Source organism: Poecile atricapillus, chromosome 9 (assembly GCF_030490865.1).
Source record: "Poecile atricapillus isolate bPoeAtr1 chromosome 9, bPoeAtr1.hap1, whole genome shotgun sequence".
Lineage (NCBI taxonomy): Eukaryota > Metazoa > Chordata > Aves > Passeriformes > Paridae > Poecile > Poecile atricapillus.
The window spans coordinates 1,072,857-1,217,035 of record NC_081257.1 but is presented as its reverse complement, the minus strand read 5'-3'; the positions used below and the strand labels follow the sequence as shown (position 1 = coordinate 1,217,035).

The 144,179-nt window shown below is 45.5% G+C and overlaps 2 protein-coding genes across 6 annotated transcripts; one reads left to right on the top strand and one right to left on the bottom strand.

Moving 5' to 3' along the window:
* Positions 1–9,912: 9,912 nt before the first annotated feature.
* LOC131582214 (histone H1-like) lies at positions 9,913–10,596 on the top strand. Its single transcript, XM_058845166.1, is given in 4 exon segments — positions 9,913–10,015; positions 10,018–10,139; positions 10,142–10,346; positions 10,349–10,596. Coding segments are annotated over 4 exon segments (678 nt in total).
* Positions 10,597–26,510: 15,914 nt separating this feature from the next.
* FBLN2 (fibulin 2) lies at positions 26,511–133,857 on the bottom strand. 5 transcript variants are annotated; one of them, XM_058845273.1, is made up of 19 exons: positions 133,722–133,857; positions 133,025–133,107; positions 90,030–91,472; positions 56,260–56,371; positions 54,642–54,771; positions 50,268–50,454; positions 49,254–49,460; positions 47,157–47,273; positions 46,624–46,725; positions 45,124–45,264; positions 38,988–39,122; positions 37,737–37,874; positions 37,300–37,443; positions 33,602–33,730; positions 32,993–33,118; positions 32,265–32,381; positions 31,181–31,309; positions 28,883–29,006; positions 26,511–27,438 (listed from the first exon to the last, which is right to left on the bottom strand). In XM_058845273.1, exons 3-19 carry the CDS (start codon positions 91,351–91,353, stop codon positions 27,081–27,083), a joined length of 3,720 nt encoding a protein of 1,239 aa, XP_058701256.1. In that variant the 5' UTR covers positions 91,354–91,472; positions 133,025–133,107; positions 133,722–133,857; the 3' UTR covers positions 26,511–27,080. The 5 variants fall into 5 exon arrangements, with proteins under 5 accessions (XP_058701256.1, XP_058701255.1, XP_058701253.1 ...); XM_058845272.1 differs by lacking the exons at positions 133,025–133,107; positions 133,722–133,857 and adding an exon at positions 116,800–116,900; XM_058845270.1 differs by lacking the exons at positions 133,025–133,107; positions 133,722–133,857 and adding an exon at positions 115,918–116,071.
* Between the last annotated feature and the right edge of the window lie 10,322 nt (positions 133,858–144,179).

Below are 144,179 nucleotides of genomic sequence, written 5' to 3'. Positions count from 1 at the left end.
GTGACACTGGCTGACACTGATTGATTAAGAGGTTGAAACTCTGACTGTGGCACTTGGCTGTTAAGAATAAAATGAACTTTCACTTCTCACTCGCACACATCCATCATGAGCAGACAGGCGTTAGCTTCTCCTGTAATGACTGCAGCTCCTTTTGTGAGAGGGAGGCACGAGATGGAAATTCAGTTCCTTCTGTGATCTGAAAAGCATTTTAATTCATCAACTTTTCTGAAAGGATCTTCAAAGAAGAAATAACACTCTTTGGTAACACAGCTGGGTTTCAGCATGTTCAGCATCTCAGCTATCAAAGACTCTTCCTTGTTTGGCTGAGAACCTGGCTGGGGATTTTGAAGAGAATGGCTGGGTGTTGTTCCCATGAAGATGCAGCAGTACCCAGGGCAGGGCAGCCACCAGCACAAAATGCAGCATCTGGAACATGTCTGCCAAGTTAGGAATATTCCAAAGCCCTGTCTTGGACAGAGAACCTGTATGGATGCTATGAAGGGCATCTCTATGGGATCAGCTTCTCTAGGGTGTCCTCATGCTTCTGTACTGTCCTGAGTGTACAGCTCCAAGTATTTTGGTTTCAGGATTTACCCTGAAGGTAGCTGTGTGATCCAGAGCCTGGCTAATGCAAGTGAGAAAGGCCTGTGATCACAGAATCCCAGGCTGGTTTGGGCTGGGAGGGTCTTTAAAGCTCATCCTGTTCCACCCCTGCAATGGGCAAGGACACCTTCTGTTAGCCCAGGTGGCTCCAAGCCCCATCCAACCTGGCCCTGAACACTTCCAGGGATGTGGCATCTTAAAAAAATACATGTGGGCTCCCCCTGTTTTTGCCTTCTGCCTTTAGCCTTAGGATACCCTCATGCCAGCAGCTCCTCCTGGGACACTCCTGTGGCTGTGGGCTGTTGGGGGAAGATGCCTGAAAACTTCATCAAGATATCAAGTCATAACACTGAGTCAATAGGAACTGGCCCATCCAAGCTGCTAGAAAATAAGGATTATCTTTAGGAATAATGACAAGACCACAAATCTCTGAAGAGGTAATTGTCCTTAGGAAGACAGTATTACAAAGTCATTTCAAACTGCAGTTTGAAAGTGTCACTAAATAGAGACAGCAAGTATGAAAGCACAAAGATCAACTCAACTCCACATTCAAAGCAGCAAATTATCAGATGAACAATTTACTGCCTGGACTGTCTCATATGCAAGTGATTTGCTGAACCATTTTTCTTGGTGCTCTTGGCTTTGCCATGTAGGAACCGTGTTACAGTTTCCAGCACTGATCTTTCTTGTTCAGATCATAAAGCGATTTGGGGTTTTGTAAATTAGTTTCACGTTTCTCTCAGCCACATTTGGCTCCAGTTTACTTTGATCTCTCTTGCTCAATCCCAAATTTGGCCTACCTTCAAATAATTTACATTATGGTCAAATTCAAGTTAAGGCTTATTCAAACTTTTGCCATTTGGAGAAGCTTATTTGCCTTTCCAGAAACAGCAAAATCTTCAAAACAAATTTCAGGAGGATCTCATCCGTCCTGGATACTTCCAAACTCCACCAGTCTCCTCAGAATGCTGCCACAGCATCCCGTTAAGATGATGGCTATAGGAAAAAAAAGCTAGTTAAGACTACAATCACCTTCAACGTCGCTTGCTTGGTTCCCCACATCATTCTCCTCAGCTCTGCTTTCACTCTGCCCCCTCCACTTCCTGTCCCCTCTCCTAAGGTGTGCTTCAGCTCTGTCCCTAGTGTTCAGCCTGTGTCACATCACTGCACATCAACCCCTGCGCACGGTGCTCTAAAATGCCATGACTGCACCAGAGAGCACAGGATCTTCTCTGCAAGGGGAAATGGAAGCTCCCCAAAGTCAACCATTGCTTCATTCAGACCTTTGTTAGCCTCAGATCAAATACTGTACAAATGTACAAAACACTGACTAGCAGTATTTGAACAATTAATTTATTTGCCAGGTTTTTTTGTACTTATGACCCATGCAGACAGGTGCCAGCAGCCTTGATTATTCGCTAGACACACACGTGGCTCTAGTTTTCAAAGATAAACATAACTTTTTTATGTTCTTGATCAAAACAGACTACAAAAGCAAAATTTAAAACCACCATTTGCTGTGTCCACACTTCCAAGTTAAAATGAGCTTGCAGAGAGTGCAGTAAACCTGCAATGCCTGTCTGTTCACACAGGAGGGAAACACAAAGGGGTGTGACCCTAACCACAGCTAATCCATTCAGAAAGTTGCACAGCTCTCTGCAGAAAGCTTTTCTGGAGTAGTCAATCAGCGCAGGCAGCTCTGACGCTTTCCTCTTCAAAGCACGCCAGCCTTTCATGTAGGCTGCCTTTGTGCACAAGGAAAATATTTTTAGCCACGAACTGAATGGTTTGACATTGAGAGAACTGAGGGACATCGTCCTGCTGCAAAAACTTGGACTGGTAATTCTTGTGCTGAGGACTTTCTGGGCCCAGAGAACAGCCTGGAAACATTCACAAACGCTATAATTATTCCATTTCTACACCATGCATTTAAAAAAATTCCTGTACTCTCATATTGTTGTCCAGTCTTCCCAGCAGCTGCTAAAATATTCCTGTGTGGACATCCCTCCTCCTGTTTCAGACTCAGGATTTAAGTAGATACAAGGTCAGGGATTTGGAAGGGATGTTAAGGAGTCTTCCCTGAGACTGGTACTTTGGTAGATACAAAATACAAATAGAAGCAAATTTATTTACAAATATAACCTAGTTTCCCAGGGAATACAGAGCCAGGACAGCAGCTGCATCCTTCTGGCACTTACAGCCCCAGGAATGTAAGATTTCATGATTAAAGGGGTTTGCATAGAAAATCTCTTCCTTTGGTGCCATAACTTCCAACTTTATTTAATTTGGGCAAGAAACTGCCTGAGATGTGAAACACAGGAAGGTGTGGGTGGATGGTGTCACCATCCCTGCTGAGCACAACTTCTGTGTGCCACGGGCCCTTCAGCAGTGAAAAGGACCACGCAGGTACCCCAGGATAAAGCTGCAAACTGGTGTTACTCCAGACTAGGAAGGAGAGACCAGGTAGATATAAATACCTACAACCATAAAACTGTATTTTCACATGCACTACAAAAGTTTTTAGTCGTTACGTTGACATTCTGCCTTTGCAAGTGCTGAATTCTGTGCTTAGTTAATTAGGTGACAAGAATTATCTGTATCCTATAAAACAGATCTGTACCATTGCTTGCTATTACATGATGAAAATCTGCAGTCCTTAAACTGCACAACAGCTTAAAAAGCACAACATTCTTTATGTCTAACAGTAAAGTAAGATAATTAGTCAATATGCACAGCCTTTCATCAACCAGAAGTCTTAAATTATGACTGGTATTAATTGTATATAATTGAAATGATAAATTCCCCAAGATAAATCATATCTCTCTTGTAAATCCTACAAATATTTTTCCCAACAATTATAAATAAATTCTCATTCATAAGCATTTACAGATTAATGCAGAGCTATGGATGTAATTTCTTTGCAAATGAAGTTATGTCAATGTCACTGCTATTAATAAATCTCTAGGCTCCATATTTTTTTAATGAAGTCTAACAGGTTATGAATCAAGGCTAATTTTTATTGTTTGGTGTATAAGCCTTAAGAATCAGAAACAGGTTTTATAATCTAATTTCCCCAGAGATTATGTAACAAAAGTGATAAACTTACAGTTAGTACAGCATTAGTTTTGACAGCTATGATTTTTTTCCCCAGAAGATAGTAATTTGAATTTATATTAAGACACATCACTGTATCTTTCCTTATAAACTGTTGGATTAAGTTTCCCAATCGCTCTGTGTGCACATTTGACTGAGTGAACCAAAATGTGGAAATGAAAAATGAAGGGAGAAAGCAGCTTCTGCATTCCATTGACCTTTATATTAGTTAAGCATTTGAATTTTAATATATGTATGATACATACTTTAATTAAAGTGTAAATCAGAACTCTGACTTCCTCAGATTTATGAGCTGTGTATCACCAAAGCTCCATTCAACCTTTCCACCAGCAGGTCCTTCATGGCAGCAGCACTGCTGCTGTATGACACACCAGAGCTGATAGCAAAAGCATCTATAGGCCAAAGGTGAGAACTTCTGGCCAGTTATCTTTGGCTTTAATTTAAATTTGAATATGAAAGCAATCAGAGGAAAATATTAGAGAGAGAAAAGAATTCAAACTGGCTGTGTAAATTAATAGAGACAGAGGAGTAAAAGTCTCTTTCTACTTGTACCTAATAATTTTATAGGACAGCCTGTCTGTATTATCTTCCAGCCAAACACAGAATCACAGAATTGTCATGGTCAGAAAGGACTTTTAGGACCATTAAATCCAACCATCAGCCCAGCACCACTACCCTGCTCACCACTGAACCATGTCCCCATGTGTCACATCCACACATCCACAGGTTTTGGGGCATTTCCAGGGGTGGGGACTCCCCCACTGCCCTGGCAGCCTGTTCCCATGCTTGGCCATGTTCCCCATGAAGAAATTCTGAGAAGCACATCCATGTAAAGAGTTTACACAACTCTTAGTGCTCTGAGTAAGTGTATTGGGATGATAGGGGGTCTGCTGGCTTCTCTGCTGCTGTGGAAGGGAAAGGGTGTACTCCTGCATTCAATTCCATTTTTTTTAATTGAAGAAAATTCCATTTCTATTTCCCTATTCAGAAAAAATGAATAAAATCCCCAAATATAACTCACACCCTATTTCTCCCTTCCCAAACCAAAAAACACCCCCTCAGCACAAACTCCTGTGAGGGACGTGGTGCTCAGAAACCTGCCTACATACATTTTTTATGGAAGTGGAACACAACAACCACATCTTTCACAAATAACCACTCTGGAGGATGTTAAAAAAATAATAATTCCTCAGATTGGTTGTTTATTCCTTTTACAGTAAGTTGTATATTTATAGAAGCTGAAATACGTTCATCACAATTGCCATTACTCAGTCCAGCATGTTCCCCTTCTCTCCTACCTCTTGTCGTACTGCACAGTTCTCATAGACGCCAAAAAATCCCCTCTGGTGGAAGAAATCTTATTCTGAATTTCGTTTGACTGCCATTAGATGACTCACACAAATAAATGAGCTTTAGAACACCTGTTTGGATGGAAGACTTCCAGCAAGTTGGTTTTTTGTTTGGATCACACTTCTCTAGGGGACACGAGTCTTACACAGGAGAGACCACCCTGTAACCCTGCTGCTCCCAAAGGGGTGCATGGCTCAGCCCCAGTCTGACAGCCCCAGGAGCAGCTGTGTTGTGTCTGGAAAGCAAGATCACAACAGACATGAATCCCTGGCTGGAAAATTGCTTAGCTCCAAAAGAAACCCTGAAGCTGTGAGGTCTGATGCTGGCTGAACTTCTTTTCCTGTGTGAGATGGTGGTACCCAGCATCGTTGTGACTCTTTGTGCTGATGAATGCAGTGTAGTGCTGTGAATTTTATCTGGGTTTAGATCAGCTGATGCTCCTCTTTAAAAGAATCCTTTATCTTCTGAAGCTGAGAAACACTTCTTTCAAGGATTCATCATGAATATGCTAAAGGCTTTAAGGATGCTGTTGCCATTCTGGCCTATCTATAACCCTTAGATGTTGTTTCCCCTCAGAACAGTGTTATCTGAGAAGAGCAGGATGGTTTGGCTGCAGGCTGAGCCTCACAGCCCCTCTGCTCCCTGCTTGCTCCTACCTCTTAGCTGTGGCATGGGCACAGGGAAGGGACAAAAATCCAGAGGGCAGAACTGTAGGAATGAAGAGAACATACGGAAATGAGAGGCTACCAGTAATTAAAAGTTAAATAAATCACAGAATCCTGGAATTGTCTACTTGGAAGTACCTTACAGCCCATCCAGTCTCATCCCCATGGGCAAGGACATCTTTCACTGTCCCAAGCCCCAGATGTCCAGCCTGGCCTTGGACACTTCCAAGGAATCCAGGGGCAGCCACAGCTTCTCTGGGCACCCTGTGCCAGAGCCTCCCCACCCTCAGGGAGGTTCTTCCCACAGGGAAAAGTTTCTTCCTAAAACCTAGTCTAAATCTACTCTCCTTCAGCCATAGGCCATTCCACCTTGCCCTGTCCCTCCTTCCCTTGTCCCCAGTCCCTCTCCAGCTCTCCTGGAGCCCCTTTAGGCCCAGGAAGTGGCTCTGAGCATTCCCTGAAGCCTTTTCTTCCCCAGGCAGAACACCCCCAGCTCTCCCAGCCTGGGTTCAGAGCAGAGGGGCTCAACCTGGTGGCTCAAAGGAAAACTGGTGACCTGCACTGCCCAGTGTGTTTGAAAGGTGTTTGATCCCCCTTGTGCATCCTGCAATTTTTGTCTGCTTGTTTCACAAAACAGCACAGGCTCAGCACACCCCTTGCAGCACGGTGCTCACCTCAGCAGTCCTCACACCTTCTTTTGCAGCCAGGCTGTATCAGTTACATTAATTCATACCTGAAGGCAGTGGCCATCAGCCTCTCTTCTATTTTGGTTTGTAAAACTCAAAATGCTTGCACAGCCAGAGGGAACAGTAGAACCAAGCAGGGAATGGGTGCTGTCATGTCCTTCTTGCGCCACTGCACAGCACATGAGCACCCTGTAAGCACCCCCAGCTGCCCACTGCAAACCCAGCCTGTCCCCAGGGCCAGAGCAGCCCAGCAGCTTTGCAGAGGCTGACTGAGCACCAGGTTCTGCAGTGAGATCATTCAGCAAGGTCATTGTGGGGATAACTCTGCAAAGACAGATCACAGCAGGCAGGACTTGGGCTCAGGGCAAGTGGTGCTGGCACCCTCCAAGCCTGGCTGAGAAACTGGCTGGGGCTGCAGGCTGAAAAGGTGAAGGGGTGCAGGTGTGGGATGCAGTTCCTGTGAAAGTGCTGTGGTAAGAGAACTGCTAATTAATTCAGTACCAAAATACTTGCTTAGGTAGAAGGCTGCTTCTGAAACTCATGCAGATTGAAACAGCAAAACTGCAGCTTCAACACCGCTCTGAGGTTTGCAGTCGCCTCCTGAGAGACTCCTAAGATGTGAATCTTAGCAAGGGAGTGAGAGAACTGCAAACCAGCTCCCTCCCAGCCATATGTGGTGGGACCCCCATTCAGCCCATGCAGCAGAACTCCCACCCCTGTCCTTACAGCAAACTTATCTCTAAAACTGTCCTGAGATCCATTCCCCTCCTCTGCCTCGGTCAGGGCCCTCCAGATTCCCACTGCAGGGTGCAGAAATTCACTTCCCTTCACACATCTGAGGGGTAGAGAGCACACGTATCACTGCCCCTGGGAAATGAAAATAAATTGAGGAGCACCGGCATGCTCAAAGCCTTAGAACAGCTGCATCGGTTTTATATAACAGGTTGTGGTTGTCTGACAGCTTGACCTTGGCTATCACGGCAAAGTCATCTTTTCCCTTGTGGCTCCTTCCCATGGGCAAGTTGGTCCCTTCCCTGCTCCTTCCTTCCCAGTCCTCCTGCCCTGTCTCCCTCCCAGCCATGGCTGCTGTTTGTTTCTTCCCAGTTATGAAATCCAGTTTTGCCCTGGAAAAGAATGGGAACACACTGCTGCACCATCACCCCTCCAAGTGCTCACACAAAGCAAAAAAAGTGGTTGCTCCCAAGTTGGCTCCTCTTTCCCTGTGCTGCTGCAGAAGTACAGGCAATGTTTTAATGGGTTGTTTTTCCTCCCATTTCAAACAGGGAGGGAGGAAACTCTGGAGCAGTGATGGTGCCCTGGGGTTCTGGTGATGCAGGGAAGCTCATCTGAGCTGCACAGCACAATGGGCTGGGCCCAGAGGTGCTGCAGCATCAACTCAAAGTGCTGAAACCCAGGAAAGACAGAAGGCTTTTGCCAGTTTTCCACTTTACTCCCTGTTAATGCTTTACCCAAAGATGAACCCTCAGAAATTAATAAAAAACAACCAGCCAGCACTAAATTCTTCCTGCCAGCTTTGGTGAAGAAAATCCCTAAGGTTGTAATTTCAAGCAATATGCTTGGATGTACATCTTTATTCCTTATTACTATTACTTCTGCTTATATAGAAGACAAATAATGTAAGATTCAACTCCCTGAGACTCAAGTTTTGTACAAACTTACTTAGTATCATCCCAATGTACAGCTTATGTTAAGTTAGGGCTTGAATATTTCTCGATACTTCTGCAAATAAATAATTAGATTTGTACCCATCATTTACCAGCCCATCTCTGCCTGTCCTAATGAGCAGCACATTGTATTTATCACCCCCTCTGTCATCATTTATCATGGTGTAGTCCATTAAAATCCTTGAGCAAACCTGTCCCCTGCACTGAGGAGCTGCAGGATTTGACCCACTTAAATTTAATAAGAGACAGATTCTTTCTTCCTTTCTGAAGTCTCTGATGTTAGTAATTCACATGGGTTTCTTTTTTTAGATTAGGCATTATTGCCTGGCATTTAAGGCTTGAATAATTTAAGTAGATTTATATTTATATTGTCTTATTATTTACTCATGTCTGTTACTTAAAGCCTAATAACAAACAATGACATTATTACTCAAATACTTAGGCTATCCATAATTGAAATTAGGATCCAGTGCAAATGACTGCTTATTCTGACTTGATGGATAAATAAACATTCATCAGTAAAAGTAATGAGGACAGCAAATAAAAAATAAACTCTTGCTCTCTTTATCCTGTGTCACATGGCCAGGACATGCAGCATTGCCTTAAAGGTGGGAAGATGCACATATCAATATCAAGGATGGGAAAGCAAGTTGGGAAGTGAAATCTGGTATAAGTTTGGACATGATGGTCTTGGGATACCAGCAAGACAAGGTTTGAGGGAGGAGATAAAATCTTTATTGCACATCGGGATAGAATGATAAAAAGAAATAAGCATTTAGGCTCAAAATGCTTTTTCAGCTTGCATGCTGTAAAGCTTGTCTGCTCTTCCAAGTATATCATTATGTCTCAGGAATGATATTATCTCTCCCTGCAGACTTGATAGTGCTTAAAATGTCAGCTCCTCTTGAAGATGTCTGCTTTGCAACTTCCATCTGTTCCCAGGGACAAAGTTGCTGTCCATCTCTGCTTCCCACCCCTCCCACAGCAATGTGGGAAAAGGCAGAGAAGGGTTTCCAAATAAAATATGTCTGTTAGATGGATATTAACCTCATTTCCATACCTAAAACTGTTGGCAGAGACCACAGAGCATGGGTATTACATGTCTGCCATGTGAAATACTATTTATAAGAGCCAGCACTCTCAGTAGGCACAAGAAAAAGTTACCAGTTGTTTCAGTGCAATATGTGTACAGTAAAATTAGTGTATAATCTTTAAGAATTTTTTTTTACTTAGAAGAGTTAAGAAAAAAAGAGTTTGGTGGGTGTAGCAAAATTAGTTTGAGTTCTTTCTAAAAAGAAATAAGAAAAAACTAAAGCAAACAGGAAATACCCTAAAGTCATATTGTAGATGCTTAGATAGCATTTATTTTTATTAGAACTGTACAAAAAAAAAAATCAGGCTTTTGTCTTCGTGCAGTGTGGATAAGGGGTGGCATATTCCTTATTTTTGAGAGGAAAGAAAGGTAGAGTTTAGCTAATTTCCCAGTCATACCACATCCCTAGAGAACATGGAATTTGTGAAAAGAACCTTGCTCCTTTCCCAAGGAGGTGCCCATCCCACTGCCTTTGGACAGAGCAGCCCCAGGGAGGACCAAAGCCAAAACAGCACTCCCAGGGGAAGTCCCACCATGATTTTGCTGTGGGCAGGAGGGACGACTTGGGAGGCCTTTTGGCCAGCTACGACAGCATAGAGCTGGCCTGTATGTGACATTAAAGGAGGAGGGGTTTGGCTATAGAGAGCCAGTCCCTGAGGAGAACACACGCAGGCAGCTACAGCAGTTTCCCTGGTTCATGGATGAGGACCGGCACAATGTCGCAGACTGGGCCTGTTGCTGCTCCCGCTATCCCTGCTCCCAGCGCCGAGGCCGCTGCCAAGAAGCCAAAGAAGGCGAAGAAGGCAGCAAATGGCTCCAAACCCGCAAGCCCCTGGGGCCCAGCGTCACCAAGCTGACCACCAAGGCCGCGTCTGCCTCCAAGGAGTGCAAGGGGCTCTCCCTTGGCACGATCAAGAGGGCTGCTGGCAGCTATGATGTGAAGAAGATGTGAAGAAGAACAACAGCCACATCAAGCTGGGGCTCAAGAGGCTCGTCAGCAGTGGCACCCTGGTGCAGACCAAGGGCACCGGTGCCTCTGACTCTTTCAAGCTGAACAAGAAGCCAGGTAAGACAAAAGAAAAGGCAGCAAAGAAAAAGCTGGCTGCCAAGCCCAGGAAGCTGGTGGCCAAGAAACCCGTCAGTGCTGCCAAGAGCCAAAGAAAAAGGTGGTGTTGAAGAAGAGCCCCAAGAAGGTGAAGAAGCTGGTGGTCCCAGCAGACAAGAAAGTGGCCAAGAGTCCCAAGAAAGCCGCAAAGGCAGGCCACCCCAAGAAGGCAGGGACGAGCATGGCCAAGGTGAAAACGGTGAAGCCCAAAGTAGCCAAGCCTAAGGCAGCCAAACCCAAAGCAGCCAATGCAAAGAAGGCAGTGCCAAAAAAGAAGATGACTGAGAGAAACTGAGAGTCTACTCTGTGGGAAACAGCATATATTAGTTTAGAAAGCAACTCGAACAACTTCGGGTTTGAGACCTCCTTCAGAGCAGCATGTTCTGCTCTGGCAACTACTCCTGCAACGTAAGCCGAATCAGTGACCAAATTGAAAGGTTCAGAAAATCTCTCAAAGGCCCTGACGACTGCATCCAGCTCAGCAACCTGTGGAGATCCCTCCACATATTCAATGTCTGCTTCCCACTGCTGAGTTTCGGGATCTCGCCAAGTCACTACAGACTTGTGAGATGCCCCGGATGCGTCTGTGAACACAGTCAGTGCTTTGAGGGGCTTTCTGCTCCGCATTTCTTTTGGAATTGGTTCAAATTTGGAATTGAAGAATTTGTGGGCAGGGGCATGGACAGCTGATCAAACATTTCTTTTGTCAGCTTATCTGGAGACGCTTTGTCCAGAGACAAGCTGACTGGTACTCGAACGCATGCAAAGTCACACCCAGACATCTCCCGAAGCCGGGCTCGGGCTCTCCCAATGAGCTGAGCCATCAGCTCCTGTGGCCTGGTGATACTTTTGGACCTTTGATGGCTCAAGAAAACCCACTCTATAATCAAGAGGGGATCCTTGGAGCCCTGGTCCCACTGAAAAATCAGCCCACTGAGGTGTGGCATTCTCCCGAGTATGATGAATTCAGAAGGCAGGCTAGGTTCATACCGATGCGCCTGTCTTTCGACAAGCGCATCCTCCACTTTCTCTAGGGCTTTCCTCGCCTCTGGAGTCAGGGTCCTGGGAGAACTTAGCTCCTTCTCCCCCTTCAAAAGTGTGAAGAGGGGGGCTAGGTCTTCAGTAGAGAGGCCCAGCCAAGGCCTGACCCAGTTTAAGGTCCCACACAGCGAGTGAAGGTCTGCCAAGGTTTTCGGATTGCTGTTTATTGCCAATTTTTGAGGCACAACAGTCCTCTCAGCAATCCGTAGACCCAGATACTTCCAGGGTGGCATCCGTTGAACTTTGTCCTCCTGAAGTTGAAAGCCTGCAGCTGTTAAAACTTTAACCACTCGGTCAAGTGATCGGGTGAGTAGATCGTCATGGGGGGCGCACACTAGGACATCATCCATATAATGATGGATGATGACCTCCCCCATCTCTTTACGCACGGGAGACAGCAATGAGGAAACATACCACTGGCAGATGGTGGGTGAATTCTTCATGCCTTGTGGCAACACCCGCCAGTGGAATCTCCTCATTGGGGCTTCTCGGTTGAGGGTAGGCACCGAGAAAGCAAACCGTGGGGCATCATCAGGATGTAGGGGAATTTGGAAGAAACAATCCTTGATGTCAACTATGGCCAGATTCCAATTTCGGGGGAGCATAGTTGGGGTAGGCATCCCTGGTTGAAGGGGCCCCATGTCCACAATGATTTTGTTGATGGCACGAAGGTCGTGGAGGAGTCGCCACTTGTCCTTCCCCGGCTTTCGGATAACAAACACCGGGGAATTCCAAGGGCTGGTAGTCTCTACTATGTTACCTTTTAACAACTGCTCCTCCACGAGCTCGTTGAGCGCCCTTAATTTGTCTTTTCGAAGCGGCCACTGATCAATCCAGATTGCTTCATCAGTGGTCCAATCGAGCTTCTGGAAGGGGCGCTCCACAGTGGCCGCCATTAAAAATCCCGAGGGGTTTTCGGGATCTCGATCTTTACCCCCCATTGTGACATAAGGTCCCTCCCCCACAAGGGGACCTGAAAATCCGCAACAAATGGGCGTAAGTTCGCCAATTGCCCATCTGGCCCCGTAATTTGCACTACGTCCTTTGATACCTGTGCCAATTGTGTGCCCCCTATACCCTGAACTTTCCCCGCCACAGGTTGCAGCTCCCAATGCGACGGCCATCTCCTTTGGGGGATGATCGTCACATCTGCCCCCGTATCAAGCAGACCCCTCAAGTGAACAGAATCGGCACCCTGCTTGATGCTGCAGTCGATGATGGGTTTGTCTTCACCCACCACTTCTGCCCAGTAGACGCCTGGTGCGTGGTCGTCCACCGGGACCCCCTCCGGGACAGGAATGTATTGGGCTATGATTTGCCCCTTCGGGAGAAAATATGGTGGGTGAATGCAGCGCGCTAAGAGGATGAGGTCTTCCGGACCACCCGGGAAGGTGATCGGGGAGATCTCAATCTCTGGGGGTGTGTGTTTGGTGTCCCCGATGGCGATGTACTTACAGTCACGTCCAGTGTTTGTCCTCTCCCCCTCCAGTGGATCCACAGCAACCACTGTCCAGTGCTGGGTCCGAAAGAGGATGTCCTTAGTATTTGTTAAACGTCGCGTCCGGTTTATTGGCCAAGTCTGTTTTATGCTCCCCCCCCCCCCGCGATACCAGCCCCATTTGTTGCTTCGCGCGGGGCAGGTTCGCGCCGCGCTCTTAGTTTTTTTTATTTAAAACTCCCTCTCCCCCTTTTCCCCCCATGTTGCCCCTCGCAGGTGCAGGATGTGCAGCGGGACAATCTCGGGCCATATGCCCTAGCCGCCCGCAATGGAAGCACTGCAGAAGCCTTCTAGCTGGCGGTGGTAGCTGGCCTGGTGGGTGCTGGGTCACTGCAGCCATGGGTGATCTCTTGGCAGCCTGTGGTGGTGGTACCCTGGACGCCCCCATTAATGGGACCTTCTTTTCACAGGCGTCAATAAGGTCGTCCAAGGTTGGCGCCGGATATAAAGGCAGACTGAAAATGACCTGCTTACAAACATCATTGCAATTAGCTTTAGCCATTTCTAAAATGAGCTGCTCCTGCAGCTCTGGCCTGTCCACCTGCCTCTCTATTTGCTCCTGCAGTCGGTTGACAAAGATGGTAAAGGGTTCATTGGGGGACTGTTTGATGTTCGAAAAGTTTGTGAGGGGTTCACCCCCCGGCAGGATGTTGAAAGCTTTCTCAGCGGCCTCCGTTATTTTGATTAAGACAGACCGGGATAAGACCCTAGCCTGCTCTTCTGGCTTTCCCCATTTCCCTTCACCGCACAGGTGATCTATTGTGAGGGGGATTTCATCCGCGTCAACCGCGGAATCCTCGCTGCGCAGCAGCTCAGGAAGGATGGTCTCCAACGACTTCTTCCACCTCTGTTTCCACAGCCTATAGTCAGCTGGGGAAAGGAGGCAGGCAAACAACTCTTTCAAATCGTGGGGGACCATCTCGTTCGCGGAGAAAGTGGCTTTTAATAAGCCCTTAAAATATTCACTTCTCCTGCCGAACTCCTTCTGAGCCTTGCACAGCTCCCTCTTTGTCTGGAAAGAGAAGGGTTCCCATTCTCGGAACCTTCCCCCCTTTCCTCTAAAACTGACCGGTGCGGCAAAGGGAATTACGATCTGTTCCGGGTTCTGGCCCTCAGGCTTGTTACTTCCGGTTTCCGAAGTGTGGGAATTGGATGGAAAGGCGTGGGAACTGGGAGGAGGGGCGTGGGAACCGGAAGGAGGGGCGTGGGAACTGGGAGGAGGGGCTTGGGAACCGGAAGGGGAGGCGTGGGAACCAGAAGCCGGAAGAGGCGGGGCTGGAGGACCGACTGAGAGGGAGGGTTGGAGGGAGGAACAGCGGCCGGAAGGGGTGGGGTTTTGGGGTGCAACACTTTGGGGACACACCCCCGAGGAGGAGGAATCACCTGAGGGAAAATGGGAGGAGTCAGGGCAGGAAGGGAAGGAGGGGCTAGGGAGAAAGGGGTTGGACTTTGAAGGTAGGAAGGGATTGTGGGAAGAAGGAGCACAAGGGAGGGGTCCGACCATGCGGTCCCCGCCATTTTGTGTCCCTCGGGGGCCATTTTGGGATTCAGGCGAGGCAAGGAGAGATTTAGGTGAAGATTTAGGGGAACACCGGTAATCAGGGGACATAGGGGAACCAGGGTTCTGGGAGAGAAACTGGGGGTTAACAGCTTTATCAAACTGGGGATTTGGAACTTGGAAAGGGGAAAACTGGGAGTTATTAACTGGGGAAGTAGGGGAATGGGTAAGGGCTCCGGCAGCTTGGCCAGGGCTACCGGGGCAAGGGTTCTGAGGGAGGCTTGGGGAGCCAGGGAGACTGCTGCCGACTTCGGAGCCCTGCGTTTTACGGGTTGCTCCGCAGACCTTCCCCAACTTAGGGACAAGGGACGAGGAGCAGGGGTTTGGAGAAACTGGGGAAACTGGAGAAACTGGGGAAGGCTGCGTCGGCTGTTTCTGCATTTCCCCTTTTTGAACTAGGGCTGTCCGAATTAGAACAAAAAGCGGGATTAATTTTGCGGCTGTTTTGTCCCCCTGAACCACTAAAGCCGTTAATTTAGACCCGACAGAGTTCCAAAATGACAGTGAAATAACATTTTCGGAGGACACATGGGGAAAATGCAGGAACAGCCAACGTACCAGCCTCTTAACCAACCCACGTGAATATCTATGCTTCCCACCCTCAAGGATACCCGCAACTTGGAGATAAATCCCCCTCTGCGGAGCCGACAAACGTGCGCCCATCTTCTATCCCCCGGCTCCGCAGTTCCACCGCCTCCCAACAGCAAAGGTGAACTCAACAAACAAAAGAATAAGGGTCAAGACCCAGTGCACACCACACTCACAGCACAGGGGCCACACACACACACACCCCCCCCTTTTTTTCCCCCACTGGGGAATACTCACCGGGTCCTGACTCGGGCTGTAGGAGACGTCCGAACACCCCAGAAGCGGTCCCCTGCGCACGAGGAGATTATCGCTTCTTCCCCTGGGAGCACTGCCGGACAGAAACCGGCCTGCTGCAACCAGGGTAGTCGCCGCCCAAAGAGTCTTTATAAATCCACACGAACTCCTCCGGGGGTCTCCACGGACTGTAGAGGCCCCACGTTGGGCGCCAAACTGACACTGCCCCTGCCGCGGCTCTCCTGGCCCTGGCTAGCTCTTGCTCCCTAGCCGCTGGCAGCGTCGGGAGTGGGGAACGGTCTGGGAGCTATTTGTCCCAGACCGAACCTTCAGAGCCTGCAAGCCACCAAGCTCTGCGGTCTCAGGTGCGTCGTGGGTGTCCGATAAAGGCAAGGAGGAGGCTCAGAGTCCCAGGTTCTCTCCAGAAACCAGGTTTTATTCCAGGAACGGGAACAGTGGATGGGGAAAGGACTGGAAAGGTCGAGGGTAGAGCACACTGAGCGAGGAGCACCTCTGTGCGCCCCAATTTAAAGTGGGGAGGGTACAAACACAGGAACCAATCAGGACATCTCAGGGGAGGAGTTGGGGGGAGGGTTCACAATGCTGAGGACCAATGGGAATAACACGTGGGAGGGGCGGCAGCCGCAACACCAATGGGGCTTCGAATGAGGGATGAGTGACAGGGAACATACTGGAACAAAAGGTTGGGTTTACATTGATTGATAGGATTCAGGGGCAGGAACAGGGTGATGGACAAGGAAGGTTCAGGAAAAAGGGGAGGGGTTTACAATGATAGGCACTTAGGGACAAACCATGTTGGGATAACGGGGGAGTAACCGGGGTAAACCAACTTTAGACCTCATGAAAGTGAACAGACTTAAATGAAAGTAAACAAACAGGCGGCAACATACTCAATGAAATAAACCCTGTCATCTTAAATAATTTTTTGTCATTACAGTCCTCTAGTGCCTTCCAGTTACCTTAACCTGAGGTATTGGTATGGGACCTGGTCCCCTGGGGGTGCAGGTATGTGTATTTCCACAGACACCGTATTCGATGGGTAACAACCCTCTGCACCTCTGGATGGAAATCTCAGACCTTTGGAATTGTCACACTTGCCTGTGACTTCACCTGTACCTCAAGAGTTGGACACTTAGAACATTAGGAGTAAAAGGAATTGCTCCCTCTGACAGTTTTAAATGTTACCTCTGATCAGTTTTAAGCTGGTTTGTTTGCAATGTTGTAATTAATTAGCCTGGCATGCCACCCAGCAATATTGTACCTTTGATAGCTCCTGGACATGATAGTAAAAAATTGATGGGACACACCAATAGCTAGAAAGATTATGTTTGTCAGTATAGTGAAGAATTTCATTCTCCTTGTACCTTGTTTGTTGTCCTTCCTGCAAAGGGGCCCCGCAGGGAGATGATAAACATGGCTTTTATATTTTAAAACAGAAAAGGGGGAGCTATGAAGGCATACAGCTGGACTGTAAGCGACATAAAAGGAGGAGGGGCTTGGCTACAGAGAGCCAATCCCTGAGGAGAACGCAAGCATGCAGCGATTGGTCAGTGAGCCGGACGGTAACCACTCACAGCCAATCAGCTCTGAGCATGGAGTCTGGATCGGGTATATAAGAGCTGTGCACGCCATTAAACGTTCTCTGCTGCATGAGTGTTGTGCCATGTCTCCATCTCCCCACCCTGCGGCAGCCAACAATGCACCTTTTATACCCAAACCATTTTGCAGCTTTCTGCCAGGGCAAGGTGGCCTTAGAGTGAGCACGGTACAATTTGCATCCCCAGAAATTAATTTATGCACTGCTCAGGTGTCTGGAGGCCTCAGCGTCCATGGAAAGGAGGAACAGGTTCCAGTTCTAGGCTGGCCAGCGTGGCCACCATCCAAACACAGGAGACAGGTCCCAGACAAAAACAGGACATGTGCACTCCCAGAAGAGACGCTGAGCCTCCTGCCAGGCACAAATGGGAAGGAGCTGCTGCCCGGGGCAGCCCAGCCTTTGTCCCCTTGTCTGTGTGCGCTCACGGCCATGTGCCAGCCACGCTCGCGCACGCAGGCCCAGCAGGATCCACCCACTCTGCTGGCTCCTTCCTTCAGCATTATGTCAGTCTGTTCTACACCACCGGAGCCAGTCTGCTCCCACATCAGAGCCCTGCACTCAGAAACTCAAAAATATCCTCCCTTCTGTTCCTGCCAGCCTCCAGCCAGGGGACCTCTGCTCGGCTCTGTTTCTAAGCCGTTCTCATGCCACACTGCCATGACTTCATGTGAGTTCCATGGACCTGTCTCACCAAGAGCCCAGACCTGAGTTGCATCCCCTGGTGCACAGCTCATGGATAGTGGAATGGATAGCTCTCCTGGCAGAGAGCTCCTAAAATGGCCCTTTTCAACCCTTCCCGGGAGACCTCCCCTCTGCCAGTGTCCCGTGTTGGGCTCTGTGTGCTCAGGGGAAGGCTCACCCCTGCTGCGGGATGTGCATTGCTCCTCACTGTGCCTGGAAAACCTGGGCATGGCAGGAGTGGAAATGCCTGGAGGTGTGCTGCTTCCCTGATGGGTACTAATTAAAAGTATGTTATGAACAGTTCCATTTATTGGTGTAGAGTCCTTAAAATGTTGCACTGTTTAAGGCTGGTTTTAAATGTTTATTATGTCTGCCAGCATTAGCTGACAGCGGGGCTGGGATCACTGCAGCTCACTCAGTTGTTGCTTTTACCAACTGCATTTAAAAGAAAGTCTTAATTTTTCCATCTGAGACCCTCCCCTCCATTTTCCCCTTCCCCCCACTTTGTTCCCCTTTTTATTTGGTTCCTACATTTATGGTGGTCCTCTCTGGCAAACTAATAATGATCATGTGAACAATCCCAGGGAGCAATTTTTCTTCCCCTGCCATCCTTCCACACACCAAGGAAAGCCAGGATGATCTAACCTATTCCCAGGTGTTTCTGCTTTTCCCCTTTCTTAAGTAGAAATACTGCATTGCTTTCATCCCTGTTATGAGTTTGCTGATGTCAGAAGTAACATCAGATGTGATTTTGCTCTGTGCTTTCCCAGGATATCCATAGGGAATATTGTTCATACATGCAAAAGCCGGTCACAGACATACTAAACCCAACTGAAATTGATTAAGGTCTTCAAAACAAATCTCCTCCCTACTCAGAGTAAAACACTGAGTTATCTTGAATCAGTAAGACTATTTAATGCCACCGTCTCTTCCAATAAATGCATACGAACAATTTCAGACACTTTTCCTCTTTTCTTCCAAGTCAAGGAGTTGTTTGTTGTTTCCAAGTTCATCCCTCAGTACAGGAATGCAGGACAGTAGTAATTCCCTCTGGGAGCTCATAAAAATTCTTATTCAGTATATTCCAGAAAATTATTCAGAGAAATAAAAAGCAAATAAGACCACCCACCTCCCATATTTCTCAGAGTATTGACATGTATTATGGATCTTGAGATGACTAAATGCCACTGAATAAGCAAGGAGACTTTCACAGAGAAAAACCCCAAGCTCTGTTTAAAATAATAAGTTATCTTTGACCTCAGCATCCAGTTAAAGGCGAGGATTAGCAAAGACACCAGTGCTTCTGTGAAGATGGTGTTCATGAGATGACACACAGCCTATCCAACACCTTCTCTCCTGTGGCACTGATCATGCCAACCCCATTTTTCCCTGGGAATTCCAGCCCTCCGAGCGACTGCGGTGAACTCCTGGCCCTTTGCCATTCAGCCCAGGATATTCTTGGCAACAGTGATAAGGACACTTGTTCCAAATAAGGAGAAATCTAGAATCTGGCACTCTCAGAGCCAAGCAAATCTGCCAAAGCTCTCGGGGCTGGACACAGGCGGGGGAAAAAACCCACAAAAAACCCAAATGAAGCAAAAGTGAACTTCTGACTGTCTGTCTTGCCAGCACCAGCCAAATCTCATTAAAGAGTCACGACGATGAAACACATTGACAGTAAGTGCAACAGACTTGATGAAAGACCTTAAAATGTTTATGCTAATCCAGAGTTTCAGTTTCTCGTTCCATACAAGCTTTCCAAACAAAAACACTGCCAGAAAGCATAGAAAAAATTAACTTTCATCTTTCTAAAAAAAAATTCAAACAAAATACCAAGCAAAAAACCCAAGCACCAAACCCCCAAGTTTCCAATTTTTTTTCTCACCACCTGCATGTTTTGCTGGACAGGTAAAAAAAACCAAAAACTTTCCTCAGTTTGTTTGTGAAACAAACCTGTTGAAGCTATGAGCTCCTTCAGAGTCTGGAGGAACAATATGGAGCAGCTGGTGCCTGATTTATACCATGGAGGAGCCACCCCAGTAACTTCACAGTTACTCCACACCTACCAGGGAGGCACCCCTCTGCAGACTGAATAACTCAGCACTTTGAAAACAAAAGAAAAACCCCAAGAAAGCTCCAGTCTCACTTCAACTCCAGACCTATTATTGAGTCTGACTGCCCCCACTCTATTTCCTCTGCTTTGATCAACTAATAACCAAGAAAAGCAATTACCAACATAAGGAAAATATATTCTTGGTATCTTTGAACTGCTGTGGCAAGTGTAAATGCATTCCTTTGGTGAGAACAGAGGAAATATTTCTTCAGTGGCTAAGATGAGAAATGAGGGGGAAACAAGTAGGAGGAGGTAGGGGAGAGACCACTATTTTATTAACTAATTAGATCAGCGTTGAAAGAAAATGAGCTTGCAAATCTCCACATTATTGATTGTGAAGAAATGGCTGCAGAGTACAACAGAAACTATGAAAGACTGGGATGTGCATTTGGAAATGGTTTGTCTTGCCTGGATAGGGGAGTAGAACAACCTACAAAAGAACTGAGTTATTGTCATGGGAGGGCGGATAAATTCATCACTGACAGGTTTGGGAAAATGGTGTGTGCAGGTAACAACTGGTCTTGTACTCAGTTCTTCTAAGTCTTCCAGTGCAAGCACATGAGAGAGAAAAAGAAATTCCTCTGTCATTTCTCTGTTTTTTGTGTATTTCCGTGAACATCTCCACTGCCCCTGGTCCAGTCAGCCATAGCACCACCAAACATGCCAGAAAAAACCCAAGCAGCTCTGCAATAACAATGGGCCCAAAACTGACTGAACCACTTCAGCACCAGCTGTGGGTTGGGCCAGACACCACCAGAGCAGTGGCCCCATCCTGCCCCACACTGTTCCCTGGGGTGGAGATGATGCTGAAGGACATAAACTGAAACTCCCAATACCCTCTCAAAAACAAACACATGGGAGCAAATATTTAACATGAAACTCTACATCTCTACAAAAACATTCCAAGAAAGAACAAAATATGATGCATTAAAAAAAATAAAAACAAAGAGTGGAATTTGGGGAAGTATAAATCATCCTTCATTAGTGATTTCCCAGGGCACTCATTCAACAGCACACTCTGAAGTCCCAAAGGTACAGAGCAGCTGCCTTCCAAACCTGCAATGCTGCAGTTTAAAGCCATGGTGCAGTTTAGAATAATATTATTGCTCAGGATCTGGCCTGGCAGCTCACAGGCTCAACAGGGCAGTGAGTTCCTCACACTGGTGCAGGCTCTCAGGCATCAAGGAAAAAGGGTGGATGTTTCTCTTTCTGACCTGTGCCCTTTTAAAAGGGAGAGAAATGATAAAACAAAGATCTCCTGGCAGTGGGGTAAAAGCAGCAGAAGCCACAGGAGGCAGCTGCAGAAAGGACAGGCTGCAAGTAGAATTCCTGAGAGAAAGAGATAGAGATTGTTGGGGGGGTTAAAGGTACCCAAGTTACCAAGTAACTGTGTGTGAACTCCTGGATTTCCAAGGATGGGAAGGCTGGTAAGTGAGGCTGGTGAGAGCTTTCAGAGTCCTGAGAAGGTCACACTTCATGTGAAAAACCAGCTCTGCACCACCTGCCAAGGGACTTGAACTACCCAGGTGAGGTGCAGATTATCTGCTCAACACACCCATGGCAGAGCTGTGAACACCCACTGCCTCCCTCTTGGCACATTCACAACTCCAAACCAGTAAAAACACAAGGAAAACCTCCTGAAGTCCAGCCATCAACACCCAAACTGCTGCTACACCCCCTCCACGCAGGATGCAAGGCTGACTGAAGGCTGGGGAGCCTCCCATTGCATTCTGGCAGCTCTGCCTGTTGGCTTTGGTGTCCTCCCAGACTGGAGGCCTGGCCTTCACCCTCCTCTGAGCACCACATTTACTACTGCAAACATATGTTCTTGAAAGAAAATACAGGTACTTACATGGAGTAATCTCATTTTTAAATGGCCTTCATCATTATTTATGTCAGCATCTTTCAGATGTGATTCAGGCAACGATAGCAGCACATGTCATTTGTGTCTCTGTTCCTCTCCCCAGGGGAAAATTAAGTTATGATTAAAGCCTTACCTTCACCCAGCCCATCTACTTCAATGGAGCTCTGCATCAACAGCTGTTGGGAACCTGTGGAAAACTCTTTCTCAAGAATATTAAGTCTTTTCCTCAGCAAGCATTATTTTCAAAGTCATTGAAGCTGAGTTTTTTGTTGTTTTTAGAGCTTCCTCAGTTAGCAGGAGGTGCTGGTGGCACCCAGCACAGCCCAGCACAGCTGCAGGTTTGTGGCACCTGAGAACAAACTCAAGCTCAGCCCTCAGCCACCAGCACCATCTCTGGTGTCTGCTGTGGGAAATCCTTGGGAGAAGGGAACCAATACCAGTTGGATTTATTCAGCCTCCACATTCCATGGTTTACTCAGACCCCAGGAATGGCAGTGCTCCACCTCAGATGTCCTTCAGCAAAGATTATCAGTTTTTTTCCCATACTAAAAGTATTCCACACACATTTTCTTCCTGGCTATCAGTGCTGGGGAGGATCTATCCCCTTCTATGGTGCATCTGGCTGCAAGCAGTAACTCTGCAATCAGTGAGACAAAATCCCTCCCTGGAGTGGAGCTTAGTGGAATCTGTGCTGCCATCAGGAGCCCTCACTGACAGAGAGAAAGGAATCTCCTCCCTCCCATTTCCTCAAGGCATTCATGTCTCCTTTTTGGATGCGTTTTCCTTACATTGGATCAACTGGTGTTGCTAATAGGTTTCACAACTCCTTTCTAGTAATGGTGGCACAGAGGAGAGTTTAGTGCTCTGCACACTGGACTATTATTCCTGAATAAAATTAGATTTTACATCTTCCCTCTCCACCCTTCCCCAGAAAGGACAGCATTCCACACTTGTTCTATTGGGAAAAGCTCCGACTCCTTCAGCTGGCTCTTTCGATAATCAGCGTTTCCCTTCAGAAACTCAGTATTTCCTAGGAAGATTGACTACAGAGTATTAGCAATGAACCAAATCTCATGAACCCTGCACAGAACTGATTTCATTTCCCTTCTCACATGTTCTGGGCTCACTAACCTGGCCCAGGGTCATCTGTAAGCACAAGGCATCTCACCTGAGACCAATTCTTCACCCAGAGTGAGCCCAGGGTTTATGTCCCATGGGGCTGGCCCTAGTCTGTGAGATCAGAGACCCTTCTGCTGCAGCCCAGCCCCAGCACCACCAGTTCAGCCCCTGCATCCCATCATCATCATCGTGCCATCCCACGTTCCAAGCAGCTCAAACATCCTGCTGTGCATTTATGCACTGAACACAATTCTTGGCTGCCACACAGGAACTCACTGATGTACAAAGGCTCTTGTCCCACCCCTCCCATCACAGCGTGTAGGGCAGGCACCACAATGACATCCTTTTCCTCTCCAACCCCAGCTAAAAAGGGAAAATTCACTGCAGATGTTGTCATTTTTAACCCCAAACTAAACCTCAGCTTATGGGAAGAAAACATACATGAGAAAGAACTGTGCTTTAGAAGACAAAAGGCTCAAGTTTGTGACTTCAGCTTCACATCATCAAAACCAGATATAATTAAATCCTGCTTTCCAGTAGCCACTTCAAAATGAACGTCTCTGTGATGCAGAGAGCACTGGAAGTGTGAAGACACTTTTTATTTGACCTCAAAATCTATTTTTACCCCACTATCCTAATTCTCCACAGCTGGAACTTTCTCTTCCCCCTGGCATGAGTGGGAGCAATGGAAAGACAAAGACAAAAAAAGGCAAATGAATGGGAAAAACATCTCCCTAGGTGTGAGGCAGGTCTGCAGAAGTACACAGAGGGACACAGAAGGACAATGTGTGTGTGCTCCCCATGGCCAGGGTCTGCCAAAGGTGTCTATGTGCCAGGAGCTGCTCAAGGGAACATGGGTGGAGGGGGCTCAGCCCTTCCCTGCCTCTCCAAGGTGCCCTCAGCTGACAGAGGCACTGGGACCTTTGCCTCTCATGCAAAGCTCTCATGCTCTGAAGAGATATTGCAGAATGGCCCTTATTACAGCTTTTTACCATAAAATCTGCTTGAAATTTACTTCTGCCCTGAATCTGATATAATTGATAAAACTGACTGAATAACTGGCACAGAGAAGTAACAGAGAATGAAAGTCTGGGGTATCTTGGAAGAAATGTAAACATTTGGGCCCATTAACAGCTCCCTCCCCTGCTCTGGTTCCCCAGTGTGAGGGAAGGAGAGAGGCCCAGGCTGAGCCTTTCCCTACACCAGGCTCACACAGGAATGCTGGCACAGACTGGCCAAAACCTGCAGTAACCCACAGACATGTATTTACACATAAAGAGATTTTAAACCACTTCCTTCCTGCTCCAGAAAGGGAACAATTTAAAATACGAGGTAAAAACATCCCTCTCACCCGTGTCCTGCTATTTCAACTCTGTTATGTACATTCCAGTCCAAATAAAAACTGAAGCTTCATTCTGGAATAGATCCACTCAAATTTCCAGCAAACACACAGAGGAACATTTCTTCTTCTTCTTTCCAACAGCTCATTTGATCTTGCTCAGTCTCTGGGATCACTGGATCTCCCAAGGAATGCAACAGCAGAGGGGAGAGAGGTCAGATTTTATCGAGGCAGGAGCAAGTAAAGCTGAGCAGAGCAGGCCTTGCTCAGGCAGGTCACAGCAAGGCCATTTCCATACTGGGGAACACACAGATAATTTGAGTTTTTACATATATAGAAGAGATGCCCCAAGTCAGCTATAATTCTTTATGAGGTTTGCAGCTGTTGTGCTCCTCGTGAGTTTATCAGCTTGCACAGCTCTTGTGTAGCTGTTCCTAATTCACCTCAACCAGGCAAGGGGTGGGGTGACCACAAAGGAGCAAAGGGAATAAATGAAACCTACTCAAACAAAAAGAAATACAGCCCAGGCCTGAGCTCTTTCCACCGAGACCTCCTGTGCACATGGACACACACACACAGGTCACCCAGCGAAATAAAGTGGAAGGACCATTCATGGAGATGGGGACTGGGCCTTTGGGAACTGGACCAGTTGACGGAGACCAAAATTCCAGTTCAAGGCTGCTGACACCAATGAAAGCATGTCCCCCCTGTGGCTAGGGCTGAGGCTGCTCAAGTTCAGCCACAGGCACTGCCCCAAGACAGAGCAAAGGGTGGAGGGCTGACTGCTCCTCTTGCCCTTGAACTGAAAGGGATGGATAAAAGGTAAAACCCTCCTCTGGTTAATCTGGAAGCAGAAGAGTATGAAATTACCTCCTGAAATCCTTCTCCTTGCTGTGACCAGTTGCACTGAGCAACCCTTTCCAACCTTTCCCAACTACAGATGAAGACTCCCTTCCTCCAAGCAGAGCATTTTCCTTCTAATAGTATGCAAAGCCTTTTCATCAATTACCTGTCTAGAAAATGAAGAGTTGATGCTGAACACTGCCAGATCCTTTATATGATTGACTGTGGCTGGTTTTAGTCAGCAAAAGGTCTCCCAGTAACAAATGACTTGTCCATTTGTTCTCTGACAAGAAGCACAGTTGAGGCCTGGGTATCATTGGTGCTCAATCAAATCCTAATGCTGATGGAAAACTCCAGGTTTTGGTGACTCCTGACGTGCCCCAGTGGGGCTTGGAGAAATGTGTCACCCCTGAACATGTGCAGGATGGATCTGGAAGGCCTGGAGCTATAAGATAGGAATTAACTGGAATGACAATTGCACAAACATGGGTTTCTCAGTTGGCACTTCCCTGTTACATGCTTACAAAACTGTTAACTATGGAAAAAAAAGATGGATGGAAGAAGATCTTTTACTAAATGGTTTTTATAGGAAAAAAAAAACAAAGAGAAGTTTGATGCATACAAGCTCACAGATAGTCTTTGTTTTACAGCTGGGGAACATAAATAATTTTTCCCTGCTAGTGGGATTTTATGATCTCAGATACAGAAAGATTTGCCCTTTATTTTAAGGACATCCAAATTAAAGAAGTGACTTGAAGTCGTAGAGACTGGCCTGGGGATACAGTGACTACAGAACATTAACTCTCACCATATAGGTGATGTTTACACGATTTTTAGATTAAGTTTTTACAACATAATAAAATTGTTGAATATGGCATAAAAATGTGTTAGATTTAATTTCTCCATTGCTTTTTGTGTACACATCGATCAAAGTAAGATCATCTGTAGAGAAGAACAGGTTATTGTTTTGCCAAGAAATGTTGGATGAGATGATCCTCGAGGTCCCATCCAACCTGGCATTCTAGGATTATTAAACTGCAGAGAAATAAACATCCACATCTTGTAACTATGTTTTCCCTTTAAAACATTTTGGAGAACAATTACAGCTGGAACAAAAGGGAACTCAAAAAATTGCAACACTGGAGCTTTTTGGGGAAGGAAAAAAAAAAAAGAAAACAGCCATAAAAAAGTTCTGATATCTGTTTCTAAATTCTAATAAATACTTTGATTATACTATGCCTTGGCAGATCTGGCCTCCAACTTTGGACTTCATACAGTTCCCTGAAGAACCAGAGGAAATGGAGCTCCAAACTTTGGTTGTGTTCTTTTCTAAATGGCAAAATATAGCCCACCAATTTCACTGGCATTTTTCTCTGCATCATTTAGCAACACCACTGGAGGCATTTTCCTGAAGCAGAGAAGCAACTCCCCTTTTTGTCTATTTAACATTGCAAGTTACTGCTCAGGGACATGCCCAAGCTTTAAAATAAGGAGCAGTAATTATTATTTCATTAATTTCATTTGGACATTCCTTTAAGAATTACAAAGCTTCAAATCTGCACTTACATATTATAGACTGAGGAACACCAACACCTTCAAAGACAACTACCAAAAATGAGTGTGAGCTTTTACCTTAAAGTGTAACATTCTGATGAGGCCTTGCAAATATTCAGCACATGAGCATTCCTACTAAAGCAAGACTCATACATAGGCTTTTTCAGTGGTGGAGTTTCCTTTTATTTATATATATTTTAAGGCAACATATTATGAAAGTTGGAAGGAGGAAAATAACCCGGAAGCAGGAGGTTGGGCCACCATCAGTGTCCACAGATGGCCTGGACTCTGTACCTCAGCACAGACACTCCAGTGAGGTCACTGGCCCAGCCAAACCAGAACTTTGTGTCAGAAAGAGAAATCATTCCATGTTTTTTCCCAGTACTCCCACGTGAACACCTTCCCTCTCTAGTGCAATACCCTGCAGAAGTGACTACACCTAAAAATAATTGCTAAGAAAAGGTTCCAGCACTTATCACAAGGTCTGTACTGCCTTTCTAACCCTTCCTTCATTTGTTGGCAAATGACGATGCACAGAATTGTATAAGAAAACAGAACATAAAAAGACAAAAATTAACTTAATTTACACAACCAATAAGAAAGTTTAAAGCAATAATAGAAAAATAATATATAAACGCTAGATACATGAAATGCCAGTTCAACAGTATTAAGCTTTGGTAGAACAGTTAAAGAGCATAGCACCAATAAAATCCAATGTCAGCACAGGCTTCAGTAGGCATGAGCTGTGATGAAAATGTAGATTTTAGCAAGAAAAGTAGTGTAGGTTCCCTGCCGCCAGAGTTTCATTTCCACATCCAACAGGAAGTCTTTGGGCTCCTTGACCTGGCGCTGCAGGTAGACGATGCCCGTGTAGGAGTTGAGCCTGCGGGTGCTGAAGAAGCCCTCCTCGTTGCCCTTGGTGATGGTGAGGACGATGTTGTCCCCAGCGTAGGCGGGCGAGGGCCCGATGCGGAAGATGTGGGCTGGCACCGCGATGTTGGTCTGGAAGTTGAGCTGGTAGTAGGTGATGCGCACCGGCGTGTTCTGGCACTCCAGGTAGTTGAAGCAGCTGATGCGTTCACACCTCCTGAGGAAAGAGGAGTGAGGCACCTTCAGTGGCCAGGGAACAGCAGGGGAAAACATAAAAACCTTGGGGCATTGCAAAGGATCGGATTGAAGCCTTTGGATTTTAGCTTTTATATTTTTCATGTATTTGTAATCTTGTCATTCTTTAGTGTATAACTATAAACTCCATATACAGTGTTAGTTACTGCTTTCCCATTTTGGTCAGACAGAACAATTCCTCTCTAGGCCTGGGAATCAAGGACAACTCACTGCCTCAGGCCCTGAAAAATGTAAACACAAGAGAGTTGGGGGCAGCAAACTTGGGGTAAATTACTTCATTACCCGAAGCTGCAATTAGAAGATTAACCCCCAATGTGCAAATGGACCAAACTTACAAAAGTATGAAAACTCATGACCATTGTCCATTTTGAGTGTAGCCCCTGGGGGAGAGGGGGTGGTTCATCTGCCCTAAATGTACCTGAAGGCCCTTCAATAAATAGGACTGCTTTTTATTCCCTTAATTTGCTCTGGCCTCTGTTTTTAGGCAGTCCCAAAAGGCATCAGGACAAACCACAGTACCAAATGTCAGTGTGTGATCAGCAGCTGTTCTTCTGCCCTCCCAGTGCCCATGAACATTTCTGGGTGTGTAATTGTCTGAGCAGTGCAGCCTGAGGCAGAGCTCAGGGCTGTGGGGAGCTGTGTGGGGAAGCTGCACAAGGAACAGCCAGAGTCAGGGTGCAGACAGCACAGAAGGGGAGCCAGGGGTTCATCCCTGACAGGGCTGGGGCAGTGCTCCCAGAAGATAACAATGAGACCCCTTGGAAAAGTACTTAAAACACAGGAGTGGGAAACCAACTCCTCAACTGGCAAAAAGCTGCTCAGTTCTGTAAGGCAGGAAAAGTATGTTTCAAGCCATAAGCTTTGGGTTCCCAAAGCACTGGCAGCCACCGAGGCAGGAAACAAGTAGGAAGACTTTGGGGCTCACGAGCCCCTGCTGCTGAGGAGCTGGGGATGTGCCATTCCCAGAACCCTGTGGCCTGGCAAACTCAGTATCCTGCTCCCCTTCAACACTCCCTGAGGATCTGCAATCTGAATATTAAACAGGGAGCCCCAAACCCACTGTAAAAGTGGAACACTGAGTAGCCTGGCTGCTCCTGCTCTGATACAAACAACACAGAAGATCATACTTTAAAACTTAATTATAAACAGAGCCACTTTAGAGCTGCAAGGAGAGCTGCAGGCTCTGATCTCTGCTGTTCCAGCAGCAGCTGAAAGGCAAACAGGGGCTCTAGGGCTTAGGAGAATGAAAGATAACCAGACACAAACTCTGCATGGAGAAGGTCTATGAGTTCCAGGTGCCAAAGCAGCCTCTCAGAGCTCTGAGCACCCACACTCACCCACAAACTAAGCACCATAGCACCAGAGGCACTGGGCTGGCTCTGGTGCTGCCCCAAGGCCAGACTCACATGTCAGACACCTTCCTGTAGTTGGAAGGACATTCGAAGGACAGGCAGCGGAAGCTGCCCTGGATGTTGTAGCAAGTCTCTGCAGCTGAACAGTTGTGGGTTCCTATTGCACACTCATCAATATCTAAGAAGAAACACAAGAAAAAGATGTTCTAAATTCAAAAGTAAGAATTAATTCCTAGTATTTTTCAGGAATAAACAAACCCCACCAATTAATTAACCCACACTAAAAGCCAACAGGATCTTCTCACTGACTTTTTGAGATTGGAGAAAGCCAGGCTGCGCCAAAAGAATGCATCTGTACGCAAAGGTAGCTCTGGCTTAAAGCAGAGCAACTACAATAAATCTGGAGTTAAAGCAAGAAAATGCAAAGTGGTCACTGCTGTCCTACAGGATCCAGGAGATGTTAACCATGGGAACCTAGAACAACACTTCAGAACAAGGCACACGGTTTCAAAAACCTAAATACAAATATCTCCCCATAATGAGATGTAATTACAGAACACATAATAAAGAGCACTTAAAGCTCAAAGACACTTTATGGCCCAGAGCGTAAACGTGGTTACCTAAATAACACATAGCCACAAGCCCTAGCCATGGGCCTGCCAATGCTGAAAACCAGATGCAGTGACAAGGATCCAGCCTGAGCAAAAAGCATTGGCAGAGCCCTTGCAATCACACTGTGTACTCCCAAACATCTAGACAATGCATGGAGGCTTTAAAATGAAATCAGTTCTAACAGAAAAGTCATGTGGACTGTGTAGGGCCCTGCAGCTCTGCCATTTGTCACACAGCAGAGACTCTTAGAGGGAAACTATAACCTTCCACTCCCTCCATTCTCCTGGGATGAGAACTGATCTCACACACTGAGCCAGCTGGTTCAAAAGTCTCGCAAAGGAAAGTCTACAATAAGAAATAGGAGAGAATCAAAGTCAAGTAAATCCCTTGCTGGTTCTCAGCAGTGCCCGTAGGTGAAAAGAAAATTTCTTCCACATTGCAATCATTGTCATGAATGCGCTCCCTGCACCACTTTGGCTGCGCTGCAAAATACCACAGGCAGTTTCTGCAAAAGTGATCCATATGTTGAGACAACTCATCTTTTGAAAAAAGGGTACAAGGAACATTCCACCAGTAACTCTTCAGAACTGGTCAGATGATGAGCAACTGGAGCCAGATCTTTAGCTGGGGGAAACCAAGATCATCTCCCTGCACTCAACAGAACCAACACCAACGCAGCCTTCCTAGGACCACATTTTCAGACACACCTCATCTTCCCAGACTTGTAACTACAGGCCTGCAGAGCTCCAAACAAGGGGATGTATCCAGGGGAGTTACAGCTGCAGTTTACTAAAGGTGAATTTTACATAAGAATTTAAGTGCATGTGGATATTACTGCAATCATACTTAAAAACACATTTAAAATATTTTAAAATGTTTTGAAAGGATTTTAATTGTCATTGCATCTGCTTCACTGCTCCTCAGTCAGGATTTAAGTATGCTCATGCTGCTCATGATTTACACAGAACAAATTCACTGCCATTAGCTCTCAGAATTCAAGCACAGGAGATACATAACCGAAGTTAGATGAAGGGCTCCTGAAAGAGCAAGGGCAGGAAATGCCTGGCAGTTGGTGTAAGGACTGCAGGAATGTGCAGAGTACTAAAGGTAATCAGATCCTCCATCAGGTCACATAGGCAGTGCATCCTTTGGAAAGAGGGGTTCAGCTCAGAACCATACAGCTGCATGCCAGATGAAAACCACCAGACTCCCAGAAGGCATCTCCACAATTCTAAAGAAAAGGCGTGTGTGAGGGGAGGGTACTTGTCATTCCACTAACATTTATTAATGCCAGCAGGATTAAGCTTAGGTGACACTGCTGGATGGCCAAATTCCAATTACAGATCCAGTATTTAATCTCCCAGTTTTCTGGAGGAGAAAACTGTAACTCATAAAGAAGGCACAGATTTCTACATCTGGCACCTCAAAAACTCCCTATCCTTGAGTGCTGTGCCACGGTGCACACACAGCTCATGTGAGTAATCAAGTGCCTCAGATTGAAGGATGAAGTGGGCTCCTTGGGAATTCATTTAAGCAATTAGCTCATGCTGACAGCTGAGTTGCCACAGCACTTTCCTCTAGCACAGGAAAACTGACTTTGCAGATACCAATGTTTGGCAACTTTGTCAAAGACTGACTTTTGAACAGTGACTGATACAAGACATGGAGACCTGACTGAGTAAATGTAATGGCTGAGCTCATTCCAAGGGTATGAATGAGCCAATCCTCAGGTGCTGTTACCTCTGCAGGTCCTGCCATTGGCTGCCATGGTGTAGCCCTGCTCGGGACAGGCGCACTGGTAGCTGCCGGGGACGTTGACACAGCGGAAGGTGCAGAGGATGCCAGCGCTCTGCGTGCACTCATCAATGTCTGTGGGAAGAACACAGTCACATCCCCAGCAAACAAAACAAAACAAACAAAACACAGATCTGCAAAGGGAGGCAGCAGGACACCAGGAGACTCTCACCTGACACGTTTATAATATATTGCTAAAGGTGAGTGCAACCATGGAGGTCTGGCATTGCTCTGGTGCTTTCTGAAATACTGAACACAAGTCTGCTCCCAGAAACACTGGCTACAAATAGTATACATTCATGGGAAGGAATAATGAGGGTGGGGTACATCTGAGTTTGAAACACTCTGTCTGGTGTCTCTGTAATTGAGAGAATCATAGAATCACAGACTGGTTTAGGTCAGAAGGAAGCTTAAAACTCATTCCACCCCCTGCCATGGGCAGGGACACCTTCCATGAGACCAGGCTGAACCTGGCTTTGAACACTCCAGGGATGAGGAATCTCCCTGGGCAACCTGTGCCTCACTACCCTTTCAGTAATGAATTTTTCTAGGATTTCTTGCCAGGCTTCCCTGTGCTAGGAAGGGTGTTGGCTTCTTCACCATTCTTAAACAGAGACTCTCGAGTGTGTCAGTGCAGGTAACTTCAGCTGAAGAGGCAAAACCCTTCCTTTCTCCATTCTGATCACTCTGCTCCTCATTCACCATGAGCAGCAGTCAGAGCAAACCTTCACTCAGCAGTGAATTCATTGATGCAATACAGGAGTATCTTCCCACCTTATTTCTTCTGTCATAAGCTCTGGCCCCATGAAACCATTACAATCACCTCCCTGGCTGTGCGGTCCCACAGGTATGCTCCACTCACTCAACTGCACTGTCCAGTAGCTGAGTAACCTTTTGAAGCCTCTGTGGCAGCTGTACCTCACAACCATCCTCTGCCTCACCTGCAGCATCAGGAGCTGCTGAGGGCCAGAGAGCTCTTCCAGCTACAGAGAACAAACACACACCCTGACCTGGTGAGGTAGCACCTTACCTTTACAGGAATGCCCATCTTCTGCCAGCTGGAAGCCTTGCCTGCAGTAACACTGGTATGAACCATAAACGTTGGCACACTCCTGGGTGCAGGGACTGTTATCACATTCATTCACATCTGCATCCAAAAACAAACCCACAGAGATGGCCACAGTGCTTCAGCACATTGTCTTCCACCTTTTCCAGCCCCTGAAAACCTCTACCTTCCCATCAGAGTGACTAAGGAAGGTCTAATTGGTCCCTATTTTTTCTGCCCCCTAGGCAGAATGCCAAGAAGCCTCAGCATGTCTGTTACACCTGAATTTCATTTCTCCATATGCCAGTGGAAACACACACATATGCAGACATTTGTTTCAGACTTTATAGGTTTCAGTTCACTAAAATACGTAATTGTTGCCATAAGAAAATCATGGAAAACTCAAAAATTTTCCATTCAATTAAAAATCTTTTTTTGTAAGTTTTGTCACTACCAAGCTTTATCAAAATTTGGTTTTCTGTTTTAACTTTGTTCTGTTCTCCTTTTCTGTCATCTGAAAGAAAAACAAAAAGTACATGGGGAAAGGAAGAAAGAGGAGAAACTTTTTGACACTCATCTGACAATTCCAGTGCTTGACTGTCTGCAAATTTGAGCACACAAAGGTTACTGTTATTATATTTCACCTCAATGCCTTCTCTAAAGTCCCCTAATTCCCACAGCAATTTTCTCTTCCTGGAGAAGAAGGCCGGTACCTTCACAGTGTTTGCCATCGTAGGAGAGGCGGAAGCCGGAGGAGCAGGTGCAGTGGTAGGAGCCCGGGGTGTTCTCACACGTGTGCTGGCACAGGCGCCCAGGGTAACTCCAGCACTCGTTTATGTCTGCCAGCACAACAAGCAAATGCACAATCAGCTGAGAGACACGAGCAAACGAGGTGCAGGAGGATATTTTTTAAAGTGTCAGAGATTGATTTGCAGAGTGTGAAGTGCTGCAACCTCGGGTTTGGGGCTGACTGACTCTGAGCTCCAACTGATGCATGGGAGGGACAGAAGACAAAGCCCTGTGTCATGGCTCTTGGGAGGAAAGTGGTGAAACCTTCAGACAGACAAATTCCCACAGCAGCAGAAGCATAACCCACAGGGAAGTCCTCTGCAGATGGCCTTGAGTGATAACCTGCAGTCAGACCAAGCCAGGGGCGCCTGGTCCCACATCCCAGCTGGGAGTGACAGAGCTCTGGATGTGCTGCACAGCCCAGCTCTGGAGGTGATCCCACTGCACTGCAGAACTGCAGTGGTGCTGAACACTGCCTTGGGACCCAGGGCTCAGTCAGTGTGCGCTCCCAGCCCCTCCCATGCCCCACATACCGATGCAGCTGCGACTGAAGGCGTCGTACTGATAGCCCATCTTGCAGTCACAGCGATAGCCCCCAGGCAGGTTGTGGCACAGCTGCCCCTCTCCACACCGGTGCACCCCAGTCTGGCACTCGTCCACATCTGCAGAGCCAGACAGGGCAAGCTGCTTCAGTACAGTTTGCTCAGAACCAGTGTTTACAAAGAGCCACAAAAAGGTCCACTGAACAGCACTGAACAGGGTAAGAAACTGGACAGGAAAATATCACCAGCTTCTCCCTCTGTGCTCTTCTCAGAAGCAGTTGAGTGAAACTTGGGAAAAGCAGGGAATTATCTTCAAAGTGAAAATGGTAACTGGACTTGCAACAGGGCTCTCCCAGTATATTTTGCATTTCAGTGTAAGCACACTTTAATTCTTATCAAACCATGACATTTAAAACCCCTCATTCTGATGTTCTGCCATTCCATGAGTCACACCATGCCATTTAAAGCAAAACAAGAACCAGTCAGAAATTCTGCTTATCCCGTCAATTAAAGCAACTGCTATTTTCATCTCCACTTGCCCTCTCAGTCTGCTCCTGCTGTCTACCTTTTGCTCTTTTCCAATGTTGATCTTTTTTCTTTTCTCAATCAGCTCCCATTTTGATATTCCCCACAGCCTCTCATCCAAAATCCAATACCAACAAATTAGTTGCTTCTCCACTCACACACATCATTTCCAATCTCATTTAAACATCCTCAGAGGAAGATGAGAGTTTTCAATACAGGCTGATTTACAAGACTTGCAACATGACTAAATAGCTCATCAGCATCTAACAAATCCCTCTTACCATCTGTGACAAGAAGCATAAAAAAGTCTGATTAACCCTCAGAACTGTGTATTTCATCAAGTATTCCAAGCTCTGCCACTTCCTAAAACAACGGGTCCTGCTTTTTCTCCTATTGTTCACATCTTCAACTACTTTTACAACCCAAATCCCTGTTCATGTAATAATCATTAGGATGGATCTCCAAGGCTTCAAATTCACCATACTGCACTATTTGAAATCATGAATTTGATCACTAAATCATTTCAGAGGGCAGTTCTTCATCAATCAACAGCCTTGGAGAGGCTGCACCCTGCAGGCACCAGGGTCAGGGATGGCAGGGAATGCCCCTCACTACACAGGAATTCCTGACAAGAACTGAGATTTCTGCTGGAACACTGAGTCCTCATTTTCTTTTAACCAGGGGTCTCTAAAACCAAGGGAGACTCTAATGCAGATAACAATTTGTAAAGTAGTAACTTTATTCGTAATGAATTTGTGTGTGCAACCATTTTGTTAGTTTCTCCAAGGTTCTGTATTCCACTGCATTCAGACTTTAATTAGTTCTAGGGCATTACACCACCAGAACTATGCCATATTTCACACTTACAGCAGTTTTCAGCTAAATCTAAGAGGCAGCTTTTAATAACTCATTTGCTAAATCAGAAAATCGGAACATTTTAAAGACAGATGAATTCTCTAAACAGTGGAGATGACCCTAAAAGTGTTGTTCTGCTGAGGAAACACGTGCAGATGATGTTTTTACTACTGTGAATAAATCTGATTCAGGAATCTAATTAGCTATTGTAGTGTCTCAAAGACACTAGTCTTTATCACAGAGAGAGGAAATTAGGACCATATGCTTTTCTTCTATCTTCTCTGTGCTCTCTGCCTACTTAAAAAAAGCCATTCAAAAAACACCAAACAACACAGACCAGCAGAGTGCACACAGCAAAGACAGAGAAATCACTAATCAACATCAATTATGTTTTCCCAAAATCAAGCTAGAGAAGCCTTCTTATGCCTGCTCCTGAACAGCCTTGTCATTGGTGTCAAGCAGAGACAGAGGGCCATCAGAATCACAATCCATTGCGTCACCTCACTGTGCTCTAGAGCGGAGATGCTGGAGGATTAATGGCAATTTCCTTCTCACTCATGGATTTACACACTGTCACCTTCTTTTAGGAACAACTCGGGTGAAAAACTGGATTCTTTCTGTACCATCCATTTGAAATTTAGTCACGCAACTTGCCCCAGCCATTACAGAATCACAGAATCATTAAGGCTGGAAAAGGCCTCGGAGATCACCAAGTCCAGCTGCTGATCCAGCACCACCACGTTCACCACTAAGCCACAAGTGCCACACCCACACATTTTCTGACCGCGTCCAGGGATGGGGACTGCACTCCTGCCCTCATTTGCAGGGCACACAGAGCAAAGGCTGCTGGCACTGCAGCCAGGACAGCTGTGCTGCTCAGGGCTGAGTCCTGCCTTGTGGGGAAAATGGCATTCAGGGAGACTCTGGCATGGTGATCACCCTAAAAACAACCTCAGTGTCACCACACTCCAGGTGGTGCAACCATGCCCAGCCCAGGTGACGTGGCTGAGAAAGGACTGATCAAAAGCAGCTGCAGAACTGTGTCTGCACACAACTCAGAGAGACAGGATTTTGAAGCTTCTTTTTGTAAGAACTGAAATATCTCAGGCTGTAACAGGAGAGCTAAGAACACAGCCCTGCTTTGCCCTGAACTTACGAAACTCAGTATTTGAAAGCTTTTTCAATTTCACAGTCGCACACATGAACTGTTCCTTCCAAATCTGCTACTTCCAAATCTTCTCTACCTTTCCCCTGGCCATGCATGGTCTGGACAGTCCTGGGAGTAAAACCATGAGGAGAGGTAGAGAATAATGAAGAGGAAAAAGACGAATGCAGAAAATATCTGTGGAAATGGGGCCTAGCTGTACCACTGGTGTGCACTACAAGTTGCTAACCATGACCAAACTAATGGCTCTCAACACAGTTCCCACCCACCTACAGCACTATAAAGCACATTTTCCTCAAGTGTCATCCTTCCTCTATTCCGGGGTAAGGTAAGTAATGATCACTGGGGTATCACCACTAAGCAAAACGCTGCTTTGTCATTTCTTTGTTTCCCCTGCTGTCATTTTAAAATTTCCTATCTCATGTAACTTGGAACACAGGGAATTGGAGAACACCCATCCAGCCTTGCCTTGGGCACCAGGGACTGAGCTTCCTAGCCCTTGTCACCTCACGTGCGCATTTACAGTCAAATGCTAACAAGTGCTGGATTCTGCTATTCTGAGTCAGTAACTCCCTAAATATCACTGGAACAAATACAAATCAGGATCAAGCTGTGTGCCAGCCTATGCGAATATTTCATATACTCATTCTCCTCAGAATTCTTTTCACACAGTGAGAAGTTATCCTAAACTCTCACAAGTGGATGTAATGGGGAACATCATGCATAGAACATCCCTACAAAGAACATCCACTTGGTGCTACTCTTTTGAGTCCCCAAACCCAGCATTCCTCGTTTGCTGCAGATCTGTTCACTTCCAGGGTGGTACTACAAAAACCACCGAGGAATTGTGGTCTTGAATGACACGATGAGTTTCAAACGTAACTAAAGCACATTCCCTCCAGAGTGGAAGCCAGTGAATCCCATCTGCAGCCAAAACCAGTTGCTGAGCATACCAAGAGAAACTCCATGGAGCAATGAGAAATCAGGATCCCACAGCACAAACAAATCCCAGAGCTGCAGGGACAGCAAATTCCCATTCCTCAAACACATTTGGGAATCAGGAGGTAATTCCAAACATCTCTTTAGAAGTTAAATAGATTTTTTCCCCTGAGAGAGACCCCATCCAGCCCCACCCTGCCCTCACCGACGCAGCGTGTGCCCTCCTCATTGGAGTGATACCCTCTGCTGCAGCTCAGCATGTTCCTCTGGCATGTGTAGGACCCCACGGTGTTGATGCAGTTGAATCCTGGCTTACAGGGCTCAGGGAGAGATGTGCATTCATTGATATCTGGTGAAGAAAATGAATAGAGCAGTGAGAGATGCTATTTAACCCTTCTGGTCTATTTTCTTCCAACTGTCACTTATTTTTCTTCAATTTCTTGTGCTACAAAGATAAAGCTGATGAAGGGAATAGTTCCATATTCGACATGCAAATATTCGCATCTTTAAATGGACATCAGTGTTGACATTCAGTTCACAGCAGTGTTTGAGGAAAACTCCACATCCAAGGGGTCAATGCACAGCTCCTGAGAGGCCCAGGAGCTGCAGCACAGGGCACAGACCCGTGCTGCTCACACTTACCCACACAGTTCCCCTCAGGGTCTTGCAGGAACCCATCCATGCAGCGCTGCTTTGACTCGCAGTAGAATGACCCCTCTGTGTTCTGACAAACAAAGTTCACTTTGCAGCTGTGAGTTCCTCTCTCGCACTCATCGATGTCTGTTCATCACACCAAAACACCAAACTGGGGTTAGTTCAGCTCTACCTTTCAGTAGCCTTCATGGCCAGGTAACCTCCAGAAAGGAAATTAGGAGGTATTATTTCAACAGACACGTGTTACCAATGGAAAGCCTGAGAGTTAAGTGTGTGTGCTCTTGGACATCACTTCAGGATTTGTCAGCTCCTGCAGCAAATTTGATTCAGGTCCTTACTGCCTCATTTACAGCATCTCTTACAACCCACAAATACCAAAATATCTGCAGTTTTTTACTACTACTGTAAAACAATTTGTAAATATTAGAATCCTCTAGCACCTGATTTCAAGACTAGAGGGTAAAGTAGATTAGTAATAAATGTTAGAAAGGCTCCAGAATCAGACAACAGAACAAGACATTCACAAAATAGCCTCTTCAAGTAAACCAAGCTTTATTTATGACAGCTGTTTATAAAGGGAGATTTCTGATAATATCTATTTTATAACTTTATGTTCCATGTCAAAAGCTAAGTTCTTTCCTTAGGCATCTCTTACTCCAGCTATCAGGGAACTGCAAAACTCGTAAGTAACTGAGTTTTGCCATGAAGGCAGGGCATGTGTGTCCCTGCACACTCCTGTGCTGCTGTGAGCATTGATGTTCCCTTCTTTGTTAGACACCTACAGAGGCCAGGACAGGGGGGATGAAGAATAACTTCATAACCCTGTGACCATTCCAAATGATTACATGTAAATGTAAAATGCAAATAAATGCTGAAAGAGATGCTGAACAGGAAGGATGGGACTATCAGCCCCGTGATCCATTCAGGCTGGGAATTTTCACTGGAATCGCCAGCAAACAGCATCAGCTGAGCCAGGCAGAGGAGCTAAGGGGGATTCCTCCATCAGGGAGATGGCAAATCCTAATTCAGAAGGTTTCATCCATGCTCTAAGTAATTTATAGTTATGCCTGGAAACCATTTCAAATGAGTGAATCTGCAGGAGGAGTCTGAAAAGCCCAACACTTCCATGATGAGCAGCCTTTTTTAGCTGCAGCGCTGGCATCACAGAGCAGCAACACCAAAATGCTGTGCAATCCCTTCCCTTCCCTCTGTGTAAGAGCTGAAGAACACTTTCCTTACCCACACACTCCCCGTCCTTCAGCTCATGGCCGGGCTGGCAGCTCAGCTCCTGCAGACAGCGGAAGGAGCCCATGGTGTTGACACAGTGCTCTTTCCTCTGGCAGGTGTGTCTCTCTGTCACACACTCATTGATGTCTGTGAGAAAGAGGGAACAAATCAGTGCCACAGTGTGCCAGGGCATCTCCCTGTTCCTGCTCTTTTGGAAGGAGCAGAAAGCTCAAATGAAAGACAGCCAATACAGGTACAGTGCTCTGATGGAAGATGTTTTTAGTCCAGGGCCTTTGGTTAGCACGGAGTGACTGAAGAGACACAAATCACAGGGGTGTTTCCTCCTCCTCCCCTTTTCCCAAATGCCATGGGGATGGTTCAGGCACCGGGGACAGGATGGACAGAACTCAGGAAAGGAAGGGTGGGCAGAGGATTGATGATCAGCCAGTGGTGAAGGGATGGGAACTCCTGGACAAGTGAATGAGAAAGGGATTAATGCCCAATGCTCCTCACCAGACTTCCACAGCCCAGGCCACTGAGCAGTCCTGCTGCCTCAGGCCAGGCTGACAGGGGATGCTGGGGTGGAACTGCTCCAGGGATGGGAGCTCAGGCTGCCTGCTGAGCTGGATCATGCTGGTACCTGTTCCCTAAGAAATGCATCTTCGGACTGGATATGCAGGAACTCACGGAGAGGAACCCTGATGGCCCAATCAGGTCTGTAAATTTGTATTTCGAGCTTTAAAGAGATTTGATTTCAGCAGGTGGAGTAGTGGAAAGGTTCTTTTTTAAAAATCACTTCAACACAAGATTGCAGAGGGGGACAATTACGGAATGGAATATGAAACACCTTTAAAATGATACGTTTTGATAGGCTTGGATGAAATTATCTCAGATTCAGCTTTTGCTTATGTTAATAATGAAAGCTAGAACAGCCTGATGAGCAAATACTTTGAAGCAACAAAAAGAGACAGAGACTGAGAAATTTTCTTGCCAACCTCTACAAAACCTCACACATTCCCAGTTCTATATAAAGCTAAGAATTGCTAGAGCTAACAAAAGCCAAATGTGACCAGAACCATTACCAGTCCTCTGGCTGCTCTGTGCATGAAGCTGTTTTCATACTACACAATAAAGCAAGTATTGTTTAAATCAGATTTTCATTTTGGCTGTAGAACCTCATTCTCAGATAAGTACATCAGATGCATGACTTCCCCTGTGGAGCACGAAAACAGGAAAAGCAATTTGAGAAGATTTTTGTCTCTAAAAACATGTCAGCTGGTTTTCTAGCAAAGAAATGAGGAGGAGCACCAAAAAACTTCAGTTCCTGGTGGGCTTGGATAACTGCTGATGTGCACTGAGTTTTGCAAGACCTGCATTAGATTGGTTACATTTCACTTCTCACTTATTCCTATTTTCCTTTTTTTTTTTTTTCTCTCTGCCATTGCTACTCTCCACATGCTTGGTCGATCCAAAGCAAGGTCCTGGCCATCACCTGGATCTCTTTCTACTGTCCCACACAAAGTCTGAGCTCCTCCACCGAGGAGCAGGTCCTTGCCTGGCCCAAAGTTTCTACAGGGTTATCTCCCCCTAATGCCCATGCACCTTCCCACCTTCCCAGTTTCTATTCATTAGAGTGAGGTGTTGGGGAGGGTGAAACAGGGAAACCTTATGATTGTGATTGTTTGGCAGAAGATTCTGAAAATATGAAGGCTAGAACTGAAGTAGAAATTAAAGTCTGCTTTGAGTCATGAAGCTGAATACTGGTTACTATATAACCAAAGAACAATAGCCTAGCTAGCTAAAGGAGAATCCGGGCTGATAAAACAATGTCCTTCTGCTGATAGAAAGTCCAAAGGTCAAGAAGCAAGGAAAGAACTTGTAAAGCTTTTAGAGTTTAAAATGCAACACTGTATGTTAATATGGGGATGCTCAGAGGCTGTATGTAAATTCTTTAGTAGGTGTATCTTGTAGTGATTGGTTACTGGGAATTAGAATATTCACTATAGAAAAAGATGTATTGTATTGTAACAAGACCTTCACTCTCTTAGCTCTCACCTCTGAGCTCTCACCTCTTACCCCTTTACCCCTCTCTCAGCTCTCAGCTCTCCTAACTCCTACCCCTCTCTTACTTCTTATCCCTCTCCCTGCTCCTGCCCCTCTCTAGTTTTCCCTGCTTTCTAACCTCTTTTCTCCCTCTTTCACTGAACTCTCCCCCCTGCCCCCAGGACCACGTGTTCGCCGAGGCTGGTGGCGGACACAGGTCTCTCCCTCTCTTTACCCTTATAATAAACTGCTTATACCTGAACAGCTTGACCCTGGAGAAGTCTCTCACCATGAGCGAGCATTTTTTATAGACACCAATAGTGAGGAACATTTTCACAAGTGATCCTGTGGGGGTAGCAAAACCCCTTCACATGCTGGGAGATGAATACAAGATGTTGTGGTAAATCCCTCTTGCCTACTTAAACTTAATTCTTTAATAATTTTGATTTTTTTAAAAAAATTTTATTTTAGAGAAAACCAGCAATGGATGGCCACTTAACAGCACCCAAAGCACTGCAAGACTTTCTGCTGGCTGTACCACAGATCTGAGATTATCTATTCTTGCAAACCCCAAAAAGACCTGTCACATAAACACACTGACAGCATCACACTGCAGCTCATGAGCGTGAGTCAGTCCAGCACCACATCTAAAGAGAAAGCATGTTTGTCTGAAATATGAACCAAAGAGGGTAGGAGGCATTCCATGTGATCAGCAGGTGGAATATTAAGTAACAGGCATAAATAAAGGCTGTGATGTCAGAGGGGAAAAAAATCTAATACGATTTCATGTTTTGTCTCTATTTTTGATTCAATTTTCAAAACTGAGTACTTGCAAAAATATGGAGAACTGACTGGAAAGCATTTGGGGAAGTTAAAATGATGGAAACGGCAGATTAGAATGCAGAATTCTTACTTTCAATGGAAGTTTTGTGCATGTGAGACACTGACAGGCTCTAAAGCCTGACTGTGAGCTGGGCTGAGCTGCAAGGCTTAAACTCTGAGCCATGGCCTTGCAAAGCTCTGCTCTGCCTGTCCAGAGTCAGGACGTGAATCTCTGGCTGCGCTATCAGGCCAGCTGACAGCCCACCACAATCCTGTGGACAGTTTATCATGCAAACATGCCCGGTTTTGTTCATTTTTCTAAACAAATTCCTAAATTTGCCGCAGAATCCGGAGTGCCCATAGCCAGTCTCCCTCCAGTCCTGGAGGCCAGCTCCACAAGTCAGTAAGATGCTTGACAGAGCACTAGGAATAAATAACAGGAGTTATGTTTTCAATCTCAAACACAGTTAATTCCAACACTGGACCAGCTATGGTATTCATCCAACCCAATTAAGGCTGTGAGAGAAGGTAAGATGATATTTACTTTAAAAAACTGGAAAAAGAGGAAAAATAACTCAGTCCTATACTTTAAACAAGTCACACAGTTAATTTTTGAGGAATCTACTCAGTCTGTGTGTGTGTGGCAGCAACATTCCTCACTTTATGGCAGCAAAACCCAGAATGAAATGCAATCATGTAATAACTCTTTTTTTCCCCAGATCTGTTGCTGCAAACAGCAACACACACACCATTCCTGAGCACATTTCTGCACCCAAGAGCTGGCACTTCTGCCATCAACATTTTACCTAGTGCAATTTATTTCAATATGCACTTTGACATCAAAAACTCATTTTGATGCGCCTTCTATTAAAAAAGTGAAATGTAGATTTTTCTTGTGCTGCATCTGCAGTTTCTCGTTATTTTTTTCTCTTGAAATCGCCTCAGCTCTGTTTGTTTTATGGGACACATCTGTGCAATGCAGGCACTTTGTAAATTTGCGACCACCCACCCTGTGGCTCCAGGAATAAAGAGCCCATGTCCTGCTCCCTGTCAGGAGGGAAACTGAGGTGGGAGTAGCAAAGACAGGAGGAGATCTGTCAGTGTGCAGTGGGTGGTGCGAATGACTTAGCCTGAAAGTCACCAGAAAAGCAATGCCCAGCCTGGCTCTTATCTCTGGAGAACATGGAGCTTCCAATTCAAAGACATTTCAGTATCTGCTCCCAAAGACACACAGAGGCGCTGTGTGAGAGCTGTTTGAACAGCTGGTGACTCCTCTCTGTGCATGGCTGGCTTTTGGGAATCCTGGGTTTCTGCTCCTGAATGCACCTGGAATTATAATCCCTCTACCTCTCACTAAAGGAAAAGATTGTTCCTCCAATCCCTAAAATAGGCAAAGGGTAACATTGCTAAACCAACAAGAATTTGCAAACTAATTACCAAAGGCTTTCTCCTGGTGTTTGGGACAGCTCAAGGTGGAGAACAAAAGCTGTTAGGCTGGAAAAGGATACCCCAGGAGAACTAGGCAGTGAGCAAAACACAAACCACAGTATGCCTGTGGCTTTCCCCTTGGACTACAAAAGTAGGAAAGAATGTTAAACACGGCAAATGTTCTCCTGGCACAACACATGGAGCAGAGCTGGATGGGAGCAGGGAGCACACAAAAAAAGGGACAAGAATTTCCAAAGTTTTTTAGGTTATTTAAAAGGATACCTGTAAAAACTGCTCTGCATTAGAGGAACACAGAGGTTTGGTGTTTAGTGAGGGAGAAGGGTTTCACAGATCAGAGTTGTGTCTTTGCTTCCATGAGCAGTGCCTGAGGTTTATCTGGTATCAGTCATAATAAAACTGCAAACTGTTCTAATGTCCTGGGACAGAGGGAGAACATGAATCAAAGGAAGTACATGGCACATGCCACAGCAGCTCCTGCCAAAGCTGCAAACACACAGGCACTGGTTTAGTTTCAGAACACTCCTGGGAGACGTGAAAAAGGACATCCCTCCTGCAGAGTCTAGGGAAAACATCAGGGTGTTCAGTGGCAAGAGTCAGGAGCAGAGTTTGAGGAGGGGCCATTCCTGGAGCTGCCAGGCTCCCATGCAGGAGTGTGGGGCCTGCAGCAGGCTCTGGGCACACCTTGGGCACCTCCAGCACCAGCCTCAGCTCAGGCTGAGCTGTCTCATAAAGGCCTCCTTCCTTTCAGTGCTGTACTGTCAGCCATTTCATTGAAACCAAATAATTCCATTAGTTTTCCATTCTTACCAGTACCTCTGATTTCAAAATAAATAATAATAACAACTAAGAAATAAAAAGCCATGTCAACAATTTAAGGAACACCCAAAAAGTGATAAATCACAGTTTTTCTCTGGATTCTGACACTGTAGATGCCACTGCTCATGCCCAAATGCTACACAGTTCTTATTAATCAGATGGGATCATTGAGCTTTAAAGACAGGAACAAAACCAAAGGTGTGGTGGTCAGAAAAACAGTGTTATAAAGATAGAGAGGAGGACAGGGGTGGAAGAAGGCACTGCATTCACACAGGACATTATAGTCATGGGCACTGATGCCTTCATGGATGACTGGAGGTCTCCAGGTACTCCATTTGTCCAGGCAACACTGCTGCTGCCTCCTAACCCAGCCTCTAGAAAAGTACCCAAAAAAGAAACTACTCCACATAAGCTGAGGCCCTGGCTGCTGGAAGCAAATTAAATCCTCATAAATACACTTGTAAAAATGGATTGGTTTCTTACATGAAGTTTAAAAGCAGGGATGATCCAGCAGAATTATGACACATCCTTGATTTTTACACAAAGAAATTCATGCCAGAATCAACAAAGAACTCATGTGAATTTTAAAATGCCCTCCCTTTGGAATGTATCATTTCCAGTGCCCGCACTCACGCAGATTCTTGAGCTGCATTTCTGTAGTTTTGTTTGGTGGTGTCTGGAACTTGGCAGCGTTGAACTGTGCAGAGAGATCAGCTGCTCTGATCCTTTAGCTCAGTTTGCAGCCATCAGAGCCGCTGTGCTCATCACACCCGCAGGCTCAGGGCTTCTGCGCAAGGCTACCTGCATCCTGAGAATGTATGGCTGGGGGAAAAGCCAAACAGCACACAACTCATGAGGTGAAGGGCTGAGCAAATGGTGCACATGTGTTTGTACTGACTGGCTCTGAGGTGTCAGATGCAGGGATGGCCAGAGAGCCTGGAGCACGCATGGTGTGGAGGTGTTGCAGAGCATGGAGAGCTGTGATGCTGTGGTGAACTGCATGTGCCTCTCGTCTTACCAACACATTTCCTATGCCTGTTGAGAATAAAGCCCTCTGCACACATCCCACTGTGGCTGACACAGGAGAATGATCCCAGTGTGTTCTCACATAATTGTCCGCTGGAACAAGCTTGAGCACCTGTGAGGCACTCATCCAAATCTACAGCAGCACAGGGCAGCCAAAAGGGAAAAACAGAACTCCATTAGAACAGTTCCTGAAATGAAACAACATTTCTTTCACGCCGGGGATACCGAGATGAAGTGTGCTGGAGCTCCCACATCAGCACCAGGCTGTAATACATGCATTGTTACACTGAAAACAGGGCTGGAATAAACCCTCAGAAATCATTCAGTCCATGCTCACACTCCTGTACTTTTACCATTCCAGAAAGAAATATCCTTAAAAACAGGCAGCCATTCACACAGAGACACTGCACACTCCTTGAAGGAAACCTGTTCCAGCGCACCACCACCCTCACCATCAGATCCTGACTCAACAGAGATTATAAATGTCCCTTGCCAACATTTAAAGTCACTGCTTCCACTGAAAAATACAAATTTTTTCATTTCCTGTAGGAAAATGATTGCCTTGAAATGCCCCTTTTGATTCTGACATTAATTAATCAAATTAGCTTCCACCACACTTGAGTAAGCAGCGTACTGTGAATATTTCATCTGGTGATATTAAAATCCCATTTTCTTCACAGACTGTCTGGAATTTCATGAAAATGATTTGTTATTCAATAACATCTAAGATTAAGAGTGATGTGGATCATTTGTGAACAATTCTGAGCATTGGGAGCTCCTGTTTGCATTTCACTGTCACTGCTCCCTTAGAGATCTGTAATTAAGGCATGTCACAGGGCATTGCTTCTGATCCCCAAACCCTCCCTGGGCAAACATATCCCTTGTCACCACTCAAGAACGTCCATTTAAAATTTCTGTAATGGGAATGGTGCTGATGAAGCTTTGGAATTCACCACTCATCACTGGGCAGGCCAGAGCTCCAGCAGCAAGAGGAACACCTGGAGCTGACCCAGACCCCATGGCACATCGTGCCTCAGCTGTGAAGCCTCCCTGAGGTTCAGGTTTCCAAGGCAAGAGGAAGTAGAAGCAAACAGAGCAGATGCCAGGGCAGAGCTGTGCTCTGAGGGTGCCCCAGGACAGCAAAGGTGCCTGTGTCCTGTTTGCTGCTCCGGTTCCCAGTGAGACTGCTGTGTGTCCACAGCTGTGCACACAGAGCCTGAGGAGGAACCTGAGTGGGAAGAGAAACCAGGAGGACTGAAAAAAAGCCTGCAATGTCAGAGTTAAAAAGCACCAGCCTAGGCTTGCCTCCACCTCGCCAGGTAACAGCCATGCTGTGCTTCAGGAGGTATCTGTGAGGCAGAACTGGGGCTCCTTCTGCCAAATGGTCTCTCTGATGGCACTGAAATTCCCAATTCTGAAAATGAGGAACACCCAGGGGTGTGGGGTACACGAACATTTAACCATGGCTCTGTGGAGAGCCCAAAGCTCTCACCTTCACAGGAAACCCCGTCAGCCATGAGTGTGTACCCAGCCATGCAGGAGCACACAGCATCTCCTTCCACGATGTTGCACAGGTGCTTGCAGGGGCCATTATCTGCACAACACAAAATTGCAAAACACATCAGGACCCCAAGCACAGATCAGCTGCAGTTCCACTGCAGGCCAGCCAGGCACAATCTGAGCTCAGGCAAGGGTAATCAGCCTGTAGCCAACCTGTCCAGGCAACCCTGAACACTGCTTCCAACCCTCCTGCTGCACACAGACACACCTGGCCACTCCTACCCGCACTGCTCACATCACGCTGCACCGCTGCACTGCCCACCCCAGCCTGAGGAGCAGGTGGGGAATAACCCTGAAAGCAGAGAACAGCCTCAAATTTCTCCCTCAGGTCTCCCCTGACAATTCCTCAGCCTTGTGCCAGCGGTAACAGATTAAAGCTGTGCACTGAAATCAGACTGGAGAAAGGATGAGTGGAGTTTTATTCTATCTCCAAACATTCCTCTGCAGCTGACACCTCCAACGTACCTTTGCACTTGTCCTGCTCTTCCTGCAAGGACACCACGAGGATGGGCTGGGAGGGAGAAGCTACTGGAGGGATGGTGGCTTCGGCTTCCAGCCTGGTCACCTGTCCTCTGTCAGGATCTGCAAGGCAAGGGAGGGTCAGGGACAGCACCATCCCCACCAGACACCCCACAGCAACGGGTGATCCCATTCATCCCACTCCCTCATGGTCCGGAGGAGGAAACAAACATCATGGATACAGATCAGAGAGCCTGGCTGACAGTAACTTCTGTAAAATACTGCAGTACCTGAATAAACTGGAAAGAGCTAATTTCATTTTTAAAACATTTGCTGTATTTTAAATACAGTGACTGTCTTTCATTCGGTATTTGATGGGAAAAAAACCCCAAACCCAAAACAAGCCTCTGACCTTATCCTGTCCATCCTATTTTAACACAAACAAACAGCAAAAACCTTTACAAGCACAGGGTACTTTGGAATGACTTTTGTACAGCCAAGTGGAAAACATGACAGCTGCTGTCTGCCACTAATATTTTCAACAGACAATAATGTTAAAGGTACAGCAAAAAAGAGCTCTGTTACATCAGTAAGAGTAACCCACTTTATCAGTATCATCAAAATAAAAAGAACAAAAGAAACAAACAAAAGAAGCCTAAATCCACAGGGCTGAATTCTCCCTTAAGAGGGACATGTCCTGTCCCCACTGAGTTCAAGTGTCACCTGGAGCAAAGTGTGACCTCCAAAACAGTGACAACATTAAATGACTAAGGGTGACTGCAGTGCAGCTTTGAGTATGGGAAGAGTGATTCCCTTAAACAAATGAAGTCGGCAGGTGTGGAACAGAGACAAACAAAAATCACCTGCTTGGGGCATGGCCTGAATGATTTCCCCAGGAATGCCCAAGACGTGCACAGACACAGAGGAACAAGGAGAAGTGAAAGACCACTGTGCCAGGAATGGTTCAGCCAAGCAAAGGTTCCCAATCACCTCCCTGACCCTCCCTCAACCCAGCCCAGCAATGGCAGCACCACCGTCCCTGCCCTGGCCCGTTGTGCACCTCTGCAGTCCCATGGTGTCCCCTGCCCCTGTCACAATCCCATTCCCCAGCTGAGCTCTGCAAACCCCTCTGCACCCCTGGGCACAGCCCTGAGCACCACAGTCCTGCAGATCTGCAGGAACATGACTTCCCAGGTCACAAGATGCTTCACCCAGAACTTCAGCTGAGACAGTGCTGCGAGAAAAACAGCAAAGCAAGACCACAAATACACTCCAGGTGAGCAATCAGGCCAAATTGTGCAGTGTTAAAATAACTTCTATTTTCCTCTTTTGGATTAGGTTCCTTTTCCAGAATTTTAATATAAGCAGAGCAGACAGCTGCCACAGGAACAGTCAAATGCATTCCTGAGGTAAAGGTTGTAACACAACATTGAGAAGGATCACATACAGACTGCTCTTTTTGGCTTGGGCAGAGGATTAGAAGCCTAAGGAATTCTGTCATTGGATGGAAACACTGGTTTTGCTTGTTAAATAACAGAAAGCACTTGTAACTAATATGAGGTTTCAGCTTTCTGGGTTATCTGACTTGAAATTGTGCCATTGGAGAACTCCACACATCAAAACAATTAAAACACAATAGACTTTACTTTCCAGACTTCCACCACATAAATTTAGATAAATATAGAGAAATTTAGAGTTTGTTATCACTGAAGCATGTTAATTTCAGATAAAAATCAAAGCTTAGGAAGCAATGTTGTCTGTCTGAACTGAGTTGAGTTTATCTAAACTTACCTAAAGAAAACCTAACTGTGAAATACAAAATTACTCTGAGAAGAAAAGGTATTTCTTTAAAAATCTTTACAAATCTTCTTCTGAAAAGTGCAAACACTCTTGATTTGAACATATGAAACACCACCCTTATCCCATATGACCAAACACAAAAATAAGGCATGACTGAGTTTCCTAAATTATAATTTTTCTTTTTACAAAATTTTGAGTTTGTTTTAGAAATTTTACAATTTCTAAAGGACATGACCATGAATCAACACCCATTAAAAAAACCTCGGAGAGAAACTGCAGAGTTTCTCATGTCCCTTTTCTCACCTGGAGAGCAGCTGGTGCCATCCTCCTGCAGGGTGAACTCTGGGAAACACGAGCACTTGTAGGAGCCCACGGTGTTGATGCAGAGATGCTGGCAGAGCTCCCCCCCATAGAGAAGACACTCATCCAGGTCATCTCCAGGCAGGTTATTGGACAGCTCAGCCTCACTGCTGATGGACAATGCTGCATGGTGATCTTCCCTCTCTGAAACTACAGCAGAACATCTCTCACAGCTGTTTTGGTGTTGGGACTGGACAGAATGGGGTGTGTGGGAACACAAATGCCCAGAAAAGTCAGATCTACACCAAACAGTTACTGAAAGGATAAGAACAAAGGAACCCATCCTAGAGATAACACTGATGTGCTGGAGGGCCATCTCCTCCTTCCCTAAGGCTGTAGGGACAGATATTTTACAGAGGCACTGAGAAACAGCCACAAAGGAGATCACAAACTCACCTTTCACATGACTGCCAACCCTATTCCCACTGACATTTGAACTAAGGTACTGTGCTGAGCCCCATCTAAAATTGGCCCCACACTGAATTTCTAAATGCAGAAGTTATTCAGTTGGTTTGGAAACATTCCAATATTTGTTGGCTTCTCCTGTATTAGCATTAGCAGCAGCTGTGAGCCACTAAGCAGTGACACGGCTGTCCTTCCTGCTGCCTCTAAACAGCAGCCAAAGCTGGAACACCACCTACTTCCATTCCTGACCAAGTCTGAAAAGGCTTTCTGTGACAATAAGATTAATCCTTAAGTGACTTTCTCAGTCAGCTTTTCTTGAACACACACAGCCCAAGTTCCTTGCTCAGTGAGGTCCTAGGTATATTTAAGGATGAGAAACATCCACACATTCTTTGCTTTTTCCAGCCTGCTTTAGGAACAAGGAAATCTGTAGTTGACCTGAGAGGAAAGCAGCAGTGCTCCCAATGCACTGCTCCCTCCAGAATCTCCCCTGAAGGTCTGTGTGAGGCAGAGCCCTTGTCTGCAGTGTCTCAGTTACAAATGGACACTCACCCTTCTCAGGGGTCACCGTTGGCAAAGGCTCAGGATGCCGTTTGATCTCGGGATGGATAAAGTGGTCCCCCCCTTCACAGCAAGACAGCATCACGTGGCTGCAGGGGTAGCCCAGGTTGATGTTGGACTCACAGCTTTTCCCCTCACTCCTCAGGCGCAGGCCCAGGCTGCAGCAGTCACAGCATTGCTGCAGGACAAGAGCAATGTCAGCAACGAGCATTTGGAAGCACTGAACAAACTGCCAGAGCAGTGGTGGAGTCCTCGTCCCTGGAAGTGGTCAGAAGTGGATGTGACACTTGAGGTCATGGTTTAGTGATGAACAGGGTGGTGGTACTGGGTTTACACTTGCACTTGATCATCTTAGGGGTCTTTTCCCACCTTAACAATTCTATTCCATGATTTAACACAGCTTCAATGACGAGCCCACACACCTGGAACTGATCTGCATTTTCCTAAGCAGTGGAGCATCTGGAAAAACATTTGGAGTGCAGACAGTTGTAAATATCAGAGCTTTACTTGTGCTTGTTTTTGCCATTCTGCACCAACGGGTCAACTGCAGCCACAACAAACAGAAAGTCTGGCTGTGCCAGTGATTTCAGCAACTCCACACAGCAGGAAGGAGTGGTGCTGCAGATCAACTCCTCTCAGCTCTTGCTCACAGGCCTTGCTTGTGTGTAGTATGAACAAAAATTATAAAGAAACTAACACAGATCTGCACCTCCTTGCATTAGAGCTCAAAACATGGTCAGTTTGAAGCAATGTGACAGGAACTGGAAATAACTTGCACAGACATGAGGGTCAGCAGCATCCCAGCCCTGTCAGGTGTCAGTAAAGACTCTCCTCTCTGTGCTACTGCCCAGCAAACCTGCTCTGACCTTTAATTACCTGTCTGTGCTGGACAGCATCCTGTTGAGACTAGCTGGAGGGAGGCCAGGCTGTATTTGATCCTTTCTCCTCCATCAGAGTATCTGAACAGTAGCTTCACTGACACGTTCATCTCCCACCCCTTGCAGCTTGCTCTGCTGCAGGTGGCAGACGAAAACTGTGTGCTGCTTCACTCAATCTCAGACAAATCTACTGCACAGTCAGGTCACAAAAAGGCATCAGATAAATGATACCAAACTCACAAAGTCCATACTGTGGATGCACAGTGGATATCTAACCAAGCAGGGAAGTTGAGGAGCTGCAAGTCTCTGCTGCAGAGACAACAGGGGTCATATCTGAGCTGGACATGCCTTTGTGGATTTAAATTTAAGTGTCCTCTCATCCTTAACTGATTTATGTATTTTAGCTATAACTAACATCTGTTTCACTGACAGAAAAGCAGGGAGTCTCTTTTCCTCTGCAGCTCCTTTGATAGCCACTGAGAGTTTGCAGTTACACTGGAACAGCTTCTCTGAACCCAGAGAGGAGGCTCCAGTCTGTTCATTTACCCTGTGAGAAGGGACACAGGAAATGAAGGGCAGGATTCAAGCTGGCAGCAGGAGCTCTGCCAACAGAAAGTACAAGGACAGAACAGTTTCCAGCAGGGAGATCCCTGACCTGGGCAGGGCAGGTAAGAGAAGCAGTTCTGTATGAGTATGAAAATGGGGAGGGGTCACTTTTCATCATTAGAAATCCTAGGTGGGCATTCCCATTCATCCAGAGCCTGTCTCTACCAGGGAAATGCATCCACTGCCAGTTCAATGCTCAGAAACTTTTCTGCTGAGTCCCTTTTTTCAGGACAGCATTGAGGTTTTGTGAGCATTTCACACTCAGTGCACAGCCTGGCATGTTCAGCCAGCACTGATGGCTGCAGCTCACATCTTATGGCTCTGGTTCCTAATCTGAGAAATTCCCCAAACATCATAAACAGCAGACATTACTCACATCTGCAAATATGCACAGACATAAGGAGCTCCCTTCATGGGCCCAAATACATTTGTGAAAAATCTACCATAAAGGCCTTGAAGAGGATGAATTACTTTGCACACTAAATAGGCTAAATTATCGTTTCAAAAGAATATTAAAAAAAAAAAAAATAATCCCTTGCAATAATGAATTTTGGCCATGCTAGAAGAGGGAAAATTCCTCTTGCCATCCTCCCTAAATCCAGAACTCTCAAATTCAAAATTTTATGAAAAAAAAATTTCTGTTTCCTTCATTTTTTTTGTTTTAGCTGTTTTGTCACCTTCAATATGCAAACCAGAAGTAGTTCAAGATAATACATGTTTTTACTGAAGTACTGTAAAATATGCAATATTTGCCTTGAAAACCCTGGCTTCTTTCAGTCATAGTTTGAGTCACAATCTATCCCATGTGCAGGCATGACAGAGAGTATTAAATCAGTCATACATCTTTGGGTTCACATATTTTCCAGGTGAACAAAGCTGTCTCATTTTCCAGTGGAAAAACTTGTTCGCTGAAAAGTTCCTTCTAAAATGCAAAAATTGGAATGCCTCGACCTTCCGTTAGCTGCTTTTTGAACTTCCCAGGAATTCTACAACTCATTTAACAGAAAATATGACTATTTTTGCCTTGCAATTGAGAAACCCACCTTGGGAACTGTTCTTTGGTTCACAGCTTTCTGCATTCCCCTCCAAACTATCTTTGCTGGAATCCTGCATAATTGGATTTACCATGGTGGAGTCTCCATCCACTAGGAAAAATCCCTAAGCCTGTGCTTTTTGTGTTAGAGTAAATAACAATTAAAGCACCCTAAGACTGGGTTGATTTAACACAGGCTGAAGTCCTGGATCTGAAAAATCAGCACTGCCACATTCACCTTGAAGCAAGAGGTGAATACACCTAAAATGCCTGAAGACCTACAAATGTTTGTAACCTGGAGATAAAACCCTGGCTTTTGGCAAGACAGTGTAAATATCTTGCTGGGTTTGGGAGCAATTAATGAATCTTTCCACATTCCAGACAAGCTTTTTTGATTTATGCCACATTTACCAAGAGCAGACAGATCAGGGAAAATGCCACTATGGGACTGTCAGCATCTTCTGCCAGATCCCCTCTGAAACAATGTTTAACCATAATAAAATTAGAAAACCTTTCTTGTAATACAAAGCATTAGAAAGCACTACAAAGTCAGATTATTTTGTATTACAGCAGTACATACTGTAATGCTAAAGTAATAAGAAGTCTCAACAGTCTCAATATTTATTGATTTTCTTTTTCAGGGAGTAGCTGCAATGACTCAAGAGCTAAACAAGCTAAATAGGTTGAGCAAAGCTGTTCAGTAGTTTTACTATCTCAGAGAGTTTATCTTAAAGGAAAAATCCCACTGGAACTTGCATGAGGAACCATTCCACGAGAGTATTTTGTCACTGGTTTCAGCTCAGCCAGAAATGATGGAGTTCTCTTTCGCCACCTCTGCCTGAGGAATGGCATGTGTAATCAGGCTGACACTACAGCCTGGCTCTGCCTGGCATGCAAATGACCCCTGGTGAAAACCTAAGAATAACAATTCTGTCACATTTCAGACATATTAATGTCTTCTCCTGAATGCACAAATTGTGCTTTTACTCTAATGATAGACTTCAGACCCAAATTAACAATGGTTCTGAAGATGATAAATCAGCACAGCTAATTAAACCTTAAACCCTGCAGTGGATGTCCACTTCTCTGCTTCTCCAGTGAACAATTACCTGTGAGAATCTGAGATGTACAAGAACAGATAGAACTAATCAGGCTCCTGCTGAGCCAACGGTAGCTGCACTTAAGCTGAGCTATAGCTATGTAAATTACGATCAGAGGGAAATGAATTCTGGAAGGCAGTGTTCTGGTGAAAACAGGACAAGCTGAATCTTCAAACTGGTTTAAATTGGTTTGGCTCCACTGGTTCTCATAAAGCAAATCTCATTTATCCAAGCAGAGGCTGTGGCTCAGGATTTGCGATTTGTGCTGTCCATTAACGGTTTGCATTTATTTATGAACAAAAGCTTCCATCATCAACTAAATGCTTGTTCCTCTAGTCCAGCATTGTGTAGAACTGGGAAAGGGGGCCACAATTCAACACTGGAGCCAAGCAAACTGCCCAGCAATGGGCTGCACATTATATCTTCAATTAGGTTTTGCCACATCGCTTTCTAAATTCTTCTACACTACAGATATAAAAACTAAAATGGACTTTTCATTTACTTCCAAAGCAGGGAATCAAAAGCAATACAGTTAGGTCTACAAAACGGAGATGGAAATTAATTCAAAACAACATTACTGTGAAGTTTTAAAAGGGGATGCAAACTGAAATGCAAACAGAACCATCTCACTGCCACACTCCTGCAACTTCATCTTTTCCATGCCCCACAGAAATGCAGGAACAAATGCCCGCTGAAGGCAGGCAGTGAGGACACCTTGCACACCTGCAGAAGCAGCAGAGGAGCTCACCTTGTAGGACGAGCCTGCGCAGGGGTCGCTGTCCTCGGGGCCGCATGTGTCCCCCTCCTTGGCGGCGATCATCCCGGCCAGGCAGCTGTTCTCCCTCACCGTGGACACGCAGCACTGCTTCTGGGCAATCCTGCAAGGGCCAAGCCACCACACTGTCACACATCCCTCGGGCAGGGCTCTCTGACACACTCTGGGAATACCCCAGTGTGCCTAAAGTATCCACCTGTAACACCTAAACATGTGCAGAAAACCATCCCTGCAGAACAGGAACTGATTGTTTTAATTAGCATCTACTTTGTATCTATTCCCTGGATCCCTGGAAGTGTCCAAGGCAGGCTTGATGGGGCTTGGAGCATCCTGGAATAGTGGAAGGTGTCCCTGCCAGTGGCAGGGGGTGGAATGCAATGATCTTTAAGGTCCTTCCAACCCTAACTAGCCCGGGATTTTGTGATTCTGCTTCTTACAATCTTTAGGTAGTGAGCTGAGCTTGAGCAGACTCTTGGGAGCTGCAGGACTTGCAGGGTTCCAGCACAGACTGCCCTGGGGCTGGAGAGGGGCAGGGTCACCAGCTCTGCTCACTGGCACAGCTCCAAGTGGCAGCAGCAAGTTTTTGCCCTTGCTTTCCAGGCTCTGAGACCACATACTTGAATACTTTCTTATATAAAATGTTTTCTTTAGACATAATATTTGTAGGCAGGCTTAGATCTTTAACACAGGGATACAACTAAAATTGTACAAGACAATTGAACCCCTGATCTCTTACTCCTTTAAATCCCAGCATGTTCACAGGGACTCAAACATTCGGGATCTGGCTTTTTCATCTAAAACCAGCCTCACATGTACAGGTGCAACTCACTGATGTACTGGATTTGCACCTACTTGGGCCGAGGCTGGAATTTTTAACCTGCCTTTACTTCACAGACAGCTGGCATGTGTCAGTTATGTCACTCCAGATGCCAGTGGGGACGATTTCCATCTCCCAGTAACTTCAGAAAGGTGCAACAACGCTCAATTTGATAAAAGGGTTTATGCCAAAGTTTTTCAGCGATCTAAATGACACAATCAATCTTTGAGAATGTGAGTCTGGAGTGAGTTTGTCTTCATCCCTCCCCCCAGACTCGTGGGGCATTGGGTCCAGGCTACCCTGCAGCCATCCCTGTCCTGCTGTGCAGAGGGAACCTGGCAGCCTCTCAGAGCAGGTGCTACTGACACCAGCAGCAGGATCAGGCATGTGGTCCTCTCTCCAGCAGAACCAGAGGCCACCCAGGGAGGGCAATTAACACATGCTTTAATGACAGAGATAATCACTGCATTTAACACTTGCCAAGGGAAAGCCAAGCTCTGCCTTCCCATCTAACTGCAACTCCACAGAAAATGGGAAATAAAAATCTGTGCTCTGCTCATGGGAGAGACAAAAAGAAACCTTAAAAAGTTTTTGTTTATATTAGATTTTGGGAAAATGGAGGGGGAAATCCTGGTTTCTAATTAGCCATGACTATTGCCAGTCTACAAATAATTCAATGAATGACACAGTTCCCAGTCTCCTGGACATCCCAGGAAGTAAATTTGAGTTCTTCTCAAGAAGATAACCGAAAATGTTCAGTTTTACCTTACGTACCTGCAAATATCACCATCCATTCCACTTACAGGGATTTCTGTGCACTCCCCGTTGTCTATAGCCCACTGCTGGCCAGCTCCACAGCAGCTCTCAATCAACTCCTTTGTGGAACCTGTACAAAACATACACACAGATTTTCTTAGATTATTTCATACAGAATGGATTTGGTTTAACTCTGCTTCTTAATTGAGAAGATCTTTAAAATAATAGTTCAGGGTGATGTTTTTCCCTTTCTTTCCACATTTTGTTTGGTTACAAGGAAAAAAAAGAAAGAGACAAATGAAACATCTTGACATAATCGATCACCTGGTGATGTCTTTCAGGGGGGAAGAGCAGAAGGAAATGAAGAGTTTTAAATGCAATAAATGACATAAATAGTTTGAAGAAAACTCCATATTTGACAGCTGTGAACAAAATCCCTGAAAAATCATGCCTGGCCACTTAATACAAGTTGCTTTAGTCATTATGGTGCTGAAACAGTGCCCTCACTACACAGGCTGGGTTATCACAGAGTGCCCTGGCCTTGGATGGTTCAGCTGGCTTAAAAATACAATGAAAAGGGTTTGGGAGATGTAATTCTGACTGTGAAACAAAGACATTAAGATGTAGTAAGAGAGATGGACATGGAGAATGCTGCTCTAGTTTCCCCATCTTTCTTTGTGGATTTCCACTGAAGATGTAAATTTGCAGGTTGCAGTGAAATAGGATTTTGCTGGATCCTGTATACCTACTGCATAGACTTAGGGCACTTTGTTCTCTTCAAGCCTTTGGGGAGGAACAGCCCAAACCAGACCTGGGGCCACTGCAGGTGCAGTGGGTTAATGACCAAAGCCATTTGTGTCCCCCAGTCCTGCCCAGCTCCTGCTCACACACCAGGGCACCACAACAATCTGCACATAACCCTCAGACTATGCAATGCCTTCATTTCATACAGCACATTAACTATCTTAAAATATCCTCGAGTCCTGAGAACTGTATTAGGTGTAAGAGCTTCCCTGTGACATTGGAGGGTAGATCTATGCAGTTAAACTGGCAGGAAATACATCCAATGCTAGATAATTACAACACTTTGCTATGAAACAGTGAATTTTTAACATAGTTTTAATTCACTCCCTCGGTGGAAACTCCATTCATTTTACCAAGTGCTGAAATATATGTGTTGCTCTTGCTGGAACATGAGAATAGAGCAGAATTTAACTATCTATATTGCAGTAATCTACACAATTTATAATTCAAATAAAAGTGAATTACTCATTGCTCACTGAAGATTCAATATCAGATTGCTCTACTGAAGTGCCATACTATTAAACAGTCATATTTGCAAAGTATATTGCCTTTTGTTGTGATCTTATGAATAATTAAACCCAGAATGAAGTTATCATAAAATGAACAAACTACTGTACCTTATCTTCATCAGGGTTTTTAAAAAACCTGGAACAACTTGTAATGGGACTCAGAGACATTAGCATGGATTTATGATGTTTTAATTCTCCATTAGGAAGAGCAAATATATACAACTCAATATATGCACAGGACTGAGGATCACAGAGCTTCTATGCTGGAGAGATTTTCAGCTCTGTGTGCAAAACAGTTTGAAATACTAAAACATTCAAACAGATTTTTGTTTATTTGGAGCTTCCCTGATATTAGGAGATTAAGAAGCAGATTTGCATCTGCTCATAGAAAACAAAGTAATTTTGTTTGAGAACTCTGTAATCCCGGTTTTTTTATATAGTGTGTGAATCTTTGATAAGTCATTTCACAACCCACCTGTGAATACATAATTTGCTATTTAGAGATTTCTTCACTAAGGGGAAAACAGGTAATTTATGTCAGGCTGCACTACAAAACAGCAGCAGTTTCCTCATGTTATAAATCTGTATTGTGATATTGGCTTTCGCAAGTATTAAGATGAATATCATATGTTAAATACTTTTTGGCTATGTATGTACTTTTTTTTCTTGCTAACAAGTTTTAAGCTTAAAGAAATCTCCTAAGTACAAAGCAAGGAAACCCCAGAGGGCAAAGACAGTGGGGCCCAAGCTGTTATCAGTGGAAGAACAATGGCTGTTATCAGTAGCCAGGACCAGGCCCGAAGGAGGGATGTGGAGCCCAGCTGTCACCAGGGCAGGAAGAGGGGCTCAGACTGTTATCAACAATGACCATTTGCAGAAGAAAAGAAACCAGACTCAAAATAATGCTCATCAGCAAGAATAATGATGACCAGCAGAAATAGTGCTGACCAGCAGAAAAAAAACCCAAAACATACAGGGCATGTTCTAAGAAGGTGGAACCAGGGAGGGGACATGCTTTGAATATGCATTAACCCCTCACAGCAGGAGGGGATAAAAAGAGTGTTCCCAAGATACCAGGTGTGTTCCTGGCAACTCGCCAGGGCACCCGGCCGTTTTAACCCTTTGCTTTATTTCCTTTGTCTCCTAATTGTCTTTTTGTTCATATTAAATTTTTATTAATTTATTAAGTGAATCTCGTTTTTCACACTCACCTGTTTGCAGTTCAGAAACTCAGCTCCTGCAATTATCACTCTGCATCACTCTGAAGATATGAACTACAGAACATTTTGGCCTGATTTCAAAAATCTGTGTATTGTCTTTTAAAGACACTTATAAGTTAATTCTAATGTTTTGAAAAACATTTTTCTCTCAGAGAATTTTAATTCCTCCCTGCCCATGCTTTATAGTTGTCTCAGTGCCTGACCCAGCCCTTAGCAGCAGCAGGATGGCCTCAAGCTGACCCAGGGACACATCCAGGTTTTCCATGGTCATATAATATCCCCACAGCTTTTACATGCTAAGAATTTCAGCTTTCAGCTACAAAAATCTGCTGTGGGTGGGTGTACGTATTTTAAAAAGTTTAGTTGAAGCTCAAACTGAGGAAAACACACAGTTAAAGACTACGAAATTATTTCCTCCCGCTGTCACAGTGAACCGTAAGTTTGTTAGAGCAGCAAAAGAGACAAAGTGGATTTTCATAAACTTTCCTCCCCTTTTTTCCTTCACAGTGTTCACAAATTATGTTTCTAGAGTGATAAATCATCAGCCAGCTTTAGAAGGTCAGGAAGGGATAGAATACCTCATTTTCTTGCCAGAGCTTTTTTGACACTGAAGTTTCCCTGATTTCACCTTCACCTGAATTTCCACTCAGACCATTTCACACCTTTAACACCTCCGATTTCGTTGCTTCCTCCCATTTTCACTTCCATCTGCAGCTCTGCAGAGCATTTGCATCGATTGAATAACTCCTGTAATGCAAATACCCACTCTTGGAGCCAGCACTCCTGACTGGGCTGTCAGCCTGCTTGCTTTATCCATCATTCCTTCATTCCGTCCCAAGTGGTTCTTTTGTCTAAGCAGAAAGACAAACAAACCTTAGGACATCAGCACTTCCTCACTGGGCCTGGTAAAACCCTGGCACAGGTGCCTAGGGAAGCTGTGGCTGCTCCTGGACCCCTGGAAGTGTCCAAGGCCAGGCTGGACAGGGCTTGGAGAAGCCTGGGACAGTGGAAGTTGTCCCTGCCCGTGGCAGGAGTGGCACTGGATATGCCTTAAATCTCTTTGTACACAACCTGTTTCGAGAGTCTGCAATTCCTCACACGATGGGAACAGCAAGGACTAACCCATCACACCAACCAACCCGCCCAAGCCTCCCACCTACAAGTGGACAACTATCTCCCTTTCTACTAAAATTACTCCAGAAGCCGTGACATTAAGGAGTCTCAGATAGCAACTTTAACTACAGAGAGACCAAAGTAAGGCAGACACAGTGCAGGGGCCTGGATAGAATCACTTGACTTCAGGAAGAGGTGAAGTTCAAAACTGGTATTAACCCCAAAAACAATTATCTATAAGCCAGGAAAGCCAGAGCACCGCGTGAATCACCAGGAGGATCAGGGTGTCAGGGGCAGGGCACTGTCAGCCCCAGGCACCCACATCTCTTCACTGCTGGCTTTATTTCCAGTTGTTAATTGCTGGATCAGCACTAACTTGAGAGAGGCAAAGGTCATACTCCCAAAACTGAGCTGAGCTCTTGCTGTTATGATGGAATTTCCCATTCCATTCCTACATCTGAGGAAAGTAGTTTATCTTCCCCAAAACCACAGTATTTCCACTTGCACCCAGAACATACACTTAACAAGAACTGTTTGCTCACACTGGAGAAAAATAATTTGTATTTCCTTATCGAATGCCTGCCTGACAATATAAAGCCAAGTATTATGAAAAATAATGACAAAAACCTCACAGAACAACTTGGTGGCATTCTTAAAATACTGAAAAATAACTGTTTCCAGTGAGTCTTTTTTCTGCTCCAATCTCTTCACCACTTAAAGCTCTAATAAATAAATAACAAAGTACTGTAGCTTTACCCCTTAACAGGTTGTCATTTCCTATCTTATCAACAGCCTGAGAGGCGTTATTAAATTCCCTCACTGAATTTCAACATTTAGGTGTGCACTTTAACATGTCCTCAACTTGATTTATCTGTGATGGCTGGGAAGACGTTTTAATGAGTAAGGTAAAGAGGAGAAGAACATTTATCTTGGCAAAGACAGGGGAGGGGAGAATGACAACACAGCCCCAAAGCCAGCTGCTTTCACTCCAAACTGAGCTATCACTTACGTCATTGGGGCTGGTTAAGCTCTCCCCAGGACCTGTTCCCAGATAAATGAGCAGAGGGTTTTACTCTGTGCAGGTTCCTGCAGGCTCCTTCAAGCGCCTCAGTGTTTGGGACGTGTCTGACTCTAAATCTCCCTGAAATGAGGGCAGTACTTGAGTGTTTCCATGACCAAAACACAGTTAGCTCACTGCTCAGGATGGGGCTTTAACCCATGTGGTCTCCTCAGTTATTGAAGCTTCTCTCCTTGGAAATTCTGGAAAAGCAGACTGCAGGAGAAATACAGGCTGGGCTGAGTGTTCAGCACACACCTCATGGATTCAATTCAGTGCCTAATCCTTTTCCACCACCCTCTTCAAATCCTGCCTGCCATGCCATCACCACAGCAATGTAAGGGAAGTCCATCACACTTGGAACAACCTGTCTTCATTTTAAACCTGATGCAGCAAAGTGTTTTTCTATGCTCTCCTCCATCCTCTGAAGGCACTCGTGTCTCTTTGGGAATCCATCCCACAACTCATCCAGGACAAGTTCCTGTTATATTGCCTTCACTCCTTGGAAAGCATCTGCTTTCTATTTCAACCTGAAAACATTCTGTTTCCTACATTATTCTTTTTTCATAAATTCCTCATGCTGGCTTGCTTGGCAAAACATAGAGAGCTGTGTCTGCCCCAAGGCACAATGAAAAACTGGGTAACACAAGCTGAACGTTCATTTTACGGTACACTATACAATGGAGACATACATCAACATAGCCTCAGCCAGGCTTGTTTGGCAGATTTTGTTCAAAGTGTGAATGAATAGCAACTTTATACTCCCTCTGGCTTTAGTTCTGGATAATCCTTGTAAGTCAAAACTTGTATTACCTGTGGCAAAGGCCAGATAATTTAGATGATGTTTGGTCTTCAATGTTTCCATGACAGCATCCTTTATTAGATCCAGGTTGAAAGAAGGAGGGGGGAACAACTAAATAAATTCTTTAACCCTTTTCACCAGCTACAAACCCAAGCAATTCCTCTTCCTGCCATTTCAAAATGTGTCTCATTTTGCTGTATCCTTCTGCCAAGGAGTTTGAAGCAGAACAGCTCATGCACAATCATCCTTCTATCAGTTAAAATAATAACTCAGAGCAGGCAGAATGTTTCTTGCCCTTCAGCACAGTCTTGGCTGTATTTTACCCCTCAAACCTCCTTCCCCAGATATTGCATGGAGTATATTTATGCTGGCTATTAACTTTCAAAAGAGCTGAGGCTTTGGAAAGCCTGGTTCCGATTACCCTTGTAATTCCTTTCTGAAGAATTTTATCTTGGGGAGAGCAATCTCTTTGCATGATCTGTTTCGTGGCTAGGTAAGCTCCTTTCTTCAAAGCATTTCCACCAGCCCTGTTTAATTTTAAAGTTAAAATTCAGAGGAACAATGCTTATCAGGGAATGTAGTCAGGGACTGCCTGTCAGAGCACTTGGGAAAATTAGGCAGGCTCACAGAATCTGCTGCAAGTCAAAAACTTCCAGGACGTTCTTAACCAATTACAAACTGAGCTCTAATGGTAACTAAATTACAAAAAACATATTCCTTCTTCTTAAAAAATATAAAGGCAAACAAACATAAAGAAGCAAATAAAGGTGTGTGTAAGGCCTTCATTTAGCTTATATGCTCCCCTTACCTCTGAGTGTTTATCTACAGAAAAAACGCATTAATTTCACCATTACCCATTCATACCCACACACAGCAGTGTTAGGGACAGCCATCCATTGAGACATGTTTCTGCTTTAAATTTTAAAAGTTTAGCAGTGAAAAAGGTCCTTGTTTTGGACTGGGAGTGTTGATGAAAGACAAGTCAAACTACTGTACCATTTTTTAGACCCCAACTGCCTAAAACCACTACACACACTTAATAATGCAATCCATTTAAATATATTATTCATTCTCATACCAACCACATAGAAATTGTATTTTTGTTTAATGCCTGAAGAAGGATTGTACATTTATATATATCTGAACCACATCTGATCTGCTGGGGCACAAACTGCTCTGTGCACACCCTGGCAGGGCTAACATAGGATAGGGAACTGCTCATGGATGCTCTATGAAGCTGACCCCAAAGGGCAAACATTCTTCAGGTTTGCTCTTGTGAGCCTTTAGGGTTTTGAGTTTTTTAACTCTGGCAACTGAAAAGAAAATTCCCAGCACCTGCATCTGCTTCCACCAGTTGAACATGCAGCACAGGCTAAAAATACAGAGTCTCAGCTGTCCCCCAGAAGAGCCCACTCAGAAATTATTCACATAAAAAGTATCAAATCAATTTGGTGGGGAAAAAAAAAAAAAAGCCAAGATTTTAATTTTCCTCATGAACAATTCATCAAAAGTAGAAAAACTGTTAAATTCATCAGAGGAGTGAACTGAGTGTTCATCCCTGTTCAGAACATCACTGATAACTCTGGGCAGATTCATCCCCTGACTCAGCCTCAGATGCTGGTGTCAGCTTGTTTGCTCTGCCACATTGCTCAGCACAGCTTTCAGCCACAGCATGAGCCATACACACCTGGAGAAAGCAAGAACAGAGAGGAAATGACATGACAGCAGCAGCCCTGAAGAGCCCCACGAATGCTCCTGACCAAGTATGTGCCCTTCAGCTCTGTTTGGCTGAGGACTGATGACAGATGACAGAAAGATTCTGAATGCGAGAGGAAGGAAACCTCTGAGCTTCACTGAGTTTCTAATTAGTGAGCAGGGATGCTTAAACTGAAGAATTGTTGTAGAGCTCCATCTCCTTATTTGGGAACCCTCCAGGATTCCTTGCTAGTCCTTGTCAGGTTTATAATCATAAATTACATTGTTCCTTTATTTTATGATGATGTTCTGAAGAGATCTCTCATTTCCTCAGGCTTTCCTTTATGAAGTTTTGTAATCAGGATTTGGGCAAGAATTTCAGCAGTACTGATTGTGGCCCAGGGCATTTCCTGGATTAATGACAGGCTGGAAGAGCTGATGGCCCCCAATTCTGCCTTCCTCCAGTAGCCCCAAGCAGTTTAAAACTCTCCAGGATTCACCCAGTGCCAGAGCAGCTATTGTGAAGGAATTTCAGTGGGACACTTAAGTCAACAGCAAGGAAACAAACCTCCTTTTATCCCTTACAAATGTAGGTGGAAATACTAATTTGAATAGGCTGATAATGATGTTTAGATTGTTCCAGGGGAATTTAGCAGCCCTAGCAGGAAGCACAGCAGGAAATCTCTCCTTTGTCATGCAGCATGTCCCAGAACCACAGAAATGAGGGGGTTTAGTTCCCTAAGAAAGTAATTGTTTGGGATGGAAATTAGGAAAATGAAGTTTTTAAGTTCTAAATGAAGCACCTTGTTTGATGCTGTTACTGTGGTTTCACACAGCAGCATGGGGTGACTCATTTTGCTCATACTAACTTCAGACTTTGCCTCCACCTCAGACTGCAGCTCAGTATAACCCCACAACACACCAAGAAAAACACATTCACATGAACTGTTTAATTCCCTAAGTCCTTCCTCCCTGTCAAAAATCCACATCACACAGATCACACACAAAATTCCAACGATTTGTTTCAGTTCTATCTTCCTAATGCAAAGTAGCGAGTCACTCACATATGTGCTCATCAGGACAAATGGCACTCCTGTAACACCTGCCAGCACTGCTACTGAAGTCACCTGCAAACAAGGCAACACTTGAAAATAATTGTAAGCTATGGCAGAATTGTCTGTTTTCACCTAAAGCTGAGGTTTGACCCCATGCCCATGGAAGCCTACAGGCACTGCCTGCTCCTTTACCAAAAATTACAGCACCAAGCCATTGAATGCACAATCACAGGATCTGTAAGGTTTCTGTGGTAAAAACCTGAGTTCAAGTCCAGCCATCAAGGCAGCACCAACACCACTAAATCATGTCCCATGTGCTGCATCCACCCCTGTCTTGGAACACTTCCAGGGATGGGGACTCCACCACTGCCCTGGGCAGCATTTTCCAGTGCTCAACAACCCTCTCCATCAAGAAATTTTCCCCTAATATGCAATCCAAACCTCCCTGGCACAGCTTGAGGCCATTTCCCCTTGTCCTGTCCCTTGTTCCCTGGAAGCAGAGTCCAACCCCTCCTGTCAGTGAATTGTGGAGAACCAGAGCCTCCTTTTCTCCAGGCTGAGCAACTCCAGTTCAGCCTCAGGTTGTTTATGCATAGAATGAATATAAACATATTAATATTTAGGCCAGTCCTTAGTAGTGCAGCAGCACTGGTGGAGCTCAGACATGTGCTGAAGGCCACTCCTGACCCCAGTCCTGTCCGAGGCGCAGCAAGAACGGGTGGGACAGTGATTCCTGCAGGGAACAGCCAACAGGCGACAGCTGCATGTACAAAGTATGAAACAATCAGGAGGGTGTTGTGGACAGCTCAGCATTTCAGCCTCTATCTGTCTCTACAGAAACTCCTTCCTCAGTCACCTCAGCATTCCATGGCTTTTAGGCACTGCGGGGGCAGTCCCAGTCCCTCTCCCTCCGTCTCTTGTGTACACACCACTGCAGCGAGCACAACCTCGGCTGCAAGGACAGAGCCAGGATCAGGATTTCTCCTGCTGGTCCTGAGCAGCCAGAGACAGACAAATGTGCTCTGGGGCAGGTTCCACACTCTACATGCACAATGTGAAGCAGGCACAGGCTAAACCCCAGCTGCAGCTCCACCTCCTGCAGTGTACTCTGGCTCACACTTCCTACTTGGACAACGGAGGCTGCAGCCACTTCTTCAGGAATTTACATTTCCAATCACATTTCAGTTTGGAATGAGAAATGAAGAGAGAGAAAGGGGACTGACTTGTGAAAAGCTCCAACTATGCGATTTAAATGTGTTTTGGAGCATTTGGGATAAGGCAGCAAATTCTAATGAAGGGTGGAGGAGTCTCTTCATCTCTCCCACAAAGATTCATTACTGTAACTTTCTGCACAAGACACCTAAAACAGACTAAAGCAAAATATTAAGAGGCAGAACTTCACATACCAGTTCATCAACACTTTTCCAAAAAAATCCAATCTTTATTACATGTGTGTAAATAAGTAAAATGCACTTCTCAGTTTCCCTCTTTTTCAATATTCAACCACACGCTGGGAAAGCAAGGTCCATTCCCACAGAGCACTTGTGCAAATTACAACTGAATGATCAAAATATCAGGATGGTTGAATTTTGAAGTTTTTTTACCCAGATTTCTAGTTCAGTGTGCTAACAGCTCATGATGAGAGTAAAGCTTTAGTGCTGCCCAGAGGCAGTTGAAAATAAGATCCATATGAGGCCCTTTGTGGTGATGCAGCAATAAGAAAGGAACAAAGTGTCTGGATACTTAAAGGCACACAAGTCTGGACATTGCTGGAAAAAGACAATAACTTGCTGAGTCATCAGCCAGGAAAAGGGATAGAAGTGGTTGGAACACTAGACTTTGGGTGCCTGAGAGGGTTCAGAGCACTACCAAGTTGTGCAAACCCATACACACAAGCACAACACTTAGGAAGGCCGTAATACTTCACATTTTCCTCAGAATTTAATTCAATAACACAAAATAAGTCTTTCATAACAGGACCCTGCATACTGTTTGCTCTCTCCAGCAATTTTGACTTCTTGCTGCCAAGATCTATTTTGTTTTTATTCGGGTTCAGCAGTTACACCTTTCTCTGCTGCGTCTGCAACCACAAATGGATGTGAAATGGATCTTCAAAAGCAAGATACAACATTATGGATCACTGACAAGCAAACCCAGAGCTATCAGTAAAGTGCTGGTGGCATCCCCTCATTTTCCTCATCAGATACATTTTCTTCCTATTAACCTCCCAAAAGTCCTCTTGTCCTGAGAACGGGCTCCAAGAAACCAAGCAGCACATCCTGCACATCCCAAATGGAACCCTGGAGGCAGGAAAGGAAGCAATTTCCTGTGGGAACCTGTTACCACAGCCAGGCTCCACGTCACATATAAACCCACTAACCCTCACCTCTGCTACCTTTGATACCTCTGGTATCCAACCCCTGAGAGGGGAAATGCTCTCTTACAGCAGAAAAACTGAAACCCTTTGAGACTTCAGGGATGAAACCCGCTGTGATGCTCTGGCACCACAGGCTGTCCCGTGACACCCACAAGCTGCCACACCACTTCCCACCCTCCCCTGCCCCATGACCCCTGAACTGGCCTGAGCTCAGTGGGAAGGACTGGGAACAACACGTGGGGTGCCATGGAACAGGACAGCATGTTCTGGGCAGGGGCTGGGCACCAGCCAGATCCCTCCTTGTAAGGAATGCATCTTTCCTCATCAGGGGAGAGGGTCAGCTTTGAACTCGCTGCTTCTCCCAGCCAACAAACACTGGTGGTTAAGTGTCAGCTGTTTCCCAATCACTGCAAGACATCAGCTTTCACGTGGAACCGGGCCTCACAGTGGGGAGAGGTGAGGGACTGTTCCCCTTCACTACAGTGTTGGAAATACAGGTCACAATCTGACTCCTCTGCCACTCTCGAAATCTGTAGTGAAAAGAAGAGGGGCAGAGGGAAGGTGAGGTATATATGGTGATAACAGCATGTCAACATATACCCCTCCAGTGTCTGCAAACCAAAACGAAAGCATGAAATCCTTCTCACATCAGACAGGTGAGTCCTTATAAGAATTTGAAGTAAAATCTCGACATTTTCAACACATTAATGTTCTGGAAAGCCACTTACCCAAGCAGCACAAGCTGCAGGTATCTAAACTGCATTTTGATTTGAAGGATTCTGCACTCCTTCCCACAGATAATACAAAGCTTTCTGAGGTCTAACTGTCCCTACGGCTCTGATGTTCAGCACAAGGTCATGGGAGAAGGTTTTTCTGTAATGGCAACACAGTTAAAGTTTGAAGTTGCCAGGCCAGGGGCAGCTCCAAAGCTGTGGGACAAGAGCTCAGAGCTGTGCTCCCTTCAGCAGGGGTTAGGACCACCAACAGAGTATATTGGCAAGGCTGCTTTTAGGGAGGAGTTGTTTGTTTATAAATTCAAGTAAAATGCACTGCAACCACATTATAATGAATGATTGGCTATCTGGCAAAAGCCAGTATAAACCCTCTTGGGATCACAAGCTTTCTAGGCAATTTGTTACAAAAGCTCTCATAAAAAATACGAATACTCCATTTTCAATAACAGAAAAGTGCCATCCACGTGTTCCAGGTTAGGACCTCTCTCTTTAATCTTCCCGCGTGAGGCAGATTGCAGGGGCAGAGGCAGGGCTGTCACATAGGGATGGCCCCACAGCGACAAAACACAGGAATAACTACAGTAGCCTTACAGCACTAACAATGTCACCTGTGTCCAGATGGAGTCCTGCAGCTCCCACCCTTGAAGGTTTCCCTGTTTCACTACTGCTTTTCCTCTCTAGAGTCCCTCAGTCTTCTCTCTGTCCTACCTTCACACTTCACCCCTATTTTTCTTTACCCTTTTTCCTTATGTCCTCCTCAAATGCTATCTCTTTTCCCGCATCTCTTCAGAAAATCTCCAACAAAAGCAATCCATTTCCCTCCAAGTCAGGACACAAAACAATCATCCAGCAAGGCCACCAGTACCGATGCTACATTTCTCACCCAGTATGCATTTTTCAGCCCCAAACCTCTGTGCATATCCCCTTGCTGACTTGGCAGAGATTGATTTCAGTCAGGACCAGTGCTCAGAGTGCTCTCCCAAGTGCCATGAACCCTGAGCTCGTGTTCCACAGGTACTGAGGAACAGCAGATCCCTTATCCTGCTGTGTCTCTGCACAATTCCTGTGTGCAGCCCCCAGGAGGCAAGGGATGAAAATAGAGTAACATGACACTTACACTGAATCCATGCAACTGGAATAGATCTCATTCCTGTGCAGCGGCTCATTGACTTCTCAATGACTTCTCATTCCCATTGTCAGCAGACAACTGACTGGCACTACCACCCAGTGAATAATATTTCAGGAACCTGAGAAAACATGGAAACCTGAGTTCAGAGCTTCACAAATTCCCAACTATGTTAAGATGACTTACATTTACAGTGCATGCAGTGCAAAGCACCACTGCCTGGCATAGTGTAACCATTTCTGATTGAAGGCTAATTACTTTTCCTCACCATCATCTGTTAAAGTCATGACTAGCACAACTCCATGCACTTGATTTGCAGAACAAAGTTATTTCCTTAGGAAGTAATATTCAGTACTGAAAAGAAGCCTCCTAAATACAATTCTGCTTTCCACATCCTCTCATCTCTACAAATGTTCCCATGTTATATTTGTCTAATTACCTGTGAGTGAGAAAACTGCTTAGCCACTTCCAGCTTTCCAAGGCTTTATGTCAATTTACAGTGACACAAACAGATTTAATGACATCAAGTGTCACTGAGAATTGGTGATAAAAAACAGGGGTTTTTTTGGTTTTTTTGCAAACCTCTGTACAGCAGACTTGGTACATAAAAACCAACTGCAAATGAGGAAAATACACTGGCATTTAAACACAGAAGGTTACATTAGCTGCCAAGTCAGCAACTGCCTTCAAACAAAATCACCCCAAAATCCCAAACTGCCCAGTTCTCTGCCAGCACCGTGTAGATCCAACTCAAACAGAAATACCGTGGACAGGTAAAACTTTCTAAATGCTATTTCCACAGAATAGCTCCAAAACACTTCATATGTTTAAAAAGTCATTAAATTTGTTATATTTATTTGACATCAAGTGATATTTGCTAAAAAGAAAGACTCAACCTTTTTAACTCTTGTAGTATTTTCCCAATCCTGTTTGGTGTACAGAAACAAACTGAATTTGGGAATTGTGTACCCAGCACCATCCAGCACCAGCCCTGCTGGAGGAATGCAAGGAATCTGACATTTTACTGAGCTATAATCAATGATAATTTTAAATTTTATTTATTAATTTTTATTTTTAATTGCTGATTGCAGGTATAACTGCACACAATCACACCTCCACAAATGCCCAGCCTGTCCTGATTCTTCCACACTGCAATGCATCTACTTTTTTAGCAACAATTTTATGACTTTGAATTCTGAGGACAGACTGATCTGACACCAATTAGAATGTCTTCAAGCTGAGGATGCTTTCCCTTCAACATGGCCATAATTTAAATCCCGGCAGTCTAACTCACAACAATCTGTCTTTATGCATATCTTGAAAATCTCCTCAATGCCTTAAGAAGTATTTTGACTGCTAGCAAGAGGTGTCATTCCCATCTCTAAAGATATGTATGGCACAGCTCAGGTCATCCTCACACCGGACAGATCTCAGATGACTTTTTCCTTCCTTTTCCACCTCAGATAAATAAATGGGTCAACCACACATCACCTTTACAGAATACTTCTTTTCTTTTTCAAAGTAGGACCCAAGCCAACACGCAGTTTTGATTTATTTTTAACTGCTCTATCTCTTAACAGTGGTACTCTTCACTTACCAGAGCTGGTGCAACACAAATTCCCCCTTCCAATCCTTTTTCCCCCATAAAGAAAAAGGTGATTTTTCATGTTTTGCAGAATCACAGAGAATCACACAATCTTCAGCTGGAAGAGACCTCCAAGATCATCAAGTTCAACCACTACCCCAAAAACCACATTCATTTTCTCTTTGTAGCTGGCAGGATTTGAGGAACGTAGGGTGCAGGGATGATGGCAAAAGATAAAAATGTGGCAGAGCTGATGCCCCCTGGGCTCTTACAGCAGCAGGGAGGGCCAGGCTCTTGCAGCCATCAAAGCCAAACATCCCGGTGCAGTTCCTGCTCCACGTCACTCCCCGGAGTGATGCCTGCCAGCCCTCGTGCCATAAGCCTCATGCCAAAAGCCTGGCTGGTGCCAAGCCACAGGGAGGGGAGGCTGCAGCCAAGCTCTGCACAGCAGTGCCAAAATTCCCTGGAGCTGCATGGCCAGACACACCTGGGTCCTGGGATGATCCTCCAGCATGGAATGATTCCTGTGGGCCAGAACCGCGGTGCTGATCCCTGGGCAGAGTCTGCCCCCAGCCAGGGCTGGGGACACTGCAGGGCTCCAGAGCAGCCCACACTCCTCCTCCAGCTGGGAGGGTGCCAGCAGCTCAGCCTCTCTACACTGGAGCCTTCCTCTCCCACCACCCCAGCTGAGGAGGAGCTGGTGCAGACTCTGCATCATTTATCTGCCTGATTTATCAAAGTCCATCAGTCTTCCCCCTTCCCCGAGACCTGGCTCAGCCAGCTCCAGCTCACAGGTATGAGCACTCTTAGCTAGGATTTACCTCCACACACCTATGAGTTTATTTCAGCAGAGGAGGAAAAAAACTAGAGGCCAGTCATGTGTCCTGTTTGATCCACTTTCTACAGCTTAACCTGATGGTGTGAAAAATGAAAATCTGCCTTGTGTCATAGCACACGTCTTTTGAATTACATTCCTGAGGAACACACTTGTAAATAAGTTATAATTGGGATAAAACAAAGGACAAAAAGGGTTAAAAAAGAGCAGTGCCCTGGCAAGAAGCCAACAAAAAGTAAGAACTACACATAGTACTACATACTACGTTTCTTCTGACTTCCTTAAAAAATGGATATTGATCAAAAATCGCCCGCACTTTACATACTATTCTGTGTTTCTTTAAAAACATATGAGAATTTGCACTGTGTAAAACAGAGAGGAAGCTGCAATTACCTGCCCATTTCAATCTCCTTAGCCCAATACTCATTTTCTTTTCCTATTTCCCACAGGATTTCACAAGCTGCAAACTACAGAAGTGGGTTTTTTACCTGTAGGGATTGATGCTGTTCATCATAACCCACGACCAAGAGGTAAGTCATTTTGTGTACATTAATTGTTTGTAGGAAGAGCAGCCTTAAAACTGAATGACAGCTGAATTAGGGGTGCTGAGTACACCTTCCATCACTTCAATTTCTGTTCCATAGTCCTCATGGCAGCTTTAAACCCTGTGTGATGAAATGCTGGTGGATTTCCCAGGCTGGAAGAAGAGAGAATTAGCTTTTCCTTTTCCTTCCTGGCTGAAGAGCTTGGCTGAATGACCTTTCATTTGAACATTCTAAAGTGCAAGCAATTCACACAGCCCTGTGCAGGCCTCCCTGCTACTCCCTGCTCCCTCAGCCTACGTGTCAGCTACAGGCTTTGCAGCAGGGACTTTTAATTTTAAATTTCTAACTAGAAAAAGCAAAACCCCCAAAACTAAAAACTGCTGGGGGACCCCACTGAATTAGCACATAGATTTTCCTCTGCTATTCTGGCTTTTTCCCCTCCACACTGCATGTAAAAGAGAAATGCCCCACAGAGCTGCAGGTCTCTAAAAAAACCTCCAGTTTCATTCATTGCGTTCAGTTCAGAGCCTGGAGAAGGAACACCAGCTTTGCCTGACTTTGAAATCCCATCCTACGGAGAAGCTTGTAGTCTCTGGCAAAAGGAATCACGGAATCATTAAGGTTGGAAAAGTCCAGGCATCAGCCCAGCACCACCCTGCTCACTACAAACGAAGCCAGTCCCCAGGTGCCACATCCACACGTGTTTTGGAACATGCTCAGGGACGATGACTCCACCACTGCCCTGGGCAGCCTGTTTCCATGCCTGACAACTCTTTCCATGAAGAAATTTTTCCTAATATCAAGCTTAAACCTCCCCTGATGCAGCTTGAGGCTGTTTCCTCCAGAATGGAGGTGATACTTTCTGGTCTGCTGTGAACACCCAGCACGGAGGGACAGACAGCCCAGGTGCTGAATTCATCTCTTGCATTTCTGCTCAGTTCCCTTCCTTCTTTTCAGACAACTTCAGCTGAACATCTGCAGTGTTTCAGCAGCACTAAGTTAAATCCCAGCTTGTTCATTAGTTAATAAACCACTTTTATTTCCCACACAGAAACATCATGTTGCTCATCCTGTATTTCAGTCACATAAATCATTGTCGCAGAAAAATACCTCTGCTTGCCTTGGCCCTTCCAAAACCAGGTATTACAGTGTCATAAGGCATCCCTTAACAGGGAACAATTTCTTCCTAATATCTAATCTAAACCTGCTCTCTTTTAGTTTAAAAGCATTTCCCCATTTCCTATCACAATCTACTCAAGTGAAAAGTCACTATTCACAGAACTGAAAATCATTTAGGGTTTGTTCTGGCTGCATAAATTCCATCAAGCACCAAATATACAGTAAAAGAAATATCTCTAAAGAGAAAGGTTCTTATCTTTCTTTTAGCTAGAGCATTTAAACTCAAGCACCATTAAAACCAGTGGAAACTACCACAGCAGGCTGATACCTATCCAAGAGATAACAACTTACATTTGTAAAAACAAAGCCCTGAAGTGACAACCCACAGTTTTAGAGTGATAGAGAAACCTGCTTATCTGCTCATTAAAAGGCAATTCAGAAATAAGTTCCTCATTCTGATGAACCAAATTACTAGCAAACAGAGAGCTACTAAATGCTACTAAATAAATCTCTGCAAGCCTCAGACTCTTATTTCCTTGATTGCATATGTAATAAATACCAAGAGCTCGAGGTAATACAATATGAAAGAGGACTGAATCATTTTTTGGCCCTAGGAAAGGAGATAATTTAAAAATGTTATGTAATCCTAACAGACTGACAGCTGCGGTAACCACCTCATGACAATCTATCTAAAGAACTATATGCATCGTGGCACTCTCCCAACACTCCCCTCTGTCATCATTCATTCAGTGAAAACTCTCATCCATGTGCAGCTTTTAATACTAGAAATTGCTTTCAGTATGGAAAGGAAAACTTTACCCAAATATGACCTAAGAAACTTAAATAATTGCCAGAAATAAGTGGAGAAGTCAATTAAAAGTAAAGAGGCTGTGCTGCAGTGACTCCTGGGTACATCCTGTGGTACAGGTGACAGGAGGGCAGCTCCATGATATTGCCAGTTGCATGGGCTTAACCTAAGTCATGAAGGTCCCAGACTAGCACAACCAATTGTATATTCACTGCACTGCACCCTTTATTGAACACCAGGTTCCATTTTGCTCACAGGAGGGTGAGGTTGGCTTCAAAAAGGAAAAGAAAAATGCCCTGCATGGCTCAACACTACCCAGGAGTCGGAGAATGAACCTCCAGCCCAAACCTCAGCTAGAGCAGCAAGACAAGAAGAAGAGGAAAGTCTTAAAAATCTATTTATGGCCAGATAATTCTGACAAGAGTTACACCTGGTAACACCTACACCCTCCTCTCCTTTAGCCCAAATGACAGAGTCAGAAAAGGCTCTGCTGTACCCCCAGAACTGACAAACATCTCCCCTGGCACCACAAATGCACCTCCTGGCACCAGCCCTGCCCACACCTCCACCCCAGCTCTGGGGGCTCTGAATTCACATGTGGAACATTCTGCATGAACCTCAGAGCACTGCAGCCCTCCAAGCTCCAACAAAAATTTCTTTGAATCCTGTGGTTTTGTTGCTTAGTTCACCACCCACCCATCAGCCTTCTTAAAACTTTTTATTTACCTATAAACCTCCGCAGCAGAAGCTCAGCCCTTGTTACAAAGATGACAGCTGAGGCACAGTCTCCATTTAGACCCTTGCACCCCATCACTTTTAACCTCTTGAAGTTTAATTAAAGCTGTACAAGGCACACATCACATTGGGAATGTTTTATACAGGCAACCACTCACTAAAAACCTGAAAGGAAGAAAGACTGGTTCCTCTCACAGATGCACACAAGGACAGACACACACATTTCTGCAATCCGGTGTTCTCACTTCCAGATTCAAGTCTTGAGACAACCTGAAAATTTGAAATGTGAATTTTTAACCAAACACTTGTTAAAAAATGGAGTTAAATTTAAAAGCACAGCCAGGAGCACCAGTCATTTTAAGGCTGGAAGGAGGCTGAAGTGCTCTGCAGGCAAACATTCCCACAGCTCCACAGAATGGGAGGAGATGCTGATACACAGGAGCTGAGTCAGATGGGGAATACACAGCTTGAGAGCATCTGCAAAGCAGAATGGATGAGAGCTCTGCTGTGATGAGTCACCAGAGAGATGCAGGAGATGAAGATTACTCAAAACAGGAACCATTATCAGAGCAACATTATGTTTTATAATGGGAAATTAATGTTTTATTCAAGTGGTATTTGCTAGATATAATACCTTGTATCCAAGTGAGTCTAGAACTCCAGCTCCACCTTGAATCTGATGTTCTGCCCAGTTCTGAACTCCCCCAGTTGCACAAGCCTCTTGATTGGGCCTTTTCACAGGCTGGGAAGCTGAATGCCATGAATGGGATTTATCATATATAATGGGACACAGACATGGATGAACAGGGGGGTTTTAGTAGATAAAAGCTCTTTGGGAACATTTATCCCAGTACATGGTATAAAAGATAAACAAGCACTATAAAATCTCCCATATATTTTGAGAAGGATTGAACCTCAAAGAATATCCAGCTCCAGCCTTATCCGGAAATGTAAACAGTTTAAGGGGGGTGGTTGTTGTCCACCGCCTGCAAGTAATTAAGCACTTATTCTCTACCACCTACAGAGTAAGAAATTGGAGAGAAAACATGGCACATTGCTAAGTGTGCACTTTTCAGTCACATTCCTGCATCTCCATCATCCTCACCAAGCACTGCAGACCTGCCCTCCCCATCCCAGACCCCACAGATGACCCCAGAAATCCCCAAAGGCAGAGGGACAGACCTGCCCTCCCCATCCCAAACCCAGAGATGACACCAGCGATCCCCAAAGGCAGAGGGACAGATTTATCTCAAAATGAGGCGTTTCCAGTCAGCTGCAATTGTCCCAAAACATCCGTCCAACATGTGGATAGGGAGAAACATTCGCAATTCCCTCAAGTGAGGCTCTCATCTGTGATAACCAAATCCTTGAAAAGTCCTTCATTCATTTCACCAAAACATTTTCCACATTATTTGCAGAGCTTTTTTCACTGAGAGAAGATGAAAGGCTTAGTTGCCTTATCTGTAATTAGACATGCATTTGCTACACATTCCTGGGACAAATAAACCAAATTTACCTTAATAGGATGCTTTTATCCAGCTGAACTACTTTAAATTTGCTGCTGCTTTGTTGCACAGTATCATTTTACAAGTGAAAACCAAACCCAATGCCAGGAAAGCAGCATTCCGTGGCATTTTTTCCAGCTCTACAGACCTCCCAGGGCAAAAAAAGGAGGAAAGTGTTTGAAGCATGAAGGATTTTTCCCTTCTCAATATCCTGGCCGAAGCAAAGCCTTGCTGGAGCTGCCTTGTGACGTCAAACACATCCAGACATCCCCATCCTGGGCTGAATCCCTGCAGCACCACAGTTCTGTGGGGCTCCTCTAGCCCACTCCAAGGCTGGCTTTGAAGGACATGCTCCAAGCTTGGGCCAGACCTCTATTTTCAATTTAGACAGGTATCTATAACTGTGGGGCTTTAGACAGGTAACTGTGGGGCTGTTTTAAACCACTCCTATTTAGGCACCTCCAGGCTGAATGTTAAACACACAAAAAACCCCAGCCCGCCCCATCAGGCACTCCTCCAACAGCTCAGGGTCTGTGACAGAGCAGGACACTCCTGTCTGCTGCTCTCCCTTCTCCTGCAGAACATTCCAGCAAGGCTTCCTTTGCCCTCTGGAGTGACTTCTGTGGGTCTCAGCAAGAGAAATGCCTTGGTTTGGCTCTCATCCCCTCAAGCTGTCTGGTTCCTCTTTGCTTCTTCCTTAATGCATTGACCTCATATGCTCCAGGTGCACCCAAGGAGAACTGCTGGGCAAGGTGTTTCCACACCCTGCTGGGAAAGAGCTTCCCAGGCTCCTGCCCACCCCACCTCAGCCCTGCCACCCCTCCCTGCCTGAAGCCTTTGGTGGCTGGGGAAGGACTGCAACAGCGCTGGAGCAGAAAATGAACCATAGAATCCCAGAATGGTTTGGGTTGGAGGGACTTTAAACCCCATCCAGTGCCACCCCTGCCATGGGCAGGGACACCCTCCACTATCCCAGGATGCTCCAAGCCCTGTCCAACCTGGCCTTGGGCGCTGCCAGGGATCCAGGGCCAGCCACAGCTGCTCTGGGCACCCTGTGCCAGGGCTTGCCCACCCCCACAGAGAAGAATTTCTTCCAAATATCTAAACAGTAAAGTCTAATGAATAGCTTTAAATTTGCTCTCTCCTTAAGGGGTGGGTGGGGTTTGTTTGGTGTAAAACATTTGAGATTCAGTTTTTCTCTCTGAGGGAAAACTGTGAGTCTCCTATTTTTCTAAAAAACATGTTTTAAATGAAAGGTGATGGCTTTGGGCAGCCACAGGACTCCAGGGAATGGAACCTTACCAAAAAGCTCGTATATCGGGTTATTTGAAACATGTTGTAGAATTTGGCACTCCTTTAATTTTGTAAGTGATGTCCAAGGCATATATTTCCATGCTGAGAAGAGTTTCATCTTTACAATCACAACACCTGACAAGCAACTTTAACCTCATACTAGATTAATGCTCTTCCTTGTTCTGAACACGATGCTACAAAAGGCAGAAATCTGCAAAATTAATCAATTTGCATAACTGGCAGTTATGGAAGAAAAATCCAGGCGAGTGATGTAGTTAAACAAGAAGCCAGGTGCAGCCTGTTTACACATCCTTGTTATCAAGCTACAGTCACAAATGCATTTGCTGTGCTGTGTTTGCTTTGCAAACCAGGCCCTACTTTGCATCACTGTGAGGATTTTCTGAGCCCTGAGGCTCAGCTAAGCTCCCCAAGCAAAGGCTCCCTGCTTCACTGGGGACACCTCCCCTGGCTTGACCTCCAGTAACCAAAGCCCCGGGGCTCCGCAGCACCACACTTTCAAGGGACATGCAAAAATTTTCATCTGTCTACATGCCAGCTGTTTACACTGAGCCAGCCAGCATTCCCACAGCACCACACACACCTGTGGAGCAATTCTGCCACTTCTAAATTCCTGCTTACAAAGATTTTATTTTCAATCACATAAATTGTGTCAACAGTCATCACTGCTGCAGAACTGAACTCTCCCCTGCTTGACAGACTAATTCATCAGGGAGCATGCTAGAAGCTATTTTAGCATCTGATGAAGGTGGATTTTTAGTCCACACAAGCAGTTAAAAGTTGCTCAGCAGTTTGAAAGTTAACAACCAAGTCCTACTAATAGGGAATAATAAAAGAGGGCAAACAAGATAAAGGCATTTTTCAGCCTCAGCATGCAGCTCCCCAGCACACAGCTGGAAGTTCCTTTGCACCTTTTTTAAGGCATTTGATACCCAACAGAGTCACAAACACGTGCCCATCAGTGTTGGCTGTATTGAGACATTCATCCTGCATACTGTGGGTAATGTCTGTGGTGAACACCAACTCTGCCTCCTGTTCTAGAGCCCAGCCTGCACATCCCTCCATGAGGGTACAGCTTTCTCCTGACTATCCCACAGCTGCACACACAGCCAGGCTCCTGAGCTGAGCTGTGGGAGCCCACATGGAGCTGCCTTCTCTTAGACCAAGACACTTAAGTTATAAAGGTTAAACTTTACCTTCTCCGCCCCATGAGAGGCAGGGCCAAACAAACCTACACTGTACACTAGAACTGATGGAGCAGCAGAGAGGGGATGGGTTATGACAGCAGATAATTTTCTTTTAATCCTTGGGAGAATGCACAGATAAGGCAACACATACCCCATACTGAAAGTGCTGTGGACTACCACATCAAAAACATCCTCAACACTCATTGCCAACCTGCCTTCTCCTTGCACTGCACCAACGCTTCTGTCTCACTTGTCATGAGCCTTGGCAGCTTGCAGGTTCTGAATCTGGAACAGATTCAAGCAGCAAAAGGAAAATCTCAGCAAGGTGGCAGCAAACAGCCAGCCAAAAAAAAAAAAAAAGAGTGGGTTAGGAAACCTCCCCGGTTCATCTTAGAGAACAGAATCAATCACCACATCAGCAGGGTGGTCCCCTGGCCCTCCAGGAAATGGACTCTTTCCTGAACCTTGAAGAGTGAGAGAAAGTTTGGACTTAATGATCTCTGAGGTCTTTTCTAACGTTATTGGTTCTTTGATTCTATTATATATATACATATGTTTCTTGCCATTAAAATATAAAATAAGAAACTGCTGTGAAGACCTCTTCACTAGTACCAGGACTACACCAAACTAAGCCAAGACTTGGTCCAAGACTAGCAGCATTCTGACCTATGAATGCAGCACACAAGGACAATTCTCATGCTAAATACTTAGAAAACTATGCAATTCCTCTGGGTTTGAAACTGACCATATGGCACAAAACTGACCATAGTCCAGATATTTATGTTCAAGTGCATGATTAACATTCTGTGGGAGTCTGAAGATGTCTGTGCCACATTTGAAACAGAGCAGTGAGAATCTCAGTTCTGTGACCCTGGCAAGGGTGAGGAAAACACATTAATCATCCAACACCACCTCTTCTTTCCCGAAGGAATGTGTTTGGTGATGCAGGATGAGCAGGCATCAAGTCCTTTCCTGCCTGTCATGGGAAGAGGGGCTCATTTGTGACCCGCAGCACCGTGTGGTGCCAGGGGCTCAGTGCTATCAGCTGCATGGCTATAAACGTCCATTTCACAGACATTCCATTTGGGGAATTTACAAACAAAAGAGACAAATGGTTATAACTATGTATTCATACAGCAATCATGGTTTATGAAATATTCGTTTACTATAGATTAACTGTAAGTTCCGGGAGAAGTATTTGAGTCTGACCCAAAAATATAGCAAGTAAGTGCTTTGTTACTGCAAAGGAAGCCTTGTGAAGTGAGAGCAATTGCCGTATGCCCACATGAGATGTAAGGAGTTATTTCTTAAAGACAGAATTTCATTTTTAAAATTTCTAATGCTTAACAGTTGCCCTTTACAATTTTAAAGTAATATCAGAGGAGCAATGCAGCTAAAATGAGTGTATACGTCACTGAAACTAATGGGGTTAACACAGCAGTGACAAGACAGGGTCTGACCTTCAAAGTCTTTTTTCAAGGAACATTATTGATTCCATTTAAAAGCTGAATAACAAGCCAACACTCTCTCTAAAATAGCAGGGTCAGATTTCAAAGCTGTGTAAATCTGTTCACCATACCAAGAGGAGACTTCAGTATTACCTAATAAAGGTCAGATGCCATGGTTGAAGGGATGCAGACAAATAGCAGTGCTGATGATGCACTGGATCTCTGCACGGTCCAGAGTGATAATGCGGACTTGCAACTGAAGGCTACAGGAGGCTCAGCCTCAGCCGTGCAGTGTTAAACTCATTCATCCTCCCCACAGGAGTGTACCAGTGCTCAGCCTGAACTGCCATCTCTGCCACATGCCACAATTTCTCCACATACCAAATTATTCACACTGGAAAGCAAATGTAACTGGCTGGCTCCAAAAGCTCCTGTTCATTTTAACCGGCTGGTTACATTCCTCAAGAATAAGAAAACCAGCAGTATAATTCCTTTTTCATCTCAGTTGGTTAGCTTCACGTGTCGTCAAGGCAGTGAGAGGACCTGCCTATCCCACAACTTGTTCTTGGCCATGCCACAGCACAAACCTGCTCCTCTTGTTCCTGGGGGCCAAGGATGAAGGAGAAAGAGCACAGACACCACTAGGAAAACTTTCCCAGGCCCATAAGCTGAGCAAAGCAAAAGTCTGTACTTCAAGAACACATGCAAAGCACATTCATCACTTTGAAACATTGTCCAAAACTTCTGACACCACAGCACAAGATTTTGTAAAGTCTCTGTATTTATCTCCACCAGCAAAACCACCATAGTCAATCCAAATAGTGAAATTCAACATTTATGGAACCTCCCAATGTAAAGCCAGTCATCACTGATGTCTTTCTTTTGATTTCAATGCCATGAGTTCGGACAACACTTACCAACTTTGATCCAGAACCAGGAAAAGTACAAATTTTATTATTATTACATGAGACATTACTTAAGTGTATGTTATCTTCAATGAAAACAGTTCCTGAGAATGAATCTCTTACAAAATCATTTGGCTAGACCTCTGTAAGACAGACCTCTGGAAACAAAAACTACTAGTAATTCCATGCAAGGCAATTCCAACTCAGGAAAATTAATGAACATTGCAGAGGAAGGATTCTTGGATAAGAGGGAGAACTATATTAATCTTCAGCTGCTTATAGGCCATAAACAAGATGTTTTATAGACATAGCTGCAGAATTACAGTCGGGTGTAAGGAAGCTTTAAAGCCATCAGCTGGAAGCTTGGTAGCCAAACCCTGACGGCATTTGGCAGGGATGTGGGATGGGTGTACAGCTCCCTGTGCCACCAGGCATTGCTTTCAAATCTTCCTCCTAGTGATATGTCGTAATAATTATTAGAGGAAAGAAAAAAAAAAACACCATTAAACTCACTCAGAGCTTCTTGTTCTGCTTGCTGAACGCAAAAGAACTCTTTATCCTTCCAGAAAGAACCGCAAGAAACCACCATTATATAAGCCCCATTTTCATTTCAAAGATACATTTTCACGTATTTTCATTTCATAGTAGTGAAGCTCACTTTTGGAATGGCAGATTAGAGAAGTTTGGACACGAGTCCCCTCCAGACAAGGCTCTGCTCTCCCAGCTCAGCCGGCTGGAGCACAGGGTGTGCTTTGCTGTTCAGTGTTTACTTTCCAGGGAATTCTCCTTCCCACCAAAGCAAGGCTGGTGTGCCTGGAATGTCTCTTCCCTGTGCCATTGGCACACAGGAGGTTTGCTATCAGGTATAGCAAATGCTGTGCTACAAACCACTGACAAAATGTAATTGGTTCCTAAGTCCCTGCAGGATGTCTCCATCAGAACACAAATAGAAGAAGCTGTTTAGCTGATTCACTTCATACAAGATGTATAACTCTGTAATATTAATCAATTTAACCTGTGCTCAGAAAATGATTCCAGCAAGTAGCACATATAATGTCTTTGAAGACTCAGACTGAAATGAACATAAAGTAGTGAAAGGTGAGAAGAGAAGGAAATTGAGGTACAGCCAGATGTTCTTGTTGCAAGAGCTCATTCATCTTCTCAGTTCTTTTTCTCTGCCAGCTCCAGTCAAACCCCAGCTTCCCTGCTCCAAACACAGCTGATGCTGCTGCTCACAGAGAATGTAAGGAGGAGGTGAGTGTTATTACAGATCAGTGTCAGACTGGAGCCCTCACACGGTGCTAGGGGGGTTATTACACAAAAAGCATCTCAGTGCCATTCTGAGATCAGAATATATTGCATAAAATTGGTTGAAAATTTTCTGGACCATGTAAGACATCCATGGAAAATTCCCTTTTTCCCATCCAGTACACATTCCCTTTTAAACAGCACTCACTGCTGATTCTGTACTTAGCCCACGCTTGCTTTTCCAGTTGATTTGGATTTTGGTAACCTGTTGACTTCCCTTACACCACTGGAGGCATATCTACCTGCATTTCTTTCCTGCAACTCTCCTAGATGAGTTCCTGTACTTATCCCCAGTGTCTGGTGGCCAACACCAGGCTGCAAGCTCCCCATGCCAAGTCCCCATGCTGGGCAGCAGCTCCCCCACAGCCCCCTCCAAGCTTTTAGAAATAACATTTCTACAGAGTGACCTCATACAAAATAAAGCTCATCCTAAGCATTCACTTTCTGTACCCCTGAGCCATCCTGACACACCCAGTTTAGATAGTCTTGGTGGAAGGGTGTTCAGGACTAATACACACCTATTCCTTGGGCAGTACAAGTCACTGCAGCTGCAAGCAGTCACTTGCCCTGTGCATGGCAGCAGTAAGGCTACGACATCTCATCTGATGATTTTTACTGTTTTTAAGATGTAAAGTTTACATGCAGCAACAGCTTACAAGAGCATCAACTTTTACAACAACTTTTAAAAGTTACTGATGCAAATCCTCCCCTTTCAGGCAACTCTTTATACTGTTAAAAGGTTTTAAACCCAGAGCTGTTGAAGCCATACACATTTATTTTAGTACTTGGTAATTCAAAACTATGGTCAAACAACTCTGAGCCCTTCTGAACACAATCAGCCTCCCTGTGGTTCACAACAGCACCACAAAGGCAAGCAGCACTCAGACACCAAGGGGAGGGAATTACTGCTCTGGGGGGTTGTGTGAATGGCTCCATTTCTGATGTAGGAAGGGCTGGAGAAGCTGCAGCCAGAAGTGCAGCAGTGTGGCCAGGCTGGAAAGGGGCAGTCAGGGCTGGAGAGGGGCAGGCAGGGCAGTCCCAGCATGAGCCCCCTGCCCACCCTGGCTGCCCACCCTCCCTTCCCATCCCACTGCACCCACCTGAGCCACTTCCACCATCTCAGACACTCCATCACCATCGGCCATCCCATCATCACCAGAGCATCCCAGGATGGAGGGAAACCAGCAATTCCAGCAGGCAGTGCCCAGCTGCAGACACAGACTCTGCAGTGCTGCTGCTTAAAAACCTGCAGGGTGCTTGGTGTGTCCCAGACACCCACAGGTAGTGGTGCAGCAGGGCAGGTGGCTCCTGGGGGGCTCTGCAGCTCCCTGGACCCTGGCAAAGGCAGGGAAGGGGAAAATGTGCAGAGGAGGTCTGCTGGCCCTAAATACAACACAAATACTTCTTTCTCCTAACCCTCTCCCAGCCTTTGGCTGAGCCTAAACAACCCCCACTGCTTTGGGATGGCGATTTAGGACTTTCTGGTGGCTTTGGAAAGGAATTGGTTATCTCAGGCACAGCACAGACAGAATGGGAACAGTCAAGAAAACATAACACCTGTGCACAAAAAGGGGATCTTTATAAATTCCAATTACTTGCTGGCATGTTACCTAAGAATCCCTGAGAGGTAGGAGACACTGCTCGCTGTGAGGCCCGGGGTAATGAAATTACAAATCCTTTCATGAGTAAGCATATGCTAGAAACCTACGTTTATTTCGCCTACATATTTGAAACTGTTCAAAAGGTTATTGTCTCACAAAACCTGTATCAGGAATTACACTTATACTTCCCTTTCTCTAACAAGGAGCTATATTCAGAGTTGGTTTTAATTCCTTGGTGATCAGTTAGAATAACAGACACATTAGTGCAAAAAAGTCTCATTTAAATTCTGTTTTCTGAAAGAGTATCAATCATGCACACCAAAAAAATATACTCTCAGATATTTACTATAAATAACCAGCAAATGTTATCCAAGTCCCCTCAAGAAACCTGGTGAGCCCAACAGCCTTGTCTGCTCAAATGAGTAATTCATTTATAAAAGAAAACTCCCATCTTATTTTCATACTTTGTCTGCAGCAGGTTTGAATTTCAGAACTGAGATTCAATGTTCTTGTTGCAAACCGCGGATGGAACTGACTTTGCCTAAGTAATGCTTTTTACCCATGAGATGGGTTTTCAGAGGTATTTTGATGCCATCTGAGGTTGGGTGCCCAACTCCAGTTGTATTATGGCAACAACTTGAGATTTAAACTATCTTAGTAACTAAACCCCCTGAAGTCAAGCATATCTGAAATCCCCCTGTGTTCAGTGTCCCTGTGGAAGCCTGTCCCATGCAGGCAATGCCCCTGGGTTTGTGCTGCAGGGAGGATGGGTCTCCCCTGAATGCCCCAGACAGGTGAATGCTCCCTCCTGCTCCACTTTCAGTTGTCCTCTGCACAGTGTCTTGGTGCCAGCACTGAACACAATGGATTTCCTTATGCAGAGCGCTCCCAGCCAACTGTGTGAGTAACTCCCCGTGCTGCAGCACCAACAGCTCAGGGTATAATGCACTATTAGCAGAGGGAAGTCTAACTACACTGTCTTACCAGAGCTGTGTGGGACAAGAACTGTGCTCTTCTGAGGGTATTTAACAGAGTCAAGACTGGCAGTAGCTGCAGGAAGACACGTTTGTCTCACCTTGTAGACTGGACCTGCCTACCACGGTCCTCAGTGGTTCACACTGAAGGCAGCAGCTGACACCTTAATTTTATGAGTAACACAGGAAAATGGAGAGCCAGCCCCCTTCTTACACATCTCTTTTTACACGAATGGCAAGTACTGGGGTTTGAAAAGAACTCATGATCTGAGCATTTCTCAAATTATTTAGGCTCTTAAAATCGGCAGACATCTGACTGACAGGCTATACAGCTTTTAGCAAAGCATGGCACCCAATCTTGGCATTCTGCATACCAGGCTCATGCCTATGCCACTGCACAGATCTTTGCAGCTTTGAAAAGGATCATCTAAACTATAATCTCTAACTAAACACCACTAGTTTATTCAATATACTGTAAATATATGTATTATTCAATATACAACCATGGCTTAAAATACTCTTTAAGATAAGGAGCAAAAGAGCCCCATAAAAGCCTGACACAAAAGTATTGGTATCCAGGGGCTCGTGACCTGTTAATATCTCAGTTTTAGAAGGAAGATGCACATGAGGAATGGGAGAAGGACAGTGGTGAAGGAGGATTTGGGCTCCACGGGGGAATTCTTGCAAAGAATAACATTCCCAGTGCAGAGCCTGCAGCTCTGAGAGGCGTCCTGAAGCCCAGCCAGCTGGAAAAGCAACAGCAGGATCTGACCCAGAGCAGCTCCCAAAACACAGCCAGGCAAGCAGCAGCCATGCAGCAACATGTCCAGAGACATCACCCAGACACAAACCCCACAGCACCAGCACTGACCCCAAAAGCACGCCCCTGGCCAGGACAGGTCTGGACACTGGGAATTCAGCTGCTGCCTGCGTGCCTGGGGTGGGGGCTCCAGCAGCCCCCTCCAGCCCTGTTCCCATTCCTCACATGGGACTGCTCCAAGCACAGGATACAGACCTAATGCTACAGCCACTGCAAGCAAGAGCTGAGGAAACAGAGAGCCAGATCACATCTGGCTGCCTGTGCCTGCAGATTGGATACTCTGGCTACTGTTTACTGCAAAGTCTGCGAACAATTACTCTGAGTGCACTCCTCTGTGCCATTTGGGCAGGCTTAGGTTTTCCTTGCACCCTCTGCTCACAAATCCATGCCTGAGGTGACAAGAGAAGGGGTGCAGGGAGGGCTGTGCACTAGCAGCCATGAGGGAATCAGCCCCTCATATATCATACATGGGATGTTTTCATTAATAGAAATGCTTGTATTATTTCATTTTTTCCTCCTAAACCAGCATCTGGCTGCCTAATAAAGTACAAAGACCATTTTTGGCAGAACAGATAGACACTTTTTAATTTTATAGTATTTTAGTCTTCCTCTTTCTGCAAGTATCTCAGCCTGCCTTAATCCCATTCGTGCCACCTCAGAACTCCAACTACCAAAGAAATCCCTGAACACTGTCTTCTGGGGCTGTAATTCTTGTTGATTCACACTTGCTGGCCCAGAGGCTTTTTCTCCTTGCACACCAGTCTCCAGAGGTTTATTTTTATTCCTCATATATACCTATTTTGAGGGCTCAAAGCTGATCTCGTCCTGTAACGGAAAGGACTGAGATAAAGTAGAGAACACAAGATTAAGCCTGAGACAATTCAAGTAAAAATGAGACAACACTTTACCTGATAGCAAAAAACACTTAGTAAATTGAGTTTGTTTCTGAAGGACCACGCAAGCATTCTCCCACCTCCAGTGCTTTTTATGGTGGCAGTAAGAGGGACAAAGGGTGGGTGTGCTCAGGGAATGCTTCCAAACCCTCACTGCAGGTCTCATTTCACAGACTCACAGAATATCCGGGTTGGAAGAAACCAAAAGGATCAAGTCCAACTCCTCGACCTGCACATGGATCTGTTTGTCCTCATTTCAGAAATTCAAGGTCATCCTTCTCCAGGAGTTTCAGAATCGGCAAACATGCAGCAGATGGGTTGGTTGAAATCTCAGCTACATCCTCAGAAGTTTCACAGTAGCTCCCACCTGATCAGGACTTACCTGCAGTAAATGCCACTCTCACATCCACTGATCTCAGCTCACAAATTGGTGCAATTCACTTCAGCCCAAGAACAATTATCTTTATCTCTAAAAGCCACAGTAGTAAAAAAAAATCACCAGTCATGGAGGAGTTTAAGTGGATAAACACCTCCACTCTGAAACATGACAGGTCCAGCTAGACCCAAACTGCTGCTTAGCCTGCCAAAACCAGAATGCAAATTATAAAACATTTGCAGTGAGGCTCCTTGCTACCTGAGTTACATTTATCCAATTAATAGCACTCTGCTGCCAGAGCATGGGGAAATGGAAGTGGGAAAATTATAACAGAATTTGACACTAAATTCTTGAAATATGTTTTAGTCAGCCCTACTCTGATCAGGGCATTTTTAGGATGAGGAAATAGGCAATACAGAAATTAAAATGCTCCTGTTTGCTGCACTTGCAGTTAGTGACAGGGTAAGATCAATGTTTGGAGACAGACTGTATAAAGAGAACAGTCTCTATTAATCTCATCCCTTCTCATGGTGAAAGCACTTAATTTACACTTTCTCAGCTGAGTAATTACCTCTGCTGTACAGTTCCAGCTCCTTTAGGAACTGAGGAGCTCATGTGAACACAGGGCAATACAACAGATGAAAAACAATGCTAAAAAGAAGAAAGAAAACCAAACCATGAAATGAATCTTTCCTGAGCACCAAAGTGTTCCATGTTGTTTCCATCATTAGATTACGTATGAACCAGCAAAGATTTGGGAGATGAAAACTCAGCTACATATAAAACCAAAGCGAGATATGTAAAATACAAGTAATAAAGCCAAGTTTTTAACCAAAGGCACCAGGATCCAACCACAGCAGAGTTCTGGGGCAGGATACAGCTGAACAGGAGGAACAAATGCAACAGCCAGCTAACTTGGGCTGAAAGCCTCTCTGGAAGCACCCATAGTTCTCTAAACTTTTCTAAACTCTGGAGGAAAAGAAACACTAAACAAAACATAAATCTAGAATGGCCATAGAGTCACAGAAATGTGCCCCAGAGCACTCTGCTGAGAGTTGGTCAAACAAAACTCTGCACACTGCCAGAGTGGCTGCAGCCTCATTAGGGAACAGCACAACAGCCCCACAGGCTCTGAAAATCAGGGGACTGATATAGTTTACATCATGCTGACGATTCCTGAAGGGAGAAAAGAAGTTATTTGGCAAGTCTGGTGGATTTTGTCATTTTACAGTTGGAAATACATGCACAAAATTTATGTTTTCATTCTGTATCTGTAGGCAAGATTAATTTTTCTTTCAAGTCTGACTAATATCTTCACTCCCCCTCCACCACTGGCTCAGGAGTCACCGAATTCACAAGATGTATGTGTCTTATTACTTGAGGCATATGGAGCTACTCCCATGAATCACAACCATGTCAATTAAAATAGCAGAACAAGTGGAAACACTGCTGTCCCTAGGCACGAGTGCTGGTCATGGCAAGAGAGATCCTTCATTTTTGGAGAGGGTGCTGTAGCTCCACACAGATCTTCCCCCAATATTCCTGATGGAGATGGTGGGGCAGATCAGGGGCTGCCTGGCCAGGTCCTACCTGTCAGTGACTCTGGGTGATGGACATGGTGTGGTGGCACCAGTGCTGGCTCCCAAAATATGCAGCAGCTCCGTGGAGCAGGAAGCAGCAATCTCAGAGCTACAGCATCTACTGCCAGTCAGAGAGTTCTGTGCTTCCACGGGACATTATCTTTCATTTCTACCTCTGCAGTATTTAAAGGAAATTGTAGGTACCTCAGCTAAGGGGAAAATGGCACCCAGTGATTCCCAAGCCTGCTTCTGTCAGCTGAACAATTCATGCCTGACATGCCATCCATCACATCTTGCTGCAGGCACCTCAACCTAATCCAGCCCCCGACCAGACCTGTCTCAGCCAAGCAGTTTCCAGGAATCACAGACTGCAAATCACCCAAACAGACTCTAAAATCCAGTACTTAGCTGTGTGGCTGAACACTTTCACCCCAACAGACTTTCTTAAACCCTTTCATTGAAAATTTCAGGGTGCTCCACCCATTTTTCCTTCTCTGAAAGAAAAAGAAAAGGCAATTTAATTTTAAGAAAATATCTTTAAAGTTACATCAGCAAACAGGTTATTGTGTGTCAGTCCTAAATCAGGCCATTGTATCATACATAGCCTTGGCGCACAGCTCGGATTTTGAGGTAGGCTGGGGCAAGTAAAAGGGAAGTCAAAGGAAAAGGAAAAAGCTGCCATCTCCATCCATGGACCTGGCACGCTTTCTGTTTGAACAGCCACGAGGTGCTGCTCGTGTTGGGACTTAGAGTCTAAGCTCCAAATCTGCTCTCCTCCTCTCATCTGCCTTAAACTTCTCCAGGAGATGGACTGGACAGCTCAAGACTTAAGGGCTACCTACACAGCCCTTAGAAATACCACTGCCTAGGGATTCATCAGTGTTCTCTGCAAGCATCCTGCAGCTGAGTCTCATGAGAACATTTTGTGCCACATCTTGAAAGAGGAGGTACTGCTCTTGATTTGATGAAAAATGAATTGGAAATATGAGCTGTGTATGTGCTAATTTACTGCGATGAAGTTTGCATTTATTACAGTAATGAGCATTGCATAAAGCGTATAATCAACATTCCCTGCAGATGTCAAGAGGAATTCAGAGCAGAGAGGAAATACGTATACTTGCCACAGCTGATCATGAACATCATAAACTTCCAGCCCCAAAAAAGCATAAAGCAAGAGAAAGCCCTTTTTCTCCCTACTAGTCCTTAGGGGTATTTGAGTGTATCTCTCAAATTCTTGAATTAATGAGCTTAGACTGGCTTTCAACCATGAGATAAATATTACAAGTGCTCTAAATATTTTTATTTAGAAAGTGAAAGCACAACTGTTGCAATTCCTTCCCAGAAGAAGACAAAGGCTACAAATGTGATTACACTGAGTTGCCAACTGGAGAAAACTAATTAAATCTTTCTATGTAGAGGAAGATGTTTCTTTAACAGCACAACAGAAGTTAAAAGGAAGTAATTGAAGAAAAATGCAAGAGTTTAAGAAATCATCATCTGAAATAAAGTTAAAACACCAGAAAACCCCATCCAATGTCTGTGAACTCAAAGCAAGGTTGAAATGGTACCTGTTCTGTGAAACAAAACACAAACCATCTCCTGAAGGGATGGAAGATGGTTGGTGGTTGATTGATTGATTGACTGACTGATTGATTGAAGGCCATGTGCAGCAGTAAGAACAACACAGCAGAGGATGAGCACCAATGTCATGAATATAATGAATAAGAGTTCTCTAGACACCCACACTGGAGCAGTTCTTACCTTCAGGCAGCCTGGGGTTAGCGTGGATGGAGTTGGGGTCCCCGTCCTCCTCAGGATGGTAACGATACAGCGTCTGCGACTGCTTCGGGGAGGACTGGCTGCGCTCTTCCTTCAGAGCAACAGGAGGAGAGGTTGTTGCACTGAACTTCACCTGGGGGAAATCATTTCCCTCGACGCTCTCACGGGATGATCTTGTTGAGCTCGCCTCTGTAAAGTTCACCTCTTTCAAGCCCTGATCCGTGCTATTCTCTGGCTCTTCCTTCCTGGCATGCTTTTTCATTTTAGAGTGGGGGGCTCTTTCGTGCTCGTGCCTCTCTTTGCTCCCTTTTGGCCTCCTCTCCAATTCCTCCGGGAGCCGGGGCGTCTCGGTGGTGGCCGTGGTGTGCTGTGGAGGAGCCCCGGTGGTGGTCGGTGCCTCCTTTCTTGTCACCTGCTGGAGGGAGGGTGCGGTGGTGCGGGGCAGCCTCCGCCGCTCGCCGCGCTCCGCGGCCCCGCGGGCCTCGGCGGGGCCTCCGGGCCCCGGGGCGGTGCCGGGCGCCGCCGTGCCCGCGCTGTGGGGCCCGGCCGAGGGAGCCACGCTGGCCGCCGGGTAGTCATAGTCCTCGCTCTGCTCCTGGCTGAGGCTGTCGTGCTCCAGGTGGGACGAGTAACTCCTGTACTTCTTCGGAGACTCCAGCTGGGTGTTGTCTCCCTCGGAGGCCTCCTGGTCGTAGCTGTAGGGATCGTCGTAGTGCCTCTCGGGCTCGCCGTCCTCGGCGTCCCCCGGGCTGGCCGTGTTCAAGGAGAAGGTGTCACAGTCCGGCAGCTGGTAGCACATCAGCTCCCCGCCGGCGTTGGGGCAGTGGCAAACCTTGCAGGGGGGCATGTGGAAGGTGTGCCCCGCCACGTACTTCTGTCCCTCGTGCAGGCAGCCGATGCGGCCGCACTGCGGGCACCCGTCCGCCGGCACCACCGCGTCGATGCAGTTCGGGGGCAGCTCTGGGCACAGCATGAATTGGCAGCTGATCTTGCCCCCTCCCTTGGGGCACGAGCACTCGGTGCTGCCGAAGTCCACGAAGTAGGACTGTCCCTCGGGCACCTTGCCGTTGACGAAGCCCACGTTGACGCAGTCGTAGTACTGGTAGCCCTCGCAGGTGCAGCCGTGCTGCAGGCACGTGGCGCAGCACTCGCCGGGCTCCAGCACGTCCTCGATGCAGTTCTCCAGCGCCTGGCACTCGGCTCCCGTGCAGTCCCTCTGCTGCTGGCAGCTGCCCGTGCACAGCAGCACCAGGAGCAGGGCCTTCCAAGGGCTCTGCTGCCAGCTCCGGGCCCTGGCCATCGTCATCCCGAAGGAACACGGCTCTGCTCCAAGCTCGCACGTTCAGCCTTGGCTGCTCTCCTGGAAGGCTGGGGGTTCAGCGCCGAATCTGCAGCGGTTTCCCGAGTTACCTTTTCTCATAGATCCTGGAGTTATGAAAGAAAACTCTGTTAAAGACTACACTCGGCACATATCCTGTTAAACATTAGAGGTCTTTAAAAGTTGGGACGAAATCCAACATCTGGAAACCGAAGGACAAAAATTAATCATAATGTCTTCCAAGCATTAGAGGTACTAAGTTTGGAGCTGGATGCTTCCCCCCGCCCCTATTTTGAAAAGGAAAGGAAGAAAAAATGGTTGCAAATGTTCTGTTTTGAATCTGTTGACAAAACATACATATTTCAATAAAAAGAAGGCCCTTCTTTATACCTCAATGCCTTTTTGTTAATCTTTCCAGCTAACAAGATTTTTTGGCAGAGAATAAGTAAATACACAGTTCTTCCTCTGCAGATATGAGCTTAAGATAATTATTCTTTAGGTTTTAATTACAAAGACTCAAATCTTAAGGAATTTTTATGGACAAAACTTAGCCTTGGGACGTGAGAATTTGTCTGTACATATGTTAACTCAAAATTTGGATTTTTTTTCTGCCTCCTTCCCCCACTGAGCAATCTCTCGCACTTCAGTCTTCAGCATTAACAGTTATTCCTTTGCTCCAGCAGGGCTAAAATAGAACTTCTTTGTGTGTTGCGGTTACTTTGTGGTTACATGTAATATTAACTATCCTGTAATACATATAAAGGGCCGGATCCTCTGCTCACAGAGGTTGGCACAGCTCCACAGCAGGACTGTGGTGAACTGAGGGATCAGCTCCAACTTCACTGGAGGACATTTACAACAACTGAGGATGTGCCACCACTGGCAATCACTTCTTTTACCTTTGACAACACCAGCAGTACTTTTTAGTGAATTACTATGCTATGAACACACAATATACATCTGTGCATACATGAACTGGCATAATAACACTTTAAGTGCCTTGAAGAAGAGAAAATGATTTGCTTTTTAATTACAAAGCCCTTTGAGCATTGAAAAGTTCAAGGGTCAATTGTTGTCCTTTATATCAAAATTATGCTCACAAAGCTACACAATTAACACGGAAAACCACTTACAACAGAAAAACAATTGGCCTATAGAATTTTATAGGACCAGCAATCTGATTATTTTCACAGGACCGCTCCCATCATCAAAAAAACAACCCTAAAACATTTATCTGGGGGGTAAAATACAGCCGCATCACCCAGAACAATGAACTGCACACGCAACAAGAGTTGTGCCAGAAAATCCATTCAGAAAGATTACTTCTCCCAGTCAAAGGAGGCTTCCAACAAGTCTGCTCAGTCCCTCTGGCAAGAGGCCAGGCTGTGGGAAAAGTGTGCCTGTTCTGATAAGATATGGACAAACCGTGCTAAGAATTTCCCCAGTTCTGCCCTGGAATCCCAATTACTTCAGTACCTTATACAGGGACAGAATTCTTACAAATGTATGTTTCCTACTACTATTTTGAGTATATTAGCTGAGCGTGCTAAAGGAAAATGATTGAAGGGAAAATAAAATTGTCAGAAAATGCAATAATGGCTTGGAAGAATCTCACTTTTTCAGAATCTGACTGCTCTCAAGACCAGGCTCTTTCTCATGAAGGAAAATTTTCAATGTGTGGTACTGAAATTAATTCTTCAGGATGCAGCCTGGGAATTAATAATTTATCCTGCTTTCAGCAGCTTTTCCAGGTAATCCAAATTTGTAATTGTTCCATTGCTTTAGCTGGGAAATAATGAATGGGAGGACAACTACAGATAACTTCTGTGAGGGGCTGACAGCAGGATTTTGTCACATCCCCTCCTATGGTACCTCCTGGCTTTGATGCCTCAGTGCATGTGTGTGCCCGGGGCAAACCCCATGGGGAGGCGGCTGAGCTCAGCTCTGCCCTGATCATATTCCCTTTTCCACATCAGGGTTCCCAGAGAGCCCCAGCACCCAGCATGGGCCACCTGGGTGTCAGAGGCACAGGTCTGGCAGCCTCTGTGTGCACCAGGGCATGGCCAGGCGTCACCTGTGGGCCAGGTAAGGGATGAGCTGGTGTGAGCACCCCCCACCCCAGCCAGCCTGTGCTGCTTTGCTGGGGCACAGCTCCAGGTCAAGGGTAAAGGGTTCCCCAGAACTCCTCAGTCACACACTCAAACTCCCAGAAGAAACCCCAGTGATCCCTGTGCTGAAGCAAGAGGCAGAAAGCAGTCATCACTTACAGGAGAGAGTTCAAGGACAGCTGAGGGTTTACCACAGGACAGTCCTGCCTCGGTGAAAGGAGCTGCTTCCCTGTGCTGTCACTTCTTGCCCCCCTCATCCAGACCCGTTTCTATCCAAGGGTTGGTGTGCTTGTCTGGGTCACCACCAGTCCTTCCACTGTTCCCATCCTTGCTGCCTTGCCTCTTGCCCATGGAGAGCCCAGAGTGCTCATGGCAAGCCCTGTCTCTGCTCCCTGCCCTGCTCAGTCCCCCCATGCCTTTCTCTTCACAGCATTTCCACATCCCTCAGCATCTGGGTTTTCAAGCTTAACTGATAAGACTGAAATCCTTATAAACCCTTCCTCCATGAATGACACCACAACCTTCCCTTTCCTCAGGCTTCCTTTGCTTCCTCAGAGGCTCTTTGTTTCTGGTGCAAGGACTCCAACAAAAAGTATCTTTTTATTCCTTTAAACCACTGCATTTCCCTGTGCTTTCTCCATCTGTTTCCCACACCCATCACTCCCCCCCCAACTATAAACTCACATATCAAAGAAACAGCCTCTACTTCAGGCACAGAGAAAACCATCTTTGAGGGAAGCTGCTGAGCCCCACTGAGCCCCATCCCTGCACACAGAGAGTTGTGCTCCTGCCAGCCCTGCAGCTGATGTGCTCCACCTCTGGATCCCTGCCCTTCCCCAACACTGCAACGATGCTCTGGAGACAGCAGCTCATTACTGGGGAACAGCATCAAAAGCTGGAGCTGTAAATAAAGGTGTCTGAACCAAGAGGGTAGAAAAACCCACATGATCTCTGTGGGATAGGGGAGTTTAATACCAGCAGATGTTATTGCAATCATTTGTTTCCATTAACTATTTTAATGCCTTCCTTAATGTTGTTTTACACAACTGGGGCAATACACAAGGGCTTCACTAAAATGAGAATTGGTTCTTTGTACTCTCACCAATGTCCTTCTCCCACTCTTACCAACATCACTGACTTTTGCTGTTCTGTTGAGTGAGAAATTAAGCCCTGCACTGTGGACATGATTTCTGAACCTGAGAGAATTTCAAGCTCTCAGGGACTGACTGTTCCCACAGGAAAGTCTTGGGAACCTTTTCTCTCTCAAGGACTGTTTGTGAAAGTAAGGTTTGGTTTCCCAAAACAAGACACAGATGTTCTGAGAGTGTTTTCTCTCTTGTCTCACCAATGGGATGAGGGAGGTCTTGTTCCTTCCACCAATCAAGATAACCTGTATCGGAACACCTTATAAAAGGGTTGAGAAAACCCCAAAATAAAGGCTTCTTTGCCTCACTAAAAGCAGATGTGTGTGATTTCTCAGAACCTTCACTCTATACTTCGTGTCCTCTAGCAACAATGCACACCTAAAATAAAAGTTTTTCAAAAGCTCTGTTCAAAGCTTTACAGAGCTCTACAGCAAGGGAACCATGTGCCACTTGTGTCAGCCCTCACACACTGCTTCATGTCCCAGGAGAATTCCATTCACGTCCATTGTGGAATTTCCTAACCTGTATATCCTGCTCTTCTTTGGTTCAAGGGCTGACCCTGTTGGCTTTACTGGGTTTTACTGGGCCATTATTAAAAAAGTTGTTGCCATTCCTGTGTTCATAATACATCCTGAGCAAGCAGGAGTGCCCACACAAGAGAGGGGCAATGCTCTGGATTGGGAGTGAGTCCCTCAAATTCTACCCACATAAACGTGTGAGTTAAACCAGCAGTAAACAGTGGATGGTCACACTGCTGCAATTCCTTATGCCTCGATTCCTTCTTTAAAAAATATTCCTAGGAAGGGCAGAGTAAAGACACCTAATGGAAACCCAGTGTTAAAAAGAGTCCAAATAAGCATGAACCACAGGCACACATGTTCATGGAAAAGGAAAGCAGATGAACCCAGTATCTGTGTGATGGGACATCCAAGGCTAACAGCAGGAGCCATCAAAATTATAACTAGTCCTGGCTGAAAAACATCATATTCCCGTCTCCTGGCAGGGGAATAAAATAAGATTTCAAGATGCTTATTTCAATTCAGTTTAGGGACAAAAGTTATACATTTTGACATTTTTTTCAAAACAATATACTCCAAGCGATTTATTTCAATCAAAACCATAACATAAAACCAAAAGGAAGAATGTTGACTTGATTAAAATTGTTCAGTCATATTACTCGAAAATGTTGATGAAACCAGTGTGTTCCCACAGACGATCTAGACATTTTAAATGTGCAACTTCTTTAAATTAAGAGAAGCATTTTATTGGGAGATTCTTTTTCCAGATGGTTTCATTTCAGTGCTGAACCAGAAAGCTTATTCCGGGTAAGCAGAGGTGACAGGAGGCACTCTCCTTCGAAGATTTCATACAGAGAAAACCTCTCTGTGTGAAGGGTGCCCCAAAGACATGCAGAGGGTGGGCACACGTGGAAGAGATACCACAGTAGCAACAGTATTCTGTCAAATGTTCACTGAACAAAAGGAGGCAGTCATTTATGAACAAAAAGCAGTAAAGAGAATAAATCCAGTGCACTGTAGGAGACCCCACTGACTTCCATCTTTAAGATGTACCTGTGATTTCACCATTTGCAGATCCCTGTGAAGAGGTTTAGACAGAACAATTATTTTCTCTGTCCCACCTCTCAGTCCCTCACTAAATTGCCATTTTTAAGGATGACAGTAACAGAAATGCTGGTTTGATCTGTGTCTTCTACTTTTGAAAGTGAGCAGGGCCAGATGCCAGGCTGATGTAAGAGCAGAAGGTGGCAGCCATCTGTGCAATACCCTCTGTGCTGGGTACTGGGAGCACCTGCCCTGCTGGGTGTAACTGGGGGGCAGCCCCTGAGCCTGCCCATGAATCCACACTGCAGGCTCTGACACACATAGAAAAAACCTGTGGGAAAGCCACTGCAGGGCTGGCACTCACCACTTAAGCACAAAGCAAGTTCATCAGCCCACAGAGCTGCCATGAACAATTCTCCTGGTTTCCCAGTACCAGCCAGCTGAAATTGGCTCTGCAGCTTCAGGCTGTCCATAGGCAGGGACCAAACACAGCCCTTGCTCTGTGCTGGTTTATCTTTTGGTGATGCCGAATCTCTTCTCACAGAGGTGAAAGCTCTGCAGAAAGCAGGGCAGCAGGCAGCACATGTGCACACCCATCCCAAGGAGCAAGGGGAAGGTATTTCCCCAGCCCGAGCATTTTCACACCTCTCCCCAGCCAGAGCTCTGGGCTGCTGCAGCTGCCAGCAGCTCCTCACTGCCTGCAGCCACAGTTTAGACTGAGGGAGGAAGAAAGGAGGGGACGGAAGGAAATAATAATTTAAAAACAATCCTTTTTAAATGGAAGAGAACATGGAAATTTGTGAGAGCATTTGAATCTTCTATGAAAACCGGAAAAAAGCCCTAAATCCAGTAACTCCTGACTGGGCTGTGCCAGCCTATAGATTAGATCTTCCTTTCACACCCTCTCTGTCCGGAAACTTGTGATCTCACCAGGAGCTGGAAGGGATTGCTGCTGGAAGGGAAGGGATTGCTGCTGGAAGGGAAGGGATTGCTGCTCTCCTCGCAGAGGGAACTACAGGGCTGTTCAACGGGAGGATGAATGAAGAGAGAGAAATGTTTCCATCACTGCTCTTATGCAACATTCAGGCCCAGGGCCCATCATCTCTGCCTGCAAATTAATGGGACATGAGCTGAGCTGAACCCGTGTTGGGCAGAAGGACCAGAGGGGTAGGATAAACCCCAGGGTAAATCCCAACCCAACAAGCTGCTTTTTGTTCTTGAAAGTAAAGCACTCTGGAGTTGTCAGCGCTATGGTTCTTGGCTAAACAAGCCTGTGTTTCGGAGCCACAAATTTTGCAGGCAGTTTTCCTCAACTTTGTTTTCAATAAGAAATCAGTTATCATTAACCCCCTTTTCATGGAAAAGATTTAGAAATGGACATTTGGGATTCTGGAGGATTTTCAATTAATTCAACAGCGAACTCAAGAGGAGACAAACAAGAAGAAAGCAGGATCAAAACTCACACAGCCTCCCAAAAGAACTCCAATAAGAACACTCTTCCCAGCAGAAGCACTCTCAGGTAGAGATGCTCCAGAAGCTTTCCAGAACAATCCCCACGCTAAAATCCAAACAGGAACCTGACACACTGCAGTAATAGAAAAGCATCACCTGAGGTATTTCAGCTGAAGTAGCCAAGCATTAACAGCAGTGACCAGGTAGCTTTGGGACTTACTCTTCCAGAATGTGCAGTGTTTGAGTGCTTTTTGAAATCCCGGAGAGTGTTTGAAGGCAGCCTTTTTCCAAGGGAATGCCAGAGTCAGGGAAGGGAGAATCATGTCTTGGAGCTATTGTGTCAGTGCTCCCCTTCAGCCCAGCTCAGCCCAAAACAACAGGGCAGGTACTTGGATTTGAGAGGAGTGAAATTCTGTGTCATTGTGAGCTGTCAGTGCAGCAGATCCAAAGTGACTCAGTGGGAGCATGGCAGCAGCCAAGGAGCCAGAGAGGAAGGGCTCACATGGTGTGGGAAATGGAAAAATGGAAAATTCCACACATGCTGAAGGGTTCAATCTACAGTCTTGGAAAGAGCTTGGGTTAATGTAATGATAAAGGTACACAGACATTAAGTAGAAAAATTATAAACTTATGTTCCTATAATTGTAAGTAAGTAAGAATATGCCTTAATATTCTAATTCTTAATATTCTAAATAAGAAATTATATTAGGTAAAATAGTGGTAGGTTTGAGCTGTAATCATGGGACTTATAGGGTAGGCTAAGGATCTAGTAGCTATAGCAGGGGTGTGTGTGTATGGGTACGTGACCTGTCAGTTTATTGGCTAAGAGACAAATCCAGTGCAGCAGAATTAGGTGAAGGTGAGAGGTTATTAAGTAGAAACAAGTTTTGTGTTAACTGTCTGTTGGACCAAAATGTTATATATCACTGTGTGAAGAAAAAACATGTGACTACCTTTAAGCTGACTTGTTGCTTCCCTCCAAATCTCATGCCTTCGAGACTGATATCTTATCTGGCTTACTTGAGCAATAAATCGTCCTGAATAGCATGGTGGTCCCATCCCTTGTTTTTCATCTCAACAACATGGGACATGGGGAGCTCAGCACAGGGCTCTTCAGGGACCAGAGCAGTGGGGACAGGCCCAGGGCTCTGCCATGGGGACCCTGACAAACCAACCACAGCCAGGTTCCTCTCCGGACAATGCACAGGACACTCAGCAAGTCCTGGCAGCTGGGCCAGGGTCACAGCTCTGCTGCAGAAGGCGCCAAGCTCTTACACTGGAGTGAAAATAAACTTGTTTGCTATTGATACACTTTTTTTCTCATATTTTTACATCACCAAGTTTCAGGTGACTATATATACTCCTCAAAAACACAATTAAATAATCCAGCTATTTCCACACCAGCCAAAGAAATCTGGGAAAAAATTAAAGCAAACTCAGCCACAGCCACTCAAAAATGTTTCCCAAGGCACAGCCAACAAAAACTTGTCAAAGCTCATAAGTTATGAACTAATTTTCACAGGGAGAGCTCTTTTGGCAGCAGGCAGGTCCCTGATCTGCACAGACCTCGAGCAGCCGCACACATGTGGATACAGCCTCGACATGAGGCACCACCGCTCTCAGGAGCCAGCCAGCTCCCACCAGCCAGCACCCAGGCTCTGGGCTCAGGTGAGAACTGTCAATACTGGAGGCTGCTCTGATAAGTGAAATAATTTTTTCTTACTTATTTAAAGAGCTGCACTCCTCTCTTCCCTCTCAGAAAGGAACAAATCCCTAGTTTCCAAGATATTCCCCATTATTTAGACATTTACCATTTCTCATTAGAAGTAACTCAAGCACAACCCCTGCGCAATCTCATAACTGTGCCCCTCAAATACATCCTTTCCAGATCCTAGGCTAAATTTCTCTCTCTGCTTCCTTTCTCTAATCTCTCTCCAGGATGTTCCAGACCCCTGCCTCTTCCCACAGTTTTACAGAGCTCCCACTTGCAGGGCTGCAGTGCCTCTCCCCAAGGAAAGAACCTGCTGCAGCATCCGGGACAGATGGCATGCAAAACCTGAGGTATCATTCCCACTCCCTCTGTGATCCCCTCTCCCCATTTCTCCTTTCCTCCATGAAAGAACTCTGATACTACTTTGAACTGTCAGTAAGCACCAGGTTTAAGTTTTGGGTTTGTTTCTTTTCCGTAACGCAGTCTTCTATTATGCACGTTGAACCCCGCTGCCCTAAGCAGTGACAGTAATACAGACCTTTTGTTGGGAAATGTGTTGGTTGGAACATCTGGGCACTCCCTACCTAGTTCAGGCAGCCCTTTGTAAACAGTTCAAACTGAAAATTCCCCCACCCCCATCTAAAATCCAAATTAGGCCAAAGAAAGCCTACTATTTAACTGACAGCTTAGCATGTGGCCTTTGCTGCCCTGTGCGCTGCCATGTGGCAATTTGGAAATAATTAACAACAGTTTTCATACAGGGAAGGCTGCAGGGAACTGCCAGGCAGTTTTGCACAGTGTACTTGTGAGGCAGCACTGCTCACAGCCAGAGGAGCAGTGCTGCCTCCATCACCTGAACTGCAGCCTCAGAACTGAGGATTCACATTTGAGACTCTCCAGAGTAACTCAGAGGGGTTTACTTCAGTCTGCCAATTAATTCCAAAGCAGTGTCAAAACAGAATGTCAATAGAGCAAATTTGTAGCAAATAATTTTTCTGTAATTGTGTCCTGACTTTGTCACTATCAAGAGTAATGGTGAAAGTCTAGCTGTTGGGCACTGAAAAATGCCCTGTTATTGAGTCTGGTTGAGCATCTGCCCATGTATTCTTTGGTCTGAAGAAAAGGAACTCAGATTTGTTTCAGCATTCATGCACATGTCTTCTCAACCCCCGTGGACTGCAGACAAGAGCATATCTGGAGTATGGACTGGACACACCACTAAGCATATTGCCAATTAAAAACCAATAAAATCCAGAAAAAGCAGCAGTGATCATTCCCTGGGATGAGTTTCCTCTCATATGTGACAAAAGAAAGCCTGCATCAGGGTTATTATATATAGCAATTAAAATTTTCAGCTAAAACAAAAAGTTATTATTTTAATGGAGGAAAAACTAGAACACTTGGTTAAAATGTTCTCATAGAAATGTTAATTACCACAGGCATTAAACAAATGGAAATCAAAGCCTACCATTCGTTGAGCACTTTGAAAAGTTTTAATGCAAAAAAAAATGCTGGAAAGAAACTTTCAATTTTTCCTCATGAATGAAAGTCCCTGTAAATGAAGCTGCATCTATCATGCTGCTAATCAGTCAGCAGCCACAGATGTAATCCATCAATCCAAAGTGTTCCTGCACAAACTTCACATAAAAGATAATGGAATTAATTTGGTTTGGTGGGAACCAAACTGAAAAGGAAGGAAGCCTGCTCTGCTATTCCATCTCAGAGCCCATCATGCAGAGACATCAATAATTCCAGGTGGGGCTAACAGAAGTCACATGTTCACTACCTCCATCTTCCACCTTGGGTTTTTTCCTTCACTTTTGCCTGCAGTAGATGTTGAATCCTGTATCTTGACTCCCTTCCTTTGATAGGGAACAGATCCCAGTTGTCCAGGGTGTGTAGCCTTAATTTGAAGAATAATTTCCTGGAGATAGCAGCAGGGGTTTTTCCTGTTTCTGCACAGAACCCAAGTTGGGACACTTGGTGGTAGTTTGCTGAGTGTCCAAATGCACTGAGACAGCTTCTGCCCTCAGATGCACGTGTGCACTTCTTGTGTTCAGAACAATTTGTGGTTCTGTACCATATTCAATCTACAAACCAGAATGAGATTAGAAAAGCAATTTTTGTTTACTTTGTAAATTACACATTACATTTTCTAATACCACAGGAAGTTAGTATGATCTGCTGGGTAAGCGTGCAACCCAGACTCTTGAATATTTTAAGTTACTGATCATCACCCAATACAAGTAAACCCATGATCACTTGGGTGGAACATTCAAAATATAGAAATCCCAGCAAACCAGATGTTACTGCATTAACAAAAAAAGCTGATTGAATAATTGTATATGTTACCTTACAGACATGCACATAATTTAAAGAAGAATACTTCTTTTTCCTTTAACATCATGGTTTTGTTGAACACACTGACCAAACAGTAAATTCAGACTGATTTTCATCACAGTAAATACTCCACCTAAAGTGGTATTGACTAGTATGAACAATTTATTTGGTCTTGGACATTTAAATATGTATTTATGCTTTGGTCAATGATCTTCTGGAAGGGGAGGAAACTTTTTATTTTCCATCTGAGGAAATCCTATAACTGTAAAGATTAATTGATACAAGGAGAAGTAAATAATTAGTACAAGGGGAAATAAATAATTAGTACAACAGAAGAAGAATGAGGTTGTAGTCCCTCCTTCCACATTAGTTAGCACAATCTAGCACATGACTGAGAAGGAAAATTAAGATGGAAAAGTTACTAACATGAGAGATGAAATAGTCTCCCAAGAGTACAGAATATTTGGTATTTAAAGTAATAAAAGAAGGATAAAATCCCCACCAAGGAAAGTAGAGGAGGTGCAATGGGAAGTATTTCAGCTTTCCAGACTTGCCTGCCAGTGCTCTCTGAGGCTGGGCTGAGAGGCACCTGCAGAGAGCCTTCCTGTGGCACGACCCTGCCTCACCCCACTGTGACTGAAACGCTCTGGCAGCCCAGTCAGACGTGCACACCCAGCTGACTGAGCTGGGGGTTGGCATGGCAGGGATTTTCACTGCATTTCCACAATAAACCATACATCGACTTTGCAGGCTCAATTCTGAAAGCAATCCCACGATCTTGGGTATCCAAAGAACAAGAACAGAACAAAGAGGACCATGAGTTTAAATTCTCAGAAGACCAGAGGTGCAGTTGAATATCAGTTTTCTAGAAGTCACCTCGCTGATGAGGTTCTCTACAACGAGTGGAGGGGTGGGTAAGACTTCAGAGGGCAATTAATGCTCCCGATAAACTGTTTGGGATGGATGGATTGTCCCTTTGCTGTGAGCTTTACCACAGAATTCCAGGCTTGGGCTGGAAAGGACCTTAAAAATAATCCAGTTCCACATTCCACAACCCCAGGTGTCTCCAAGCGCCGTCCAGCCTAGCCTTGGGCACTTTCAGGGATGGGAAGTCCACAACCATGCATCATAGAAAGACTTTACATGACTAATTACCTTATTTTTGGGTAGATAATGCTGCAGAGCCTGTGATATTTGCTTTGCAAAGGAGAACTCTATGGGCAATATGAACAAAATTTACAGAATTGTAAGGAGCACAAATAAACTGTAGGGGGATATTCCTCCACCAAATGTGGACCACCACACTGCAGAGAGAAGGGAGGAGAAAGCATTCATTCTGTTGGAGGTCAACTGGGAGAATGCCAGCAGAGCTCTGAAAAAAATGATGGGTTCCATCATTCCAGCAGTTCCTGGTCATCCAGAGGAATGGAGAAGGAAAGTGGTGCAACTTCTCACAATTCTGTCAATCCTCTGTTTCATCCACAAGACAAATTTCTATGAAGGGTGCAAGGTGCACATCCCGGTGGAGATGTTCCCCTCAGCAATGTGGGGGTGGCCACATTATACATGAGCATGATAAGGACTGTCAGGATCTGGATGTTCATTGTTTCCATGCTCTTCTCAGAGAGCCAAAGCTCTATAAAATCAAACAAGATAGAAAAATAATCTGCTCTTCTTATACACGGGCTCCTGTGACATGCTGACCATGTCTGTACACCCTGACCACTGCCTCCCAAGGCCGGATTAATGAGATTTCCTGTTCTTCCATGTTTTTTTTCCACGTTTAACCAAGTGTTCACCTTAAAAGGAATGTTAAGCAGTACCTTTCCACATTACCTTCCAATCTGTACTACCACCTCAGCCCGCAGGCACTGTTTTTCCTTCAGTAGGAGATTTTGAGTAGTTTGAGTTTGTTTACTTTACACAGATGCTATTCCTTTCTTACAGATGGATATGATCTGTTGAAGACTTGGAACATTTTATCCCATAACAAAACTCATCCAAAAGTACCATCTATTCTTCCTGCAGGGGCACAGTAATGCCAGAAACTGTTCAACATTCCATAAAATAAGACCATAGAATGGATAGCTCATTGTTAAAGTGAAGCATGGCATTGTTTGGAACCTGATGACAGACATTTTGCTGGGGTTTTGCCTTAAAAATAGTATCCAGTGTATTATTCTTGGTTTGCTTTTAAAACTTCACATTCGACATTAAACAGCAAAGGTGGGTCACAATGTGACCTTAATGTCTGGCTTAATCCCCACTTCCTGCAGGATCCTTTGTAATAACTTCAGAGAGAGAGAAACTCAGAGTGGGTCACTGGGTTTTAACAAACTCACTGCAACACCGAATTCTGTTCTCCTTTCCCCTGGCGTGTGTCTGCTGTATCTGCAGGATACACTTCCTAAGAGAACAGAATTCAGTCTTCAAGTTTAAGAGCCATTAAAATATGTCTTCTTTTATAGATATTACACTTATTGCACTCACACATAGCTCCACACTCTGCCTTTCACTCACTGGTAAGAAACACTAGCCAGAAATGAACTGCCATTTGCCATTGCTTTCTACACCCAATGCTAAGACATTTAATCAGTAAAAAGACTGGACATAGAGTCCTGCTATGAACATGTATCATCTGAGTCAACACTAAAACAGCCTTCCTTTGCCATTCAAACAAGAAAACACGGAGGGGGGAGGAAGAGAATTACAGAAAAAAACCCAAAACACACACAAAAGAAATCAATAGTGTTTAACTGGAAAAAAAAATGTCTCTGTAGAATGCTGCCCCCAGGGTGGCACACAGTGGCCCCATGCCCAGTTCCTGAGGTTCCCTGGGGCCAGGCAGCTCCTGTCCCCTGTCACCCACAGCTGTGGGAGCTGGGCTCCAGCAAATCCATGCAACTCACACTCCCTGGAGCAGCCACCCAGCCCGGAGCGTCCCAGTGACACAAACCAGCACACGACACTTGCACACTCCCAGGGATAGGAACGATCATCTCAAAACTCAATTATTTCAGCCCAGAAAGTCATCATTTAAGACTCTGTATGTAAGTGTATATAATCATTACCATCTCTTCAGGAAGCTCTCACACTGCTATAATAAAATCTACAGAAGCAAAGCACTTTTAGCCCAGCCATTCCTAATCCCAGAGACAATGCCTATATTTTTCCATCACATCAGATCCTGGATGGTGGGGGAAGGGCAAGAGCCTGAGGAAAGGGGGAAATGCAACTTGAGAAGTGGTAAGTGCGTCAAAATCTAAATTACTTTTAGATATTTTGCAGCACAATCCTCCTTTATGCCTGTGCAGCTCGGTTCATATGGCTCACATTCAGCCTGTCACAGTGAATCATTGCTACTCCTTGACTTACATTAACAAAAACAAACCTAACTTTCGCTCCAGCCTGTGAGGTAAAACTTTGAATTCCCAGTCAAAAGGCCAGAAGTGGCATTAAAAATAGTTGTTTCTGTAAGAAGCTCACTTTGAGGAGAAAACAAGAAAAAAAAAAAAAAAAAAAAAAAAGCCCTAACACATGTGTTGCATATGGAGCTTTTTGCAAAAAAGCAAAAATCTTTGTCCATGAGCAGCAAAGACCCAGCTTTAGCAGCCTTAACTAACAAAGCAAACCCGCCCCTCTCTACTTAAGTCTTTAAACTGCATCAAACTGGAGATATTTAACAACAGCTTTAGAGCCTAAAGAACAGTTAAAAAGTAAATCTGGAAAACGAAGTGCAAAAATCAAAGTGAAACCCAGCCAGATACAAGCTCCGCAACCAGCAGAATACAAGGCACAAAGCAAAGCCAGCACTCAAACAAAGTTATTTTATACTTCTCCCAGCAAATTTGCAACAAATGTTCATTTAGGAAAGATTTCTGCTGACCTGTGCATGAGCAGCAATGCAGATGTGGCGAGTTCTCCTGTCACCTTTTGTTCCCAGCCATGTCAGCTGTGCTCTGCTCCAAGTGCTGCTCACACTCCCAAATCCCCTTTTCCAGCTCTATCTTAGGAACTGCCCAGATTTTGTAGTGTAATATGAGCAGGGAAGTACCATGTGCCTATGATATGGTCAATTCACTTTTTACCCCCTGCAATGCTTAAGGAAGCTGCTTCACATTTCAAAGCTGAGCCTAGGGCTGCCTGACCCAGGTACAACCAGGGCAGCGCTGGGGCTGCCTCCTCCACCCCAGTGGGGCCCTAAAATGGCTCCTTTCCCCCTCCCAGACCCTAGGAGGGATTTAGGGACTGCTGAGGCCCTTGTCTCTCTTCCCCTGGGTGCCTGGTGCAGCAGAGACAACAGTCCCAACACAGAAGGGGGCAGCCCTCCTTGCTGAGGGCCACCAGCACAGTGCTGGGGCCACCACCATCCCCATGGCCAAGGCCAAAGCTCTTCATGAGGTAGCTCTGGTGAGGTCCCTCAAGACCCAGCAAAGCCCTGGGCATCTGGTCTGGGATCTTTGGCAATGAAGATGTTACAAAAGTTGGGCTGGAAGAATCCCATCTGTTCCTCTCCAGTGTTGCCATCATCAAAGCAATTAATGGTGTCTAAAAACCAAGCCTCTAAATTACTTTCTGTTAATATTCTTCTATTGTTATCGATCTACTTCTGGTTTGAATATGCAATTATCATCATGCCTGAAAAGAACAATACACTGAGAGGAGAAGGAAATGCCTCTTCTTCCCAAATTCTGCACAGGGGAGTTACACCCATTGTGAAGCTGCCAAGTACCAGAGAAGGTGCAGAGAAGAGGGGGAACAGTCCTCAAATCCTGTTACTCCTGCTGGTCCAGCTCCAGCCCCACACTCAGGTCTCAAACACCCTGCACCAAGCCCAGTGATAACAACCAGCACCAGCCTGGTACAGGCATTTCCCGAGTGTTTGGGCTTGAGAAGGGTGAGGTGCAAAAACTGTCAAGGATTGTGCTATTCCCCAGCTTTTGTGCAAGCAAATTCCATGTAATCCCAATGTCAACATTGTCAATGACCCAACCATTGTTAAATCAAGTTAGGGAGCCTGAGGGAGCCCCACCTGGCAAGGGGAAGGGAGGTCTCTGGTACTCTTGCCAGCTCTGGGCAGATGAGGGAGCAGATAGAGCTGGTTTTCAACAGCTGAGAGAGGGCCTCTAAAAGGGATTAAAGGCAGAAAACAGTCAGGGATCTTGGAAGAGGAAAGATGAAAGACAAAAAGATGGCAGAAAACAGAAAACCTTGGGGGGAACTTTAACTCTTGGCCAGAAGGCAGCACAGTATTTTCATGTAAGGAACCTACTTTTTAAATCCTTGCCCTGGTAGCTACCATATACCTTGTGTGGGATTTCTAACAACTACATTCTGCATCTTTGAGCTTTCAAACTCTTGACCTTTATTCTAAAGCAAAGGTGAGAGCTCTATCTTCCCTGTTGCATAATTTCCTAAACCCAGTTATGTTTGAAATTAGCATGTCAGTAAGGTAAAACTTGGAATAATGTAATGGACTCTTTCAGAGAAAAATATATATTCTTCAAGGATTAATTCAACATCTCAGCATCTCAGCTCAGAAATTTGATCTCAATTGGTATAATGACAACTGCTTACAATAAAAAAAAGAGCAACAAAAAGGAAGTGAAATGACTCAAAGGTTAGGAATGGAGTTCACCAGTTGTCTCTGTTGATGGCTGTGTTTATATCACAGAATCATGGAATGGTTTGAGTTGGAAGAGACCTTAAAGCTCATCTTGTTCCACCCCCTGCCATGGGCAGGGACACCTTCCACTGTCCCAGGCTGCTCCAAGCCCCGTCCAGCCTGGCATTGGGCACTTCCAGGGATCCAGGGGCAGCCACAGCTTCTCTGGGCACCCTGGGCCAGGGCCTCACTGTAAGCAATCCACAGCCTGCCCCCGGCACCACCTCCACAGCACCCCACCAGCACTTCATGGTCCTCACCTCATTACCACTGCAGTCCAGGTGCCCCATCCCTGACTTGTGTCAGTGACCCCGATCTTTGTGCCCCCCAGGCCCTCCAGGTGAGGCCAGGCAGGACTGCACAGCCAGGGCAGGGCACAGCTCACTGCAGGAAGCCAGCTCTTCACTGCCTGATGTCATTAGCCTGCAGAACAGGCCATAATTTGCTGAAATGATGATTAATCTAATCTTATTATTCTCTAAGGCAGCTAACACAGCCAATTAAGTGTCTCAGTAATTCTCAGATAACCAAGGAATACTCATGGAGTGACAACTACCAGCTATTTAACAGCACAGGCATGGCAGTGAAAGCCAGCCTGGCTGGAAGGGCAGGAGGTGTGTGCGCACCACACCGTCCCAAAGCCACCTTGTTTTCCCCACTTCAGATCATCACCACCACCCCACCCTCACTGCTCGCTCCCAGGCCTTTGTGCCCACTGGTGTGGAGAGACTGGGAGCCCTCACAGTGCCACAGAGCCAGGGAACTGGGGTGCCCAAGGAACTGGGGATGGGGTGCCCAGGGAACAGGGGATGGGGTGCCCAAGGAACTGGGGATGGGGTGCCCAGGGAACAGGGGATGGGGTGCCCAGGGAACAGGGGATTGGGGTGCCCAAGGAACTGGGGATGGGGTGCCCAGGGAACTGGGGATTGGGGTGCCCAGGGAACCCCACAGCACCCCCACATCCAGCTGGAGGAGCTGGGCACCCAGGGCCTGCCAGTTCCGCCTGTCTCGCGGTTCAGTTCACATCCTTTCCAGACTCCAAACAAATCCACAAATGCTTTGTTTTGATCATACAAATCAGGGTAAGATTAAGATACATAAACACAATTCAGCGCAGTTACCCAAAAAGCAAGGAGTGACATTTTTAAAAGAATCCATAATCTTTGCTTTTTGAAGTATTTCTTCAGTGGGAATTGTGTTGGAGCAAAGTATGCAAAACCTAGATGCTTCCAAGAGGGGGTCATGTGAAATTACTCTATTTCAAGATTTTTCCAAATCACTAACATTTCAACTCTGAATGTATTTGTAAGAATCTGCCAAAAAAACATCAAAACAGTCAATTTATTTTTTTTTTCTTCAGTTTGTAACTGTCTCCTTTTTTCCTAGGTCTTAAAAAATGTTTTTGTAGAGAACTTATGTCATTTCTGTAGAAACTTCTGCAATCCACAATGACATTGCATATTTTTTCAAGTAAAAAGCAAGTGTCCCAATAAAGAACAAAGAACATCCTTTGTTTCAGACAAAGAATTTCAGGAGAAACCACAAAATATTCAAGCAAAACATTAAACATTTGATTTTCCACCCATTTTGCCAACAGTCTAAGTTTTCCCATACTTCTAATCTCAGTGTCAATAAGGAGGGGAGGGGACGGGAGGCAGGTCAGATGGATGACAGTCACTCTGCAACTGCAAACCTGTTAATTAAATAAAGATGAAAACAAGATGTTTTGACAAAAGCATTTTTCTTCTTTAAATTAGCTTTTCTTTTTAATGAGGAAACAAGACCTGCTTGATTTACCCATCAGGAAAAAAACAGCATTGAGGGAAAACTGGAAGCTCTTACTCATGTTATTAGAGAAATCCTGGACTCTGCTCCTGAGAACACCCAGCTCTGCAGCCACCTTAGCCACCAACATCAGAGTCCTGTCCTTCGTTAAGGCCCAAAAATTACTGATGGCAGATATTATTTAGGCTCTTGAAACGAGTTTTAGAAAAGCAGGCTTAAAACCAAATGGAAACATGTCATTTTGAACCCAGTGGAGATTATTTCAAACACACACATGCTTGCCTGACACACTTCACTGCCTGTTTTCAAAGAATGGTTTGGGTTAGAAGGAACCTAAAGATGATCTAGATCCAGCACAACTATTGAGTTCCAATTCCCAGTTAGGGGGTTTTTCCCAGTGCAAAGACAACCCCCAGCTGTGGCAGGAACATGGAACCTCATGCAGCTGCATGTTAGAGTGCCACAATGCCCAGCACTGCACAAACACACAACCAGTGCTATTTACACCCTCAGAGCAGCCCCAAGCAACCCCAAACCACAGAAACATAACCAAGAACTAAATACATGAGCTGTCTGTTCTAGACATATGCTTCATCTTCATGGCAAACATCATAAAGTGCTGATTTATTTTTTAAATTGTTACAAAAAGAGAGATTTTAGTAAATTGAAGTAAACCCTAGTGAGTTTCCTTCACTTCAGTCTATTTAAATGCAGGAATAGAACTGATGCACTCAAGTTAACCTGTTTGCCCAGACTGGAGAGACATTACTAAATGTTCTTGTTCTTTTACACATCTTAAATATTCAGCCACTTGCAGCACCCCAGGGCATAGCGTGCTATGTCAACACCTTGAGAAGAATGCAAACATCTTAATAAAAGTGAGGAGAGATTGCTTATCGTGCACTCTTGCTGTTAACATCTGCATTTTACAAAAGCTCACAAACTATTACACACACTTTCCACAGGACATATCTTCCTGGATATGCAGGCAGTCATGCCAGGAACCAAACAGCGTGTCAGAAAGCAGACTGCATTTTTGGTTTTGCTCTAAAGGCAAATGAATGTTTCAGAGCATTCTGCAGCTCCCCTGAGCAGAGCCATTTACTCTACTTTACCAGCTCAGAACGGAGGGGTAAATCCCCCAAACCAATCTGCTCTGTCTCACATTATTTCCTTTCCAAGTGGCCATCCAAGTTTTATACATTAATCATACCCAAGATCCTACATTCAGGATCATCAGACTGGATGTTGTATTGATTGTATGACAGAGCTCCACGCATGAGGCAGATGAGATTAGACTAGAACGTGGCATGTTACCAGATATGAGTGTCCTGGTTATGAAAACTGAATAAATAAAAAGCCTCCACAGAGTTGGCAGAGCCACTGGGCAGGCTCAGCAGCTCAGCCCCTTCTGGTGGGTGGAGGAACAGCCTCTCAGTCCTTGCTGATTCACTTCAGCAAAGAAAGAGACAAAGCCAAAAGCAAGCAGAATTATCTTCAATAGTCTAATTAGTGGCTTGAGATAATCCACTTGGTTTTGTCTAAAGCAAATTAGGAAGTGCTCGTGGGAACTGTGCAGAGGCAGTGCCCAGCAGGGCCCAGAGCAGGGAAGGGCTGGCAGTGGTCAGTGGGGTCAGGGATGTGCACAAGATGCCCATCCTTGACCCCGGCCCCGGGGGGTTTCAGGAGGTGCATGCCAGTCCAATAACTCTGCCCAGCAGAGCTGCTACCATCTTCTCTGACATCTCAATTTAGAGCCAGTAATACACTTAGTAAAGCAAAACTACATTAAAAATAAAACAAAATTTGGCTTCACTATCAAAACTAAAACCTTCCAGCCTGTTCCCATGCAAAATCCTTCACAAGTGATACCTTTGTGGAGGACAGCTGGAATAAATCTATGACATTTAATGACATACTAAAAGCAAACCTTGAACAAATAACTTTAAATCATTTGAAACACTACTTTGAATAGATGAAGCTCTACAGTGGTTACATGTTACAATAATTAATCATTTCTAAGCAGTGGAGTTTAATTATTAAAAAAAAAATTGCAGAAGTGGGTTTTTTCCCCATTCCAGGCATATATTTAAAGTAACACTCTCTTGTGAAAAGGCTTTACTTTAGAGTTTTAAATGTATTCTCTCATTCTGATCTGATTCATAACACCAGCAAAAGAGTTTTTACAGCTTTCATCTTAATTTTTAAGTAACCTCACCTCCACAGCCCAGAGCATAGCACAGAAAAGCAGCAGTCCTAGAAGTTTTTTCTATAAAACACTTCAAATGTGATTGGCACAGAAACTCAGACAACAAATTGCCTTGTAACTTAAATGGGAATTAAGATCGCACAGGCATCCCCTAAACCTCTGTCCATGCATATCCAGTATCATCCTAAAAGGTTCACAAATGCTCAGGGAGAAGAACGGGTCTGTCATTCCGTGGGTAAAACAGCTGTTCCATGGGAACCACACAGATGGCTCCACCCTGAGTACCAGGGACCTGTGGAATTTCCCAGGAGGGACAGCTATGAGCTGGGGTTCAGGAATCAATCTGAGATGATTTAGGGCAGCACAGAGCTGCTGCTCATCTTAAGCTGCTGCTGGCCAAACGGCCCAGCTGTCATTAAGTGAAGCCTGGGGACACACAGACGGTGGGTGTCTCCTGGCTGTGGCTGGCTGACAACCAGCAGCGGGCTGGTAGTCCCCCACCACGTCTGGCAGGAGGGACAGAGGGAACATTCACTGTGCTAGTGCAGACTCAGCTAATCCAAGTCAAAAACAAAGGTGGTTTGAGCTAACCTGGCTGGATTTGCAGTGAGGTGGATTAAGAACACCCATAAGACCCCTTCTGCCAGCTCTGGTGGGGATATAATCTTTTCTGGTTGTATTTTATATTTCCAAAACATCATGTATGCTTGCCCCTGGAATTGCTTTTTCTCTCTCCCTCCATCACCAGTCTAGACAAAACTGCATTAAGATCCTTTCTACATACAGGTGTAGGGGGTTAGAAGTTACTAACAGGTTTTCTGGATACAGGAAAAAATGAGCTCCTTGTCTCCAAGGCATTCTCAGTGAACAGAGTCAGGAGCAAAAACTAGAACTAAACTAAAAGAAGTTTCTTGCCAAGGATCACAAAAAAAAAAAAAAAAAAAGAAAAAAGAAAGAAAAAAAAAATCCTACCAAAATATGCAGAAAGTCTGTGAGGTGTGGAGGGGCACTTCCTCAGCCTTCGTGTTACAGAAAGGAGTGTGTGAGGTACCTGTTGGTGGCAGTTCCTGTGGGGGTGTCCTGAGTCCAGCCTGTGGCAGCAGGCTGTCCATCTGTGTGTCTGTCCTGCTGTGCCACACCACGGACACAGTGCTACCCACGCTCCCATTCCTGGCACTGGGCTGGGCACTCCCTGCCTTCATTCATAAAAACGAGACCATGCTGAGGAGAGCCACAGGCTCCAGTGCAGCCAGCAGTAAATGTCAGTGACATCTCTGCTCAAACTGACTGCCTGGTGAAGTCAGTGCATCAGAGACAGGACCTAAACTTCTCCCTGCCTCTGGATCTAAGCCACAGAGCTCGTTAGCAAACAAGACAGACAGGAATGTATGACTGCCTTAATGCAAACCAAGGGATGTAATTAACACAGCTTAATTTTCATGAATAATAGGTTAGGTTTGTAACATGCAAGAATGAAAACATAGCTCAAAGGGTCTGGTCTTGCTCAGTAGAAGGAGGAGTGGCCAGGCCAAAGCAAAGCTGCATTTCTTCATAAAGAAGTTTGTTTGAACTGTTTGATTTCCAACAGAAAGACCACAATAACATAAGCAGGAGAAAACAAACCACTTTTTGGAAAGCGCCTTTCTAAGTCTCTTTTTTTTAACTCCTCATCTGTATGAACATGGAATTAGAAAGGACTTCTTGGGATATTAAATACAGGCCCCTGTTATTAAAGGCAACATGTCACTTCCAGCAGAAAGAAAGGTTAATGTTATGCCATTAGAGCTGAAAGGAAATCCAAATTTTTAATGCAAGAGAATGGGGGGAAAAGCTAAACAAAAGTGAATGCATGAGCCCATATCATGAGATCAGAGCCTTATTCTAAACATATGGGCTGGTGGCACTTTGAAGAGGAAATAAGAGGCACAATAATTAAGACTCACAGTTCTTTCTGTCACTAGGAGTCTGCATACAACTAAGAAAAACACTCCAGCACACTCAGCCCCGGGACAGAAGAGGAAAGGGAGCTCCAAGGGCACTGTGAGGCCACCTGAGATCACAGTAGCCCCAAGGTCAAAGGCTCATGGAAGAGGCAGGCAGGCTCCAGCCAGCAGCACTCTGGTTTCTTCTGCTGAACAACCAGAAGGCAGGAAAGCATGTGCCCACTGCAAGTCTTTCAGCAGCCACCAAAATCACTGCAGAATGTAAGGTATACTCCTGGTCTGGCAGAAGCAGCTAAATCCCACCTTGTACTCACAAATAATGGGAAGAAACTCCCAGGCATGGAAATGTTTCCAAAGAACAGTTTGAAAGAGAAAACCAACCCTATAAATATTTCTCATCTCCCTGGATTAAGGAAAGAAAGCAGCAGAGAGAACTGTGGCTTGCAGGAGGCCTGTTTTGATTTACATGGGGTGTAAAAACTGGGGGCACAGGGATAGTGGGGACAGCCAAGGTCCCTTCCATCCCCCAACAGTCTCCATGCAGCCTGTGAGACCCAAGTCACCAGACATGCAGCCCTTAGAGCTTCCAGTGCACACGAAAAAGGCACAAAATCACAGAGTGAATGCAGCTTGGGGAAGGGATGTAACCACTCTGCTCCTGCAAATCCAGAGGAAGGGATGACCTTCAGCAGTGCTGGAAGGGTTCTGGCAGCATGGGGGCCCCAGCAGTGTCCCTCCTGTAACTGAGGAACTGTCCAGGAAAACAGTTTCCAGGTAGTGCAGCAGCAGGACTCCATCTCAAACAGAGACAGATGATCACATGCAGAAGATGCCACTTCCTCACTGCACTGCAGCTCCATTGCCATCTACCACCTGAGCCCCAAAAACCAGCCTGGGGTGCCTGGTGGGCTGGATCTCACACACGAGCAGGAGTGAAGCTACACTCGGGAGCACTCCGGTGAGGCCCCCTGTGAGCTCACAAGCCTCTTCCAGTGGGATCCAGCAGATCCTCAGCCACACTTGCCCCCAGCCCCCAGAGATGGGGGTTGTTGTTGCCCTCCCACAAGCTCATGCCTGAGCTGGACGGAAAGAGCTCTGTTTGGAACGTCATCTGTAATACCACCAAGTGGGTGGCACTTAAATCCCACTGTGGGGGACTCTCTGCCCATCATCACCTCTCAAAGGCCACCTACACTCAGTGCATAAAACTGCAGAACGCCATTTCTTCCAGCTTTGAGTAGATCAGAAATTTAGAAGTGTATAATATCACATGACTATCTAATGCAACTGGAAAGGCATTAAAGTGGATGGATGGACAGGTGAATGGAAAGAAAACAGAGATCTCTTTAGTCATAGAAACTGATCTAAACTAAAATAAAACCATTTTTCCTAGTATTTATTTACACTGCAAGGCTGCTGTTTACTGATTATTTATTCCAGTATCACTTGCCAAGTAGCCTGATGCAGTGTGCTCAGACCAGCAGTCCCACAGAAGTGAGGTCCCTCAGGAGCTCCCAGGGCTGAGGAGCTCCCTGGCTTTGCCATCAGTTTCTTGTCTTTAGTGGAGAAGTTAAAGCTCCAAGCTCTACACTAAACTAAATAAAGCCTGCTCAGAGTGTTGCCTTCGTGACAGAATACATTGATGCAATTAAAATAACATGGCTCTTGAAGAGGAAGGCAGCACTGGAAAAACTCTGCCAACAAAGCAATGCCAATTAAGAGTGTGATTTTTGGATTATATTTTTAGGCCAACATCAGCCCTCTTAATGCTGGTATAACTGTCTTCAAAGTATTTTGAAGGTCCAGCTGACGCCAGCTTGGTCTTTTTCTTGGGAAAAGACCTAGTTAAAAGACTAGGGTTTGGCCCCTATAGGCTCCATTCTGTCATTAGGGGAAAACCTTTCATAATAAAACTAATTTCATCCATTCCACTGCTAACAGAGGTTTATGTTCAAAATCTTCTCAGACAATTTTACACCCTCTAGCTGTGTACCACGAGCTGTAGTTTCTGTTGTTACATGATGTAAGTTACAAGTGCAGCCACGGTTATGGGACGTGCCCATAGCTTCCGTTTGCATCTGAAAGGAACGGGATGCCTAAAGCAAAGATGTGTCTTGAGGAGGATGCTCTGTTAGAAAACCACACAAACTCCCAACACCGCACCTCTACTCATCGCCTGTGGGTGCAAACAAACCAAACTCAGCGCTAATGTAACTTGGCAATAACGGCAACTTTCCTTTCCAAAGAAAACCAAAGGTTGAAAGAGAAAATTCGATACCAGTGGGGCACACACCAGCTCCAAGGCCCTTCCCGCAGGTGTTACAGGCCGTGTGCCCAAACCCTCCTCCTCTGAGCATCCCCGGGGCGGCTCAGCTCGGGGCGACCGCCAGGCTCCTGCACAAGGCTCAGGGCGACCAGGGCAAGAGATAAGCTGAGGGAGCAGGGGGGCACAGAGCCGGCTGGCTTTGGCTCAGCCCCGCACATACTCAGTGATTCTGCGGCCGGCAGCTCGATTTCTCCACTGATCCTACGAGCCTGTTCCCCAGCCTGCCCCAGCACATCTCTTCCCTGTCCCGCCGAAGCTCCCCGACCCCGGCCCGTTTAAACCGCTCACTCCAGAACCCAGGCATACCAGCAAAAGCAACAGAGAGCGCTTTTCTTAACTCTGCCATAGACTTTCTTCTCTTCCTTGCGAACTTCCCATTGGTTTTCGCTCGGATCACGGGAGGCTCCCAAGCCTGCACCACTCGGTGAAGAAACAGAGTAATTTTTTTAAGCGTTTGAGGAACAATCTGGCCAGCTCTCCCCCCAGCGCCGAATGACATTTGCTTTGCAAATACTCCCCCCGCCCCGCGGGCTGCTCTCTCCTCCGCCCAGCGAGCTGTTTTCAATAAAGCAGCAGCTCTGAAAACATCCACAGAAACTTTTCCTTTTTCTATGACAATTTGCCACTTTCAAACCAACAGGATTATTTAAAAAAAAAAAAAAAAAAAAAAAAAAAAAAAAAGGAGAGAGAGAGAGAGAGAAAGAAAGAAAGAGAAAGAAGAGGAACAACGCAAGGAAATATCCACGTGTTTGTCCCGGAAAGGCTTTGGATGGAGCGGCTGCCGCGGCTCCGGCAGCGCTGCCCGCACTTACCGGGGGAAGGGGCCGCGGGACCCCGGGGCCGGAGCGGGATGGGATGGGATGGGATGGGATGGGATGGGATGGGATGGGATGGGATGGGATGGGATGGGATGGGATGGGATGGGATGGGATGGGATGAGGTTCGCGGGGACGGGAGCAGCCCCCGGACGGGCTCTTGGGGACCGCGGCTACAAAGGACAAAGAAAAAGCCGGGGTTGAGAGGTGAGCGCCACGCCTGCCCCGGGGCCGAAGGGCCCCACCTGGCTCTGCCCAGGTTAACCCTGCTCTGTCGACCAAAGGTGGCTTCGACATTGTATTAGAAAAAGGGCTTTTCAGTTTCTTTTTGTCCCACAGCTGCTTACTGAGATCTAAGTAGCCCCAAACTCACCCGGCTGTAAGCCCTCAGGGAAGCATTTGGTGCTCAGACCCCGATCTGTTCATCGAGAGGGTCCCGTTGTGTGACAATAGCGACTGTTTATAGAAACCCATCCTGGAATGAATTAGAGACAAGTCCCCGGGATGAACGAAGTCCCTGCAACAAACACTATGTCATCGGGAAAGCATCCCTCCTCAGAGGGTCTCGGGAATAACGCCGCTGCTGCTCCCTGCCAGGCTGTGGGCTGTGCCTGTGAGCTCAGGGGGCTCAGCCAGAGGCAGCTGCTTGTCCTGGATCGAGAGCTCTGGCACCTCACTTTGGGCACCGGGCTCGGCTTCCCCCTGCCTTTCTGTCCCTTCAGTACCAGCTGTTTCCAGCCCGGCCAGCCCTGAAGCTCTGTCCCTGAGGCAGGCAGCACTGAGACACACAGCTGGGATGTTTTTACACTGCAGGGCTCCTCTGTCTTCCCAGGAATTTGGTTATGGGAAGGAGAGACCGTGTTTGGTGCCCACCAGAACTGTTGGCAGGACAGCTCTGCCCAGGCCTGAGGGGAAGAACAGCAGGAGCGTGGCAGTGTCCCACCGAGGCCCCTCATCCAGCCTGCAGCCCAACAGTTCTGCAGCACCAGCCTGCCCTGGCCCCGGCCCTGTGGACAGCTGCAAACAGCTGGTGGAGGCACCAGAGCATCCATGACCTGGCTGCCAGCTTTGCATCTCCCAACAGCCAAGGGATGCAGCAGAATCCTCTGCTACAATCAGAGTTAGCAGTGCTTGGTCCCCTTCCTCCTCCTCTTCATAGCAAAGTCAGCCTGGCCCAAGCTACGACATTAAAAATGCAACATTTTGAGGAAACCTTGGAGCTGGCCCTGGCTCTCAACTCCCATTCGCAGGCAAGACTCAAGTCTGCACAGACAAAATGTGCATACAATTAGGGAAAAGTAGCAGGGTAAGAGTTTCCATTTCTGAAATGTGGTATCCTGTCTCCAACACAGCCAGTGCTTGGGAAAGTGGGACTGTGTTATTATGTGATGCTGCAGTGGATGTGGGGAGGGTCCTGCTGATTGCTGCTGCACACCCTGAAGGATGGACCAACTACACAAAATCATTGTGTAACTTTAGCCAGAGAGAAAAATGCCATTTACTTTGTAAGCAAACAATCAGCCCTCCCAAAGTGCTCCTACACAGTCTTGAATTTCATCTGGAGGAAAAATGAAAGCATAGAAAGAGCAGAGGACTCTGGTTTCTCTCTCCCTCTGTGGAGATGCAGTGTGAACACTGCTGCTCTGAAAGCAGGGTTACAGTCCCTTTGAATTGTCTGGTGACAGCCCATGAGTGCCCCTTGCTGGCCTCCACTGCAGCAGGAGCAGAGGGGAGCAGCAGAGCTAGGGTAGTGCTTTATCTGGGCTTTGCACTGAGACTGTGACTGAGCTGAGAGTGAACCCACATCTACCAGCTCAACACCCTGAGCTGTGTGAAGAGACACTAAAGGAGTCAAGACTGTGATAAAACTAAACCAGGAATTACAGGAGACTCCCAAAACCACTCCAGCAGCTTTTCCTGGTAAAGCCATGATGCCCGAAGCAAGGTGAAGTCTGTAGGTAGGTTTAAATTCTCTCAATAGACCAACTGATGCACATGGGAGATACTTCAACAGCTTTCAGGCACCCAAATTCTTCCTCAGATCGAACAGGGGGTGCAAGCTATACCTCACCAGAGCACCACACACCTGGATAAACTCAGGCAGTCCTAAACCTAACCCAAAAAATTGGAGCCCTATGCTGGTGGCCTATCCTCAGGCAGTGCTTTCACTCAATTTATCCAAGTAAAAAAATTACTGTTTCTGAGCCATATTTTTAACAACATAAGATCACTTAAAATATTTTGCTTTGACTTCAAATGACACTGAAGAACTAATACATCCAGGATTTAATGAAGTGAGGCTAAATGGAAATATCCATGATTTCTGAATGAAAGAAAACCGACATTGTCTGGGGACTGAAAGGATATGGCAGATCATATGAACCCATACAAAGACACGGCAGCCATCCTCATGGGTGGGATAAGCACATTCCCCCTCAGGGACTAGCTTTGGAAAGCAAAACTAACCCTTTGGAAGTCTGATTTCAGGAGAAAAGTTTGGACTTGAATCTCCAGTTCTCCTGAAGGTCTGAGCTCTGCACTGTGTACCAAAGGGGAGAGGGTAGCACTGCCCCCTTCCAAGGGACAAGCAGGGAGCCAGAACACAGAGAAACCTCTGTACATGAGGTGGTTAATCCTTGACCCACCTAGAAACAACTTATTTTCCAAATAAAAGCCCCATAGAAGAGGAACCAAACCAGAAGAGAGATGTGCCATTTTAAAATTCCAGAGCTAAGATACAAGAGAAAAAAAAGAACAAACCCAAAAATAAGAACCAAACAAAAATAGTCTCTAGTGATTCCTAAGCAGTTTCCTAATTGCAGACCAAAGGAACGACACCACCTGTCCTCTGCCCCATTCTTCTGCCCCTGTAAATCGTAGGAACTGTTTTGCCATATCTCTTCCATGACCCTCCCTTCTACATGGCTCTGGCATTCCCACTTTAAAGTGGTGCTACTCTGGTTGAATAGCTATGGAGCAGAGCAGACTCAGACTGAAATATTTGTTTGTGTGTCCTCATCCAACCACAGCTTTGCACAATTTGGGAAGATGTCACAAAGCAACAGAAAACAGAAAACTTTGGCCCCCTTGGCCAAAGTCAGACCACTCCATAGCATGCCTTTCATTGCAGTGTATGGCTGAGAAACATAAGAAACACACAGCTCACACAGGAAAAGCTTTCAGCAGATGTTGCTGCTTTAAAATACCAGAGTCCCTATTCCAGCACATTTCATACATGAGAGACGACTATCTCAAACCAAACAAATCAGTTTCAGTCTCTGCATACTCTGAGCCCATGCAGAAAAGCTCATACCACTCTGGGGATTTCTGATCACCAGGACCTGTAAAGGTTTGCTTGGACCTGTGCAGTTGGACTTGTGACAGGGAAAAGGCAAAGAAGCAGCTTACAGGAGAAGATTCCTGCAGTGTGAAAATTACCCAGTGCAGCAGTTCAGGAGGGAAACAGCATCTCCCTTTCCTTACCACCGGCCAATTTTTCTGCAGGTGTTTGGTCACATTCAGTCTCTGTTGCACCCATTCAGTGCCCTGAGAGGAAATCAGGATGTACATGTTAAACAGAGTAAAGCCTAATTCTTCAAGCCAGAAGCAAGCATGCCTGACAGTGACTTGCCATTAATGTGCTGGCAATGCAAGGGCACTTATAAGCAGCATTTGATAAAGCGTTCTTTCAGATTCTGACATTTTACTGCCGGTGTCTGAGAAATGTACCCAAATCTAACATCAAAAGTCTCTTCAAGAGAAATAGCAGGAAAATTATCTGGAACTTGATTTGAATCTGCTCCTGGTTCCCAAACTTTTTCACCACTAGTAATTGATGGAAATCAGCACTCTGATGACAGCAAATGTCACCTCAGTGAGGAGCCTTCAGGTGGCAAAGGCTACAAGGACAGCCAAGGAGAGCCCTCCTGCTGCCCCATAGATGCAGAAACAGCCCCTCTGCCAGAGCTGGTTACCTTCACTTGTGTCACAAACAAAGCTCTCAAGAAACCCAAACCAAACATGTCAGACACACTTTAGCTTAGACTGATTTCCAAATGGACGCTCAAATCTGACACCCATACAGTGAGTGGGCAAAGTGGTGCTTTTCCCCAGTCACCCCAGCTGGTATCTCTCATTTCCTCCTGGCCATCCCAGTTCCTCTCACTGGATCCTCTGTACCTGAACATTTTAAGAGTGAGGAAGTTGAAGATGTAACTGAAACAAAACATTTCTTCTTATTGTTTTCTCCTCTGAAACTGTTCAGTATTAACCTTGAAAGTTTTCAAAGAACAGGAGAAGCGCTGATTCTTTCTGTGGTAGATGAGCTGACTTATGCAGGCTGTCAAAATCCACTTTAGATTTGCTACAGCACATTACATGCAGGTTGTAAACAAAACAAATATCCAAGATAAGAGTGACCACCAGCAGGCAGCATCCTGTGGAGCCACCCTCCAACTCCTGTGTGCCATTATGACTCTGAAACACGCTCCTAATTTAGAAAGGGTGAAGTATTGAAAACCCATTTCAGCAGAACTTTACAAACATTTAAGGTTGCCAACCAGGACCCAGAGCGCAAGGGCTTTTTCTGTGTGGGCTGTTTTAATATGGATTTTTGCACTCACACCCAGCTCTGTTCCATCAGCAGGATCCTCTGTGAGTGCAGAGATCTGTCAGCACTGCACCCCGCCTTGCTGGGTATAGCAGGGGTAGGACACAGGGGAGCCTCTAGTAGGAAAGCCAGAAGGGATGCACAGAGGAAGAAGATAGCAAGCAGGAGGTAGTCGAGAAAATTGTAAAGGCATCACTCTGAGCGTGGATATTCCCACCTAGATTCCAGCTGCAAGTTCACCTCCTTTGTAACCCAAAATGAGTGGATTGTGTTTTTGTTCCTGAGGAGAGGTGTGATTTCCATCTGCTATTTCTGCATTTCACTGCACGGGAAGTCTCATCTCCTAAGCTTTGCTTTGCTGTCTGGAGTTCCCTGCTGCCTTTGTCCACTCACTGAACTACCAGAAAATTGCCAGAAATATCAGCCCTTCAAAACCACTCAAACCATAAACAGAACTGCCTCTGTCTCATCTCCAGTGCTTACAAACATAGAGGGAAACGCTGCTTAAGCCTGTCACAGCTCCCCGCTCTGCAGCAGGATCTCAAATCCCAGCAGCACTTCACACCTCTTTTTAATGAGGCTGCGGCTTGGTCTCATCCCCTCCAATCCCGGACGCTGCTCTGTCCTCACACACACGAGTCTGTCCCAAGCAGCACTTGCATTTTTGAGAGGAGCCTGCTGTGAGCCCAGCCAGGTGACACACAGGACACAGGAGGGGCTGTCACTGCCGAGCAGAGGTTTCCAGCTCAGCCCACACAGGCAGAACCCTGCTGCCAGTGAGTGTGGGTCGTTGGCAAGCTGGAAGGTACAGCAAGGTCCCATTTGACAAAGGAGTGCATAAACCCTTAAAATTACTCATCACAGATCATTGTTTTCCTCTGGTGAATGGCTTAAATAAAAATGTTTGCACTGAGGCCAAGAATGCAGGGTCTGAGGCCAAGCAACATCCTGCAATGGTAATAAATACCTACTACACAAATAAACTACCAGAATGGCTGTTTCCCCAGATGCCACGAAGCTACCCTCTGCACAAGCTGCTCTTTGATGCTGCCTGCTATCCCAGCCTCAGGCTCACAGCACCTCTGCCACAGAAAACCAGCTTTCTGTTAAAATGAACTAATTGGGATAGAAACTAAAGTGCTGTTATTGAATATTCAGTTATTGTCATTGATATTGCCTCACTTTGAAAAGGCAAATGATCCAAAGCAAAAAGTAAAACTGTTTTTTGACTGCTGCAGGAAAAGGGGTGACAGTCACCAAGTGCTGGCAGACCAGCTCCCTCCTCCAGCCAGAAGGAAGGCCTCCCATTAGAGGCTTTGCAAATTGGATAAGGTGTGGAGCTAATAAAAACTTGACCCAGCCTGGAGACCTGATGATTAAACCTTGGAAAGCTGAAGGCCATGTGAGCTGGTTAGTTCTGATTTGTGCTGTGATGGATCTCTAACAACATGTGAAAGTTATCATCTCATGAGGCAAACATTCCTGTTGTTGGGCAGCACAGATGCACAGACAGCCAAGTTCTGAATAAAACCAGCTCACAAGCCCCACAGGGACTATTTGGACACCTCATCCTGCACAAATATACCCAGTTCACACAAAATCATCTCAGTTCAAAGTTAAAAATGACTCCTAATGTTACCTGCTCTGGAAAACCTAACTGCAATGTTTCGTTTTCTGTTTTCCCACCAGAGCTGAAACTGCAGCATTGGGGCTGGATCCATGCAAGAGGCATTCACATACAGCACATATTTCCCTGCTGAATTAATGGATGCTGCTGTGCAGGAACATAACAAGGCTGGAATACTGTGCAGCCCTGGTTAGTTCATGCTCAAAGGCCAGCCCATGATTGCCTTGGACATGGCTCCTGTTACTACTGAAGGGAATAGCTGAGCCTATAAATCAGACAGCAGCAACGCCCCTTTCACAGCTGTCTCCAGTCTCCCTCCTGAAATTTGGCTGGGTGTTTACTTTGAGATGCAGAACACAGATGTAAACTGCTTAAGGATATTCCTATATCCCTGTTTCTCATTAAAAGTGCCAGAGAGAATGAAAAATGTGGCCCATTAGTGTTATAACCATCAGAAAGAATAAATAAATAAATAAATAGGAAAAAACCCTGCAGTGAGGGTTTGACCCCTAATTGCCCAGTCTGTTCCCCCAGCACGTTCCAGTTTCTGGGGCAGTGCTGCTCTGGAGATGTTTTCCAGCAGCAGTGGGCGGATCCCTGCTGCCCCACAGGTCCCACTCCAGTGGTCTCCAGTGTAAGCCATGAACATCTCTGGGAAAAATAAAGGGTCATGGAGGAAACTGTGTTTGTTTATTTTTGTCCTTAAGGTGAGATCTGAACACTGGAACTGTTAAAGCAGTGGGGTAGCTGCTCATCAGCACAGACCCCTCTGGCCATGCTGCTTTCTTGCTTTCTTCTTTGGAAACACCTTCCAAGCAGCATGGCAGTTTCCATTTCTTGTGGTTACCACATACAAAAATGATCCCCTTTCCCTGTTCCTGAGGCTGAAGGAGCAGATAAAGGTTAAAATTCCACAGGGTTGTGAGGAAAGAAGTGTCAGAAACAGCCCAATGACACCCAGGAGAGGAGAGGGAGGAATGTGGTTTATGTTTTTGTTTCCGATCATCTTTATTTTAATCAGCAATAAATTAAACTGATTTCCCCCCAAAATGCAATGCTAATGCTTCTGTGGCAAATCAGCACCAGTCACAGAGAAATTGGAAAAGATAATGACTATTTCCCTCTTCAGTGTTATCTACATAGAGTAGCACAAAATGTAGTAAGGAATTACTGCCACAAGCAGAAAGCCCGGTGACATTCGTGATGAGAGTGGCCACAGCACTTCATGGTCCCAGACAAAGGCATCTCAGGGCCAGCACCCTACACCCCACCCGAGGGGCTGCCCTTAGGGTGTGGGGAAATCCCTTCTTCACTGTACAAGGGAGCTCTGATGCTCGGGAACGGCTCAGGGATCCTCCGGAGCCAAGGACAGCCACATTCCCACCCCTACATCCAGGAACTGGTTTGCAGTAAGAAGTGTTCCAGCAGACCTTCAGCAGTCTCCACATGAAGCCCAGAAGGGCTACATTTAACTTTGCTGTTAGTTAAGAAATTTTTTTTATTTTTTATTTTAATGAGACTCATCTATGGGCAAAAAAGCTCTTTGCAGAAAGAGTGTGTGGGTTTGAGGAGTGGGAGAGAACTGTGAATAGATTCAAGTCCTTCAGCAATAACCAACAGTCTGCTCAAGATGTAAATTCATCCTTTTAGCACTGAGATCTTTAGGATGTGTGGACACCTGAGCTGATACTGGCTTTTATTTTATTTTGTGTAGACCTTTATCTTCAAATAATAAACCAACACTTTGTCTTATGCAAGGCAATGAAGAGAGTGAAAATATCCTTTATCACCTACATTCCTGTTATGTGGCATCAACACAACATTTAATAAAAAGCATCTTGATATAATAATAGTTTAAAGTTTATTTTCCAAACAGAACTGTTGTTTGCCTAGAGTAATGTAAATTTGCAGTTCTCCTTTACACTTCACAGATGTGAGAGAAAAAGATTTCAGGATCTCCCCAGAGGAGAGATTTAATTGTAAAACAAAGCACTAAGTATGACATTTAGCTGAGGCTGTAAAGGCTACAGTAATTAAAAAAGACTAAAACATATGGTGCAGTTCACGAGGCTGGTTAGTATGAGCTCCCAAACTGAACCTTTTTGGTGTGTGAGAAGAAACAGGAAAATGCAATTATTCCCCTCTATCCTGAACCATTAAAAAAGCCTTTGCTGTAGTCTTTGTGAAGCAGGAATGACACTCTCATCTTAATTCACTTAATCTGGAGGAGGGGGATTTCCTTTCACCTGCTATGCAAGATACGAACAACTGTTGGGATCTATTGATGCATTTACGATATGATATGAGGGAAGGAAATTGTCATTAGTGGCTTGTAATCACCTGGCAGCCAATGCCAGCACGGGTAGTGCCACACTTGGCTGGAGAAGTGTCTGATAAGCAACACTTAGGTCACAATTGAAGCACCTCCCTAATCCCACGTGCTGGGTCATATATCAGTGATTAGAGGAGGGCCATGGACCACAAGGAGCCTTTTGCAGCAGGAACCAAGCTGGAGATGTTGCAATGTGGTCAAATCCCAGAACAGCAGAGATAGAAACAAAACAAACACAAACCACAACAACAACTTGTGTAATCAGATCATACAGAGGAGCTGAGAGCCAAGTCCCTAGCTGGTGCTAACCAGCACAGCTCTTTCTACACTCATTTTCTCTATTTTGAGCTCAGTTATCATCATTTCATAGCTTTAAAGCTCTACCTTCCCACTTCAACATGCAGAAAGTCTGTAAACTCTGGGCTACCAGCCTGAAACTCTGTTTTGTGAAAATCTCTGCTCGGCTGAAACACAAAACTGTCTTTTCCAAACATTTCCATCTCTTGCTACTGTGGGTGCTGGGTGTAGAGTCTGTTTCTGACAGTGTGTCCATACCTGCTGCCCAGCTCAGCCCTCCAGCTGAGGGGGCACTGGCAGTTGAACTCAATCTGATGAGCATTCACAGCTTTTTGCCTTTCAGGAAGATAGTCCAAAAGGAATCCAAGATAAAGGGTGTCTCTTTTTTTCTGTCCCCTGAAAGGGTGGTCAGAAAAACAAGAATATTGGCAAAAGGCAAAAATATGTACATATGAGAAGAAAAGCAGAAAAGAAAACACATCTGACTGCCCTTGAGCCAAACATTATTTAGCACTCTCAGCTTGCTCCCATAACCCAGGCATGTGATATATTGTAGAATCACAGAATGTTTGGGGTAGGAAGAGGCCTTAAAGCCTATTGGCCCCAAATTCACAATTCAAATCTCAATCACAAGCAGCAGCACCCCTGGGCCTGTGCTATCACAACCATGCCTAGCATAATGACAGCCTCTCACAGGCAGAGTGGCTGCTCTAACCCATACAAACTCAGTTGGGAGCTCCATTCACTCCAAGGGGCACGTTCAAAGGCAAGGAGAGGGATTTTGACACATTTTCCCACGGTGAAAGCCTGAAGCTCGTAGCCCTCTGCCAGCACTATGTAGAAGACATAATTTGCCTGATTAAACAGTGGAGAAAGGTGGGCTGATCTTGCAGACCTACAAAGCAATAAATGTCAATTCCAGCAGCAATACAGAGCAAGTGCATTGCAACAAGTAGCCCAAACCTTTCACAAAGCAGTGAAAGTTCTCCCTGAGTTACAGCTTCACTGAAAAATAATAGCAAGCTCATTAATGGTGCTGGTTTGTTTCTCTTTTCTTTTTTCTCTTCTGTACAAGTAACATGAAAAGAAGAAAGAGGGTAATTTCTCTGGTACTGAAGTGCTTTCTGAATGCAACTATTTCTGGATTCCCCACACCCAGCATTTACAGTTTGATCGCAGGAGAAAAATGTGTGGTTTGCATTTTTAGGAAAAAAAAACAAACCTCTGATTAATTTGTGCAGATTTGCATATAAATGACTTTCAGGCTCCGCATCCATCATGATGGCAAGTCTGGTTTGTGACTTCCAACTGTCTGTGGTCTCCAGGAATCACAGCAGCCTCTAGGTATTCTCTGAAGTTGGGTTTGCTTCGTTTGCATCTGAGCTCAAAGGCAAAATATGTTGTCTTCTACCAGACACCTTATTTAGATGTGATTTACATATGGGAGAAAAGCGTGAGAAATATCAATATTTGCATTTTAAACATGATTTCAGGATGTCTGTCATGGTTCATTCATCTGCTTTTTGGCTCTTGCATGCATTTAGTTCACTTCTGTTTGACTGCACAAGCATATGGGTCTCATTAGCTTAATGACGAGCTTATTTATCCTTCATCCAGGCTGGCACTTCTTATCTGCAGGATGGGAGTGTTAGGGGTCTGTGTTCATATTCAGAATTATCCACATCATAGCGAACCTGACTGGCAGGTCATTGAACCCAAGGAGACTTGATGATCATCTTTGTTTTGCTCTTTTCAGGTCAGATGTGGCACCTTTGTGCCAAGCAGAGGCTTTGGAGAGGGAAGGCATTGAGGACAGCTGAAGTGTTTCCTGAAGGTGCCTCAGGACTTGTGGCCCCCATGTTTTCATGTTCTGAGTGGGTTGTCTCAGCTCCAATGAGGCTCACAGAAACAAACATCCCTCCTGCTGGATGAGATCACATCCTTTTCCAGCAAAAGTCCAGCTTAACACAGGCACCATGTGTGCTGCTCACTGTCCCAGGGGACACAGGGGTGTCACAGATGCTTCCCTGGAGCCCAGGGCAACCCCCAGAGCAGTTACTCTGCAGGTCCCATGGTCATCTCCAGCTTTGGTTTAAGCTCCATGACAATTTCCCCTTTATGCCTCTGCAGGTTCCCTAATCCCCTTGGTGAGTTCCGCAGGATGCTGCCTCTGATAGTGACAGAATTGCAGATATTTTACCTCTTCCCTGAAGAAAAAGAGCTATAGATAGATAAAATCATTAAATGACTAAGCCAACTCCTATGACACATTAAAAAACTCTGTGCGGAAATATGTTCTACAGCCTTGAAGCCCACAGAGAGAAGGTGGGAAAGGAGGAAGTGCTGCTTGGAAAAGCCACTGAGGAAATGAAGCTGCTGTCTGTGCTAAGGGATTTCTGCCACAGCCATTTAACAAGCCACAAGCCCAGGAAATACATGGGTAATTCACAGTTCACCACTTAGCAAGTCAGAGAGTCAAAGTGTCCTGAGCTGGAAGGGACACACAAAGAATGTCAAGTCCAACTCCTGGCCCTGCACAGGACCCCCAAGATTCCCACCATGAGCCTGAGACCATTGTCCAAACTCTCCTTGAACTCTGGCAGGCTTGGTAGCCTGGATGTTGTGTGTAGTTCAAAGCCCCAGACCTATGCAACATTTGCAGGAACACTCCACGCCTCATTTTTCACCCTAATCCAGCTGATAAAAACAATAAAGCACCTTTGACCTTCCATAAAAGTTGTTTACTTTACTGCTTCCATGGCTATTTATATTTCTTCTCTCACCTGTCCTGCAGCCTGGGTGATGACAGATCTGGAGACAGGACCCTTCCAGCACCACCCTGCACCACCTGGCCCTCTGCTGCTGACACCTGCCTGTGGCTGCCATCACAGACTTCTTCTTCACAGCAAATCCCTGTGATAGTAACAATGTGGAAGCATTAACACCCAGCTGACATGCCAGAGATGAGAGAATTGTTGAAAACTGCAGCAACTGAATTTCCTGGCTCATCAAGTGGTGCTGAACAGCCTTCCCCTTCCACCTTCAGATTTCACACTGGAGTCTCTCACTTTATCTTTCTGTCGTTCCATTGCTGCTGACAAACTTTAACTGTGCAGGAGGTTGTAGTGATGGAGAGTTGGTTCAAAAGCTCCACAAACCCCCTGCCACTGGGGCTTTCTAGCTTTTCACCTGCCCTCATTGTGCCTCCCAAATTCCATCTGGTAAGCCACCAAAATTATCTTTCTGATTTAAAGTCTGCTTTGTACATGATGCACAAGGACATCATTTCCATAAAAAACAACTTTGCAGCATAAAGAGAAATAATACATGAGAAAGATTAAATAGAAAACTAGTTGTGTTTCAAGAAATTGGTGCTGTGACAAAGAGCCATCAACTCCCAAAAGCAGAGACACTTTCAGATTTCTGAATATAGCCAGCAGGGATATCTATAATAAGCAATTCCATAAAAATATATTTTAAAACAAGAAAAAAGAAAAAAAAAGCACCCTCCAAACTAAAGTCTTCTATATGCAAGGGCAAATAAAGATGCTAAGTTTTTATAGCAAAATTCACTCTGCTGCAGAAGGAATTTCCCTGGGCCCCAGGGATTACATGGCTTATCCAACCTGTCCTACTCCCTGTTCCCTCCCACTTCTGCATCTCCCACAGGAGGGGCTCCACCAGCTCAGGATGCTCAAGTTCACAGGAGTCTGCATTCCATTGGGAACTTGGGAATGCTCAGGGACCCATTTCCATTTAGCTCAGAGAGACAAAGTAGAGTTCTGAGCATTTCCTCTCGGGGATGGCTGGGTTTGCACACATCACTGGCTCCAACCTAGGTGGATCCCAAAGGCAGAAGCTCTCCACTTTTCCCGCGACAGGCAGCTCCCAGCAGGCCACACGTGCTGCAGACCTCCAGTCTCCTGGGTGCTGCAAGTCATCTTTAGCTGTTTTCCCCTCATCACATACATGCCATTTTTACTGCTTTCCATGTCCATCTAGGGCTGTAATTAAATAGGTATCTACCTGGAAAAAGCCATCCACAGTTCTGGCAGTGGGAATGCGTGCTGAGCTCAGAGCAGCCTCTCCCTGGGGTCCCTTCTTCTGTCATTTACCAAATCCACATTCTCTCTTAATAGATGACCTTAAAATGCAGGGGAGAACTTCACTCATCTAGAAAAATAACAAAGCAGTTGGTTGCCAACACACTCCCAACTTCTCTCAGTTCTGAAGTGTTGTGCACAGCTATCAGTTTCACAGGAGCTAGGACATGAGCAGTAAAGTAGTGGGTAGCATCATTATGGATGATGAACACAGAGAAGAGAGGAAATGAGGCTCACTTGACATTGTTTGTGTTTCTGGTATGGCAGTAACAAATGCAGTGAAAGTGCCAGGGCAGCTCCAAGCCTGAAAAAGAGGAGAATCTCACCAAAATGGCAGGATCTAAAAACCAGAGGTAGTGACTATGCAGTGCCAATGTCATCAGTGCTACAGCTGTGTTCTCTGCAAACTCAGGCGAAGTTAGGAGTGGTTTCAGTTATAGATGGAAGGCCCAAAAGAGCCTTAAATTGGTCTGCTGTGGCAACAGAGGATCCTGCCTGGGAATGAGGCAATGTGAGCGCCAACAATGAAATGCTGCAGTTGGGGGCCGGTAAAACATGCACATGCACATATGAAATGGGAACCTGTGAGCACAGGCAGGCTCCCCCACACCTGCAGCCCCACCTGGGGCTCTCCCTCCCCCCCTGCCCTGGAGGTGCCTGGCCAAGGGCCTGACATCATGGTTTAACCTGAGCAAGCTGTTCTGTAGCTCTTTAACGGACTGCGGCCCAATATTAGGAAATGTTCCCTTAATATTTGGAGAATTAAGGACACATGAGTAATGCAGCAGCCTGATCCAAGAAATGTTCCAGTATACTCTCATTTTATCAAGTTTTTCCAAACACCTAATTTCACTGGAATACTGGAATACTGGAAGTGCCCATCAGAGGAAGCAGTGGCTGTGACTGGAGCAGCTGAGGCTGTCCTGGTCCCTGCAGGCCCACCTGGAGTGTGACAGAGAGGAACCTCACCAGGCATCTGTGACACACACCCCCACTCACAGGAGGCTGCACAGCTTTTGGAACCCACTCACACAGGTTATTTGCGTTGATTTAGAATTTGCAGTGAAGCTTTTCCCAGAGAGCTGTCCACAGGCACATTGACACCGTCCCTGCAGCAGCATCTCCAGGCACTGCCTGTGCAGTACAGCCCTGCCTGGGAATTCCCAGCCCTCCTGAGCAGCTTCTGCTCTGTCAAACCATAGGACTCCTTCTAATGCAAACCCTCCCCCTAATCGGAATTCCTCAAACTTGAAGAAGTTTTGGAACTCAGAAGATCATAGGGGGTTATGTAATGAGTTGCATGTCTTGTCTTGCTCCTGCTGGTTTTTGGTAAGATGACACCAGTCTGCCTCACTCGAAGTGTCTGTCAGCTGGGTACCCTCACCAAGGTGTTCAAGTGGTTGTGTTGCAATGCAGGCAGCTTCCAGACAGCTGGAGAATTCTTACCAGAAGGATGGCAGCAGGTACCTGAATTTTAGGGTCTGCTGTGTGCTAATTCTTGCTGAATTAACCAGAAAAAAAGAGCCATTACTTGCCAGAAACCACCACACAGGCAGTCAATGACTAAACACTCCCGAGTTCATCTGCATTTCCCTTTCCCTTCACAACCATTAGTGTAAATAATTACTGACATTCTGTGCTGAGGACACTACCATGAATTTGTACTGGTATTTCCAAAACAGTGGGTAAATTTGGGGCTTTTCAAAAGTATTTATATTTTCTAAGAAATTTTTTGTGCAATACTTATCCTGGCACTGCCCAGCCACAGTGGTGGAAGATATAAAGCTGGGGCTGCACAGCACCTGATCCCACAGGGCCCATTGTGCACAGAGCCTTTGGTTCAGCTCCACTGACTCCTGTCAGTGACAGTGCAGTTCCAGTTGGACACTGGGAAGGTGGCCTGGTGGAGTTTCATAATGCCCTGGGAATCCATAGGAAATGATAATGTATGCTCAGTTTACAGGGGGATTTTTTTTTTTTTTTTTTTTTTTTTTTTTTTTTTTTTAATTTATTACTAGGACTACAGATTCAAATCTGGGATCTGAAAGTCAAGCTGGATTCCTTCCGGGACACCCCCTAGCTGTAAAGAACTGTAGAAAAACCTCTCTTAAGCCTTTCTGCCTAATGAAAACAAACCCAAGCTCTGTCTCCTGAAGCTCTTGGGGTTGAATTGTTGGGAGGGAGGAGAGGACAGGGAAAGGGCAGGGCAACCGCCATGGACCAGAACTGTATCTTTACCAATGCGCACCTTCAGAACTAAAGCCTAGGCAGGGCTTTAAATAAGCCTAAATATTTTTAATACATGCTTTTTTTAGCAATGAAAACCAGAAACTATTTTACATGAAAATTCAGGTGATTATTAGAATTGCAACATTACTGACAGACTATCCACAGTTATTTAGACTGACTGGATAAAAGGCAAAAGCTTTGACAGAGCAAAACCAAAAGCTTTGTTTGGTTCTCTCATTTCCCTGCATTAGCCCCAGTCTCATTTTCCAGCCTTTGCACCTCTCCCCAAGGATTTTTATCTTGGAGGCTGATCTGAATTTTTGGTTTTCCTCTAATTCTACCCAAGTTCCTATAATAAGCCTCTCATTTATCACCCTGAGCCTCAGCCCTCTTTTCTCAACCCTTTCTAGGCTTTTAGAGTATAAAATTCTCTTTAAAGCCCTTGCTGTTTAACAAAGGTAAATGCTGTAGCTTTGCTTCCAGCCATCCTACTCCAACTGCCAGGCTGTCAGAGCAGTAAATACAGAAATATTTTACTTGGCAGTCCTGGCTGCAGTAAGAACTCTGTTTTGTAAACTGAATTTAATGCCCAGAGAAATGAGTTTGTGTTTATAATGCAATACACAGTACACAGGGATGTATGCTCAGATTTCTGTACCTGTAATGGAAAGAAAATTGCTATAAAATACCCTAAAAATATTAAATCAATGTATGAGCTGGAGGCATTGCCCTTGGAAGATGAGGGACAGGCTGAAAAAAAGCTGAAAAAGCTGCAGTTTGAAAATATACACATGAAAATCACACCTCATTTTATTCATAACTAAGGAGATGAGATTATCTGAATAGATCCCTGAAATGCAAAACAAACTTACCCTTTTTTTACTGTAAGACAGAGATGACAAGTCAGTAAACAGTTGGATTTTAAAGAGTTGTGCCAAAAAATTGCTGAAGCTGCTGTTGTACCCTTGACAGGCAGACACAACCACGTCAATATTTCCCATAAATCCTTATGTGGTGTGAAAAATAAATGTGGTTTATCCCACTCCTGGAGAGCTACAGAGAAAATTGCTCCACCTCTATTCCAGAGCAGCTCGCCATGGTGTTGTGCAATGGAAAGACATTCCAGCACCAGGTCAACTTGGGACTGCATTTCAAAAATGCTGGGGCCTTCCTTCATGGTTCATGCTGCTGTTATGCAAGAAAGAACACCAGTGGTCTTCTTGCCTATCCTTTGGTGTAACCAGTCACAAAGAGCCACACGGCAAATTTAGTGTGGAAGGCAGTTTAGCAAACAGTGAACAACTCACAAAAATCAATCAATCAATAACTAAGTAAGTAAACCCCAATATTTTTTCACTCGCCCATAAATGTGTTTAACTCGTACTTGACCAGAATACTCACATCTTCAATAAAGTCCAGGGCTGTCAGGTTTAGCTCTTCTTTCCAAGGAAACAGCTCTCTGCAAGATCTCAGAAATCAGGCTGCTGCTTGGAGCCGAGAGGGAGAGGGAGAGGGAGAGGGAGAGGGAGAGGGAGAGGGAGAGGGAGAGGGAGAGGGAGAGGGAGAGGGAGAGGGAGAGGGAGAGGGAGAGGGAGAGGGAGAGGGAGAGGGAGAGGGAGAGGGAGAGGGAGAGGGAGAGGGAGAGGGAGAGGGAGAGAACAGGCTGTGGCAGTCAGTTCAATCCCAGAGCGGCTCCTGCCATCCCACCAGAGCCCTGTACTCCTCAACCTCACATTTCCCAGCTGAGCAGGGCTGTTCTGGGGCTTTTTCCAGTGCCCAGGAGAGTTCAGACTCTTCTTCCCCCTAAACAATCCCTCTCCTCCCCCTCTGTTCCCCTCCAGCAGCACACACTGGCTGCAGACAGGGAACACATTCCTTTGATCTGTTCCTGCTCACAGCTCCAGCCATAGGGAGGCTGCTGGTACCTCATTATACCTGCAGCATCTTGGCCTTCAGTTTTGCACCTCTTCTTCCTCACTGCTCAGCTCCTTAGAGAAATTCTGCATGGCCAATTCATCAAAACAAGCACTTTGAAATGTGCTCTGGGCACATAGGACATTCGGCCTCATATATCCCTGCAATTCCCAGGAACACTCACCTTCCAATCTTTTCCTTGCTGCAGGTTGGCTGCACAGTGCCCATCATTGCAAGCTGGACTCCAGCTGGACTGTGGGCAGTACTGGGACAACACAGCCACCACTGTCACTGCTGGCAGCTGAGGCAGCCCTAGAAATGACGAGAGTCTCGTTCTGCAGCCAGAGGAAATGTTCTGTGGCCACAAATTATTTAATCCATCTTGTCTGAGGGTCTTTGAGCTTGGCTTTGCTTGTTTCTCCATGTGATGTGTGGAGAAGTACAGAGAAGTGTGACCATCCAGCTCGTTCTGGAGCCACAGAACATTCTGGAGGCAGGAGGAAGCTGGAGCTCTGCATACAGCAGGCTCTGAAATTCTCCTTTATCACTCTCACATTTCCCACTAACAGCAGAGGCATTTCTGACACAGCAGTGGCCAACTGGCAGGCACACACAGATATCAAAGGCTTTCCTGTGGTCCGTGGCTCTCCAGCAGATCACTCTCCATAGGTCAGGCCAGAGCTTTTTGCTGTGAATTGTGTGACCCCTGTGAACCTGCTGAATCAGGGCCAAAGAAATGTTTGTCCCATCCTTGCATCTGTAAAGCCTACAAAGAGCACAGCTATTTGTCATTAATTGCTAACTATTCCTCTTGGCAAGCCAGTTTGCCTCCCACTTTTATTCACTTCTGAAAAAAACCTATCAAGAGCCCTTTTAGTCCAGCACTACAATGGGCTGATAGTGTATCTCTGGTTTGTCTTCCAAATTCCAATACAAGCTATCAAATGTTGGCTCATAGCAACAACTCATCCAGCCTTTCATCTGCTGAAACTTCTGACTGGTTTTTGTCATAGCCTGATATGTCCATCTGTGAAGTTATTTCTAATACAAAATTTACACTTCCTTTTTACTTTATGTCATGCTAATTGCCTTTTTACTTTAAATAATTAATTTCTTCTCACTCGTATTTACAAATTTCAAATATTTGTTCCATTTTACTCATCCTTTAAGCACCCAGTTTGGCTTTAGTGAGAGAGGGAAGCAGCACAGCCATTGCCTTGTTGCTTGGGAAACTCATCCAAGAGTTATCATCAAATGAACGTGTCAGCAAGGTCCTCTGGCAGGCACTAGCTAAAAATAACTGAGGATTGCAGAAGACCCACAAACACATGTCTGAAATTCACCCCTCCACTTCTTCTCAGGTGTAAAGAACCTCCCTTCTCCCAGCAACTTTAAGTTGAGTTTAAGTTTTGATTGTGACTTAATAAATTTGGGAGAAACATTCCTATTTTAACTTATAGAAACCTTAGCAGGAAAATAAATAAATAAATAAATAATGAATTACTGCAAAGCCTGAGTTCCTCATAAAGCACCTTTTACTTTACTTTACACATAAAGTCAATGTGGCCTCCCCAGGGTGAGAGATTGGCAGAGCCAGTCTCAGCTCTTTCTGGGTAGCTGGCTGCTCTTTTCCCTCATTTGTCAATCCCAGAAAAGGTCTTATAAAAAGCAATGGCCCAGGATAAACTTGTAATTAGAAATGCTGTCTGTTTATGAAATATTATTTGATATTCCTGAGACACAGACTCAGAATAACCTCTTTTGTAAACACCCTTTGATTTTGTCACTGACTTGAACATTGGTCTAGTGATAGAATTTGTGTCTCATAGGTGATATTATATCAGGGTCCATTAGTAGGAGCAAACACTTCTGATTTTTGAAGACAGTTGTAAATAGAATTTCTTCACTTCCTTCATTAAGTGATTGAAGCAATCCAAGTTGGAAATAACATGATACCACATGGAGCATAATTACATAGAGAACACATGAAAAATGTAATGCAAAACCAGCATCACTACATAAGCCCAAACCAGCACAGCAGTTTGTCAGAGCACTCTGTGTACATGTGCACCAGTCTAACCTGAAAATTCTTGGAGAGAAAAGGCAGTGGATGATATTTCATCACTAGACAATACCTTTGGGCAATATTCTGTGTTCCTGTCAAGTTTTACATTAGATATATTGTACCTAGGGAATGAGAAAGATGTAAGAGAAAAATCTTGATGACAAAAAAAAAAAGTTACGTACTTTCTTTTGAGTTAGTAGTTCAGGAAATGCCTTCAGGACCTCAACTTCAATTCTGTGGTAGAACACTGGAAGCTCATGCAGCCAACACTCCATGGAGCCCCAAGTGGTGGTAGAGATCCCAAGACAGCACTTACCCGGCAAGCGTGGATTTGGGCTTTCTGTTCTATTATTTTTCATCTTTTCCTTTCTGTTTTTCCCCTTCATAGCCATGGGATCCCCTTGGCTGACCTCCCACTGCCCTAGGGCACAGAGGAGCTGCCCAGTGACCATCAACAAGCCCCTTCTGCCTGGAGCTGCAAACCACGAGGTGCTGCAGCCATGCTGGCAGGAGCATGGGGCTGCTCTGGCAAGAAAGCACAGGGGGATCTCTTTATTTATTGATACCAACAACCAGCTCTGCTGCAGCCTGACAAAAAGCCTGGGAGGTGAGGCTGGTTCCAGGCACCTCCAGCCAAGCAGCAGGAATGAGCAAGAGGGTATTTCACAAGGAGCCACTCTTAGTTGTTCACCTTGATGATTGCAAGGCCAAGAGAGGTTTCCCTGCGAGTTGTTTTGGGTGCTGAGGTTCTCAGAGTTGCCAGGGAGCTGCTGCAGCAACAAAACATCAATGCATATGGATAAACCTTGGGATGGATCATAGAATCATGGAGTGATTCGTGTGGGAAGGGACTTGAAAGCTTATCTCATTCCACCCCTGCCATGGGCAGGGACACCTCCCACTATTCCAGGGTGCTCCAAGCCCTGTTCAACACTTTCGAGGATGATGCTGAACTCCTCTCTGCTCCCACTCACCATGGGTATAAGACAAGTTTTGTTCTTTAATGGGACTGTTGCTTCTTTTCCATTATCTCCAGCCAAATTAAACTAATTAAACTGAATGCACATTATATTGGAGGCATATGGGTTTGGGTTGTTTTGTGGATGGTATTTGACCCTTTTCTTTCTCACCTACCTCTACCATTGCATCACAGTGCTAGGGAGTGCTGTGTGACACCAGATCACAGCTTTCACCCCCTCCCTTCATCTTTCTCCACCTTTGAAGTGGTTGTGATGCTGTGGTTCTCCCCAGAACAAAGGCATTCTCACTCCCTGACACACTGTACTGCCAAGGAATTTTGTCTCCCAGACTGACTGCTAAGGGAGGAATCATCACAAACTATGTGCAATTTATGGTTTCGTTGACTCTTGCCACCAACCACACTAACGGGCATTTATCAGAAAGGAATGCATGATCAATTAGTCACAGGAATAAAAACAAGGGAATAGTCTCTTGAAATGAAAAGGAGGTTATTCCTGCTTAAACATCAAAATGATGGTGGCTCTTCTTTGGATGATTAGGTGGAGAATTTATAGGAGATAATGCTAAATGCTCAAAGGTTTCCCACTTAATTGTGGGGAAAATGGTAGTGGGTGGTCATGGGTTCTATGAAACTGCTGCTAGGGTGAGACATTCTCCCAAGATTTAAGCAACGAGCATGAACTTTTAACTCTTACGGCCAAACAGTCATTAATTGGTACAGTTATTAGGGGGAATTTCAATGTAAAAAGATGCTGAAGTCCAGCTCTGGGGCAGGCAGAGACAGCAGCACCAGCCCTCCTGCATTTCCTAATGGACCAAGTTTCCACAGTCTTGCCTCAGAAAAGGCTATGCTCAAGTTCTGCTGCACTGCAGCACTTCAGCACAGCCCCATAGAGCCAAGTGCTTATTTTAGACCCCTCAGCCCATGCCCACCCCGATGCCAGCATCCCTCCCCTCTCACAAGCCCCTCTGTGTCCCAGGCAGAGCTGGGCTCCACACACACAGGGTTGTTTATCCCAAAGGTTCTGGTAATTTCCTCAAATTAGACCCAGGGCACAGCATTTCCAGGTTAAAATATTATAGCTATAAAAATGTTGATATGAGAGAAATATTCCCTGTGGATTTTTAAAGCATTACAGAGTCCTTCCATGAACTATTGTTTATATTATTTTCTTAATGGAATGCAGCTGTCGTAATGAATAGAAATAGTCAAGAACAATGTATTCAGTGACTGATGGGGAGGAAGCACCCCAAATAATTTATTTATATTCTTTGACACTGATCTACTAATGAACACATTTATTAATAAGAAATATGCTCAACAGTGATGGTGAAAATCAATCAAACACATTATTAGCAATTATTATTCCACCATTTCTAATTGAGAGGTAAAATGTCCTTTGGCTGTAGTTTCTCTAGAAAGTGCAGTCAATTATTCAGGTAACAGCAACAGAAACAGCTCACATTTCAGAGGCAAAGGATGCATAAAACAATACCAATTAAACTCATTCTGGCTAAAAATTGCAATATTTGCCTTAGGGTTTCTGCTACTTTCTAGTTATTTTGCATTATTAATTTGGAGTAATGCTTACACAGAATACCAACAGGAATTTGACAGGAAATTAATGTTGAGACTCCCCCCAGAGATCTTAGATGTTGCTAAGCCCATTTTTCCTTACCCAGAGTTAATGAATAATCATCTCCTTGGCAATAGTCCTGCAATAGAGACTTGTACTTTGGTTCCTGTTAAATACAGAAAAATGAAAAGTGTCAGATAACGTTGGCATCAGGGGGATTTATCTAAATGTGAAAAACAAGGTTCACTCACTTAATAAATTATAAAAGGTTTAATATAAACAAAAAGACAATTAGAAGATAAAGATAATAAAGCAAAGGGTTAAAATGGCCAGGTGCCCTGGCACCGCCAGGAGCACACCTGATATCTTTAGAACACCCTTTTTATCCCATTTTGCTGTAGGGTTTTAATACATATTCAAGCTTTTCTAAGAACTAGTTTGCATGGCCATTCCCCAGGTCCACCTTTTTAGAGCACACACATTTGTTCTTAATTTCTCATTTATCTTCTTTTTATTTGGGCTGGGGTTCCTTCTTCTGCAGGGGATCAGTGTTGATAGCAGCCTGGGCCCCATCATTTGTTTCCTGGAGGTTATCTTGCTTTGCACAGACAGGACATTGCCATAACGTCCAAAACTCTTCTTGACCTATGCCTAAAACTTGCTAGCAGGAGAAAAAGAAAAAGACATAGCAAAAGCATATAACATATAACATTCATCTTAATGCTTGTGAAAGCCAGTATCACAATATGGATTTAAAACATAAAGCAACTGGGTAAGTAAATATCCTCCATGCACTGAGCCACTGCTCCAAACTGCTCCCAGTATTGCTACAGCTCACTTCAGATTTGGGAAAGTCTTCTCTACAAAGAATGTTTATCCCTTTTCAGTCTAGAGATACTTTTATGTCCCTTTCACATGCAAAAGCAGCATCCCCTCCTTTCTCAGTCCTACAACCAACTCCTAAATCCAGAGATTTCGTTTATTTTTCCTTCTCAAGCTGCAGGACAACTTCTTTCATAGGTGCTTTTCTGTTATTTCATCATTCAATTTATTGTGGGCACCAAGGTGAGGGCTGCTTCATTTTCCTGCTGCTTCTGTGCCCGAGAGTAGCTGACCTCTGGGGCAAACTCATGGGGAGATTTCTGGAACAACCTGAAACCCTGAGCTGGAGCTTAACGCCTTTCAGGAAACGGATTCAGCTGCCCCAGTCACTGCTGAAGAGGGGCTGCTGCTGCTGCTTTGGAGCCAGCTCAGCTCTGCCTCCTGAACACAACATCCCCAGCCCTAGGGCTTCCCCAGCTGGGCTGGAGCTGGTCACACTCAGCCGTCACAGCTGTGCTCTGATGTGGCTCTCAGCAGGACTGGGAGACCAGGAGGAAACTGCAGTGGGAATCACAGAACCAGGGAATCACAGATTGTTTTGGGTTGGAGGGGAACTTACAGACCATCCCCAGGGGAGCAGGTGACAACAGCTGGAGGAATGCCAAGGGCCAGCAGTGAGGAATGAATGCTCTTGCCCAAGCACACGCTGCTTTTGTGGACAATGGGCAAAAAACAAAGGTGTTTTCAAGTTCAGCCGTCCCCCAAACACAGCTGCATCTAAAGCCAGCCTTCTCATCAGGAACAGCAAGGGCAAAAGAAATGAATCCCACCAGCCCACTGGGGACACGGTGGGCACAGCCCCATATTTGATAAGCTCTTATTGACATAATTAAGTCCAGGTTTCTGTTTGGAGAGTTTGGGCTCAAAATAAAAACCAAAAAATAACATAAATAAAAACCAAAATTAAAGAAAAAGGTAAACATACAAAGGGATCTGGCTTATCTAAAGCTCTCTGGTGGGCACTGAAGACCTCAAAACATTTCAGAGGGCAGCTCTCCTCTGCCACACACAGGGAATCATCATCTTTGCAATAACTTCAGGTTAGCACTCTGAATTTGTGCAATGTTTCTACCGTTTCTCAGACTCCCTTGCAAATATCAGCAGGTTCAGAGCCCAAATGGTGCTTTTTGCAATGACTGCAAGAAGAAGCTGGCAGAGTTTGCTGAAATGCAGAGATAAAATCCAAATTGAAATGAGTCCCTTGAGTTTGCTCCCACGTGTGATTAAGGGCACTGCTTAAGGAGATCCTGTCCATCCCCCCTGCAAGAACATTTATCACTGAAAGACCCCAGGTTTCTGAAATAATCTGGGGAAAATCTTGGTCATAAAGCCACTCCAACAAAGGTGGGGCTTTCCAGGTGTCATCAGCACACATTTCAGGTGGGCAGGTGCCTTCCTGTGCAGAGATCTGTCTCCCAACACACTGAGGAGCACAGCTGGGCCTGGGGGGCATTTACTCCACAGCAAAGACAAGATTTTGGCTGCAGCAGGAGGGTGAGTTGTGCTGAGTGATGACTTGAATCAGAAGCCTCAGAGTGCTCAGAAAGTCCTCACAAGTATGTACCTGTCAGTGGGGATGTGGATCACTCCTCTTTGGTTCAGGTGCAAAGAGGGCATTTTGAACAACTGTTTGCGCCCTGTAGTGGCTCCCTCAGGCCTTACACAGCCCAAGGCAACAATGGAAGACTTGGAAAAAAAACATTAATTCCATAGAAGTGGTTTTGGGAAAGCAGGAGGTAGCAAGCAAAGCACTGGTGAAAGCACACAGTGTATATGATATAAAATGATTGTTTAATTGATATACTGCAAGATATTGTTCTAATGGCAGGAGGGAAAAGAAATAATGATCAGTTAACTCATTATTAATGTTCATTTTCTTTTCCAGTATTGCCAGTGGGTTGAGTTAATTATTAAGCATGACAGCTGGGCTTTAATATATCAGCTATAGATTCCAGTCACAGCAGTCTAGTTTAATAATTGGGTTTCTTTCTCCCTCATTTTTGACTAATAGCATACTTATAGCAATTATTAAAATTCATCATAGCACAAAAATAAACCATTTGAAACCTCACCAAAAATGGCAGCACAGCAGAGCTCTGCTTAGCATTTAGTGGAGAGCTCAAAACAGCTTCTTGGAAAACATGGAACAGCTTCTCTGATAACTTTTTCAACAGCCAAAATGTGATCGTGGACCCTGAATGAAAGCCAAGAGTGCTTCAGGTCAAATAGGCTGCTGTCACTAAAAAAGTGCATTCAGACTTCACAAGAAATTCCCTCTGAAAATGCAAATTCATATGTGGTCCTTTAGCTACAGGTAGTTCAGCCAAGCTATGGCAGCTTACCAGCACTGGCAGAAATTTGTTTTAACACTGCATCATCAAACTGTTCTGGAGACTTCACAGTCTGTCTTGGAATGGCTGTAGGTGCCAAATGGACACAGCTTTTGCTATGAGGAATTTAAAATCCTCCTTGCCGATCTTGCAGGCCCTTTAAAGACAAAGTTTAACTTCCAGCATGAGCACAGTTCTGCATAAACTCATTGAGCCCAAAACCTACAGGCATCAAGGCACCCAGAAGAAATCCTGCACATTCCCACCATGCCAGAGAGGAATGGGACTTATTCCAGGACTGACAATTAGGCAAGATTTTGAGGGGTGAGAGAATTAATTATAAAAATATAGAATGAAAATAGAAAACTTGAAAAAAGCCTGGTGTTTTTAGTTCCTGGAGAAAGGACAGCAGGACTGTGAGCAGCATGCTCATCATCTCCTCCTCCAAGTGTACACAGGGATGGAGCAGCCCCGTGTGTGATGCAGGCATTGAAACCACTGTAGACTTGGAATATGTTCACAAGTGAAAATAAAGGCAGAAAATCATAGAATCACAGACTGGTTTAGGTGGGAAGGGACCTCAAAGTCCATTCAGTGCCACCTCTGCCATGGGCAGGGACACCTTTCACTGTCCCAGGCTGCTCCAAGCCCCATCCAACCTGGCCTTGGACACTTCCAGAGATCCAGGGGCAACCACAGCTTCTCTGGGCACCTGTGCAAGTGTCGCCCTGAAAACTCAGCTTCTGAGTTTGCTGACATGGTTTTCTAAGGACTTGCCCAAGACAGTAACTGTAAACATAGATATATGTACATTCTTTCTGTTACACGTCTTGTGATGGGTGTGTAGTGGCCCATGGCCACTCTCATGGCCATGCACTCTCATGGCCAGTGCAGTGAGAAAGTGTTATCCTAACCATCCAATCCCTGGCCATGGTCAGAAGCCTATAAATCCTGGGAGGAAAAATAAACTCTCTCTTCTTTTCACCACACCTCGACCTGTGTCTGTGTGATCTATTCATCTTCAGCGGCAACATCTGGTGACCTCCGATGTGTCTTGCACGTGATGGTTACAGGGTACTGTCTAGCCTGTGGCTATGGCTGTTTTTGGGTTCTCTCCCACAGAGGGCCTGGTTATGGAACTATGGCGTGCGGTGTTTGATCAGAGGGGGATTGATGTGTCATATGCTGACTTTCAGCGATTGTGTGAGTATGGGAGAACTGAAGGGTTCTTCCCTGTGGTTGAAGCGATTTTTTCGCAGTCAGCTTGGGACGCTTTAGGTGATTCCCTGATCGAGGCTCTGCTGGTCGGTTATGAGCCCCGGCTGGTCCGGCTGCTGGGGATCTGGCGAAGGTGCAGTGGCGTTCTGAGGTCGGGTCCCGAGATCGGCTCCCTCGGGATCGCCAAGGCCCCCAGTGGGTTGAACGGGGGCGCCGTGGGACCGGTGGGCGTGACCCCACCTTGGCCAGCGCCCCAGCGGTGTAAGCCTGAGATGGGGTTGGATCCTTGCCAGCGAGCTGTTGGGGGCGCTGCAGAACAGGAGGGCGTAACCCCGCCTCGGCCGGCGCCCTGGCGGTGTAAGCCCAGGGTGGGGTCGCCGCCTCCACGTGCCCTCCCAGCGCAGACCGATGGGGGGCTGCGTGAACGGGGGGCAGCGCCGGCCCTGGGGGATACCTCAGGGTCGGTCCCATGTCCCTGCTGCAGCTAGGCTGTGCCCTGCCCCACAGTGGGGGACGGGATGGGCCCGGGCCCCGCGCCAGCAGCCGCGCACGCTGTTCCAGTGCAGGAGCACCTGGTGCAGCTTTTTGGACTTTTCGCCCCTGAAGAAATGCTGTTAGGGGCGGTTCTGAGCGCTGATCCCCCCGCACCAGATTCGTGAGGCGTGGGGACAGGTGCTGCGAGTGGTGCGGACACCGGGCCAGGTTCTGCTGGCCCCATGCTGCGGGATTCCCCTCCTGTGAGCCTGGGTTGTTCCCTGGCATTGGAGCAGGACACTGCCGCGGCTCTGCGGGCTGTGCCTCTACCGGCACCTCAGTCCCTCCCGGCACTGGAGGCGGGTCATGCCAAGCTGCCTCCAACCCACCCCGCCTCAGGTTCCCGGCCATCGCCTGAGCCTGCGGCTGGAGCCGGCCCTCCCCCGTCGCCTCCTGCGGCCGCAGCAGACCAAGGTCCTGCGCTGTTTGCCACTGGCTCCGGTGGTGCTGCCGCGGGACAGAAGCCGGTGGCCTCCACAGGCAGAGGGTCCCAGGCTGCTGGAGCCTCTTCGGCTGGCCTGAGGACTTTGTCCTCCTGTCAGATGACTGTGCAGCTGAGCGTATCAGGCATTCCATGTGCTTCCAAATGCTTTGGTCCAGTGGGTGAGGGCATGAGTGCTCTTCTTGTGGCATGCTTGAATACCACTGCTCAGGGCATCATGGTTCACCTAGGGGACATTGATTCGGAATTCCTGGGGTGCATTTCTGCCATGGGTTCCACACTCACCCCTCCTGTTCCTATCCCTGTGGGACCCAGATTTGCTCACCTTGTGCCTTTTGAGTCTTGTGTTCGCAGAGCTGAGAATCAGCTGAGGGGAGATGGTGGATTTGGGTTCCCTGGACCTCCCTGGGTCACAGGACTGCTGTTCTGACAGCCAGGGATCATCCTGAACGGGTCTGCACCCTGTCCATCCTTGGTGAGATGCTGTCAGAGATCAGCCTCCGCGGGCTTCTTGACACTGGCATGGACATCATGATTGTCTGGTTTGCTGATGGGCCCCAGAGTGATCCTTGGACCCGATGCTGACACATTCTATGCAAAGAAGAACTTGAGA

Coding starts and splice junctions, on each gene's coding strand:
- FBLN2 (XM_058845273.1), bottom strand. CDS start 91,353: ATGACGATGGCCAGGGCCCGGAGCTGGCAGCAGAGCCCTTGGAAGGCC. Junction 49,461..50,267: donor AACGGTGACCCCTGAGAAGG/GTGAGTGTCCAT, acceptor GTTCTGCTGTAG/TTTCAGAGAGGGAAGATCAC. Junction 47,274..49,253: donor TGGCACCAGCTGCTCTCCAG/GTGAGAAAAGGG, acceptor CTTGCCTTGCAG/ATCCTGACAGAGGACAGGTG.